The sequence below is a fragment of the Cydia amplana genome, chromosome 4 (assembly GCF_948474715.1).
Source record: "Cydia amplana chromosome 4, ilCydAmpl1.1, whole genome shotgun sequence".
Classification (NCBI taxonomy): domain Eukaryota; kingdom Metazoa; phylum Arthropoda; class Insecta; order Lepidoptera; family Tortricidae; genus Cydia; species Cydia amplana.
In genome coordinates, this window is record NC_086072.1 from 9,147,111 (window position 1) to 9,291,289 (window position 144,179).

General features: G+C 35.3%; 1 protein-coding gene across 1 annotated transcript; it reads left to right on the top strand.

The window, feature by feature from the left end:
• Positions 1 to 16,972: 16,972 nt before the first annotated feature.
• LOC134647451 (NADH dehydrogenase [ubiquinone] flavoprotein 2, mitochondrial-like) lies at positions 16,973 to 99,376 on the top strand. The gene is made up of 6 exons (XM_063501799.1): positions 16,973 to 17,099; positions 95,131 to 95,294; positions 96,717 to 96,904; positions 97,207 to 97,414; positions 98,159 to 98,235; positions 99,277 to 99,376. Exons 1-6 carry the CDS (start codon positions 16,973 to 16,975, stop codon positions 99,374 to 99,376), a joined length of 864 nt encoding a protein of 287 aa, XP_063357869.1.
• The last annotated feature ends 44,803 nt before the right edge of the window (positions 99,377 to 144,179 follow it).

Below are 144,179 nucleotides of genomic sequence, written 5' to 3' on the forward strand. Positions count from 1 at the left end.
TCTCGTGTTTTTAAGTCATATCTTCTCGAGGATTCCTTTTTAATCAAAACACTGTTAACATTTAACATGCTCATGCTCAAGTAAATGAAGTACCGATATCGTTGTGTCCATGGAAACCGCAACGGATATTATACGCAGGTGTCGGATGCCAAGTGAAAACGAACTTTCATTGGTTTCATGAAATGCCTTTGGTTAATTGTTCAACCAGAAGGAAACATCCACATCCATTATTATAAACATTGCTTAAACTACTTATGTTGTGAGTTCATAAAATATCACTTTCATACGTTTCTTTCATGAATATATTGAATCACAAATATACACTGACATACTGTATTGACATATATATGACACCGTTAGATTGTGAACCCGTTAGTTTATAATCTAACGTAGGTTAGGTTAGGTTAGTTTATAATCTCCCCCCGCAGGTTGCTCACCTTGTCGTGGTGGAGGGGCTTAGTAACCGTGGCTTGGTCACCCACGGTGAAGCGAAGAAGCAACCAGGGCCGGCCTGTTTGAGGTGCGGGTTGGCCCGAGGAGAACGCTCCAAGTGGGCTTGTTAAGCCCGCTTGTGACGCGTTGGATGTGGACCGTCGAGGAAGAGGAGTGTCGGTATTGCGGTGAGCCGTTCTCCCTATCTTCGGCGGCCGAGGAGAGGCCATAATTTTATAGTTTTATATACCGTACACTGGCTGAAGTTTATTACAAATAATATTAATTCGATCCCACGAGGGATCCACTTCGACGTTGGCGAAATCATCGACAGTATCGATGGAGCCATATTACCCAAAGATTGATTGATTGAGGTGGGATCGCAGGGGAAGAGGCGTGATGGTATTACGATACGCCACTCTCCCTGTCCCCTGCGAACTTGGCGGGGCCGTTCCGCTGTAGCGGCGTTGGTGGGGCTGCAGAGGAAGAGGAGTGTCGGTGTTACGATGTGCCGTTCTCCCTATCCTCTGCAGCCGAGTTGTGGTTTTGCGGCAGAACCATAGACCTGATCTGTCGCCGGGCGCCGGGGAATTTTCTGGCGTCCGTGGCTTCCTTGTGGCGGGCTCGGGGGGGTCCGCTACAGTGCAGAACGGAGGCCGAGGAGGAAGGCGCGTCGAACCATCTGGCGCGCCTAACGTGAAGGGCCTTCGGGCATTCGCGAAGGAGCCGCTCGTAGGCGGCTGCCGCCGGTGGGGTCGCGGATGCGTACGCAAGCGTTCCCGTAACCCTACCAATAGGGCGGCGAGGTGGCATATGGGGGGTTTTTAGTGGGTATACCGTGGGCCTCATTAGCCTAGACGGGAGTCCCACATAACCACTCGGGTTACCCCTCGCACCCGTGTGGTATGCGGAATGCATTTTCCCCCCTAAAAAAAATAAAAGGTTAGTTTATAATCTCCCTACCGTCAGTTTATAATTTAACTAGCGAGATTATAATCTGACGAGTGTTTACAATTTTACGGTAACATATATATATAGACATTATATTTCTTGCTCGAAATAATGTTTACTTGTTTACCCTTGTACCAACTTCACAGTGAAGCCAGGTTGCTTAAATAACCTTTTTACTTTTTTAAGGCCCATTGAACAAAGTAATAAACCATTAGGGCGTCTGTTTAACTGGGGAACTCTAAAAGTCGTTTAAGTAAAAACAACACATCAAAGCAGATAATGGTGTGAGAGTTTAGCCCGCTTTCACAATCCGGAACTAATCAGGAGTGAATGAATGGATGAACCTTGAGCAAAGTTCAGTGCTCCCGTGGAGATAATACAGGTGTATGTATGTACGAGTGTTTGTTAACATCATGTGTGGTGTATGAAGAGGCAATGGCTTGATATCAAGTCAATGACCATGCTTAAGTTTACAAAAAGCTCTGTTAAGTTTGTATGAAAAATAGCCTGTCGTCGCGTACCTGGGCGTTTTTTTTTTGTTGTCCCCTACACTTTTTTTTCAAATTTGGGATTTTTTATGTTATTTCTACTCAGAATCACGAGCTCTTTCTATCCATTCACCATTTTTCATAGACTAAATTTGTATGGCGGTCGCGCAATGGAAAGATCGAAAAATGTATGGAAATTTTGGGACACTTTTTTTCTCCTATTAGGATAGAAAGAGCTCGTGATTCTGAGTAGAAATAACATAAAAAATCCCAAATTTGAAATAAAAGTGTAGGGGACAACAAAAAAAAAAAACGCCCACCTACCTAGAATGTAACACGTACTCGTATCTAAAGGCGGCATGTCGAACACATCAGTTGGGCAGACCGGAGCTTATTTGGCGTGCTTTATCCTTGAATAAGGTGCCTTTAAAAAAGGCAAGCCGGTAGGAATCGAGTTCTGTTGACTGAGTCCGTCATTGAGGACGTAGAAATATTAGTCAGCGTAAGAGTGCAAGAATGCTTTTACCTAAAATAAATGAGAAAACTATAAAAACAAAGAGTTTAACTTCTGTGTTTTCTTGGTGGTTATGTAATTTTATTTGTAAAAGCAAAATAGGAATAGCTTACCTATTTTGAATTTCGTCTATCAAGTTTAGTACATAGTAATAAAAACCGGAACAAGTGGGTTGGTTAATTGTACTTACCCTAGGTAAATATTTTTCCAGCAAACGGAAATTCCTAATTGTAACGCAGGTAATGTACCAGTATATTCATATATAAATTTTCAAACAATACCCAGTATAATCAATACTGCCACTTAATAAGCAATTAGCGGGATATTAGTAAGTATAAAAATAAATTAATGTGTTTGCCAACATGCCGTGCGTCATCACTATAGGTAGGTATTCAAGATTGGTGGGCAAAGTCATCAGATATTATGTAAGTAGGTAAATAGGTAACATTGTTATTTGCTCCAATTTATTATTATTCAACACCTGTTCAAATATTTGATTACACAAAGGTACCAAATTTTCATTTTTATTATAAAATTTGTTTTTGTTCAGAAATGGCAAAATAAAAGTTCGTGGAAAAGGCGAAGTACAAAGTATTATAATATATGCTGATTGTAACTTGGTACTGCCATAAAATCAGGTAACTATATCAGATGAAATATTGAAGGCTATTTACCTACGAGCGAGTCATACATAATTAACCCTTACGAGATTTAGTTACCCACACAACAACATTAATAATTAATATGAAACCCAAAGGTTGGCTCTTAGTCTAAACGGTAAAGGTAACAACTATATATATATATACATTATAGTATATACAATGTATAATATAAACGTAAAAGGTACTTAGTTAAGTATACATTTTAAACATTCGGAAATGACAGATGCGAACAAAAAGTCAGATAATCATTTGTATAGAATACATTTCTTACCTTTGCACAGTCAGCAGGGCTATCAAAATCACTGCCAACTTGGCTTGGTCTAACTCTAACAGTGTCGCGTACGCACTTAGGGCCAATATTATTAGCGTTTCCAGAGACGAGTTAAAATAAGTTATTTACATAAACTGAGTGAGTACCTAATGCATGATTTTTGGCAAGGGCTTAAACTAGGTACATGGTAGCTTAAGGTAGGTACATGTAATTTATGAGGCTTTAAGCGTCGCTTATTTATCGGAACATCATCTATGTAAATAGTAAGTATTTCAGCCCTTTGGGAAAGCAAAAATAATTTTATATGTATAAGTAAGCAGAATTAGGTGAGTCGTTGCGAGTAAATATGACTTTGTAACTAAGAACTTGCTATGTAGCGCCACTATTAGTGCAGTGACGAGGAATGCACCTTTTTTTGAATACCTACTAAGTATTCTAAGTAAGTAAGTAAGTCTTTACTGTTTGCATGTCTCTAGCATCTTTTAACAAAAAGCACGACGTGAACACGTTTAGTAAAATACGTGGTTTGACTTGTCCTCGCTTTAGATAATGTCATTTGTTTTTTCCGACAGAGTTGTTCGTAACAAATGACTACAAATCATGTAAAATGCTGTTGCAACACAGTTTCATTTTTACTAGTCACTTGTATTAGATTTATTACCTTCAATTCACATTCAAAACATGAATCATCTAAAGGAATGCGTTGATGCACGAACTGAACGTTACTATCTAATTCACTATGGTTTTCGAATCATGGTAATCAGAATATTAGTCATCAAGTAGATGATGATGATGATGATGATGACGGGGTGATGTCTATACTTACCACATATTTTTTGCACCGCCTACAACTTATCTGCTTTGCCTAAAGGTTGACTGGTAGAGAATGCCTTATGGCATTAAGTTCGCCTTTTGTACAGTGTGTTTTTATAAATGCAATAAAGATTAAATAAATAAATAATACATCAAATTTGTAAAGTTCTCAAAAATTTTTTTTTTAAATAGTTTTGAGTAATTCGGTGTTTTGATTAGCAATAAATGTCAGGCATAAAACTATTTGACTAAGCAAACATAAAATTCAAAATGTAAATTCCTATGTAAAATTTGTCCTAATCTGAGACTTAAGAACTCTACAGTTTTGTTGGGTTTTTGTGTTTTGTTAATATTTTCTTTCGTAGGTGTATTTATTTATGTAAATTACCTGCTACTGTAAGACAAACAACGCCTTAATACATAATTTTGTCACATCCATTGAAAACGTGGAAGATGCAACAATGCATAATAAACATAATATCTATTTAAGTACCTTACAAGTTCCGAATTTGAGCGCAACAGCTTAGCATCATCCAATTTTGTCTTCAATTTATAAAACACACTTTTTACTCCCGTGATAAAAAATAATATAAGTTTTCACTGATGGGTTATCGATTTATTTTATTGAATATTGTAAGTAAACGGACGTCGCGGCGTTCACTTGGATGAGGACCCGGCACGGAACTGAAGTTATTTTGTCGACGCCGTTCCCGATACCACTTGCGCTCACGTCTTCACGACGAACCGGATTATCAAACGATACATTGCTAGCTTACATGTATCTGAGTCCTTTATTTGGAAGAAAATCCGCAATGGAACCGAACTTATGCGTTGCTAGATTTAAGAATTTCAACATTCCAGGCAAAATAAACATCAATCTTGAAGATCGTGGTTTGGTGGGACATCAAGCATGAGAACTCGATTCACGAATAGGATTAGATTTAGTAAAAAGGTGCAGGTTGTATTACAAATTCATATTTTTCTGTACTATAAATAATAGACAGTATAGGTACAACTTGAAGCGTTGTCTTTCTTTTTTTTTTTTTTTTTTTTAATTTATAATTTTAATTTTAATTTGTAATTTTAGATATTAATATTACGTTTAGATAGTTTAAATAAATTTATCGTCAATAATACGTATAGGTACATATAGTTTAAGTTTTATTAGATAATTGTTGTCATTTTCATTGTCATAATTGTACTCGTAACTTACATACCTACCTATTATTATTTTTGCGGTGTTAATTCTCAGCGATTCATTTACAGTTAGGTAAACTACAGTATCCTACAGTAGATATCCTACAGTTTTCCTGGAATTGTATCGACATCCGGTTCTTTATAGATAAAACAATATAATATTTCTACGGTGGAAAATCCAGCACGACTGGTATACTATGCAGTTCTTTCATCATCAAGGTCGTTTAAACTCGTTGTTGTCTCGAGTCATCGTACAATACAGCGGCTACAGCAGCATTATTAAGTTTCCTCGATTTTTTAGGATCCATAGTTGGATCTGATCTGATATTCATAAGACCAACCTGTAAAGCTACTGCAACTGTCCTCACGAACGGCAGAGAGGGTAAAACGCCGGAGTGGGTTTAGAGGGTAGGGCCAAATTCTCCCCCTCTCTTGCCAGGAGAGGGGAAGGAGCGGCGAGTCCCACACACCGTGCATGACGCATTCCCACTCCGTCAAAAAAAAAAAAACTGTATACCTATTCAATTATTTTAATAATTATGCGTAGGTAACGAGCCTTTGCCGTCTAGCGGTCATCAAGGAAAAACTTTTCATCTTTCTTGATTCATATCGAACGAGTCAAATCAGTTAGTCTTTTTAGGGTTCCGTACCCAAAGGGTAAAAACGGGACCCTATTACTAAGACTCCGCTGTCCGTCCGTCCGTCTGTCACCAGGCTGTATCTCACGAACCGTGATAGCTAGACAGTTGAAATTTTCACAGATGATGTATTTCTGTTGCCGCTATAACAGCAAATACTAAAAACAGAATAAAATAAAGATTTAAGTGGGGCTCCCATACAACAAACGTGATTTTTGACCGAAGTTAAGCAACGTCGGGCGGGGTCAGTACATACTTGGATGGGTGACCGTTTTTTTGCTTGTTTTGCTTTATTTTTTGTTGATGGTGCGGAACCCTCCGTGCGCGAGTCCGACTCGCACTTGGCCGGGTTTTTTGAAACGTCAAAACGCTTTCGTGGCACATGCTGTCAATGTTACCCTTTCAAATAAAGTCTACTTACTTGCTAATTGCAAAAAGGACATTTACCTACCTTATATTAAACTACGTATCAAAAATTTTGTCTCATGTGATTTCTGTAAAGATACGATTGGTGTAAAGTACAATTCACGTCAGTTTGTATAAGACCAATCAGACAAAAACTATTTCATGCGGGAATTTGAATTTAACGGTTTCACAATATTACAAGTTCTCTTTTGATGATATTAAATCAATATTACTACAATATATAATGATTAACAAGCATTCTACGTAACTCCATTTGAAGCAAGTAGGTTGTCATTCGAGACGGCACTCCATTATGCTAGTTCATCGGAATATGGACTTGATTAGCACCTGGCATTGTCTTCACGGGGCTTTATTCTCAAGTCCATATTACGTCTCAAAAAATGATACTAAAAACATATTGCTCACATGTGTTTACCCGTTTTAAAGCCCAGCGACAAACGCACGGGCGCAATATACTCATATTTTTTTAAATACTGAATGAATATTACATTGTTAATGAGATTTCGTGTCTGAATGTGGCGACTGGTCGGCGTGAGAATAATGCTCGGAGGCAACAAAGTGTTCCAAATCAGAAGAGCCCTTAAGGTATTCTTCTCTTAAAGGATTTTATATCCTATTTTTGTACATTATAAGGATAATTTTGACGTTGCGACGTTTTGAATTACACTCTTGCTCTTTTTAGTGACGTACTTTTAGTGCAGTGTTGCAAGCTCACACAAACTTTGCTATTTTAAACAATTTGAATATACCATTTTGGGGAATATACCTTGGAGACCTCCGAAGCTTGCAATTAGTTGTAATTAATGAAACTATGTTAATGTTGTTTTATTTTCATAAACATTCAGTAAGCTATGTCACTTTACGTTTTTAAAGTGTGTCAAATCCCCTTCCATTTGAAAAATACTTTGATACGGTATATTTTATTTTGTGTTACGGTAGCGTGATGCACTGTTGTAATCAGTAAGGTAAACTATGTAATTCCAATAGTTGAAAGCCCGTCTCTCACCTCTGTCTTATGAAGTTGGCAACTATCGGGGCAGTGTCCAGTACTGGGACATTTAGGTACGTTAGACGTGAAATTACTATTTATCATGAATTAAATTTATATTCACTGTCATAAATAAATACAGCCCCATATTTTGATGCAAACAAGATATTCCCGCCTCAGCGTAATATCCGACGAACAAAGAGGAAATAAAGGCTCATTCGTTCAGTCTTCCATTAAGTGGGGGTCACTTCCCCGAGCGGACAGAAATCCGATTACCTATCGTGCTTACTCTTCCGTTGGGCTTAACTCTGTTACAATAGTTGGAAAACAGGAACACCTAGTTAGTTATCTACGGTCAAGGGAAGTATGTTGCGTGAGCAGCATTTAAGGAAGCTTTCAGAAAATTTGTCTATATTTTGATAAAATTATTATAGCTAAACTATTATAGCTTTTGTAGCTACACAAATGCTTTCTATCTGTTCATGATATGGACTGATGCCACGTTAGACAGGAATATAAAGGAACTGACTTCGATTGAAATTAGAGAGTACCTATGTATCCAATTCAAAATTCTGTTTGGCCTGAGGGTTGACTAATACAGAATTCTTGCTAGCAATCAGATCGGCTCTTAAAGTTATAGAGAAAGAAAACAAATAATTAAAAGGGAACCTCTTTTATCCAACCAGTGTACTTTTTCATACATTAATATTAATTTATAAATATTAATGAGAGTAAGTAATGTTAATTAATTTTAAGTGTGCGCGGTGAGTCCCTCTTCTTGCGGGCTTTAAGGGAAAAAGATGAGACTTTTAGCTGGTTTTATTTTATTTGTATTGTTCGGCATTAGCAGGCCCAATTTTACTATTTTGTGTAACGGTTGTTTGTTTTTCACTAAAACCCCGTAATTTATTTCGTTTTTCCCTTGTTCCGTGTGTACAATTAATACTAGTCAAAACGCCCCAAATTATAGTTATAAAAATAAACCGAGCCATACATGTGCACAGACATCTGCTCACCAACACCTGTGTCACGCAGTAGTGCACTGCACGCTACTTTACTGAAACTAGACTAAATTTAAATTATTATCTTGTGCCAGCTTAACAAACGGAGTGAATCCGAAAAAGGGAAATTTAACAACACAAAAATAAAATAAAAATAAACGGTTGATATTTAAATGAATTATGGTCAACATTGATCATGTCAAATACTGAATAGATATATATTATGATATTATATACTTGGTCGAGCCACAGAATAAATAATAGTACTAAGTACAGAAGACTCACTCTCTAACAAAACGCGTCTGTTACGATCCACAGATATGGCCGTTAGGTGGCGACAGCGCCACGCGCGGCTTATGGCTTTCGCCAAAATTGGGGCCGAACGGATGTACTTTTAGCTACCTGTAGCAAAGCGACGAAATCGCGGAGTGAGACACGCCTGGTCAAGCAGATCTTGTCAGTAGAAAAAGGCGGCAAATTTGAAAAATGTAGACGCGAAGGGATATCGTCCCATAGAAAATTTTAATTTTACACCTTTTTTTAAGATTTGCTTGACCAGCTATAAATATATTATTAAAATGTTGAAAATAGTTAAAAAAAACTATTATATAGGTACCAATTTGAAAACAGAAACATAAACTTCATTTTATCGACGAAGTCATTGCTAAACATTACATTTACAAATCAGTAGAGTGTATATGTAACGTTACAACATTACTAGGTACCTAAGCACATATGTATTTGTCTTTATATTTCTGCTTTCAGTTATAAATGTTATCAGAAACATTTATTATGAAAATGAAGCAGCTTTTATTCAAGATGGGCTCATAAAGTGGAAGATTTATTGTAAGACCACGACAGCTCATTTGAACTGCTACAATTCCCTCTCGTCGTAATAAGAATTTATTCAAGTATAAGAATGCTCTGAGGGATAATATGTTTATCTTGATAACTATGCAAACAATAACAACTATGTGTACTTATTCTACTACTCTATACACTTCCTTATAAGGACTATGTAAAATATTCAACCCGTGACTGTCAGTGTTTATTTCTAATGTAATTGGTAGCTCCTTTTAAATATATTCCAATTTACTATAAGAGTAATATATAAATGCTATATTTAATACTTTATTACAAATAATAGTAAAAAACTGACGACTAAATATTAAAAAGGAATATATTTTGAAAGAATTAAAATAAAAAATACTTAGTAAATCATGTTTTATTTCGATATTTTTAGCACCTGCCGAAAATGTTTCAGCGGATAAAATAATATCAGTATAAGTAATACAGTATAAGTAGGTACAGAGTAATTTAGATAAAAACTTGTTTTATTTTTTACCGCAGTTTTTACGGCATTTTTGCTTTCAGTATTTGCTTGTATTCGTATTTTTGTTATTTGCTTGCTAAAACGCATTAGGAAGAGTTCGAGCAGACTTTTTGCCGGTCGACGGCCCTGCCCAGAAGGGTATTTTACCCCCACTTCACTACCCAACGGAAACAACCGAAACCCCACGCAATAAGTAGTATTTTACAAGCTCACCCGTCCACAGCACATGCAAAGTATGGGTTTCCGTTTGAGACTTGTATTCTATTTAATTATGTAAGTGTTCCGTTAACAAAGTTTTTTAATACTAAAAATATGATCAAAAATGTACGTAAGTAGGTATGTGTAAATACCTAATTTTAAGTACATTTTTACTCGTAAGGACTTCAATAACATCAGCTATTTAATTTTAAAATTCTTTTGTATAACAAATATAAACATACGGTATCTCTGTACAATTTAAATATTAAGTTATTTAACATTATTATGCGTAATTGATCTTAAAAAGCGTTCCAATAAAAATGTCCATCAAAAACATTACCTACTTGTAAAAAGGTGCAAGTCTCGCAATGCTTTGAGTTATAATGATAACTACAAAAAAGTTTTGAGTTATAATGTGAAACCAAGTCGGTTATTTTAGTCAGTGCCAAGGGGTGTTAAAACCGTAACAATATTAGATACTTTTATTTTTTAATACATATAATGACTTGGCAATCAGATAAAAAAAAAGCGGCCAAGTGCGAGTCGGACTCGCCCATGAAGGGTTCCGTATTTAGGCGATTGATGGCGTATAAAAAAAAAACTACTTACTAGATCTCGTTCAAACCAATTTTCGGTGGAAGTTTACATGGTAATGTACATCATATATTTTTTTTAGTTTTATCATTCTCTTATTTTAGAAGTTACAGGGGTGGGGGGGGACACACATTTTATTTATTTATTTATTTTTTATTTTAATCTTTATTGCACAATACATGAAGGTACAAATGGCGGACTTAATGCCTTAAGGCATTCTCTACCAGTCAACCAATGGGTCAAACCAGAAAGATTAAGTAGGTGCAGTGTCTTTTAGAATATATTAATTTGAAAACAGGACTATATCATTATGAATATAAACTATATTGATATACTTACACATATACTTAATATAGAAATAAACCTACATATATACCATACATATATAAACACCTAGTGTGAATCATTAAGTTGACGAAGAGGAAAGTTTGTCAAGGAAATACTTGCGCAGCATGCGCTTGAATGTGAATTTGGTCTGCGCTTGTCTGATAGGGAGTGGGAGAATTTTACCACTTTGGAAGTGTCTCTCGCGCAAACTATTCAGTTTAGAAAAAAATTATATTAGAAACCTCAACATCATTTTTGAAGACCTATCCATAGATACCCCACACGTATGGGTTTGATGAAAAAAAATTTTTTGAGTTTCAGTTCGAAGTATGGGGAACCCCAAAAAATTATTGTTTTTTTCTATTTTTGTATGAAAATCTTAATGCGGTTCACAGAATACATCTACTTACCAAGTTTCAACAGTATAGTTCTTATAGTTTCGGAGGAAAGTGGCTGTGGCATACGGACGGACAGACAGACGGACAGACAGACAGACAGACAGACAGACAGACATGACGAATCTATAAGGGTTCCGTTTTTTGCCATTTGGCTACGGAACCCTAAAAATATTGTTACTCGTAGAAATCTTCGTATAAATAAATCCAGTTTCATTGTAGGTAAGCAAAATAATATTTAACAATAATACAACTTTCATTCCATTTTGTACGTGACCTGTAAGCTTGAAATCTTAGCGACAGTTCGCGCATCTCCGAGGACAAGACTGATAAATTTTACGTCAAGGCCATAAAGAAATCACGAAACTTGGCGTTCATATAACATGAAGTAGGTAGGTACCGTAAAATGGGGTGAGTAGGGTTCTCGGGGAGAGTTGGGTTATGAATGGGGAGAGAAGGGATGAAAGGGGGGTGAGATGGAATTTTAAGGCTACTGCTACAAAAATAATGTATTCCAATTTAAAATGGAGCTATAGTAATAGGTACTCATAATAAAAACATCGTTCCAACAATCTTCCAAAATCACCTTTGTATGAAATTCCATCTCACCCCAATTATGAGGGACTACGGGGTGAGGTGGGATTTCCTGTTTATCGTCAAAGTTATGAAATGGAACTACCCAAAATAAAATAAAAACTAAAATACAAACGTCCGGAACACTTATTTTATACCATTCAGTGTGCATATGTAAAAATAAAATGTTATCCAGGTTTGAATGTCAGTTTTGCCCTTACTCACCCCATTTTACGGTACAGGTGCCGCAACACAGGTCCTTGACCGTTCAAGGTTGCCTTTTATGTATGTATGTTACTACATGCGTGGCGTGATTATATTCAGTTTTATATTTGGATTAGGTATGTTATTGTTTAGCCATAATTAGGACGATACCCACGCGGTGCGATGCAGCGTCGGCGGATGAAATAATTGCAAGGAGACTTATTAATGTTATATTTAAATAACACATAGTTACTTGATAGCTAAGTAGATATAAAACTAATATAATTATATTTACAATAATTGTAATATTTATTTAGTAATAAAGGAGTAAATAGGTGTTCTGTAAAACATTAGCTTCATAATCTAGCTAGAAAATATGCATAATATTTATCCTGCTTGCCAGCTTGGTTACTTACTTTCTTATACATAATATGTATGTAAGATATATATACCATGCGTTAATTTAATAAATAAAATAAAATTGCCACTCTGGTGGAAAGCTAAATAGGGCTCTGAATAAATAATAAACTCACTACCTACATAAAGATTTATCGTAACGAGGTAGGTGTTTATTTTGTACACATGAGTGGTTTCTCTTAGATTATTGAAGTGGAAATAATCTAAAATGTCGGTTATTATTATTTATTGGACGCGTAGAAAACCGATACATAGGTAAGTAAGTCAAAATATATGATTTTGCAACCCGACTAACATACAGGTAATGTTACAATTTTAATAAAAACTGAAAACCTATGATAATTTTATGTCTAATTATGATGAAGTGAGCACAGTTCTGAGTAAACATAACATCAACCTTTAGGATCTAAATAAGAAGCAACTTTTTAATGAACTGCCTGTCTGAATTGTCTCTCCACGCAATAAATGACAATTAGAAACCTAAGCAAAACGCTAACCAAAATTACGCAATTAGCGTCACTCTCTTTGTAAACCGCAACCTGGATACCTGATGTAGCTACAAAGATTACCCTACAATACTTGTACCTAGCATACGTATTAGTATTGTGCTCGCATCATTATCCTTAACACTAATTAGCGTGCCTCCAGCTCGCGGTTACTCAACATCTCTTAAGGCGGCGTTGCCGCTCTGGATCATTGCAATTGCTTCTCAAGCACACACGAGTGCAAGACTCAGTGAACCAGTTTAAGAGCGATCGCCGTTCACGCATAGTTGCTACGGATTGAGAGATCTAATAAGCCTGTTTTTTAATGAAATCGTTTTGCCGGCGCTCGCGCAATCAACGAGAACTCACGGCCTGGTATAATGGTCCTCGCACCGGCTCTAACGATGCCTATTTATTGTGAAACGTTCCACAATTATACCCGAAGTGCACTTTTTTTCACAAAAACCGAGGCATTTTGTTTTGAGTCACCAGAATGTTTTATTTTGTTGCCGTCACGTATTTTTATGCTCGTTTGACATAAATTGTTTTAACAGAGTACGTGGGCGTTTTAAAAAGTCTGTCTATACCTACTTTTTAGGGTTTCGTAGCCAAATGGCAAAAAACGGAACCCTTATGGATTCGTCATGTCTGTCTGTCTGTCCGTCTGTCTGTCCGTCCGTATGTCACAGCCACTTTTTTCCGAAACTATAAGAACTATACTGTTGAAACTTGGTAAGTAGATGTATTCTGTGAACCGCATTAAGATTTTCACACAAAAATAGAAAAAAACAATAAATTTTGGGGGTTCCCCATACTTAGAACTGAAAGTCAAAAAAATTTTTTTCATCAAATTTCGTGTGGGGTATAGATGGATAGGTCTTCAAAAATGATATTGAGGTTTCTAATATAATTTTTTTCTAAACTGAATAGTTTGCGCGAGAGACACTTCCAAATTTGTAAAATGTGGGTCCCCCCCCCCCCCTGTAACTTCTAAAATAAGAGCATGATAAAACTAAAAAAAATATATGATGTACATGATGTACCATGCAAACTTCCACCGAAAATTGGTTTGAACGAGATCTAGTAAGTAGTTTTTTTTAATACGTCATAAATCCCCTAAATACAGAACCCTTCATGGGCGAGTCCGACTCGCACTTGGCCGCTTTTTTATTTTATTATGTAACAAAAAACTTTCAATAATCACATTTTTTTTTGAAAATTGTCACGTCAAATCTGTACTCGCGACACTTTATTTTGTATCCTCTATCCTCTCCCTATCCCTTAAAAAGTGCTAGAAATTTAAAAACGTTCATATACTTACCTGAGAATTATTTTTATTTAGACGATGATAAGTAATATGATTCAATCCTGACTTCCTGACATTCTTAAGTTGCAGTTGATTTCTAGGGTTCTTTAGTTAGGTACACTTTACTTTACCTGTCACCCCCACAACTATTAGGTATACATATATTTGGGTAAGTGCCTGTGATTGTGACACCACTAGAGTTGACTGATACTACTTACCATGCCCAACTACATAATAAAAGTTGGTGCTGGTTTCCTGATCTGACCTCTTTGACCATTTCCCATAAAGGTAGCAAGTATAATAGCTTTTGTTAAATATATTTTGTGTTACGCAAATTAAAAGATTATTTTTTTAAGCTATCCCAAAATTATGGCTCGAACCTCATTTCACATTGAATTACAAATCAGTTAACGCCGCTCCAAATGACGACGTTTAGTTGGTTTTTTGTCCTTTCATTCGAGCCATTTCCAAGCGCATGCCTCCGTAACAACAGTTCCCACCAAATGTCGGTGCCCAGAAATAAAAGCCTATTCACTTAATAAGATTATTACAATCTATAATAAGATTTCGTCATCATAGCTAAGTGAAAAAAATGCAATATTAATTAAAATTGAACATGATGTGGACCTACTTTATTTAAGTGCAATCATCATTACAAATATGTATCAATTAATTATTACAAGTAACAAGTATTAATATGTTCTGTACGAACAGAAGAGGGAAGATCTTGTCATCAGTATTTATTACATTTTCTTGATTTATGTAGGTATCGTTTTAGTGTTATGATCAGGGATCGGAACCGGTTTTTTGCAAAAACTTAGAAATAACCATATTTTTCGAATTATTTTATACTCGAAATGTAAGACTCAGTTGTGTTTTTAGGTTACGACTTCGTATTATTAGATTGCCCAATTAGAAATGAAGTAATTAGCAGTGATCGGAATTGGTAGTGCCATTTCACGGGACTTCGGTGCGTAAGCTTAGTATGGATATACCTTTTCACCCCGGGTTTTCATATTACCTACTTCAATAGGGATAATGACACATGTTGAATTTTATAACAAAATCTAGTAAAATAGATAGCAAATGATCAATTTATCATAATAATGTGGATATTAAAATAAAATGCGGAAATGTTACAGGACCTGAAAGTTTCAAAATTTAAGTTTTTGTTTAACTTCCAAAAACGATAAAAATGTGTACCTTTCGATTCCTTACATTTTATCCAAAAAATATTGTATAGCAACTATATACATAAACGCAATATTTCATGGACAAAAACGCAATTTTCTTGTTTTGTCCTTACTTCAAGATGGGATCTCAATGACCTTGACGTCACGTTCACTTATCCTTTTGTGAGGGGCGTTTTGCGAGTGAAGTGCGACTGTCGGACTTTGACTATAATTTCTGACTTTTGTGTTGCTTTAATGCAATGGCTCCCATATAGACATTTGATCCTAAAAACAAACTCGATAGATTGATACCATAAATGAAAATTAGTCATGTAGCCTATTAAAGACATGCCAAGAAATATTTTCGTGAAAAAATAAGAGTCTTTGAATCGCGAGTCTTATCCATGTTAAGTACAATGTTTGAGGTCATTGACCCCAAATGGCACTACCTATTCCGATCATTGGTAATTAGCAAAGAACGAAAAAATACCGTTTCCGTTCCCATACAAAAAATACCGGTATCCGATCCCTGGTTATGATTATGACAATTTAATTATAGAATTATTGATCACTGCTTAGCAATGCTACCAGCAGCCGTCTTGTATCTATTTACTTTATTGTTGTTAATCGAACTATTTCTGCAAAAAAGTTTATAATTTACAAGGACAATACATAATTCATAATACTGATATTTACGCATTAGTATAAAAGGTGTACAGCCGGAGAAAACAGTTCTACGTTCCTCTTTTTTAAACCTACCTACATACATATACATTTGACAAATAAACCAAACTATGTAGACTCCTACCTACCTTGAGTGAATAGGCTGTACGACATGGGCAGAACGGCCATGGATGCACCTGCCATTCCCGGCCTATTATTATTAACCACAAACTGCATCCAACCTGCTCCTATCCACCATTATTACCGAGTCCAGGTACTGGATTCGATTTATTTTATTGATGTATCTAGCTTGCGATGTGATAGGCAATTTCTTTGAAATTAAGGATACCGCGAACCTACGTAGTCGACTTTTTACAGTACGGTGCTGCGAGCACTTACGGCGGGTGGTCTTACTTTTATCATTTTTACAGTTCTCTTTTAAGTAAAAAAGACATTAAAAGACCACTAATTGGTTTATCCATTCAACCAGATATCGTCCAAGCGGTCGCCAAATGTTTTTATTTAACTGAATAATTACAATAATTACTTAAACCATCACGTGATCGGAAATATCATTTGATCACTATCACATCAACCTACACCACATATGTAATGCTTAGGTACCTAGGGTATGTCCCAAAGTTTGAAGAACTCTCTTAATATACTTGTGAAGAACAAAGACAAATACACGAAAGAAACCTTAAAATTTTACCTCATAAGTCACATTGCAATAGAATAAGTAGACAGTATGTTTTTCAAATGCATCAAAGAGGTAGGTAATCGTTTAACTATATTGAATGCAAAGTGACGTAAAACTATTACCTAACACGGTTTATTAAAGCGTAGAAGAAATCATAGACTATTAATTATATATAACAGTGGAACAAATTTGATAATTACCTACGCTCTCAAGAAGAGACCATAATGGCTGCCGTGACAGGAACACTTAAAATAGCCGTTCGGAGTAAAAACTCTACTGACTTTCCAGAAATAACGTCCGGGGAACGAACTAATGCTTTCTCTCACGGAGATACTGAAGAAATATCTCACGGTAAACCGTTTCCCACTTCAAAACTTAATATCAAGTGCAGTAGGAATCAATTCCGAATTCGATTTTATCTCGATTTGATTAAGTTTGAAATTGTAGAAGAGTAAGGTCGGATGGCGGTCTTTTGCTTCGTAAAAGTCAGTGGCGTTGAATTAACAGCTCCATATCGGCATATCGGTTCAATTTGTGCTTCAAATAAAGTTTACTTTGCATTTAATCAAGCTGTGTTTAATTTTATTGATACAATCGAATCGGTTTTAAATTTCGTGTTTGCTGTAAATTATAAAATTTATTGGTTATAGAACCAATAAATTTGATACCTAATACTTAATTGAGTAATTTATCTTGTGACTGTTTTAGGGGTTTTAGGATAGTGTCTGACGATTAACAAATAGAAAATTACATCTAAGTATATAATCGCCGTTCTTGCTAATAATGGTTAAGATTTTAGTCATAAGTCATAAGAAATTTTCTAACCTGTAAATCAATGGATGAATTAGGGAGTTTGAATTCGGTGGGTCCGTCTGTTAAATATATTTTTCTTCCTTTTGATAACCATACAAAACTGAAATTTAGAACAGGAAGAAGTTATTCCACAGCATAAACTAAGTACATAAAAAGTACGTAAATACAAATTATAGACACTACAGGTGCAATCTTAATTTAGAAGAGCTAACTGTTTTATTTTATTAAGATGTGTTGACATAATTATTATTCTGAAAACCACAACCAGGCGAGAAGATAGGTAAATACCTACTTGAATTTCATAGGAAAAAATCCAAGCCATAATAAATTTGCACAAAAACCTTAGGCTCTTTGTAAAATGTGTGTGAAACCCTTTTTTTACCGGGACGCAATAAGAGCATTGCCGGCAGGTAAGTCAATAATTGCCGTCTCATGATAGAATACCAATTACGAAGCAATCTTACGGGTTATTACTTTGATGACTTGCTACAAACCTTTAATAATGTATGTTTTAAACTGAGATACGTTTTATACGTATAAAAGTACCTAGTTTTAATATAGGTAGGTACTTATGTAAACATTGTACCGAACGCTCCGGCTACTATGTATACCTATACCTATTTATGACAAACTATCATGAAAAAAGATGTGTTCATATTTTTATTGTTTTTACCTATAGCAGAAGAAGCAATTTCCCAGGCGAATGTACAAAAACACTACATATTTAAGAATCCATAACGTCATAAAGGGTTCCATGTAATTTAGAAAATCAAAAGCACCCCAATCGCGTTTTTGGGTCCCCAAATAGTCATCTGTCAAGGTAACGACTAACGACAGGAACCCACCCGCTAGGTCACATCGTTAGCAACATTGAGGATAATAATAGGCTTACGTGTGACGATAATCATATGCATGTGTCCATGCAGTAACTAAACGCTAAGAGTTAATGGCTGTGTGAGTGAACCTCAGGTGTGGGGAAAAGCCTTAGCAAAGTTCAGTGCTCCTCCGCACATGTTTTACCAACGACATTGTAAATTGAACCTTAATTCTTGGAAAATAAGTTTATTTTTATGTTTTTCATTTACGACCGAATCCCGACTAATGTGTTTTATAGATATAAGACAATAGGCCCACCGTCGGCGATATACGTATTGGCAATAAAAGTGGATACTAAATACTGTTGTTATTACTGCCAATAGTGCCAATTAACCATAAAAAAATACATATGCTCACCTGTTAAGTATATTAAAGCCTTAAACTGCTTAATGGTAATCTCATAATGCCTCAATTACAAAAGTAATTTGAGCATTAGAAAAATGGGGGCGACATTTGGGCATGCTTACGTATTCAATTTTGTCAAGTGATTTCACGGCTGCGTGTCGCAACTGCATAACCTGCATGACCGAAACTGAATACAAATAAATTTTAGGATCAGTACCACAACTTATTTGGCGAGGGGTCTAGGTAGGAGGTAAGTATGAGTGGTTGTAGGTATCTCTGTTTGGCCCTATGGACCCTATGGTTGACTGGTAGAGAATTCCATTTGGCATTCAGTTGTTGTTATATTTTGTGCAATCAAGTTTAAATAAATATAAATGACACCGTGTACGTAAATTGTATAGGTATTTTTATTGTTTCTTACGTTTTTTTTAAGTTGAATGTCATCTCTAATGACACTAAGAACACTATTTAAAAATGTCAATGTATTCACCAAACGTGCGTGATAATCAGCTTTATTAATTTGACTTTCAAATTAGATAAGATGTTGTGTGTTTTAATAACCAACCTAACCTAACACTCCTTACACGTAGTAGCAATTACCTCCGAGGGAGTGCCGCGCATATTCATGTGTTGATTGTGACACTTAAATGAAGTCAAAGTACTGATTGTGCTAGTATTGTGACAGAATTCCTGTCGGTCGAATGTCATACGGCACGCCGAGCAATATGCCGTCGTCATTCGATGTTGCCACCTGTTCTACCGGTCCGTTATGACTAGGCTGACTTAACGCAATTTGGGAAATGACATTTGCTCAATGGACATTAATTCTAAAACCCAATATTCTGTGCGTGCGCAACTCGTTTATGACAGAATTTGCATGCACTCGATTTATAAGACGAAATTATGATTAGAATGTAGTATCTTCTAAATAGTATCATGTGAACTTAAATAAATGTCATATGCTAAGAAAAATATATATAGTAGTCTGTCTACTTGAATTAAAAACAAATTTAAATATTTTCTGTAAATTAATTTAATTTGTTCTAATACTTCAAATTTCTGATAGGTATTACTTACGTAGGTGCTAAAGACCTCACTGTATTTTTCGCAGCATCTCCTCTCTATCTCAACTCAATCAAATTTAGATGGCTTGCAAAAGCAAACCTGATGTCAGCAATGTTTTATAAAGCTTCTTCTTAATGACACCTCATTATGGTTAAAGCTCACTTACACTGCATTCGATCCTTCATAACATACATTAAGTTATGAGTGAGTGTCATGTCATGAGGTTATGGCCATCATTGCAAGTTTTATTTCTAATCTTTTGGAGGCTCGTTTCTACCCCTTTTATTAATCCGCAACATCCGCATCATATTTAAAGTACCTGGTCTATTTTATGCTACTTTTCTCCATATTAGTCAGAACAGTTTACTTTTTGGTATATTTATCCACTAAAATATTTAGTTACCTACCTTTTACGTTACCGACTACTCTACTAGTATCATAAATTTACATAAAAGGCTAACACAACAGAAATGGCGACCCAGATAAAACGGAAAAGCTTAGAAATCCCGGAATCAGCCAAGGCGGAAAAACGCAAATGCGGCAAACCGCTAATAGTTAAGGTTTTAAGTAACAAAAAAAGGTCGAACCTTTTTTTGCTTGATTAAAGCATGAAACTTGGCACAGTTGTTCCTTATATCAAAATAAGCCGATTAAGATCGGTAGCCCGAGGGACCCCCCGCTTAAGCCCGAGAGGGGGGGGGGGGTCAAGTAGCGCCCCGCCCGGCTTCATTCTAAAAATTCTAACAGGCCCCGTTTAGCTAATAGGTCATATTTGGTATCAATTTCGGATAAATAAATAACGTAGAATTCATTTCTGGTATAAAAAATTGCAATTTGTTGAAAAAAAAATTAAAAAAACACAAAAAATCTAATTTTTCAAGTGTAATTTTTGTTTTTTATTTATTGTCAAAATTAAACTGCTTGGTTTTTCTACATACAAAAAATATGACAATAAAGCCTATTTAATGCAGATTTTAAAAACATAACTTTTACTAACCTTTATGAAAAAGAAATTGCATTAAAAAAACATATATCGTCCCGCGCCGGTGAATATCTTGTTACCGACATAGGCATCGATATAGACAACATCCGAAGTACACACTCTGGAGACCGACGAAATGTGTTGTTTATTATTGTAGATCATATATTAAAGATAGAAAGGCGTACATAATATTTGATTAGAAAAAAAATGTGTCGTTCAGTGAAAAAAGGGACCTTGGAAAAATTTATCATAGAGCCTCTCTTTTGTATAGAAGCATAGTTAATTCCAACTACTCCATGGACTCCATGGTCCCTGTTCTCAATGAATAAGAAGTAAACTGTAAGTATTATTTAATCTACTTACTTATTACATTATAGAATAATTTGCCAGTAACTGGCCGCTTTAATAACTAGCCGCTCTAAACTAAAAATGAATTCTATTCACCTATAAACAGAATTCATTTTAGTATAAGGTTCCAAAAACTGGCCACCTTTCAATAACTGGCCACTGGCTAGCCTAAAATGATTTTTTGGTTTTGGGTGGCCAGTTACTAAAAGTGGCCAGTCACTGGCGAATTACCCTACCACACTTTAATTTTGCGTCTTGTGTCGTAATACAGTTCCTTCCCCAGACACATAAATGCGTACATTTCATCATTCATGTAGTTGCATCGCGTTTTTTATTCCGGTTTGCATTTACTTCTGGTCAGTTCCAACCATATTCTGACCAAAGCAGGTGTCAGACCAGTGTCGAACCCGTCGTCTGCTTCTTGCTTCCATTCCCAAGAAGTCTGACGGACTGAGCAAGTTTGACGACGAACTAACGTCTGAACTGAACCTAAACATCAACCCCTCGGTACACTGCGCGTAATAGGGCATTTATATGGCTCCCTTTTGTTAGAAGTAGGTATACATTATGGAATTTAATAATAAAATAACTTAGCAGTGACTTAATCTCATAGAACAGGTATACAACTCTTCATTTCAATATCCCGGTGTAACTTGCCTTCTTCAATATTGCACTTATTACCGATCATATAATAACATTTTAGTATTTTAGGGGAATGCTTTTAGCCACTGCTATTGCTCCATCTTGTAAGGGCTTGAATCCTTGTAGTGGTTTGGTTGAACTCTGAACAGATTCCATGCTTCGAATTCACTTTTTCTCCCCTTTCCACTGAATGCTCGAAACAGGGCTAAGACTTCCGCTCTTTTAGGGTAAATAAAAGATAGTTTACTTAGCTTATAGAATAGATAATTTTATTAGCTTAAAATATAATTCCCTGACCTGGATGCAATGGTGTGTCATGTGATATAATTGTGTTTTCCACTGTGTCAACGTGAGCCCACAATTCCTGTAGTTGGGGAAATATTCGTACGCATGAATCTAGTCTAGCTGCTATGACTACGTTCGTGTCTATACTGTGCGTATCAATACCTTGCAATGACTGTTTTACAGCATCTGCAACTAGGGCCATCATATTAAATGAATCGGACTTTTCATGGTTCTTGGACTATTCGGAATCTCACGAGGAACATTACTTGTGACATGTTTCTCTACACAATTTCGCGATGGCATAAATAAGGACTTTTAACTCTTCGAAGTTTTGTCAACACAGTGTCTCAAAATGATTTACCTAGTGGTAAAGAAATGAGTTTCACTAAAAGATCAGTGGTTATAAGTGAAGCTTACCGTCATGGTAAATTAAACTCTAATTTATTTCTATCGGGCCCTGAAAAACCAGGAGTCGTACTCGTATTCCAAGCATTCTCTCGATCGACCTTGTAATACTGTAAGCTCAATAAGACTTGTGATGTGGGTACTACGTGATATATATCATATATATTTGATACATACACTCAAAACATCCATAGGTAATTCAGGAACAAGTATTCACGATAAACAGACAAATAAATGCCTTCTAGAATTTGAACCCGGGTTCCCCATTTAATATAAGGTGTATAAAAGTGAGATCTAAGCATGGACCCTTTTTAGCCTGGCCGATACAAGGATTCAAGCTCCTACAGGATGGAGCAATAGCAGTAAATAAATAGCATTCGCCAAAACTTTATTATACCTTTATATGATGATAGGTGAAATAACCTTGTAAAGCAAAGTAAAGTGATACTTACAGATAAAGCCGTTGCTAAATAATTAAAAAATGCCCGAAATAATTCTTTACATGAATCGACTACTGAAATAGAAGCAGCCTTATCAGGATAGGATTATATGTTTGGGGTCAGACTTTAGTTCCTCTTTAAACTTGCTCCTAGTCCGTCTCCTTGGGAATGAAAGCAAGGAGCAGACGACTGTTTCCAAACTGTTCTGACTACCCTGCTGTGGCCAGAATATGGTTGAAACTGACATATATACGTGAATGACGAAATGTACCCATTCATGTGTCGGGGGAAGGAACTGTATTAATACACAAGACGCAAAATTTAAGTGTGGTATAATGTAATAAGCAAGTATATTAAAGAATACTTACAGTTTACTTCTTATTAATTGAGAACAGGGACCATGGAGTCCATGGAGTGGTTGGCATTAACTAACTACGAGTATGCTTCTATACAAACACGAGGCTGGCTGTGATAATTTTTTTAAGGTCCCTTTTTCACTGAACGACACATTAAAAAAAATTGTACGCTTTTCTATCTTTATAATAGAATCTACAACAATAAACAATACATTTAATCGGTCTCCAGAGTGTGCACTTCGGATGTTGTTTATATCAATGCCGATGTCGGTAAAAAGATATTCACCGGCGCGAGACGATATAAGTTTTTTTTATGCAATTTCCTTTTAATAAAGGTTAGTAAAAGTTATGTTTTTAAAATCTGCATTAAATAGGCTTTATTGTCATATTTTTTGTATGTAGAAAAACTAAGCAGTTTAATTTTGACAATAAATAAAAAACAAAAATTACACTTAAAAAATTAGATATTTTGTGTTTTTTTAATTTTTTTTTCAACAAATTGCAATTTTTTATACCAGAAATGAATTCTACGTTATTTATTTATCCGAAATTGATACCAAATATGACCTATTAGCTAAACGGGGCCTGTTAGAATTTTTAGAATGAAGCCGGGCGGGGCGCTACTTGACCCCCCCCCCTCTCGGGCTTAAGCGGGGGGTCCCTCGGGCTACCGATCTTAATCGGCTTATTTTGATATAAGGAACAACTGTGCCAAGTTTCATGCTTTAATCAAGCAAAAAAAGGTCATTTCACTTAACACCCTCACTATAATAGTCCGCGTATAGACAGAGAAACACGAATCGTCTGCGTATGGGCAATCTTGGCAGCTAAATTTAATGCTTCGTAAGAAACGCTTAATGTAACATTCTGCGTTGGTATAATTTGGTAAAATTTATGACGGTAAGGCCGTATAAATAAATTAAAAAATTGTAAGTTTTATAAGTAAATAAAAAAATTGGTTATGTCCATACAAAAGTTCCATACTGTGTTATGAAATTTTATAAAGAGGTAAATTGAAACGATAGCAGCAGATGCAGCAGTAGCACAATGACAGTAGTTCCTGATAAAGTGATAGTGATCACTGATCAGATGGCATAACTATGAGAGAGGTCTCTGACCTATATACATATAGACAGACATGTCTGGGAATGTATTAGAATAATACTAGGCCCATGGTGTATGGATGAAGTATAACATCTTTCTTTTTTCAGCACACGTTCTGGTGGGTAGGATTTATACTCGGAAATATGTGTTATCTTCTTGTCTTGAAGTGTCTGACAAAAAGATAGTAATAACCCCTTTTCATGAAAAGCAAATTCATTAACATAATCACACATTTTTAATCAGCTGTGAAAATTAATGGACAAACAAGATTCTCACATGACGTGTAATTATTTCAGTCACATCCGTTTGGCCGGTTCTCTGCGGCACACATTGCAACCCGGTCAGCTAATGGTTCTCAATGGAATTAGATCGTTAATTATATATTTAGGGCGCTGACTTCAGGTGCGTAAACTATACACCGTACGCTAACTATATAAGTATCTACCTAATAAATAAAGAGATGAAGATAAGAGATTTATTACATGTTTTATAGCTATGTAGCCTATTACTTATTAGGGTAATATTATTTACGAAAAATATAATTTAATAAATATTATAATTTCGAAAAATATCCAATAAATGTAGAATAATTTATTTTAAAGTTATTTCAGACTATGTTTTTTTTTTACTGACTGAGTCTATTTTAGCCTTCTATTTTATGATCTAGCTTTTTTAACTGAACATTGGTAGTATGGATATTTTAACTTTACTACGTTTTTAGATTTGACATTGAGCCACCTAAAAACAGTCACGCTGGCAATTTCCGTACGACAACGCACTGCATCCCGGCCAACGAATGGTCGGTCCCAATACAATTAGACCATTATTTATATCTCCCTGGGCTCCCGCGTTCTGCGGAAGAGACGGAAGATTGCTGTTGTTACATTTACACCCAAATATTGCACTTTATGCAAACAAAGTACGCATTGACATTTTTTCTAGCATAGTGGATCCTACACTGACTCATAATTTATGAGGAACAATCTTTTATTTCCACATACGCGCTTATTTAAGTTTGTCATTGTGGTGCGGAATGGAATGGCAAAATTAAACTTAAGTAGGTTACTGATTAGGTGTATAACAACATTGATCACAACTTATAATTACATGTACCTATACATTTAATGAATGAACCTACCCAATATTGAGTCACCATTTATTATTCATACAAGAATGTCCTTGCAAGGCAGGCGGGACTTATATCAGTTCCAACTTTCAAGTTCTCTGGCATGCCAGTTCTTACTTTCCCATCCTCGTATCTGAAGCTCGATGGTGTAATTCAAAAAGTAACCTTACAATGTAAGGCTTACTGTTCAAATTAACTTGAAACAAATGTATGAGAAGATAGTAGGCAGTCAATGTGGTAATCAGAGAGTTTCACTCTCGCGGTGGCGAATTATCAGCATTATAACCCGTATGCTGAACTATTTATATAAGTAAAGTAGGAATGTAGAATATTTTAGCTACGACTATGGGTATAAATTGATGTTACGATAGAATAAGACAGACCCAAAGGATAAATAATATAGATACCTGTATTTGAAAGCATCTGCATTAATCCAATCTGCTAGATGAGCTCTCGCGATGGTGAGTGCATCTTTTATATGCGTGATACCATAAGATGTAATAAGTAATATTGAATAATAGAGGTAGTCCATTGATGAAGTCACCAACCATGTTAAAAATTGATAGTTTTAATGGCTTCAAAAGAACTCATAGTATTATCTACCAACAAATCCGTCACCGTTAAATTCCTGGTTTAACCCTGATTCGCCGATACTGAGATACCAATTCTATTTTAATCTAGTTAATTATTAAAATTAATATTTTTTTTGCTATCCACCACTATTCGAACTTTTAGATCTTATATGTTAGCGTAAATGTTTAATGCATTTCGTGATTGCAAAAATCTTAATAAGATGCTTATATAAGAATAGTGTTCATTCGACTGTAATGTTCACTGTTCAGTTCTAAGCAATATTGCGCACCTGAGCACTCTAGAAGCTTACCTTAATGACAGCAATTAGTCCAGGTTCTTGCACCCATTTTACCACACGATGTTAGGTAATTAACAACAAATTGCAGTTTTGCTCCTACGATTAGATCCATTATGTACTGTTCAGTTGTTTGTGCCCTAGGGCATTTACCCTGTGGTATCTGTGGAGACATTATTCATTATTTCCTTGATAGGTCTGTCGGAATATCAGGAGCATACAAACATGTCAGTTATAAATTAAACTGTCATTGGAATATAGATAGTCGATAATGTAAATATTTGCCCGGTTCGTAGATATTTATGTAAGTATGTCTGGTAGCTTAGGAGGCAGGCATACTAGTAGACTAGTAGCTAATGTTATTTACTGTTTAAGTTGAAGATAATTTCCTTGCTTGATTGCTTATCTATGTGGCCCCGTGTACTTGTAAATGTCGTGGTGGTTGTAGTGTAGATGTTTATTACTGATCAATAAACTACATATGTATAATGTAAAATAGTATGTCTAACCTAACTGTCCACATGCGGGATAATATCTAGAAATTCTAAATAGTTACTAAGGGCTGGATTCCATAATGGTTAACTTTCTCCAAACTGGTGGGGAGCATGCATTCACCTAGACACTAGGTGATATTCGGCAGCTAACTGACTCTGATATTTCCTTTATGATAAAATGAGTGATAGAACAAACGTCACTCATTTTATCAGGGAAATTGACAGCGACAGTGCCCGCCCGTCGTCGAGTGCCATCGTCAGTAATGCCGCAACAGTAATACTACTGCAGTAGTCACTAGGATTCTCCCCTAGGATAGTGAACTAAATAAATACCAAGGTGTTACTAGAAACAGTATTCACCAAAATATAAAACACTATCCTGTTTTCTTCGATAGTTGTATGATGAAAGTAAACTTAAAACTATCCAAACCTTTATTTCTACCTATTTCTACTAACCCAAACCTGATAAGCTGAAGCTTATTAAAAATGCCAGCCATTTTTAAAATACCTGAATGTTATAATTAATGCAAAAGCTTGTTTCAGATACCTTCTTATAACTACCAATATTATTTAAGTAATTCTGATAAGATAGTACACTAATATGTATTTGTATGTATCGAACCATAGGAAATATCCCGTTCATTTCTATTAACATCGACTCGAGATGACGGCAGAACCGGATTTGTTATCTCAAGTAAAGGCAATCGGACCGAAGACAGAATTTTAATGACCGGCGAGAGCCGATCGCCCTGAGACTGAGACGGTAATTAATTCATCCTACAGGCTCGGGAGCATTGGAAAAACCTGTGAAAATTGAATTATCTTATAGCTCCCTCTTTTTTTACCGAATCTCGGTTGCACCTTAGATACAAAAGATCAGATGCTGGGCTCCTGACTCCGCACACATTACATTACAAAACAACATAACACATTACATTACAAATTGATTTCCATTTGTATTCAAATGAGAACCAAATGGCTCTCTTGGCAAGTGACGATAGGATAATGTCAAAACGAGATCAATTCTTAATGTTCGATTGTGGCTTAGAAGCGGTTGCACCTAATTTAGTCAGGTCAGCACAGTTCATAATGTATGAGAGCTCTACATGAATTCTCACACTAGAGATTTTTTGAGATGTGATAACCTATGTTGCAAATACTATATTTAAAAAAAAATCTCCACAAAATATGTCACATGGTTTTAATAAATCCAAACTATTATTAAAATAGAAAAAATATATCAAAACATGAATCCGACACTCGAGATTTTTTAATATGCAGTTCTCAAACATATACTCATTATGTATTTATATTTTCTCCCAGCCTGACACCAAAACCAGCTCCCAATAATTTTCTTTATTAAAAATATTTTTTTATATAAAAATAACAACTATGTGTACATAACAATTACATGTTAATTAAGCTCTGTATATTTACTATATCCTACAAAAAAATCTCTCACGTAAATTAATCCATTTAATTACTATTAACCATTTTTGTTTTGAAAATGTTTTCGTTGCTTCGAGAAAATGGACAGTGGGTTTGTTTTTCACTTTCTCAAATCTCTTTCTCATGTTAGTGTAACAACAAAAAATCTCCCACGTATATGTAATATTGTATGGAATAAAACCATTATTAAATCCAAGCAATCATCCAAGCTATTTAAATTACCCTAAATGGCGGGTACTGATTCACTGTAGAGAACGTTTTATCGACTTCCATATCTCCGTCTCACTTCAATGTTCGCGGCAGACGATTGTTCCGCTTCAACAGCCGAGAGTTCGCGATCCGGTCGACCGTTAATTCTCCCATGACTATCTTACCCAGTTTCATCGGTATGCGTTGCGCGCTTACTTAACACACCTCAGGCCAAGCTCCTATAAAACGCGCAATGCATGCATGCATTGCGGTATCTCCTATACGTCACATATGTCAGCTATGAGCCTATGACATGGCTATGACAGACTGTGGCAGTTAGTTCCAAACAAGTATACAGACTTGTCTACCCACCATAAAGTTTAGCGTAAAGAGAATATATCACTCCTTAGTGAAAAACCATACGGTTTGTGCGAAGTTGAGCGTTATGTCAATGCTAATAAAGATGATGGTTTGACTTACGGAAATGAATAATATAATAACATTTTATTTTATATTTCCAATTCCCGTTTCATTTACACCCAATATTAAATCTTTTTCCGTAATAAAATGCGTATATAATTACTGTCATCATCTGTATTTATTTTATTTCTTTAACCCCCGTTATTCATAAACGCGCTACAAACCTCAATTAGCTAATAATAGTAATAATCGTTTGTCCTTATCTGTCACTTTAACTTATGTATTTGTAAGTAAGGGATAAACATAACTAAATCAGGCCCGTAAAGTTTATGAATAAAGTGGTTAATCTTTATTGCACAAAAGAAACACCTTATAGTACAAGAGGCGGACTTAATGCCATAAGGCATTCTCTACCAGTTAACGATGGCTTGTCCTCCGGCCCATTTGATCGATGACCTCCTTTGATTATTTATTTTTAATGGACGCCAAAATCCAGACAGGAACTTCGATTTTGACATTTACCACAGTAATGCAGTCGGTAGCAATGTCGCGCTTCAAAATTGCTGCAGTCGACTGCATTGCTGTAGAAAACGTGAAAAAGGTCATTCAAAGGGTAATAGGGTTATATACACCGCGGGATTTAATAACCCGAAAGATTTAAACCAACGATTTTAGAACCTAATTAGAGTATATAAAGTTATATAACACATAGTCCAAAAACCCTTAATTTAAGAGATATTAATTATTTAAAACAAATCACAAGTAAAAAAATCTCAATTCTAACACACCCTTATGCGTGACGTAGCCACCAACTAATTTTACACGCAGACGCACTAACTACATGGTTATTAGCCAGTTTCACTTAATTAAGTTTGATATCCTACAAAAAGGTTTCACTACCGAAATTTTGTTCTGTTCTCAATCATGAGAGTACAAACTATTTACCTTTACGATAACTGGCTGATAGTTTGACGAAAATGACGAAATTGATGTCAATAAAATGACATATTTCATGTCACACAAGATATGCGCAAGATAACATCTTTAAATTTGATTGACTGTAATAAATAAAATTCATTTAGCGGATATTCACTTTGTGTACGGATTTGGAAACCCGAAGAACTATGTGCTTCCGGCACGACGGACCCACTTCAGCCTAGAAGTTCGTAAATTGGCTAGACGAACAATACCCTGAGAGGTGGATTGGCCGTGGAAGCAACGTCCTAACCTGGCCCGCCCGGTCACCCGACTTAACGCCATTGGTTTTTTTCTATGGGGAACTCTGAAAGATAAGGAAGGAATACTCAACACCAGTGAACTCTGGAGAAGAATTATTAATAAAAATTCGAACGGCTTCCGAAGAAATAAAGAACACTTTTGTAAACTTAATAATGAAATCCGTTTAAAATTAAATCTTTGTGCTGAAAACGGTGGTACACACTTCGAAAACCTAATTCATTAAATTAATAAAAAAGCGTAATTGTTTAACATAGTTGTTTATTTTACTTTACTCGGTATAAATCAACACATCGAGAATTTAAAATACGTACTGATAAGCATGATCGATATTTTAACAAAAAGTCATTCAAGTAATCATCCCTTTCCAGCTGTAGTATGAGTTAAAACAATAAGAGGCATGATTTCTTTCGGATATAATCATGGTTAATGGCTTTGGTTACCTCACTCAAAGGAAAAGATTTTATCGCAAAGTTTCAACAATAATAACTGCACTGTACCTACTGTTGTAGTAATTAATAAAGTTTTGATACAATTTGTGGTATTTTGAGGTGCCAATCAATTGAAATAATTTCAACGTAAACATGATCCTAGACATAACTTGACAATTCTTGCCATGGAACACATGTCACTGCATTCTCCGTGCATCGTATGATATCGGAGTGATTCATGAAATGTCATGCTCGCTCTCTGTTTCTCTACTTGAGATTAATTAAACTCGCTCACTCTCTGAATAAAGGTTTGTTCACAAAGAAGCGGTAAATTAATATGATTTAATTTGTACTGAAATAGTAGTTTAATTAAAATATATAATTGGACCCATGTTGATATAACATTATTTACTCGTACTGTCGCCAAAAATACGTGGTTTAAATCTTTCGGGTTATTAAATCCCGCGGTGTATAAAATGAAATGATGCATTAATAAAACTTTAGTTAATTAACAATATTATATTAAATCATTAACAACTTTGACAGCACGATCTCTTCGCAGGTAGGTGCTCTACAAGGAGTTTATATTATAACATTATTTCCAAGAAATAATCTCTCATTGTTACGAAAATGTTGGTAGGGTGGCTTTAGGTTACTTTTCGTTCATATCGTCTTGGATATGGGTGAACATGGTGTTAATACACTCAGTATCAATCAACCTGTAAAGATATTGTAGCCTGGCCTTTTCTCGAAAAGTCTTCTAGAAAAATTTACGCTCATGTCGTCTCGGATATGAGTATATTTGGTATCAGTGCATTCAGTATAATATCCTGAACACAAATATATGAGATGACAAGCGCGAAAGTGGTGAGGGTAGTTGCTATGACGCAAAGTTTTTACCATTTTTCTTTTAAACATACCATGTGGGGTACCAAATGAAAGGGACTTGTGAGTAGATCACAAATATATAACACACTGTAACACTTTTACTACTTAATCCAACAAATTATTAGAAACCGTTCAAAAATTTCACAATGAGTTGAATTCCAACTGCTCTAAATTGACTAAGATAACTTGATCCCAAGTTTCCTTGCAATTATACGTAATCGAGGGCCAGGCTCATACTAGTTCTCATGTCGCGATGCGCTAACGCTAACAAAAACTAAGCGTTACGAATTGCTGACATTTGCTTCTTTTAGTTTCACTCTACTCAAGCATCGGATGACAGGATCGTTGAAAAGGGACAAACATATCCTTTGACGTTACGTTACTCTTCTCGTGAATTGTCAAATTTTAAAATTCGAAATTAGCTTTGGAATTTGTCCGGGTGGCTATTCGAAGTATAACTTGGTGGACGGTACTTACTAACCAAATAAGCTTGAGATCCAGTATCATAGATAGTTGTAAGACTTCAAGGGTCTATTTATATCTGACTGTGCATCCTGTATTCTAAACGTTTTGTGAATAGATATAAAAATTGACACCTATCATTTTTCACATAAACACAGACACTTTATGCATTGAATTATTAAACCTTAACGCAATGCCATAAGTCATAAGGTATATTTTCCTAATATACCTTGATGCTAATTCGAACTTTGTTATAAAAGATGTCATTTTATATCATTCGCGCGTGCATTTCACTCGTACTAGATGAAATATGTATTGGTGCGAGCGAGACGGTTGGGCGAATGATAACAAAATGATATCTTTTTGACATCTTAAACAAAGTTTGACTTGGCCTCTGTGGAAGCCTGGAAATACAGCATACTTCATTGACTTTTTATGCTGGAAATTGATTTAATAATTGCGAGAAAAATAAGTATGTTATTCTTCAATAACTTGTACAGTTACTGTCAAAAAACTAGAAGTGTCCATTAATTGTGTAGAACATTATTTGCTGTTTGTTTCCAATATCATGCTGCTATTCTGCGAATATAGCAGTTCCTCAGGCAGATAAATTAAACATGATCGAAACAAATACTATTAACCACAATAGTAAACTTTTCTCTCAGTGTGGGATATTCTCGGTCATGAAAAACTTACAAAGTTATTGTTTTTTTCATTAAATCTATAATTAATATTATTGTCGGGAGAAATTCTGACCGTGTAGTCGTGTAAGCTTCATAGCCCATTCTTCAAAAAATCTCTAGTGTGAAATTACTGTTTAGGTAGTATAAAATATAAAATAAAAAAAATGTTATTTCTCAAAAACGGGAACAGATATCAAGTTGTTAATTCGCAGCCGGGTAGTCAATATGATATATAATTCACCCGTGTAGAAACATTTGACTGTGCAATTAATGTAACTTTAACTTTATATTGACTCCACTAATTGTAATATATGGCGTAAGGATTAGATTTTAAGAAAGTGTCTTTCTCTTTATTATTTATTATTTACCTACTCATATCAAATTATCCTGAGTATCCGATTATCATAATATATTTATATTATTTATTATTATATTATTATAATATGTATCTTGTTACTCGTATAACTAGAATTACATGTATTAAATAATAACTACCTAGGGCCCTTTTGTTATGAAAAATGTCTACTTCCCTCATCTAGGGTTCCGTAACCAGAGCGTGAGAACTTGAGGGAAAGTATACGCTGCATACTTACTGTTCGTATGTCCATCCGTGCGTCTGTCAGTGGGCATCTTTTGAACAAGAAAAGTCAATAAACCATCAAGTTTTCACAGAATAAAAAAAATGTAATGGCACGGAACCCTCCAAAAGTGTACAAATCGCACTTGACCGGTTTTAAAATTTTCATAACTTATTACAGGTCAATAATTGAAACGTACACTGACATCAGAATGATATCATTTAGTTATCATGCGTCTCTCTCGCGCCAATAACCTACGCCTGTAATAATCTACCTATGCACACATGCGTATTTAATTTAATAAAAGAGTTGTTATTACACTTTTTTTTGTGTGCTGTATAGGTATATAATAATAAAGCAGGGCGTAAGGCAGTAGTTTGAAATGATACCAAGGTATAGCCAAGTATGGCCTACGGTACCTACCCAGGGACTGCCTGGCGCAGATACTCGATCGAGACAAAAAATAATAACTATCTTCTGACCGAGAACTGGTTCTGAGCAGCGGATGAGGCTCGATACCTAGATATAAACACGCAAAACATGCTCTTTTTGTATTTTACTGAGTTGTTAAATAACCTATTTAACACCGGTCACCGACTTATCCCGAAGTACCCGCATGTAAAAGCAAAATAGAATTTGCAAGTAAACATTCGAATGTTTTAAAGTGAATTTAAAGCAATATCATAAATAATTTCAAAGATAATTGCATGTTATTACAAAAAACAGTAAAAACATTATTTGGTAAACTAATTGATAACTCACCAAGCAGCAGTCAGAACGCCGGCACCAAACAAAACAAATTCGCCACGCTGTACAGAAAATCCAAGCCTTTGTTTCCACAGTCACAGTTTTAGTCAAGGTTTTCAGTTTTACACAAGTTTCACTCCACAAATCGTCACAAGAATATGACGAAGAGAATAACTTTTCGTGCGCGCGCGAACGGTACGTAGTGATAGGGCGCTTGTTCGTTTCTGACTGGGGAGCTCTACTGTGTGCACAGTGGTTCGGCCATGTTCGCCGGTATAACCCCGTGACCAAAACCCTAAGGGTGGGCGCGGAGCTTCTGCAATCAATGAGTTAAGTCGCCATAACCTGCCTTTAGCTTGCAAAGGTTGCATGATTGAAGGTAAACAGGAGACCGCGGGATCGTTTGTCATTGATGACAAATTGCTGCTGTCATCGGAACACAAGACATGACGTGGGAATTGAGTTGAAATTGGACTCTTTGGACTGTACCTATTGTGAAAAGGTTGGCTTTTATTTGATTTTAGAATTTAGAATGTCTGTTTGTAAAAGGCTTTCTATTGGAATGATAAAATGATGTAGCGTACAAATAATAGGGGTAATATACCTACTTGTGTTGTAGGTATGTACATCCGTGCGTCTGTCTTGTGATGTGATCAAACTAATTAATTACCTACTTACTCATTGTAACTTTATTTATTAAAACAACTTGATATAGCTACTAAATCACTGGATAAATAATAGCATTGCAAATAAGTACCTACCCAATACGTCTTATACTCGTAGCTGTATTTCGATAATCGTATATTATTTTTGCAGACAGACATCTTTAACGCAAACAGTTCGACAGCCCATCTTTGCGTTGGTTATAGGATTTTTTGTTTAAGTTTGCACATGTGCATCGTTTACCGCGCTGCCGCTGACGCGGATTGCTTTTTGTTCCATTTCTAGCCACTCTAGCAAGAATCACGTGCAATGTGCATTGCATAGCAAGTGTTGTTTAGCGAATATATCAACGTCATCACGTATAGATAACAAAAATATTACAACTTTTGTCACTTTAATAGCTTAATCCTCGTCGCAACATTCTTATTGCTTAATCCAAATAAATAATTACAACAGTAGTATTAGGTAAGTTACCTGCCGTAAAGACTCTCTTTTGTAACATTTATACGTATTATCAAATTTAGCTTTTCTTCTTTTCTTTTAGCTTTTCTGTGTAAAAAAAAATATTACGTTGAAGAGTACAAAACAAAAAAAATATTACGCTGCACCGTGAGTTTAAAACAAATAAAAGGATACTGAAAATTTCTATATGAAATCCAATATGGCGGTCCGAGTATGCCCACGGTCTGTGAAAGCAATGAAAAGGAGGCCCTAATGGATATTGTTCCATTCAGGGTGCCTTAAATGACTGATGGATGGGACTTTAGCATTAATGAAATGAAATGAAATGAAATGAAATGAAATCGTTTATTTCAGGCAACTAGTGTTGTGTTGTTTAATGTATACGGCTTCTTTGTTCCGAAATAGTAAATACGAGGATACAAGAGAAACAAAACAAAATTGATATCTGTATCATATGTGGAACAAGAACACGAATACTTAATAAATATTTATATATATGTACTAGTAACAAATATAGCTAGGTGCTATATATATCTACAAGTACCTACATATTAATTATACATGTCGGCGGCCGATCGTAAGATCAGGCATATCGTGAAATTCCTAGGCATATCGTGAAACGTGAAAATCTTTGACCCGTTCCCTTGCCCTTCGGGCATCTAAACCTAACCCACAGAATAAATAATAGTACTAAGTACGCAGCCAGTACTAGTATTGTGTGTTGTGTCCATAACGAACATGGTAGGTATTCAATTTGGCGCGCCGAATATTTTGATGAACAAAATACCTCCGCTTTATGTTTTGTTTTTCATTAATATATTTGAGTACTCAACCACGACGGTTAAGCTGAATTTTTAAGTCTATCGTAGTTTAGGACGACATTTTTAATAAATGGAACCTTTGTAACTATTGCAAGCCTTTGTAAAATGTCTTCATAGTTACTTGTTACCAGTGGTTACTTTGTAGTAATTGTAGGTTACAAAGTTCGATAATTCATTCGTCAAAAAGTGTATAGATTTATGTGTTATACACTGTTTAAAACAAAATGTTAAGTAACTAGGTACCTAACTACCCTAAAGGTAAGACTATAAACTCTAGAACACTCTAGAAGCACGTCTCTGGGACAAAAACGCGGATGCAATATAAACGGTCCACAGGGGATAATAATTAGATTTAAACGCTATTTTTATCTACGCCTTTGACGCATCCGTGAGTTTGTTGCATCAAGCAAAGCAAAGCAAATCATACCAATTATACAGACTTAAAATAGACGTTTTTTGCTTATCCTGCGTAATTGTACCCTTTTTAATTTGCAAGGTCGGCTTACTAAGTTAAATTGAACTTTTTGTAGATTCTTTACTCTATTAGCTGTCTGTTTGAGTAACCTTAAACGAATTGAAATTGCTTACCATTCGAAAGTAGTCTTAGCATATATTATATGTACTACTCTTTAGTCTTAAGGGGCCCACTGATTAACAGTCCGCCGGACGATATCTGCCGTCGTTAGAACAAAAAGTTGTCAGTTCCGAACAACTGACAGGCCGATATCGTCCGGCGGACTGGTAATCAGTGGGCCCCTTTGGTTAGGTACGCAAATGACCCTTTGTTTGTAGTTAATTGATAATATTCGCTTTTGTGTTAACTTGTTATCTATTAACTTTGTTTAATGGCAACTTAGCAAAAAGAAACGGTGTCCAAGCAAATGGATTTTTAATTGACATTTTAATTACAGTAGAGATTTCTCAATCTAGCGATACATGAGTGCACCCATGCACGTGATATGGAATCAGTCCGAGCACTCGAGCGAGGAGAATCGAGAGCCATTCATGTGTTGGTATGAAAGAACTGTGTGACGCTGACGTCAACACCTGTGATGTGATGTCCTGATGTCCTAGTTCAAAATTGCAAACATTCCGATCAAATGCAATAAATAAAAGCAAGGAAACTAGAATATTTTGTAGTAATAGGTTTGTATCGATGGCAAAAACAAACAAATCATTACATGTAGGACAGGCCATCCAATAAAGTGGATTTAAAAAAAAATTAGGACCCTTTGATGTTGTCAATAAATTAAATTGATTCCTTTATGTAGGTAATAAAAGTATGTATTTTGGGAATTTATTAAAGGGACGAATGATATAACTGAATTTATTTATCGTATGGCATTCAAGTTACTGGATTTAAGTTAAATATTATTCTAGAGATTGATGTTTGCACTCTTCAGATAGCTGAATAAAAACTATGTACCTATCTATTAAAAAAAATCACCCACGATTTTACAAAAAAAATAATTTTCTTAAACAAGGTTCCTTCTTTTCTTTGTTTAAAGAAGCGTTATTTCTAATTTTTCAAAGTGGCGTAAGTGGTTTAAAACTACCTATCTAATCCTCCCAGAATACTATAGCCAGAAGATTTTTTTAGTTCTTCGTACTTACTGTTATCAGTATCGATTCAATATTTACGCCTTATTTATCTATAGGTACATAATACAAGACGTAATGGTTTTCACGTGTAAAAATTGGCAGTCAACATCAAAATCAAATATCGAAACCAATTAGCATGTAGACATGATACTTGAGCAAATAGTAAAGGTTGTGATCGTTTATTTAAACCTTAATAATGGTTTAAAGTTTTTATGCTAACTGGCTTGTGTTAAGCCTTGTTTGTATAAGTCGAAAATTTAAACTAGAGGTACCGTAAAATGGGGTGAGTAGGGTTCGCGGGGAGAGTTGGGTTATGAATGGGGAAAGAAGGGATGAAAGGGGGATGAGATGGGTTTTTAAGGCTACTGCTACAAAAATAATGTATTCCAATTTAAAATGGAGCTATAGTAATACTCATAATAAAAAAAATCGATCCAACAATCTTCCAAAATCACCTTTGTATGAAAACCCAACTCACCCCAAATACGAGGGACTACGGGGTGAGGTGGGATTTCCTGTTTATCGTCAAAATTATGAAATTGAACCATCCAAAATAAAATACAAACGTCCGGAACACTTATTATATACACCATTCAGTTTGTTAAAATAAAATGTTATCGAGGTTTGAATGTCAGTTTTGCACCTACTCACCCCATTTTACGGTAGGGTTTAGTCTGTGGCAGACATATTTGTTATTTTTCATCATTTTTGCCAACTGTGCCAGATGTTTAGATGAACTTTTTGTTGCTAAGCTACAACCAGAAAAAGTAAGTAATGGGCAGCACGTTTCATACGAGAAGTAGGTACGGTTACAGGGAACAGTAATATCGGAGGGTTGCGGTTTACGACGGCACGTAAAACGCTCATTAATTCTGCATTGTGCTCCGCTACTCCTCGGACTATGACCTGCATCGGAAATAGAACGCCTGTAACAAGTAGCAACCATACATTTTGCTGTGGACAGCACAAATCATAGTTGGAGCACTTTCAGACGATACCAGTGGAGAGATACTCCTGACTTCGGGCAAACTCGGCTCGGTTCGGCTCAGCATTCTCCGAGCAATTATGATGGCGACCACAGATAAGATAATGACTCGAACTTTGACAACCCTAAATAGCCGAAAGGAGAGTGACATAAGTTAGAAAGGGATATCATGATTCGACCCTGAATCGCTGTCAAACTTAGGTTTTGTAGGAAGTGTCCGTTCTGTACGGCAGAACTAATACTTATTCTGTAACTGGAAGATAAAGCTAACTTTGCAAAACGTGGATCCCACTGTGCGGCATAAGCATATCACTACATAGTATAAAACAAAGTCTCTTCCCGCTGCATGTCTGTCCTTATGTATGCTTAGATCTTTAAAACTACGCAACGGAACGCGCTTTTTCAGTATAAAAATACTGTGCCGCACAGTATTTTTGTGCCGCACATGGACTTAAATAGTGCTGGTGGATTCCGCCTAGTATCATCATATCATCATAAACGTCAGTTTTTAATAAGACCAAAGAAACAAATAAAAGATAACATTCCTCGATAGTGGTCACGTCATAATATTTTATACTTACTTTAATTTTGAGTTCAATGCTTCCAATGTTGAGGTGCGCATCAATCAGTTGCGTTACGCCATTTGCAACGACCATAATTTATACCTTATGACTGTTGCAGGAAGGTTTATTTATGAGCATGACCTTTTTCAGAGGATTGCTCAGTTATCTGCTATCAGAATACGTAAGCCACAGATCACTTACCTACTCACTAGATGGAGCATACCTACTATAAGACAATTGGTGCGCAATGCTTATTGGCGCTCCCATACAAATAAGGGATGAGCACGCGAGAGCTTATGCAACATAACATAAATACTTACTTTTTACTGCACTCCTAAAAAATACGCTGTACCAGTTACACATCCTAAGGGTAGAGGTTAAACAGTGAGTGGGCGGTTTTATCGCTAAAAAGCTCACTTTATTTGCGTCCGCATTCATGACATGCGTGAATTAAAATTCAACTGCAGACATTGCCCTGTAAAAACGACGTGCGATTATTTTAATTTGCACATGCAAAAAAAGACAGTAGGTACCGTAGAGTTTCCTATCTTCACCTGGGTTTTGACACTTTTCCTAAAAAATCTCTCAAATTTGAAAGCATTTTAATCCGTTAAGGCGAAAAAACGTTTTTTAGTGTTCCTAACTATCAGTATTCACAATTGAAACTTTGAATTTCATTGGTTAAGTTGGTAAAAAATGGCCTCAAAGGCAATAGGCGATGTTTGGGTATTTTTCCCAATCTTCGCCTACGGCATGCTTTACCGCTAATAATACACTTTTCTGTGACTAACACATGTTAAGTCGTATCTATTTGGAATGTGCTACTATACTATGAACCTTAATTACACCAGACTAGCCATATTTAAAAAAAACGGTGTAGTAGGCGAAGTTTGGTAACAGTCTGAAGTTGGTTTCATACATTTTCTATAACGAAGCTAGGGCTGCCAAAAATTAACCAACATGCCAAATAAAGGGGAGTAATGGTTTATAAGTAAAAAAATTATAATTTTTAACAAAAATATTTAATATTTAAACCTGGCTCGCTGAGCAACTTCTGTTGCTGACTGTACAAAAATATTTAAATTTGGAAACAAGTAATGCCATCCACCACCAATAGGGTATTTGACCAATAGGGTATTTGACTACTAGTCAAATCAGTTTCTTTTTTCGAACTGTCAAAACGATTTTGCTACTATGGGGTTTATTATGTAACATTAGCATGTGACGTCACAATCAAGTTACCTATTGTTTATAGTTTTATACCGGTTTTAAAATATAAATTGTGTCTAAAAAATAACTGCTGTCTACGTTTCTCTATTAACCTTATGCTGCTTTATTTCATGCATGGTGTAAAATAATTTATTTGAAATACTTACAGTCAAATACCCTATTAATGTGGTAAAACAAATTTGACAACCCTAGGGGTAGGCGAAATTTGGCAACAAGATGGACGCAAAGTACCTTCACCAATGTTTTATCCAATTGTGACTTCTAAACGTAAGCTAGCCATTAAATAATAGTTTCATATGAAAAAGAAATAGTTATAGTATATAATCATGTAAAGAGTTTAACATTACCTGGTCTGTATCACTGTTAAAAACCGAAGTTCAAACACTGGCTTAAAAAAACGTGTGGTCGGCGTCGCGAAAAAACCTCACTGAACGTAAACTGTGTGAAGTTAGCCGCAGATTGTTCGAAGAATGTTGACACCCGTAAAAAATACTTTGTATTTAGTAGTTTTATGTAAGGCTTACATTAGAAACATTTTGTTAATGGCAACTTTTGTCAAAGTAGGCGAAAATAGGGAGCCCAGGCAAAGATACGAAACTCTACGGTACCTAATAAAAAGGGTTATGTATGGTGAGTAAAACCCATCGTGTAATCTTCATAATATGGAGTCTACTGGAGTTCATCTATGACATAAGCCTAGCCATGACTGCCATGAGTCAAAACGCTGACCCAATTCGATATCTATGAAGAGAAAGTGGTGGATCGTTGCGCTCGCATGACATAAGTATGATAATAGAATGCGCGCCTGTTTTGTGTCTTAAGTGAACTGATTCGATTACATGATGTTATTACGCATCTTTGCTAATAATAGTAATTTGAGTTGAGAGCAATGAGCCCGTTTACTAGAGGAAACAAGTTTTACACGTATTCATAAGACAATTATTAAAACTTTTTTTTACTTAGTTATATGTGTCTACCTAAGTGTTTATGGCCGTGACTAAGTAATTGGGAATACTATAAGTGGATCAAACTAAAAAAAAACCGGCCAAGTGCGAGTCGGACTCGCGCACGGAGGGTTCCGCACCATCAACAAAAAATGGAGCACAACAAGCAAAAAAACGGTCACCCATCCAAGTACACCCCGCCCGACGTTGCTTAACTTCGGTCAAAAATCACGTTTGTTGTATGGGAGCCCCACTTAAATCTTTATTTTATTCTGTTTTTTGTATTTGTTGTTATAGCGGCAACAGAAATACATCATCTGTGAAAATTTCAACTGTCTAGCTATCACGGTTCGTGAGATACAGCCTGGTAACAGACGGACGGACGGACGGACGGACAGCGGAGTCTTAGTAATAGGGTCCCGTTTTTACCCTTTGGGTACGGATCCCTAAAAAACTATTAAGTAATAAGGTAAACTTACTAGTGCTCGACATGCTAATGCCACCCTGCTGTCACCTCTATTGACAATGACTTAAGTTTCAAGATGACATGTACTGGGACCACGTCGAGCACAGTTATTGCTTGCACAGCATAGTCCTTGCTGATAAGACTAAATTATTTGAAGAAAACTAGATAGGTAGTACGCTGTTAAACATCGCAACTGCCATTGATTTCTGATTAAAATTCTAAAGAACAAATCACTCCAATTAGTTCAAAGCATATCGGCTCCAGGGTTCCGTGTTCCAGCTAAGTCAACTGAAGGGCTCTGGTATTCGACATCAAAGGTTTAAGCCCTCAAAGTCAGACGGAAACAAACAGTGGCAGGCGGAATATACAGAAGCCCGCACTTGTGTCAATATTTCGTTCGAGTCGTTAGTGTTTCTGTACGGCTTCGGAAAGTAACTTAAAACTTTTGTTACAATGTTCTAGCCAGACTTTAAACTGCTAGCCAGACTTAACGCTATACGAATTTATAAACGAGCGATCAAAGTCACAATCCTCTTTTTGTTTCGCCGTAACTGAGTAAAAATAATGTTTAAATAATTTAAAGAGGATATTACTGATATCCTCTTATATGCGATTCTGAGAGATCATAGACAGTTGGTTCCTCAGAAAATAATAAGTAAGTAGGTAGTTTATGTACCTACAATTAGATTCTTAATGCGAGCTATGATATGAGTGAAAAAGGCTCATTAAATATACGGAAAATATATTAAGCGTAATGATATTAAGTGGGAAAGCACATAGCGCGTAAATTACGTGAGTTTAAATCTTTAAATACCACACCTTTCAACTTAACTATGAGATCCAAAGAATCCTCCTTAATGCAGCCAAGTCAAGGAATTAGCTACATATACAAGATCAGAGCAAAATTTAAATGCATCACACATTCATTAGATTTACCAAACTGCTCCCAGTTTACATCACAAGAGACCTCCACCGTTCATATTATTACTTGAGCGGCCCAAGCATGTAATTTTGGGAGGCGTGCCTCGGACTTTTCCTCGGGCCACTGCAATCCGATCAATTTCGAGGCTCAAGATAACATAATCGGGCGCAGCGTATCGAGGGCATCTTTAAATCACCACAAAGCGGCCGCGATCCCTGGTACAAATAGTCTACAAAAACGCACCAAGGCTGATAAAAGAGGTTATCTTTGGGGTCATTTTTGAACGAGAGAATTTTACAGAATCCTAATTTTAAACGGAAGACTGTTTTTTTTTCTTATATATACGAATACACACTGCACACAGAATGCGTAACATGCATACCTAATTTAAAAAGTTTTACGATTCCTCTTAGACCTGAAGGCTATGTTTTGTAATAAGTATCCAAGTTATCTCGGAGAACTTTATACAGGGATTTCCAAAAATCGGCGTTGGAACTGCATAATTTTTACAAAGCTACAATTCCCAACACAGAAGATAAAAAAATTGTGTTTGTTGGCAATGTTGGCATTAACACTTCAGGGTTCTCGAGATCTTTTCTGTAATATCCCTTTGTATAGCAGTGTTCTTCTGAGCCCAGCGTATCCATCGTAGGGCTTGTTGACCCGAGTAACAGGAATTCGGCTGCCCGTTATGAATGGCCACGAGGTAATGGTGGCTAATAATATGTCTGCTCGGCGCCGGCATGTTTGCTGGTTCATACCATTACGCGCATCGCCAGTTGCGTAACTTAATCTCCTGGGGCACTATTCCACATTGTTTCTTGCTACCATATCACGAAATTTGGTATACATTCAATTTAGCTTGAATTGTAGGCGTCATATCGATTACCTACTTTCGTATACATCCCCAACAAGTTTAACTAGGTAAGTAGGTATACAGGCAATTTAAACTTTGAGACAAAATCTGTATTTCACCATATACTCGTAGTTTAATTAGGAGAGGATTCTATCAAAAACATTTTTGTCCGAGAAAGAGTAAACAAAAACAGATCATTCTTGATCTTGAAAAATATGTGACTGTTGGAATCAAAGTCATTAAAATCGATGAGAAAAACTATTCTAGAGCCTGCAGAGTACTACACCTACCGCCTGCGGATACCTACTTACTAATTTTGTATTAATTGAACTAAATAGTATCCATCGTCTCGATCTGTTGGCATCAAGTTGCAAATAACATTAAACCACATTCTTGTGGCTTGACTGATACGAAAGTCTTTGATCCTTGTGGGTCAAATGTTTTGCTAACTATTTAAGATTTCGATATTAGTTTAACTCGCACAAGTTTCGAAGTTAGAACGAGGCAATTAATTGTTGAAACAAATTAATTAATTAATATTAAATCTAGGTTCATAACTTCTTTCTATAATGTTTGCGGCGCGCCGTAAAAGTGTCTGAAACTTAACAGAAGTTGTGGTTTTCAGGTAAGTAAGTACTATTAGTGTAACTCTAGAGCTTGTAAGGGTTTGATTGAGCTTATATATTTACCTTAAAAAAAATAAAACTGCAAATCACTCGCCTGCCATAGGCCAGCAAAAAATAAGATACAAATAAAGTAAATACGCATAAATTTATGAGAAGTCAAACCTAGAAATACTCCGATTTCTCTAGGTTAGTTATATTGACGTATAGGCTATGTTCCCGTGTTAAATTACCGTATGCTTTAGACAGTGTCAAATAACAGAGTAGGATTATCTTGCTCCATAATTGTGTCCGTTTGGTGCCTTGGTGACACGCCTCGCCGCACGCAATACGGCATTTGGGAGCCGTTACTTGTGCCAGCTTGCACACGTGAAGCACTACATATTCTTGGGTCTTGTATATCTACATAATTATTCTAGAGTAGAAGTATAGTCACCACTACTCGTAAGTTCATTTAACAGCACTGGTAACCTAATGCTAAAGCGTGCGCTTCTTTGAAACAGCAATCCGGGATACTAACCCACAACGTATCCTTAAAATCATTGAAGTTTCTCGGTGCGAAATATCTTATTGATATTTTCTTTACCAGTTGCTCTATGTGGGAACGTTTTTGCTTCTACAATGGCGGCTACATAAGCGGACTGGTCAAGATTGCAGGTAACAGTTGGCGTTTGTAAAATATTTGAGGCTTTGTCTCGCAGTCGTAGGCTAACTTATTTTAACTGAATTATCAAATATCTAAATTGCATCAATACTTCGCAGACTTGCTCTACTTTATTTTAGTCTGCTGAGATGACCCTTTGGGTAGAATGCACAAATTTCATACGAGTTCCTTCTCTTTCCGATCCTACAGCTAGAGGGAGAAGGTTGTAGTGATTCAGAATGCGTACGCGCGTGGTATGTAGAGAGAGCATAAAAGCCTACCTACTGCATTGACGACTATTCGACTGCCTACATAAAAGATGTAGCTACTTAAATCCAGTGGAATTTGGCCTCTCGTTATGCAATAACTATGCGCAATTGGCGGTCATGCTATTACTGGACCTTAAAGAGAAGAGTACAACATTCCTTGTGTGAGTTATCTTATCAATATAACGATTGCATACCGAGAATAGGAGTCTATTCTTCAGGTGAACCAATAGAACTGTGACACAAAATAAATGTACTTAAATGTATGTACCAAAAGCGCTCTTACGAGTATACTGGATTACAAGAGTGTTCGATTTGCCTGCTTACGGTAAACGATAAGAATGATATCAGCCCACACATCACTTAACCACCTCAGCTTTAGAAGAACCAGTTTAAGAGTAACTTTTAATAATAACTCATAATAGTAGATCTCGGATATCAGAGTAAGTAACGGCAAACCGCCTAGCGTGCTATGGGCATGTGATGCGGAGGGATGAAAGGCATGTGACGGGAAAGACATTACGAATGAATGTGGAGGGAAGTACAAGGAGAGGAAAACCGAGAAAAAGGTGGATGGACTGTGTGAGAGATGATATGAAACGAACGCAAGTGAATGATGAGATGACGGGTGACAGAGAGGTATGGAAGAGGAAGACATGCTGCGCCGACCCCAAGCTAATGGGACAAGGGCAAGAGAATGATGAGTAGATCTCGGATATACTGGAGCTGAGTTTATAGTCTACAGGCTGGGTCTATACAAATTCTACAGGCTGGCCAAGGCAGGCCGCGGAGACAGCTGACGGAGCAATGAACGTCTCAAATGAGAGGTTTCTGTTACTTAGATTTGCGGTTAGAAGTAAAGTGCTTGAAGGCCTGCATGTTTTTTTACATGACATTTAATCTTGAGGAGCACGCAGATAATATGATATGAAATAATTCACCGAAAGTTTTTAATGACATCATTCAGTATGCTCGCGTGTCGTCCCGTGACTACGACATGATGTGTGAAATTATAAATAACTCGATTATACAATTTGAATAGTCTTAAAAATAAACGAATATCATTATTGTTAGCGGAATAGTAGGTAGTTATAGTAGCGTTGTAAGATACGTTTATTAATTATAACTTAAAGTATTTAAGATATGAAATACCTAAAATGCCTACTTAGAGTCGTTAGACTCTAGGACCTGATCGGTATTATTTAAAAATCAAACAGATACGATAACTTTAAAAATATCACAATATTGTATCAATTGGCAATATTTATACCTATAATATTGGTTATATTGTCGTATTGTATACTTATTTTAAAAATAAACCGTTTAGGCTAGAGGTTAAGGCCCGTTTAATTTAATTCTCCGGTCACAGGGTCCATCCGATGCATATTTTGTGAAAACATATCCCACTTCTTTTCCGAAAGTTTTATTATTTTTATACCATCTTCTCGTATAGGTGGTTCACCTAAAAAAACAATAAGCAATCTATAATGAAGTTCTACTTTTATACAAAGGTAGACGAAATAATAATCTGACCTAAAATACCTCCGATGAGCTCGATGTCATAGATAAAGCACGCCGCTATCTGATGGAGGCGTCATTGCCCCAGGGGTATTCGATTAAAAGTACCCGTAACTTCTTAAACCGTTGACAGATTCAATTCAGCCTCGCGTTAAAAGGAGATTACGAACTTATTTGAAACCCTTAGAGATAAACTAAGTTTTCATTATTCATTAGCTGAATTTCAATGAGTTTAGAAGATAGCCTCGATATAACCGAGCTTTTTTTCAAATTATAATTACAATTTGGTTTTACAAGTAGGAACAAGTCGAAAGTTTTAATTTATGACCCATTTTGTACCTTGTCATAGTGCCAATAGTATGAGGTCCCTAGCTACTTTCATATTGATTGTCACTGTGACAAAGTACGAAATGGGTCATAAATTAATACTTTCGACCGTATATACATTTATTTCTGCAATTATTCTAGCATGAGAAAACATTTAATAATTTAACATATCACTCAAACCTTTTGCCTTAGAACTGGAATTGTAAATCTTCCATTAACATTGTAGGTACTTATTATAGGTAGGTATGAGTTTTTATTTTACATAGGTAAGGATGTTGGCAAAAATATTGTCGCTGTCCACTAAAGGCTTTAAAGTCGTCTAGTCATTGTCGATGCTTTTAAAACGTTAGTTTTGTAATATAATACTTCGGGCCCGATTCGAATTTTGTAATAGACATCTATAAGATATCTTTTAGACATCGCCAAGATACGATAACGATATGTTTAAGATCTAACCCGTCAAATTTGACATTTCCGCGATTCTGGAGATACTCTTGAACGATTTCCACAAGATATTACTTAGAGATCTAATTCACATCTAATAGATATCTAACACGATCAATACAATGGATTTAGTACGTGTCGTCTCTTGTGAATATCTTGAAGTTCGAATACGGCAGTTGTCTTTCAGAGTGTTCGTAAGTGAAGTTGGCCGGCGTGTAATCCGACGCAGCGGCTAATGAGGACGTGACTGCGTCCATCCTTCCCATTGTGCTGGGGAACTATGAAGAGACACTAGAGACTAAACTTGACGTACTAAATTTATAATATATGTACATAGGTATAGATTTAGATTTAGATATTTATTCTCATAATATGAAATTACATTATAAATTATGCTAAACTAATCTACATGAATTTATATTATGATCGTCATTAACATTAACATGATATTATTTATTATATACAAATTAAAAATGTCTTAAAGTAATCAATCTTCTGTCAACAATTTTACCAATTCATGTCAAAACAAAATACGGGAATAACTAAGTACGAGTATCTCTTGATGATCGTCATGTTCTAAATACAATAAATACTAGGTAGGTATACATATTACGTTGAATATCAATAAATGAGAACATGTCAAATTTACACGATTCAATTTACAATTTCAAATGTCAAAGTCATAATTATACTCATTTACTGAATAAAGTGGACTAGGTACCTCGACTAAAAAAAATTTTTTTTTGGTAATTATTTAGTACCTTTACCTAAATATCCATTTTGGGATCGTGCTTCTACTGTGCTACAAATATTGAATCTGCTTAAAATTAGAAAACTTTCAAACGTTACCTACCTACTAACCATGTAAATTATAGGTTGGTAAAAAGTTTTGTGGTAATTTTCTACGAGATAGCTGCGTTATGGGACTAAAACTATTTAATAATAATTTAGTTACTTATTACAAATCATACTAAATTCATTTAATACTAATTTCTTACCAAACGTATCAGTTAAATGGCAAACCTATAGTAAAAAGTGAAAAATGAACTTGCCACTTTATATAAGTAAGTTATTAAGCAAAACAGGTAGATGGGTTTTTGCTCGATTTAAACAAGAACTCATTGTCTTTGTGAGAGGATTCCCAAACATCATGCAAATACTATCTAGGTAATACTAAAATGTAATAGCTATATCTATAATGCAAACCACACAGTAGAAACTTTACGACGTCAACGTCAACATAAAGCTAATGGCTTCACGGGAACTTTTGTCTAAAAATGAGTGGCCAAACTTCAGCGCCAGTAAAGGGGTAACGGCAATTATCATAAAAGCGCTGTCACACGATGGACACTGCCCTCTAATGAATTTATAATGTCTGCCTATAGGATGTTGAAGGTAGGCGGGCGAGGCGAGTGCGTGAGCCACAATGGCATATTTTAGGTTGGCCCGTGACATTGTAGGCGACATTGGCTTTGAAACTAATGAGACAAAGGTTATATGGGAACTATAGTCCGTCAACCAAATCTTGTCAGTAGTAATGTAAAGCAAACTAAAGTAGGGCAACACTCAAAGAGCAGTATTGCGCTAAGAAAAGCAGCAATGTACATCGAACCATAAGATTTTTTTTCCGCTGAGCGCGCCCTGCGTACGTCAATTCAAATTGTCACTCGCGGTTTATTGAAAAAAATTGAAACATGGACGGACAATTTAAAAGCGATGTTAAAACAATGTTAATCAAAATGATGAACAAATTTGAAGATATCAAAAACAACTCCCTATACTAAAATAAAATCATATCAAAATGCAGATAATTAGATAGTGCATATATTTGTTATTTACAATATAATATGCCACTTGTTAATGTAAATTAGTGTACTGTTCTGAATGAATATGACATACCTGTGTAATTTTTTTGATTGGTATATATTGTACAATATACATATTAAAAATAAAACAACTGATATTTGGGTGTTTATTTAATTTAAAGGTAAATAAGATAAGGGGCACTTTTCGACTTGGTTGCGTTGTACACGTATATAAACCGCCATAGGTAAGTATTGTCTGAAGAGATACTTTCTACTACGAACGCCTTATATTGGGCAAGATTTAATCCTGCAACAAACATGTATGGATTAGGTAGATATTGCGAAAGAACGGCGATATAATCAAGGCTCTTAATACTGTTTAAAAGGTTTACCTTTGTAAATAGTCACAACTGATTGCTGAAAATATTAGACATGTGGGCCTATGGACGGTTTCCAGGACACAATTTATGGTCTTGTTGGATAGATTTAGGCATACGTTTTCATTTTATTTATGCCTTTTAACCCTAAAACAAAAAAACTGAACATAATCTTAAAAGTTCGAAAGAGTTCTTCCAGTACTTGTCATAACCTCCATTTTTAGTAATGTTTACCATCAACGAGCATGATTGTACATTGTAGGCCCCTTAGCTTTGCTTATTCTTATTTAATGTATTGGTATTTAATGGTGATAGCAGAAATATCTCTTGAAACAGAAACGATTCAGAATGAAAACCAAATGAAAACAAATAAGGTGACGGCTGTCATTGACGATCCACATTCCACAGATAAAACACTGATAACACGCGTTTTGGAATTATTTGAACACAGTGTTGCTAACCCGCGATTTTTCAAATTTGCCGCCTTTTACTACTGACAAGATTTGGTTGACGGACTTTATTTATGTCGCGGGAATTAAAAGATATTTATGTCTCTTATGCTTATAGAAGTCAAAGACTTAATTTTTACATGGCCAGTTCTGGAAAACGGCAATTTTAATAATGGTAAGCATTTTGTGTTTGATAGTGAAAATATATTTTTGGCTGGAAATAGTTATTTACGATACAAGTGCGGAAAAGAGGAAATTCGAAACGAGTGGCGATAAATTAAAACACGACCGAAGGGAGTGTTTTAACTCGACACGATTTGCGAATTACCTATTCGCACGTGTATCGTACAACGTTTTACAGTACATATGGCACTTTAAACTTTCGACATACGCACGGAAAGTGTTCTTTCCCGCACTAGTTCGGGAAAGTAGCACCATATGTACTATAAAATTGATTTTTAAGCGTCTATTGTCAGCTATTTCGTTCAGCTACGAGTATAATCTATATAATATATATGTCTATATATATAAATGCAAGTGTCCTGACTGACTGACTGACTGACTGACTGACTGACTGATTCATCAACGCAGAGCCGAAACTACAAAAGCTAGAAAGTTGAAATTTGCACAATAGGTTGCATTTGTAAAGTGTACAAGAGATAAGAAGCGATTTTGAAAAATTCAACCCCTAAGGGGGTTAAAAAGGGGATGAAAGGTTGTATGGGGTTCAAGTTTTAGTTTAAGCTAGGAATTTGAAACTTTGTGAAAATGTATTATATTAAAAAACAAGAAAACTAATTTCAGCGTTTTCGAAAATTCATCCCCCAAGGTGGTGAAAAAGGGGTTGAAAGTTTGTATGGAGATCAAATATTTTTGTGAGTGTGGGACTTGAAACTTTGTATGTGGGTATATTATTATAAGACAGGAAAAGTAATTTCAGCGTTTTTGAAAATTCATCCCCTAACAGGGTTAAAAAGGGGTTGAAAGTTAGAATCCATTACAAATGCGTTGAAACTTCTTAGAAAGGCATAATAGCCGATTACAAAACAAAGTAATTGCGACGTTTTAGGAAATTCAACCCCTAAGGGGGTAAAAAAGGGGATGAAACTTTGTCTTGGGGTGCAAATTTTATTTTAAGCTAGGACCTTGAAACTTTGCAAAAAGGTATTAAATTAAAAAACAAGAAAACTAATTTCAGCGTTTTTAAAAATTCATCCCCCGAGGTGGTGAAAAAGGGGTTGAAAGTTTGTACGGAGATCAAATATTATTGAGGGTGCGGGACTTGACTCTTTGTATAAAGCCATATTATTAGAACTCAAGAAAAGTAATTTCAGCGTTTTTAAAAATTCATCCCTTAAAAGGGTTAAAAAGGGGATGAAAGGTTGTATGGGGTTCAAGATTTATTTTAAGCTAGGAATTTGTACCTTTGTGAAAATATATTATATAAAAAAATAAGAAAACTAATTTCAGCGTTTTCGAAAATTCATCCTCCAAGGTGGTGAAAAAGGGGTTGAATGTTTGTATAGAGATCAAATATTTTTGTGGGTGTGGGACTTGAAACTTTGCATATGGGTATATTATTATAAGACAGGAAAAGTAATTTCAGAGTTTTTGAAACTTCATCCCCTAACAGGGTTAAAAAGGGGTTGAAAGTTTGAATCCATTACAAATGCTTTGAAACTTCTTAGAAAGACATAATAGCCGATTACAAAATAAAGTAATTGCGACATTTTAGGAAATTCCACCCCTAAGGGGGTAAAAAAAGGGATGAAACTTTGTCTTGGGGTGCAAATTTTATTTTAAGCTAGGACCTTGAAACTTTGCAAAAAAGTATTAAATTAAAAAACAAGAAAACTAATTTCAGCGTTATTAAAAATTCATCCCCCGAGGTGGTGAAAAAGGGGTTGAAAGTTTGTACGGAGATCAAATAATATTGAGGGTGCGGGACTTGAGTCTTTGTATAAAGCCATATTATTAGAACTCAAGAAAAGTAATTTCAGCGTTTTTAAAAATTCATCCCTTAAAAGGGTTAAAAAGGGGATGAAAGGTTGTATGGTGTTCAAGATTTATTTTAAGCTAGGAATTTGAAACTTTGTGAAAATATATTATATAAAAAAATAAGAAAACTAATTTCAGCGTTTTCGAAAATTCATCCCCCAAGGTGGTGAAAAAGGGGTTGAATGTTTGTATAGAGATCAAATATTTTTGTGAGTGTGGGACTTGAAACTTTGCATATGGGTATATTATTATAAGACAGGAAAAGTAATTTCAGCGTTTTTGAAACTTCATCCCCTAACAGGGTTAAAAATGGGTTGAAAGTTTGAATCCATTACAAATGCTTTGAAACTTCTTAGAAAGGCATAATAGCCGATTACAAAATAAAGTAATTGCGACGTTTTAGGAAATTCAACCCCTAAGGGGGTAAAAAAGGGGATGAAACTTTGTCTTGGGGTGCAAATTTTATTTTAAGCTAGGACCTTGAAAATTTGCAAAAAAGTATTAAATTAAAAAACAAGAAAACTTATTTCAGCGTTTTTAAAAATTCATCCCCCGAGGTGGTGAAAAAGGGGTTGAAAGTTTGTACGGAGATCAAATATGATTGAGAGTGCGGGACTTGAGTCTTTGTAAAAAGCCATATTATTAGAACTCAAGAAAAGTAATTTCAGCGTTTTTAAAAATTCATCCCTTAAAAGGGTTAAAAAGGGGATGAAAGGTTGTATGGGGTTCAAGATTTATTTTAAGCTAGGAATTTGAAACTTTGTAAAAATGTATTATATAAAAAAATAAGAAAACTAATTTCAGCGTTTTCGAAAATTCATCCCCCAAGGTGGTGAAAAAGGGGTTGAAAGTTTGTATGGAGATCAAATATTTTTTAGAGTGCGGGACTTGAATCTTTGTATAAAGCCATATTATTAGATCTCAAGAAAAGTAATTTCAGCGTTTTCAAAGATTCATCCCTTAAAATGGTTAAAAAGGGGTTAAAAGATTGTATAGGGTTTAAACTTTATTTTAAGCTACGAATTTGTAACTACGTAAAAAGTTATTTCATTAAAAGAGAAGAAAACTATTGTCAGCGTTTTTCAAAATTCAACATTTAAGGTAGTGAAAAAGGGGTTGAAAATTTGTATGGAGGTCAACATTTTTTGTAAGTACGGGACTTGAATCTTTGTATAATGACATATTATTAGAATACGAGAAAAGTAATTTCAGCGTTTTTAAAAATTCATCCCCTATAAGGGTCCAAAAGGGGTTGAAAGTTTGTATAGGGTTCAAATTTTATTTAAATCTAGGAACTTGAAACTTCGTAAAAAGGTATTTTATTAAAAAAACAAAAAAACCTATTCAGCGTTTTTAAAAATTCATCCCCCGAGGAGGTGAAAAAGGGGTTGAAAGTTTGTATGGAGATCAAATATTTTTGAGAGTGCGGGACTTAAATCTTTGTATAAAGCCATATTATTAGAACATAAGAAAACTAATTTCAGCGTTTTTAAAAATTCATCCCATAACAGGGTTAAAAAGGGGTTGAAAGATTGTATAGGTTATAATTTTATTTAAAGCTAGGAACTTGAAGTTTCGTAAAAAATATTTTATTAAGAGAAAAGAAAACTAATTTCAGAGTCTTTGATAATTCAACCCCCAAGGTGGTGAAGGGGGTCGAAAATTTGTATGGAACCCAAATATTTACTTGAGTGTGGGACTTGGATCGTTGTATAAAGGCATATTATTACAATACAAGAAAAGTAATTTCAGCGTTTTTAAAAATTCATCCCCTAAAAGTTTAAACAGGGGTTGAGAGTTGGTAGAGGGTTCAAATTTTATTTAAAGCTAGGAACTTCAAACTTCGTAAATAGGTAGTTAGGTAGTAGAGGTTTTATTAAATAGTGGACTATATTGAGAACAATTTTATTCAGTTAGGCGCTTGAAACTTCGTAGCCAGGTTGTGAAAAACAAATCTCATGCGTTGTATAATAATTAACAAATGATTAACCGTCCCTACTGCTATCTTTTAATCCCCGTAATCTTATAAAACCCGTGAGCAGCAGTCGGGTAGAAGCACGCGCGGTGGAAGTCTCATTCTGGTACCGGCCCATACTACCGCTAAAGCTAAGAAATCCCTTGGCGTTTTAGGCGTCAGACTGTTCAACACGTTACCTGCTGAAATCAGAGATGTCCTTAGTGATGTCACATTTACTAGAAAGATTAAAAAAATGTTATTGGAGATGGCCTGCTACACGATCGACGAATTCTTCGACAGGGTGTCATTGATCCATACACACAATGTGAAAGTCTAAATCACTGTTTCGATGGGACCATGATGGGACATTACTTTCACTGTAAAATGTAATTTTTAATTTAGATATTTTAATATGGATTATTAGAAAGCCTTAATGTAACTATTTAAAATTATTTAACGAAACATGGAATTATTTTAGTTTTAAGTTTATAATTATGATCGACACGACATACCGTAAACCGGGGTGACTTTCAAATGCAGGGGCGACTTCGATATTTCAGTTTTTCAGCCGGTACATATTTTTATTCGGATTTTTTAGTAGTAGGTAAACAAGTATGTATAATAATCTAACTTGTTACACGAACAGTTCGAGAAAATAATGAATAATGATAATTTAGTGGCAGTTTTAAAACTATCAAAGTATCCCCAAAATTTCCTAAAGTCACCTCGTTTTACGGTATGTATTTCTGTTCTGCTTTTATTTGTTGTTAAGTATGTTTACATTTAGTGAAATGTAATTTTATTTTATGTACTTACTCCTAACATGTAATTAACGTTATCAATAAAATATGAATATGATTATGAATATGAATATACAAATCCACGCGTACGAAGTCGCGGGCAACAGCTAGTATTATATAAATGCAAGTGTCCTGACTGACTGTCTGATTCATCAACGCAGAGCCGAAACTACGAAAGCTAGAAAGTTGAAATTTGCACACTAGGTTGAATTTATAAAGTGTACAAGAGATAAGAAGCGATTTTGAAAAATTCAACCCCTAAGGGGGTTAAAAAGGGGATGAAAAGTTGTATGGGGTGCAAGTTTTATTTTAAGCTAGGAATTTGAAACTTTGTAAAAATGTACTATATTAAAAAACAAGAAAACTAATTTCTGCGTTTTCGAAAATTCGTCCCCCAAGGTGGTGAAAAAAGGGTTGAAAGTTTGTATGGAGATCAAATATTTTTGTGAGTGTTGGACTTGAAACTTTGTATATGGGGATATTATTATAAGATGGGAAAAGTAATTTCAGCGTTTTTGAAAATTCATCCCCTAACAGGGTTAAAAAGGGGTTGAAAGTTTGAATCCATTACAAATGCTTTGAAACTTCTTAGAAAGGCATAATAGCCGATTACAAAAAAAGTAATTGCAACGTTTTTGGAAATTCAACCCCTAAGGGGGTTAAAAAGGGGATGAAAGTTCGTCTTGGGATGCAAATTTTATTTTAAGCTAGGAACTTGAAACTTTGCAAAAAGGTATTAAATTAAAATACAAGAAAAGTAATTTTTGCGTTTTTGAAAATTCATCCCCTAAGGTGGTGAAAAAGGGGTTTAAAATTTGTATGGATATCAAACATTTTTTCGAGCGCGGGACTTGATTCTTTGTATTTGGGGATATTATTAGAAGACGGGAAAAGTAATTTCAGCGTTTTGTAAAATTCATCCCCTAACAGGGTTAAAAAGGGGTTGAGGTTTCGTATAGGGTTCAAATTTTATTTTAAGCTAGGAACTTGAAACTTGGTAAAAAAATATATTATTAAAATACAAGAAAACTAATTTCAGCGTTTTTGAAAATTCATCCCCTAAGGTGGTGAAAAAGAGGTTGAAAGTTTGTATGGATATCAAACATTTTTTCGAGCACGGGACTTGAATCTTTGTATTTGGGGATATTATTAGAAGACAGGATAAATAATTTCAGCGTTTTGTAAAATTCATCCCCTAACAGGGTTAAAAAGGGGTGGAAAAAACGTATAGGGTTAAAATTTTATTTTAAGCTAGGAACTTGAAACTTTGCAAAAATATATTAAATTAAAATACAAGAAAACTAATTTCAGCGTTTTTGAAAATTCATCTCCTAAGGTGGTGAAAAGGGGTTGAAAGTTTGTATGGATATCAAACATTTTTTCGAGCGCGGGACTTGAATCTTTGTATTTGGGGATATTATTAGAAGAACGGAAAAGTAATTTCAGCGTTTTGTAAAATTCATCCCCTAACAGGGTTAAAAAGGGGTTCAAAGTTAGTATGGGGTTCAAATTTTATTTTAAGCTAGAAACTTGAAACTTTGCAAAAAGATATTAAATTAAAATACAAGAAAACTAATTTCAGCGTTTTTGAAAATTCATATCTCAAGATGGTAAAAAAGGGGTTGAAAATTTGTATGGAGATCAAACATTTTTGTGAGTGCGGGGCTTGAATTTTTGTACAGAGGCATATTATTCGAATACAAGAAAAGTAATTTCAGCGTTTTTAAAAATAAATCCCTTAAAAGGGTTAAAAAGGGGTTGAAAGTTTGTATGGGGTTCTAATTTTATTTTAAGTTAGGAACTCGAGACTTCGTAAAAAGGTATTTTATTAAAAGAGAAGAAAACAAATTTCAGCGTTTTTGAAAATTCATCCCTCAAGGTGGTGAAAAAGGATTAAAAGTTTGTATGGAGATCAAACATTTTTGTGAGTGCGGGGCTTTAATCTTTGTAAAATGGCATATTATTAAAATACGAGAAAAGTAAATTCATCTCTTAAAGGGTCGAAAGGGGGTTCAAAGTTTGTAAAGGGTTCAAATTTTATTTAAAGCTACAAACTTGAAACTTCGTAAAAAGGTATTTTATCAAAAGAGAATAAAACTTTTTTCAGAGTTTTTGATAATTCATCCCCATGGTGGTGAAAAAGGGATTGAAAATTTGTATGGAGGTCAAACATTTATTTGAGTGCGGGACTTGAATCGTTGTATAAAGGCGTATTAGTATTAGAATACAAGAAAAGTAATTTCAGCGTTTTTTAAAATTCATCTCCTAAAATGGTTAAAAAGGGGTTGAAAGTTTGTATAGGGTTCAAATTTTATTTACCTAAAGCTAGGAACTTCAAACTTCGTAAACAGGTAGTTAGGTAGTAGGTTTTATTAAATAGTGGACATGAAAATCTTCTAAGGGGGTTGAGAGGGATTATATCGAGAACAGTTTTATTCAGTTAGGGGCTTGAAACTTCGTAGGTTGTGAAAGAGTCTCATGGGTTGTATAATATTAATAATTAACAAATGATTAACCGTCCTACTGCGAACTTTTGCTGCATAATGTTCTAAGCTAATGTAGAATATCTAACGGCTAACGGCTACAAATATAATGACCACCAAAAAATACTTTGGTACCCTAAATAAAAAAATCATGCTTACCAAAAAAAATTACTGAACACCAAAAAAATAAGGCCTAAAATTACAAAAGTACCACTGTTTTAATTACGACTGCACTTCAAATTGTATTCAAATACCAAATATATTGAACGATTACCTAAAATCATTAATGATCACCAAATCTTGAAGACCAAATTAATGCGATATTTTCACCTAATTAAATCACTATGATTAGGTACCAAAAAATGTATACATATTACCAAATAAAGTAAAATGATACCAAAATTACTAGCCCCTGTCTGTCTGTCTGGCTGCCTTGGTCTTACAGAAAAGAAATGCTACTAGAAAAGTGGGTTAGGTTAGGTTTGAACTGCGACCCTTACAGAAAAGAAATACTACTAGAAAAGTGGGTTAGGTTAGGTTTGAACTGCGACCCTTACAGAAAAGAAATGCTACTAGAAAAGTGGGTTAGGTTAGGTTTGAACTGCGACCCTTAAAGAAAAGAAATGATACTAGAAAAGTGGGTTAGTTTAGGTTTGAACTGCGACCCATACAGAAACGAAATGCTACTAGAAAAGTTGGTTAGGTTAGGTTTGAACTGCGAGCCTAGCAGAAAAGAAATGCTACTAGAAAAGTGGGTTAGGTTAGGTTTGAACTGTGACCCTTACAGAAACGAAATGCTACTAGAAAAGTGGGTTAGGTTAGGTTGTTAGAACTACGACTGTTACCGAAATAAAATGCTACTAGAAAAAGGTGACGAAGTGGATTAATTAATTTAATAGGATAACGATAATATATATTAAATATTTGCACATTAATAATTAAAATGTGGTTACAATTTTGGTGGTCATTTACTATTTTTGGGTTTAAAATGATTATTTCGGAGTCATTTGCTTTAATAGGATACCAAGATTTAAAAATTTGGTTATAATTTAACATTAAAATGGGGTTCTAATTTTGGTGGTCATTTAATATTTTTGGGTTTACAATGATTATTTTGGTGTCATTTTCTTTAATAAGATAGCAAGATGTAAAAATTTGGTTATCATTTCACATTAAAATGGGATTTGAAACTTGGTAATCATTTACTATTTTTTGGTTAATAATGATTAGTTTGGTGTCATTTCCTTTAATAGGATAGTAAAATGTAATAAAATTGGTAATCATTTCACATTAAAATGGAGTTATAATTTTTTATGATCATTTATTATTTTAGGGTGGTAAAATATTTTTTTTTGGTAGGTATTAAATTTTACTAAATCTGGTGATCAGTTAAATAGCAGCCATATATAACCACCAATATACAAATCCACGCGTACGAAGTCGCGGGCAACAGCTAGTAAATACATGAAAATATTCACCGGTTAAAAAACGTGTAAATTTAGTAAGTATAGGCATTTCCACGTAATCAAATAAACGCCATCAAAATTCAAAGTGGAAATGCTGAAGGCCGATTTATAGACGGGAAATTATATTTCCACCGCCGCGACAAGATTTAATCTTCAGATCGATGTTGAAACGAAATTATTACTTGAGGAGATTCGTAAGTCATTTCGGTGTTTGGCTTTTCTTGGTTGGCTCATTTTTCGTCTTTACCTTGGTACTATTGAGCTTTGGCGAGAGAATTTAAGCGGCTTTGCCATGGGGCGTAAGATGTATTAAACGTTTTTTGCCTGTAGTGAGAATTTTTTTGCGTACTTACTTATATATTAAGACATTTTAAATTTGTATCTAATAAATAATATCATGTTAATGTTAATGACGATCATAATATAAATTCATGTAGATTAGTTTAGCATAATTTATAATGTAATTTCATATTATGAGAATAAATATCTAAATCTAAATCTATAAACGTCGTATCATAAGGAGATTGGGTCCTAGGTGCCACATAATACGTAGGTAGATTACCTACTTAATTAACAATAAAGTTGTCAAGATTCCGTGTTAAAAGTGTTTTTTTTTTTGTTAGGAAATAAAATACCTACCACTTACATTTATCTAAGTAGGACTACCTACTTAGATAAATGTAAGTGGTAGGTATTTTATTTCCTACTACTACTCTAAGACGCGGTGGTAGATTCGGTGTAAATACATAGGTACATACCTACATACATACTTAGATATTTTGAAAATTGTATTATTTAAGTACAACTTCTAAATGCTTAAATGTGTTGGCCTAACTTAGACATTACGATGTCATAATAGTAAAATATTAGCATAATATATTTATTGATTCGTTTTGAAATGCTCTATCAATTTGGAATACCTACCTACAACTATGACAAACAGTATAAAATGACCTGACTTTAATTACTCTGTGATAAGGAGACCACAATAACAAAAGCAAAAAAAAAATTCACAAAAAAAAAACATAAATTATAATTAAATAACTGACGATTAACATACGTCACATAGGTACGATAAAATTGACAAAACTTACACTACTTATACTACTTTCCTTATTTATTTATTTCCTTATTTATTGAACCTTGACATTATACATTTAATTATCAGTTTTGGGTGAGTTGGTGAGTTTGCTATGTAAACTTTATGTTGCAGTATGCAAGGTTACGTTTGCAATAACATGAGTAAGAGGTTTGTATCTACATACAATGAGTAGGGGATATCTACTTTTTGTCATTGATTCGGTCAAGGTCAGCCTGGAAACATTAATTTGGGCTGAAACGCGCTGTTAACATGCATGTCTGCTGTTCAAGGTACAGCCTTAAGTTTAGGGGTTATTTTAGTAAGGCACACAGGTGAAACCTACTGTGAAAAAATCTGATTGAAACTAAGGTATCTAGTTTACTGACATAAACATAAATCTTTGATAACAAAACATAAACAATAAAAAAAATTGCATTTAAGTATGTAAGTATTATTAATTTAACATTATATAAGTATTACTTATTACTTATTTTCATTCATAAATAAGTAAATATTTTGGGACAATCTTACACAATAAACTTCATGTTACGTTAAAATAAGTCGTATACCTTTAAACGAGCAATTCTTGTATATATATTTAAATAGGTATATGTATACCTACTATATTTAGGGTCAGTTGTCGAACATTGAAACAATCGTACACAGTGAAACTTTGAGATATCTCGGAAACTAGGTGTTATCAGCTAGTGCCGTCTGTCAAGCAAGGGCAGGCTCAAGGACCCCCAGCACCTCCCCAATACGCGAGCGCGCCTCGGAGAAAGAGCACGTTGCTAGGAGCGTTATTGTGAATTCGTGTGACAAAAGTAATATTTTTCATTTATGTTTCGCAATTTTTTACCAAGATATAGAGTCTAGTTTGGCGTTATTGAATTTTTTGTTGTGTTCTATGTGTATTAAAGTTACCAAAGTAACTTTTTCCAAAGAACTAAATATTTTTAAATTTCTTTCACTCTTTGGTGCAGTTTTTTTTAATTGTTTCAAAAAACACCCCCTAGTCTCACAATGAAACATATTTATGTAGTAAACAATGAAACATGATGTTCACTGAACACCAGTATTAGTACACAATGAAACAAATTCATTATTTTTTTAATTAATTAAAGACTATGTGCGAAATTTGTGAAACTAAAATACCATGAAAATTGATAATAATTTGTCTATCATATGACAAAATATAAGATACTTAACTTTAGAAATGGCTGAGATAGGATAGTTTATATGTTGAATGTTTCATTGATGGCAAGGTTAAGGTCACATGTCTAACATTGAAACAGTCGTTTATAATCACTATGTTGCAAGAAAGTGTATGATATCAAGCATGGAGATGCTTAAAACCCTCCCGCGTCCACCTAGTTGGCAATCATGCTCCGTGGACATAAAAGGCGCCTTTCTCGCAGCATGCCGTAAGTGCCGACCAGATTTTCGATTCACAATGAAACTTAGGTGTGCGTACAATGAAACAAGTCTTTCGCTTTTAGATATTTCAGCAATCTTATAACGATTCCATATTTTGGAAACCTTTTAAATAACAAATTTCAGCCTACCACTATTTTCTCCTTTCCTTTCTCATTAATTGATTGAAAGGATGTATGTATTAATGTAACTTATTTATTACAACGTTTCAATGTTTATTAAGGATGTTTCATGGTAGACTATATATATTACATCTGTTTCACTGTAAAAATTAGAGTGTTTCATTGAAAACATGCACAATGTACACAATGAAACAAAACTCATTTTTCAAAAAAAGCTTTATAATACAGAAACTGTTAAAAATAAGTAGAAACCAAGAACGCCATATGATAGCCAAATAAATTGTTTATCTTCATACGAAATATCACACTCATAACTTTAAAAACACCAGAGATAGGAAGGCTTAAACTTTTAGTGTTTCATTGATCAACAACTAACCCTACATATTTCGGGGATCTCGGAAACTCGGGTTATCGGGGGCGAAAAACGATCTAGCTATTAGCGATATATCATATATCTTTGGGAAAACGCGCATTTTCGAGTTTTTATATTATGTTGGCCGAGCAAAGCTCGGTCTCCCAGATATTAAAGCTTAAACGTTACATTAGGTTACCAAAAAGTTAGTTTACTAGCGCCATCTATTTTTAGTTTAAGTAACTACAACGTCAAAGTCTGTGTATAGCGCCATCTAGTAACAATAATATACAGCAATACAAAATACAGCAGCTGTTGGCGACAGTCAACAGTACCGTAGTCAAAGTTCTTGCAAGTTCTAAAAGAGGGCGCTAGTGTTACAAATTTACGCTGAGGCAACCAAACAAAATACTTAATCTTAAAATTAAATTAAAAATTAATGTCCAATTGTCTTGGTGTGTATAATAGGTGAGTCTTTTCAATTAATAATGGATTTATACCCCACACTGCCAGCACAGTACACAGTACATGACAGCCTCGGGAGCTCTGGGAGCCAACAGTAGTAGCTTTACGACGACTGCCTTATTAGCAGTGTCAAACTGACATAGTCGCTAGCGTGTGCGTAACTTACTTTCTGTGCATCTCGCTTGTACTCGCATATTAGTGCGAGCGAGATGTATCTATAGACAGCAAGTTACGCAGACGTTAGCGAATATTTCAGGGTTGGTGTCGAGATGTCCCCGTTATAGACTGTAACTGTAAATACACAAGTTCCTTGGACTTGACCAACATTCAACAAGTGTGAAATAACTTAGTAGGCACCTAAGCAAAATTCTAAAGAGTTAAGAAAAATAACAACAATTTCTCGCGCCATTGGCATTCGTTCCGGCTGAGTCTAGGCGTCCGTAGACGTTCTCGGCCATTTATCACGTCAGGAAACGCGAAAAAACTCACCGGCTTACTGACCCGGGAGTTTTCCATTTACAGAGTGTTCTCGCTTATCTCGTCTATGTAATTCCCCTTAACCTCATTTAACGTGAGGCCATGCGACACTAGACAGCTGTGCTGTGACTGGGGATGAAATAATATTACTAATTACTATGGCAGAGACATCGGGGACTGCCCCACGATGAGTTACACAATTTTCGTATGAGTTGTTTGAGAGAAATATGCAATAGGTAAGTATGTTGTTTTCTATCGTAGAGTTCACTGCAAAATATCAATCACGTGTGTAGTTGCAGTAGCTCAGTACAATTTTTTTTGTAAAATCATAAAATTATATATTATCGGTCCTAAATGGTTTTTTTTTGTATATTTTTGGTATAATTTCCATTTTGATATATTTTGACTATTCTTTTATGACATAAAAATGCTTAATTGAAAGTATCCTCAAGATAATATACTAGTCGTATTAAAGTTTTATGCTTAGTCTTGTATTGTATTGCCCTGTATTGAATTAGATTGTTTAACTCGGATGAAAGTAGTGAAACACACCCATTCTGACTTGAACTATTGGTGTGAAAATAATCTCGTCAGAAATGTGTGCCATTCATCCCTTGGTTAACAATCTGCTATTTTTATGTAGGTATGTTTTTTAGTTATTGGCAATTATTTTTTTGGAATATACTTGTACACAATCAAAACAAAGCGATCACTCCAATCAACATCAAATCGATATTATATATGTTGGAATCTAAATGTGGTCTAGTTCTCGATCCCCATTTACTATTGATGTTTTCTCGAAGCGTACCCTGTCTCAGTAGGTATGCAGAGAAAACGCGTTCCGATCCCAGGCGGCTGTTCTTTGTAAGGTGACGTCGGACACTTAAATTCCGCTTCTAAAAGGAGTACATTATAAACTGCATTTCCGATCCGGAACGAAATGCTCTTTGTCCTGGCTTCAGCAACGTTAAAAGCATATCTGATAGGGCGGGGTTTATTAAAATGGAAATACCTACCTACTATTATTTTAACAGTCATTATAACCAAATACCTATCAGCCATATTCGAACTTTAAGATACTTACGTCAAATACTTACTAGAGATTGAAACGATATGGATTGGATATGTCAGTGTCAAACAAGTGTCAAAAGTGATGCGTTTGTTTGAAGAAACGTCACTTTTGACACTTGTTTGACACTGACATATCCATTCCATATCGTTTCAATCTCTAGTATTTGACGTATCTTAAAGTTCGAATATGGCCGTAAAGTGTAGTTTTTTAACAAGATGTCCCTCTTTGTCACATGCCATAAGGAAGAAAGATACAAGCAAATTTCGTCCTTATGGTAAGCGACTAAGTGTGACCTTTGACTAGACCGACATATACTTATTGTAGCGTCGGTGATGTTTTTAACACATTCGAGTCATGTACAATGTGTACAATAATCTTATTGTTGTTATTAAAATATGTCAACAGACTTATGTATTGAAAGTTATAGGTACCTACGTAGCCAGATTGTTTTACCTAAGGATTTGACGTAGGTATCTTTTAGTTATTGTTGATGTTATGTCATCAAATTTCATATATTATATGCACATAGAAACGAAATCCAATTACCGAGTGAACGCTAGTCCGCTGAAGCCGCTAATGGAAATACCACACGTAGGTATCGGAAAGGATGCCAAATAAATATGTATTAAATATTACGTTCATCGTATGTCACGGTCATATTTTATGGAGTCACGTAGTCTGTGGTACGCGTCCGCCCAAGCTAAGATGGGGCGCAGGGAATAAATGTAGCTAAGGTTTGTCATAGTGGAATGTCCAGGATACTAACATTCGTATTTGTTTTACCTTACGAGAGACACTTGACACGTTCTTTTCAAATACTCTTGTTACGGAATTCTGGGTTCGGAATACGACAAAAATATAAAAATAACACATAGACTGAACGACCCCTATGGGATTAAGATTTGATCATCTTACACCAACTGTGCACTTTTTCCTCAAACTTTCTATAAAAAATAAAACTGATTAACAGTCCGCCGGACGATATCGGCCTGTCAGTTGTTCGGAACTGTCAACTTTTTGTTCTAACTGACAGGCCGATATCGTCCGGCGGACTGTTAATCAGTGGGCCCCTTAACTTTAGAGTTGTTTAAAAAGCGGCCAAGTGCGAGTCGGACTCGCCCATGAAGGGTTCCGTACACAGATATAGGAAGGAAGGAGATCGGGCATGCCCGGCGATTTGTATTGAATACGCCTGTCGCAAGTTCTCGAACACACACAAAGCACCAGTAATTATAAAGACATCGCACGCACACACCTAAAGTACGCACACTTGTAGATGGACGCTCCTATTGCACAATACACGCGCATCATTTCAATGTCTGTGTACATGCGAACGACCAGCGAGTCGTGTCATCACGCACGCACACAACGATAATTACGGGAACTGAGCCGGGACACCGTGATATCGATATTTGATCGACTGTCGGAAAAGACTGTGTGTCGATAACTTCATGAACACTATTCAAATATAAATATTCGGAATCATTGTTCTTTGCCTATTTATGGAATAAATTTACTTGTTAAAACAAGACATTTGATTTAAGTAGATATTAGTAGTTTATCAAAAAATAAGGAATGTGCAGTTACATAAACTTTACGTAACTGTAAATTATTATGCTTAAATTGCTTAATAATGTACAGTTGCATATATTACTTTATCTACACACATATTAAAAAATGTCATATGATGTGTTCAGAAAAAAGCCATTCGAAATTTGATTGCAATAATAACATCGAATTTATTTTATTTATTTAAGTATTTCTATTTATGTTTATATATATTATTTGTAGCAATGTGTATTCAAAACTTGAATTTCATTAATTTTAGTGATTGTAGGTACACTATTGTTTTTGTTTGTCATTCATCGTTACTTTTGTTTATTCGTTTCCTCAAAGGTTAACTGGAAGAGATCCCATATAGGGATAAGTTCGCCTTTGTTGTATTTAATTTACTCTGTAACTATGTTTCTCGTTTTTATTTCCATGTGCAATAAAGTATATACATACATACATACCATTAGGTAACCAATTACACAAAATTTATACTAAATAATATTATAATAATATATTATATTAAAGACAGTAACCATCTTTAAATTTTTAAATTATTTTTAGCGTCAACTAACCCTGGGCTGGTTTTATCGATACGTGTTATAGGTGCCGCACAGCACTATCCAAGCGGAGCACATCGCTGCTGCACTATGAGAAAATTTCTCATTGAGTGAATCGTTTTGTACCCAGTTCATTGCGGCGTAAACACCGTACTTTGCAATCATGTTACTTGTACAGCAGCAATGTATAATGAAACATATTAAATGACAAGCAAGTGTAAGCTTACATGGATACAAGTCGGAATATTACGTTGAATTCGTGGTTTTATTTGAAATAAGTAGTGAAACCTGTGAAAAGTGATCCCATTGGTCTGGAAATTAATCAAATCACTGCGATGTTTACAAGTAATTATTGCACAACTCGGCATTTTGGTAAAAAACAGAAGTTTTTCGGTGAACAGCGCGCGTGCATACTCGGTAACAACGGACGGCGAACTGGCGGCGTTGTATGCTCAATGAGCTAACAACTGCGACACGGCCGCCGGCGGCTTGTCCGCTCTCTAGTATTATATGCTCTGAGGTTCCGTATTTAGGCGATTTATGACGTATAAAAAAAAAACTACTTACTAGATCTCGTTCAAACCAATTTTCGGTGGAAGTTTACATGGTAATGTACATCATATATTTTTTTTAGTTTCATCATTCTCTTATTTTAGAAGTTACAGGGGGGGGGGGGGGGGACACACATTTTACCACTTTGGAAGTGTCTCTCGCGCAAACTATTCAATTTAGAAAAAGATAATATTAGAAACCTCAATATCATTTTTGAAGACCTATCCATAGATACCCCACACGTATGGGTTTGATGAAAAAATATTTTTTGAGTTTCAGTTCGAAGTATGGGGAACCCCAAAAATTTATTGTTTTTTTTCTATTTTTGTGTGAAAATCTTAATGCGGTTTACAGAATACATCTACTTACCAAGTTTCAACAGTATAGTTCTTATAGTTTCGGAGAAAAGTGGCTGTGACATACGGACGGACAGACAGACGGACAGACGGACAGACGGACAGACAGACAGACAGACATGACGAATCTATAAGGGTTCCGTTTTTTGCCATTTGGCTACGGAACCCTAATAAAAAGGTAGCAGTGGTATATGTAGGTACCTTGTGACATTAAATTGTTTATTTACTAAATTGTTGATTTCAGGTTGGTACTTACTATGTAAATAAAAATAAATTGTAAGTACCTATATTTTCTTAGATAATTTATCGTGTAAGTATATAAAAGTTTCCACGCCAATTATTCCTAAACCTCAAACAATTTACATTTTAGGCACGCAGTATTTCGCAAGAAAATTATGTACGGTGTCACTTTGCGTAACAACTCTGAGGATGAAAATTCAGATAAGCACCTTAAGGAAAGGAATCCTTCCGTGCGTGTAGTCGCGCTCGCCGAGGATCGTCAGACGAGCGTGAAGGAAATATTATATTTGTCCGCGATAGTAAAGCTTACTTTGATCCTTTTTATGAGTGAGCTCTCCTGTTACGTCATACGTCACCTTGTCACTAAAGTCCAGTGGCGATACACACGTATTGATGGCGTGGGAGTTATCATGATAGGTAGACACCTCCAGAAACCACTGCAGGATTAATGTAGTGGCTGTCAGGAATGGAGTAGACCCATTCCTTTAGCCTGGCATAAAAAGCTACTGAATGGGATTATGGAGGATTCGATGTTTATTCTGTGTACTACTTACTCGTACTAACAAACTTAAGTGTAAGGTCTGAGTGGACGCTCGAGTTGGGCGTGCAGCGGAGCGGGGCGTGCGGCGTGCATGTTAAACAAATGCAAACGTATAGGAGCGGCCTTAGTGCACGCTGCTCAAATCACTTGTGAGCCCGACGCCACGCTGCACGCCCCGCCGAACGCTCCGCTTCGAGCGTCCTCTCAGGCCTTACACTAAGTAGGCGGTGAACACTGTTGAAGTAGGTTGAAGCGTAGCGGCATACGGAAAAGGAATTTCAGTATTTTCGTCTGTAGCGGAGGTAATTGCGTAGTATAAGAAAATACCACACATCTGAATACTATGTATTCATTTTAATACAAATGTAGAATCTTAGGTTTGAAGGTTATTGTCAAGGATAAAAAAGAGAAGATACCTACATATATGTATTGTTAAGGATATACTCCACTAGAATATTTACATTATTATCGAATACGTAGGTAAGTTTAAGTTTATATAAGGTACTTTAAAAAATTGCGATACTTAGACTTGTTTTGCTCTTTTTCAGCGACTAACTTTGTATTTGCAATTGCTAAATTGCTATAACTAGAAAAAATTAAAATATATCTCAAATACATATTTCACAAAAATGTCCCCCAAAAATGCTTTTTACAAATCATAATATATATCTCTTTTACCGAGAGCGGATGTAATTTTCCGCACGAAGACTTTCTAAACCAATGCAGAGGAGGATATAAACCTCTTTGCTTGGGATAAACTTGCCTAAACTGATGCCTCAGTTCTGTCTCACTAAAGTTTAGCCACTTTAGGCTTTATAGAAAGGAGTAAAAAAATATGTTTTTCTACTCCCGTACTTTTGTAATTTAAAGGGTCGTGCACACACCTTTAAAACCCTACCTTATAGTTGTCAAGACAAGTTTAGTCTTTAGTCTATTCCCCAAAAAAACATTTGTGCATACACGCAGTATCTTTTTGGCGATTTTTCGATACTTCGCCTCAAATTGTTACTCACGCCACTCGCCTTTTTTGACCTCTTTTAAACAACGGTTGCATAAAATACTATTAACGTCTAACGAAGGTTAAATACAAAGAGTAAGTGTGCTGTAAACTATAAGTACCTACACCGTTATGAAAGTGCCTGAAAATCTCTCGCCTAGAATATATATAATATTTTAGTTTTAGATGAAATTGTTACATGAAGCGTGTTAGGTATTAAATCCTACGTTTCTTATGAACCATAGTTCAGTCAGGAGTTCCATAATTGCCTAGAGTTTCATACCAGTCATACTCGTAATGAACCAAGTTTCTTCTGTTAATTTGTGAACACTCTAAGCATTACCCGCAAGTATCTCCTTTATTGTCTAATCCGATCAAGTGTACCTAAATGCTAAATAAGTGGGTCCAGTTCTTATTGGAGATGACGACCGTCAGATGTTTATTATGTGATAAGAAAAGGGAATAATATGAGCACTGCTGGCCATTATTTTTATCGTTGCCTGCACGATCTGCCGATAATCTCTTCTAAGATATTTGAGTTTTTAGAGTTCCGTGGTCTGAATCAAAATGGAACCTTATCACTAACGCCTCCGCGGTCGTTCTATTAGCTTCAATTGATTTAAATAAATAATGAAAATCCACAGTTACAAAACGTTTCATTGTGGGTATAAATTCAGTTGCAAATCCTATAAAATTAAAAAATTTCGTAGTTTTAAAGGATTACCAGATCAACGAGGATCTAAAATAAAATTGTATTCAACTAGTTACATTAGCAAAAATCCATCTTTTAAGCCGAAACAAAAAGCTTCACTAAAAGAATAGTGAATTTTAGTGGAATGCCTTCTTTTATTTATTCGTCATATAACTATCATTTCTAGTAGTAGTAGTAGTAGTAGAGTAGATATCTAATTTAAAAAATTCTCGGTAAAAGCAAGGCTGTTAACACACAAAGCGTTAAATAAGTCCTATTAGGAAAACACCATTCGTTTTAATGTTTCCCAAAAGCGTAGAACACGTCGAGGACGATAAAGCAATAATAAAACGCAGCAAAAGGACATGTTAAACTTGTTACCCCCCGTCACGGGCACGTGTCGGTGGAGTCACCGGACCGGTGACCGACCGCATGCTTTCAGACGTCAGCTTTTTACAATTCTGCTGGTGCATTGACTTTTACACTTTCAGCTTTAATGTTACAGTGCTGAATATTTAAAATATTGGAGTTTCGTCTCGTCGCTGAACTTTATGGAAAACTCCAAGAACTATATAAAGTACTTTATGATGATTACACGATATAAACTATAAATAAAATGTTAAATATTCCCGCTGTTAAGTTTTATAGTAATATTAACAACACTGATTTAAACTTTCACGATTTTTACACATTATTAAATTATACAACGGGACTTAATCGCGTATCTAAGTTTTAAGATTTACCTCCGACGTTTCGAGGACGGCGTTGTCCCCGTGGCCTCGGAGAAGACTGGCTTAAGTTGACATCAGCATCGTCTAACCGCGCGAGTTTTTCGAACTACCCGCACTTGGTCTTGTTTATCCGCTTGAACGTTTTGCGCACTAGGGATGTCACTCTGTCGACACACAACTGCAGTCTGTTGTGTGTCGACAGAGTGACATCCCTAGTGCGCAAAACGTTCAAGCGGATAAACAAGACCAAGTGCGGGTAGTTCGAAAAACTCGCGCGGTTAGACGATGCTGATGTCAACTTAAGCCAGTCTTCTCCGAGACCACGGGGACAACGCCGTCCTCGAAACGTCGGAGGTAAATCTTAAAACTTAGATACGCGATTAAGTCCCGTTGTATAATTTAATAATATTAACAACGTCACAAAAGTTCTGTGTGAAATTACTTAATCGGAGCTTCACGTTATATTTAGAATATATTGATGGAAAACCCATTTCTAAATATATGATGCGATGATTTAAGGCTTTGGTTACAAATTTCTAACCTCGCCCACTCGAAGGCGTATAAACATGGGATCACTTTGTTGTGGCGAATGAGTCTTCGCTGAGGGATGGGTAAATATGACCGTCGTTTGCCGAATACTGTATTAAACGACCATGATTTGTTGTTGACCTTTTCTAATGTTAACAATTTATTTCGTAACCGGTAACGTTCTTAAAAATGGACTTGCTGATGAGAACACGACACGACATATTCATGCCTAATAAACATCTAATAAATGACTTCTGACACCTTGTTGTCAACTCTATTGACAATGACTTAAGTTTAAAGATAGATACTCGGACAGTACTCGTAATGAGCGCTCCGAATTGTACTCTAGAAAATACTGTACCCAAAGAAAATATAACACTTGCTAGTACCTTTATTATAACATACAATATCAGCAAGGTAACCCTTTTCGTTTAAAAACATTCCTACGATTTTTCCCAATACACGTAGACGGATTGAATTGAGCTGTTTCTAAGCAGAACATGAATTAGAAATGATCCCCGTACACTCGCTAGAAAGCTTATACCGATAAAAACGCTGTGAAAGCCCGGGAAAGAGTCACTTCGCATCATTCAGAATACACGGCAAAAGTCTACCCGGAGCTTACAGTCGTGTACAAAATATATCTCGTAACCGTGAACGTGAAATACCTACTAAACGACGCATGGTTCCGTACTGATATCGAGAAGAACCAATATATTCTGTTCATTCCGTAGTCTAGTCTAACAGGCATATTCGACCGTACACTGATATCAGAATGACATCTACTGATGTGTTTCAGTCATTTGATTATAATGTCAGTGTACGTTCGAATTAGCCTGTTAGAGTCTGTGCGGAAAGAGAAGAGTCGTAGAATGTATTGGGTCCCATACATTTCACGACTGTTCTCTTTCCGCACAGACTCTAAACAGTTTCAAAATTGTCACAATGTTTATCAAATATTGCAAATCGTCTGTAATAAATAGTTTACTCACCTGCCCTATTATAATGCCTGTCAATATTGATAGTTTCATGGGACTGCGGCTTCCATCTGTTCGCAGCTCTGTTATTGGTTAGTGCTGTTTAGAAATTAGTTTCAAATATTGGGATAAACTTTTATCCCTAAGCTAGTGAAATGAAATAACTTTCCAAACTCCAGTAATAATATTACTAGGTACCTTTAAAGCTCGGGGGAGGGATGAAATTAAACTTCTACTTAACAATTTTTACAAAATATTTCCGAAAGTATTTCAATAAGCCAATAAAAAGATGGACTGATTTTTTGCTGGAAAATATTAGGAATACAAACTCGTCTAAATTGGGAGGATTATTGTAATTGAAGTTTAGATACCTACGTCATCATATACTCATGGACAAATTTGTAGGAACGCAAAAAAAAAAAGGTTTAAAAATGACAGAATTACGGCACCTAAAGTAATTTCAAAATTAGTAATTAACTTTTTTTTTGCGTTCATATAAATTTGTAGACGAGTGTATAAAATATAAATAAAAAAGTCTCGTAGAGGGAGTGCTGTGAAATAAAGATTCTTGGTTTTATACTTGGTGTTTGGTTATACTATACCTACCTACTTAGTATTTAAAAACTTACCTTTAAGTGGTAAAGCTAAAACATTTTTCGGACCTTTGCATCAATATTTCCTTAAGCCTCATTCCATTTTGTTAGGGGTACTGCACAGTACAATGAACTGAACAATCATAATTAATCAAATGCTTAATTAAGAAAAACACCATAATTAGCGCGGTAAATCACTCTTAATCGCCCTCCTCCACCTACTTGCGAACCTTGCGTAGTTAAAACACTAAAACTTTTTTAGTATGTCCCGAAGAAAATCTCAAGTTGTTAGTTAAATTCAAATTGGAAAACTTTGAAAATTTATGTGCACAGTTTTAAGGCAGCCATTATGTCCCCGCTGCTTGTTACACGTGTTCAGAGGAACTTCCTTCACCGCACGACAGTAATGCGAATTAAACCTGTACAACAGAAGTCGCATTGTTTTTAGAATGCACCTATAGTGGTAACATTGTTGGCTTGTCGCATAGATAGACAAGCAATATTCTCAACAAACGCATTTACGAAATAAAACTATTAAAACGGATTATTCGCGTGTATTGTAGCTTTATCGCGTATTTTTATCTTTACGTGAAAATAGTTGTAATGTAGAACCAGCTTTATGAACCAATTTTGCATGTATAACTGGCCTTAAAAGTTATAGTTTATGATGGTTCATAATTTTTTTAGTGGGTAGATTTGCACAGTGTAATATTCCCTCAGTCACACGTTGACAAGGGTTCGAAACGTCGGGATGTAGTATAAATTCAATATAAGCGATATAATCCGTTTAATAGTTTTATTTCATAAGTAACTATCGCGGTAACCGAAGACAATATTAAACGCATTTACTTTTTCCAGAAAAGTATTATTTAATAACTAGATTTTGCGTGCAATAACATCTGCCTGCAATGATGATGATTATTGATACAAACTATCCTATGTTCTTTCCCGGGCTTAAAATTATCTCCATGCTAAATAAAATATTTTCAGGGGTTTAAGCGTGAAGAGGTAACGACAGAGGAATTTTCGCATTTATAATATTAGTAAGGAATGTAAGTAGTACAAGAAATAAATTCTCGTTAGAACCCTTTGGTTACCACTAGGTAAAAAGAGTGTTTCAAAATACTTAGTTACAATTCAGACATAATAAAACAACAATGTTTTAATATTTCGTAATATTGTTGTTGATGAGGGTACCCGAGTAACTAATTAATAAGTACCTACATCTTAATATAGCCTGAGGTTAAGGTGGCAGGTAGGGTCGACTACAAAGAGATGTATCCACTTTTTCACCTTATTACAAGGCAGTAAGGTGCAAAAGTGGATACATCTCTTTGTAGTCGACTGTACATCTACAAAAAGGATTTTTAGTTTTACCCTTTTCTCTAGTACCGTAAAACGGGGTGAGTAGGTTTCGCGGGGAGAGGTGGGTTATGAATGGGGAGAGAAGGTATGAGAGGGGGTGAGAAGGGATTTTAAGGCTACTGCTACAAAAATAATGTATTCCAATTTAAAATGGAGCTATAGTAATACGCATAATAAAAAAAAATTTAAAATAAACAAAAATAAAACCAAAATAAAATAACTTAATATAATATCTTTTTAAAAAAAAGGGAACCGCCTTCAAAAAACCAACCCACTGAAAAGTACAAAATAATTTTTATATGGCACCCCTTTACGTGTCCAGTCCCTATCCCACGGCGTAAAGCAATTTTTTGCCAAAAAGTAATTAATACTTAATAATAAGAAAATTAATAATCATCCGGGTAATTACTTAGTTTTTGAAGTCGGTGCCAAACCAAAATGTTTGAGAACCGATATTTTAGACAACGAAGAACGCTGTACTTACTTGCATTATAAAGACATACTTAGTTTACTCATTAATTTAGTTCTTGTAGGTACTACGTACTCGTATTGTTTTTCGGATTGATAGTAAAGACTGTTTTTGTTGGTTTGGCACCGCCTTCAAAAACTAAGTAATTACCCGGATGATTATTAATTTTCTTATTATTAGGTATTAATTACTTTTTGGCAAAAAATTGCTTTACGCCGTGGGATAGGGACTGGACACGTAAAGGGGTGCCATATAAAAATTATTTTGTACTTTTCAGTGGGTTGGTTTTTTGAAGGCGGTTCCCTTTTTTTTAAAAAGATATTATATTAAGTTATTTTATTTTGGTTTTATTTTTGTTTATTTTTAATTTTTTAATTATTTTTTGTTTATTTTATTTTATTTTTTACTTTTTAGTGATAGGTAGATATATACTTCATTTATTTTAGGTTTTGGGCTAAAATACTAGTTAGTTAGGCTCTCCATTTAGTCTACTAATGTTGGTGATGGCCTAATTCGATGATAATCGCGACACAACATAATATGACGTTTTGGAGCTAAACGATTTGTATGTATATTCCTCCCACTCCCACTCCCATTCCTAGTCCCAGTCCGAGTCCGACTCCCACTCCCACTATTTTATCTAAATCGGTTTTAGCAACATATATTTGTTTGTAGGTATACCGATATTACCGATAGCATGGCCACCTACCGGGTCCAATTGGTTTTTCAAACCATCCATGTACTGTACACTAGAACCTTCTCCAGAATGTAACAAACACTTTTCTGAAAACCGCATCAAAATCGGTTCAGCCAAACGCGAGATAATCACGAACAAACATACACACATACATACGTACATACATACGGGTCAAACTGAGAACGTCCTTTTTTTAAAGGCAGTTAGAAAAAAGTTCATCGACCCACCTAGTGGAACTCCGCAACATAGGCACACGACGACAAGTCGGTTAACCAAAACAAAGTGTGCCTATGTTGCACCAAACCTAAGTTCCACTAGGTACAGCAAGGGTTCAGCATCAGCTCTATCTTGGGTACTGCTCTCCCAAGTGCTCATCAAGATGTGACAGATTACCAAAATAGCGTGGGCCTATGTTGCACCAAACCTGAGTTCCACTCGGTACAGCAAGGGTTCAGCATCAGCCCTATTTTGGGTACTGCTCTCCCAAATGCTCATCAAGATGTGACGGATGACCAAAATAGCGTGGGCCTATGTTGCACCAAACCTGAGTTCCACTAGGTACAGCCAGGGTTCAGCATCAGCTCCATCTTGGGTACTGCTCTCCCAAGTGCTCATCAAGATGTGACGGATGGCCAAAATAGCGTTGGCCTATGTTGCACCAAACCTGAGTTCCACTAGGTACAGCCAGGGTTCAGCATCAGCTCTATCTTGGGTACTGCTCTCCCAAGTGCTCATCAAGGCGTGTCGGATGGCCAAAACAGCGTGGGCCTATGTTGCACCAAACCTGAGTTCCACTAAGTACAGCCAGGGTTCAGCATCAGCTCTGTCTTGGATACTGCTCTCCCAAGTGCTCCTCAAGATGTGACGGATGACCAAAATAGCGTGGGCCTATGTTGCACCAAACTTGAGTTCCACTAGGCACAGCCAGGGTGAACCCTGCCAGCCAGGGTGGTTTGGTGCATCAGCTCTATCTTGGATACTGCTCTCCCAAGTGCGACAACAACAGCGAAACAGATGGCGAAAATAGCGTTGGCCTATGTTGCACCAAACCTGAGTTCCACTAGGTACAGCCAGGGTTCAGCATCAGCTCTATCTTGGGTACTGCTCTCCCAAGTGCTCATCAAGATGAGATGGATGACCAAAACAGCGTGGGCCTATGTTGCACCAAACCTGAGTTCCACTAGGTACATCCCGAGTTCCACTAGGTACAGCCAGGGTTCAGCATCAGCTCTATCTTGGGTACTTGCTCTCCCAAGTGCTCATCAAGGCGTGTCGGATGACCAAAACAGCGTGAGCCTATGTTGCACCAAACCTGAGTTCCACTAGGTACAGCCAGGGTTCAGCATCAGCTCAGATCTATGTATACTAAAACCTTCTCCAGAATTTAAGAAACACTTTTCTGAAAACCGCATCAAAATCGGTTCAGCCAAACGCGAGATAATCGCGAACAAATATACATACATACATACATACATACATAGATACATACATACATACATACGGGTCAAACTGAGAACCTCCTTTTTTTTTTGAAGGCGGTTAAAAAAATCGATCCAACAATCTTCCAAAATCACCTTTGTATGAAAACCCCTCTCACCCCAAATACGAGGCACTACGGGGTGAGGTGGGTTTTCCTCTTTATCGTCAAAGTTATGAAATGGAACTACCCAAAATAAAATAAAACCTAAAATACAAACGTCTGGAACACTTATTATTAGTTATTATATACACCATTCAGTTTTCATATGTAAAAATAAAATGTTATCGAGGTTTGAATTTCAGTTTTGACCCTACTCACCCCATTTTACGGTAACACAAAACCTAATTTTTCATTATAATGAAAAATATATCTTGTAAGCTAATTTGATTATCTAAATGTAAGCAGTACTTTTACTTTTAGCTATTACCTTTGAATACATATTTGCTTGATACTTTCATAAAACTTGAAACTGAACTGAATAAATGAAAACACTCTTAAACGCCTGCAACCATGTACCTAATGAAATACTGAGAACGTTAACGCAACTGAAATATTTTAGACTGCGTATAAAAATGAGATATAAGATATACTTAACGTACGTTTTATCATTATATTCATTATCACAAATAATCAGCAAAAAGTATTTTTTTATCATTATGATAATAATACATTACCAATTTCAATACGTATTTATTGTTTCGGGAAATAAAATTAATCATTATAAATTAGTAAGAAAAAAACAGGTACTAATAACACCTACTAATAAATAAAAAAATTAGCAACTTTCAATATAATTCTGATATTATATTAGAAGTCGCCAGCAACATGCTGAGATAGGGCCATTTCGTGTCACTAGCTCTTTCTATGTTTTTGTTGTTACTTATATTATAATAAAAGACAATTGACATATTATGTCAATTGTCTCGTTTGTGTCTTATATTCTATTCTACATATAAAATAATGCTTTTCGAAACGATTTACCAATTTGCAAAACTAACTTGAGTCTAATGTACCTACAGTACCTACCTAAAGTCTATTTTTTTATTCGGTAGACTAAAATGACATTTCATAGTATGCAATGACACATGATGTTCATACTATGAAATGTCATTTTAGTCTACCGAATAAAAAAATAGACTTTACTTATTTCAGGCAAGGCAATACAGTAAATACATAATATGTGGCGTTCCATGCCTAAAGGGTCCTTAAGATCCATGTGCATAAGGACCCTTCTCTTATAGAAAGTCACAAGTTAAATGTCTCTCTATTGACAGTTATTGACAGTTGCACATTAACAGTAATAAGACTAATAAGTAATAGTTTCAAACTATATTCAATATCAACTGAATTAATTTCATCTATTAGCCTTATGACAATCAACTCTATTTGGCGTCCGTGTCAAATGTTACCATGTGCCTAATGTATGATCGAGTTAGTCATTAATAGGAGTATATTTGGCCTTTGATTAGCCCTCCACCGACTTCGCACCTTACCAATAGAAAGCGGCCAACTTTTTATTTTTGTCAAAGTAACTTACACTCTAGCTCGGTGGCTTTGGTCGCTTTCTGCATTGATAAAAAAACTGGAGGTTAATATAAATAGGTACACAATAGGTGCTTAGTGTAAACAAATATGACAGATTTTGTTTGCATTTGAAAAAAAATTATAACCGGACTCCATTTTACGCATGCACGGTAAGCAAAACCGTTTCAGCGTCCGCAAAAAGCTCGCACTATTGTTCTCTACTTTAAAATGTGTCATGTCAGCGCGGCGCTTCAGGTATAGATATATTATTTTTACCGTAGAGTGCTCGCCGGAGATAATGCGTTGGTTAATGGACCGCCAACGGCTGTATTGTCTTTTAAAATGGCGTAAGTGTATGAAGGTATTGAAATAACATATTTTCTTTTTTAGAGACATAGGCATGATACCGTATGGTTTCAAAGCGTCGCTGTTTTAACTTAAGAGTAGCCTGTGGGTACAAATTGTTAGGTATAAAAATATTCCGTGATTTTATAGCTGTAGAAATGATTTATCAATAGGTATGTACTTTTTTATGGGGTCATGGTATAATAATATACTCCGCCTGGTACTCTCTTCCGAGATTCGCGAATGACCTAACTGTCACTTGCCTACGTCATCATGCTGTTTACAGGTTCTCAAACTTTAAAATGTGGGAGAATTTTAACCAACGGTGAAAATTATTTTAACGGCATTAATTTTAAGTTATTCATGTAGAAACATAGTAAAATAAAACAAATCTATACTGCACTTTTCACTCCTACTCTTACAGTTCCGAATAGAGCAGCCAACCATTTTCGTAACAAAACATTAATTACCAAGCTTACGACGTGAAAAGTTTGGAAAACACTGCGACTGCTGACACTGAGCGAGAAGGAAATAACAATTAACACGCGTTCGACAAGGACGGTCGGTCAGGGACAAAATGGCGGATTGTCAAATGTGACAGCGCTATCCTGTGTTGCCAGTAGTGTAAACAGAATTACCCGAACGTCTGAAATTTCTTTCGTGAATCGGAAGATATTGCTAACGAATAATTAAAAATGACGTGTTATTGTAAAATTTAAGATAAAATACATATAAATGAAAATTATTAAATTATAAAGAAATAAATTAACTTATTAACCATAGATATAATGTACCCGTGTAACATGTTATGTTGAAATAAAGTGGCAATGTTATTGTGACGTAGGCAAGTGACACTCTGGGAAGAGAAGATCATGTTTTATTAGACCATGTATGGGGTAAAACATTGTACTTACTTCTATGCTAGTACTCAGTTGACTCTGTTGCCTATATACTCAACCTTTCTACCCCCGAAGTAAAAGACAATGTAAATAATTGTGTCAACATTTTATTTATAGTATTATACTTCCAAAAAGATATTTTATTATACCACGAAAGCTCTTAAGTAAAAATAACTTTTTTTCAAAACAAAAAAAAAATGAAACATCGTCGTAAGTAATCCCTGTTTCCTCGCAGATTTACGCTGACACCGTAGGCAATCCATTAGAGCGTTTTAGTGCGTTTTTCTAATGTAGCGTACGCTAAAATTGTCTTTTTAAGGGCCATAAGGAGTCGTTCGCTACGAGGACGTGGGCCCGAGGCACATGAGAGCCGCAGTAATTTACGATTGTAGGGGAGGGCCGGGAACACGGAATCACTTACTGCCAGAATACGGAAGTATTTGCATACTGCTAAACGTTCCGCTTTATTGAGACATTTTTTGTTTCCAATACCTCGTATGACGTACCCTGCCCATACATCCACATGATGCGGTCGGTTTCGATATCAATGATTTGATTACACCGTACACAAAACAGTGACTTGTTTTTATATTATTTAAAATTATATTTCTAAGCTATGACAAATACATTTAAAGAACGATTAGAAAATTGAACTTAACAAATTCCTTGGAGTAAATTAGATATTTGTATAATTTCTATAAATAGTTACTTATAGATGTAATGATTTTTTACACAACAACAGATTCCCTTTGAAGCCCCAATGAATTACCTTTTTCGGTTTGTACATAGCGGCTACACAACAAAATGTGAACTTGAGCACATAATCCTATTACAGATGTGTGAAACCCCCAGTCTCCATGTTTCAAAGGCATGTTCATATTTAAGGTCTCTGTAGATTCCAACTAAGCTCCTTTGAACCGACTACGTCACACGATATCGGCCTCCCTGAGGTTTGGGTTCAAAGCAAATGTTATAGATTAAATATGAGATCCATTTCTATCTACTCATTCCATGATTTAATGATAATAATTATACTTTATGTGTTTATTGAAATAATGCATTTTAATTAACACAAGCGCTTATTCGAATTAGATTAACAAAATTAGGACAACCTACCTATTAAAACCTTAATAACACCGCGAGTCCCACGTGCCTCATCATTATACTTAGGCACAAAAATACAATGTTTTGAATGGGCTTAGGTACATGCAAGTCAATTTTCATAATAACTAAAATATAAAATTGGGTTAATCAACTTTTTCTTGTCACACGTTGCTATGGTTACGGTCTCCTGAGTAACTCTTAAAATTCTAGGTGTTTCGTATTTAAATGAACCAAACTTGCATTTTATGATAGTTATAAAACCTTTCCTCCATTCCACTACCTCTCTGTCCCACTTATTTTTACCTTCTCTTGCCATATGTCCAGCCCATTTCCATTTTAACATTTTTACAGTCGCTGATATATCCTTAATTTTAGTTTTCTTTCTAATATCTGTGAGTCTTACTTTGTCTTTCCTTTTTACAGATAAGATTGATCTTTCCATGTTGTGTTGGCAAACTTTTAACTTTTGGAGATCTTTCTTAGTTACTGCCCAGGTTTGACATCCGTACGTCATACATGGTAGAACACACATATCAAATACCTTTGATTTGCAAGACAATGGTAAATCTTGGTTTTTTAGAATGTCTCTCAATGACCAGTAGGCTTTCCATCCGTTGACAGTTCTTTTTTCAATTTCTTTACTCGTCATGTTTGAACCTGTTATAATTTGTCCTAGATATGTGTATTCTTTGACATATTCAATCTCTTTTCCATGGACGAGTATAAGATTTTTGGTGTGGTTTGACATAACCTTGGTCTTCTCTGTGTTCATTGTTAGTCCTACTTCAGCGCTTTGCTCAGCGAGTTGCTCTAGCATTTCTTGTAATGATTGGGCACTTTCCGCAAATAGCACTAGATCGTCCGCAAATCTCAGGTGGCTAATTTTTTTACCATTTATGTTTATGCCTTGATAATCCCAGTTAAGGTTCCGAAATAGGTGCTCTAGCACGGCTGAGAATAATTTTGGTGAGAGTGGGTCGCCCTGTCGCACCCCTTTACTGATAGAAAATTCTGTTCTGGTTTATATTCTGTTAAGATAGTGGAATGGTATCCTAGAGATGGAAAGAGGAGAAGAGGGAAACCAATAAGGAGGTGGTCGGATGACATAAAGAAGCATGCGGGAGTAAACTGGATTGGGACAGCACAGAATAGAGAGCTATGGAGAGAGCTGGAGGAGGCCTATGCCAAGAAGGCAGACTAAATAAGTAATAAAAATAAAAAAACAATAACATTAAAAAATATATTTATTAAAATTACTTAACAAAAATGTTAAATGAAATGTGAATCAATTTAAATGTAATGTAATGAAATTTATTTTTTTGGTCAATAAAGGCTATTCTTATCTTCTTATCTTATAAAACCTTTCCATAATGGGACATCTACTGAGCATGTTAGTAAAACATGGTACAGCAGTTCTTCTAACAATCTGATGCTACTATTGTCTCCTCGCTGATGGGACAGAATAACAACAAAAAATAGTTGATTGACCCAATTAACACCTCAACATCCACCATCTAATCAAGTATTACAAATAATTTAAATATTGTATATACCAACCTAATATAAAAATGATAATTGATCCTATGGTACCTACCTAATGTAAACCAATAAATTCGAACTAAGTATAGAAATATCAACTTGATTTGATTATGACGTTACTTGCCGTTTTAGATGATAATTGCTATCGAGATATCTACATAGTTGAGGCCCACAGAAGGAAAAAGAATAGTTTTTATCAGTTATCATCATCATCATCGCATCATATAAAAGTGAGATGCGAGTAATTTCGAATAAATTACTTAGGTAGGTACATAAGTAGGTATGTATGTATGTGTTCCCGTAAAAAATAAACCTAAATGCGAAATAAAAAATATGTCAGCGTTGTTTTCCCTCGTTCACTTTTTGCCGGCAACTGAATGCGAAAATGAATGTTTGTTTAAGCTTTAAAATCTGACGCGCGAGCCTCTGCCTATTAAACTGGAGAGGCAAGCAAATATACTCGTTAGCGATTCTTTGTTTATGTGGAAATGAATAGGCTGTTATGTAAATCAGAAGATAACTCGCACAATTTTATGATCGCACATCTTTCTGATCAGACACATAAGTTAAGTAAGTACCTATCTACCTACCTATAAGCGCTTTTGGTATATGTGCTGTGGTGAAATCTTGTGATAGACATTTTTATACAAAATTTGTAATATGTATAAATATATAGTTCTAACTAAATACGATGTAATTTTTGAAGTGAAAACTTCTTTAGCGGCGCTGGGCACTTTTTGAGGTGGGCAAAAAATGATAAACTCGAGACAGCGTAAGGCGATCACGTGACCGTAAGGGGCGTAAGGCGATCACGTGACCGTAAGCCCCGTAAGATGGCCACTCATAATTTAAATGGCATTTAAATCAATAAAGAAAAACTCAATGTTATTTGACATTTATGTTGCGGACTCCTTTTCAAGACTCTTTACCTATGTTCAAATAATTTGACGTTGTCATGGCAGTATGTAAATAAACATGTCAATGAAAAAGTGTGACCTTATTTGAGAATGATAATAATATATAATAAATAAATAGAATACCTCCGCTAAACGTATGTATCGTGTTACCGGGCGTCGGTAACATAGTGAGGTGAGTTTTCACTTCTATCGGCACTCCCGGAGTGCAACCGTTGTTGCTTGTTTTTACGTTTAATTGCACACACATGCAAGAGGGTCTTTAAGTTTTTTTTTACCTAAGTATAAGAAGCAGCGGTATCGTGTTTGAACGAAAAGATAATGTTGCGAGCAGTTTATGGATGAAACGAGGAAAATAAAGTGTCTCGGTGACTATCAAAGCACAAAGAAGATTTAGCGTGACACGTTTTCTGAGTAGATCGAAGGTGATATTAGGTTGGCCGTTTGATGTATGCGCTTGTGGCTTTGCAGTTGGGAGATCATATTGCGAAGGCTGCTGGCTCAAGCCGTGCTGCCTGCTGGGACAGATAACGCTGTAAACGTCAATCTCTGTAGGTCTACTCAATTTTGAAGGGATCAAAGTTCCGGACAGGGATTATAAGGGTCTAAGATAAGCTTATTTTAAAGCCTAAATTTGTAGTTACTTCCCTGAAACTGAGATGGGTCACTTTAGGAATTGAAATTGGTTGCATTTACCTGATGACATTTTGTAAAGTGACGGATGGACGGATCCAATTTAAATTAATAAAACTGGCTTAGTTTTGTGTCTGTTACCGTAAAAGTCCCAGGTAAAACTAGTTTTCACCAAGGCTTTTTGGAAAACAAGTTTTGACTAGTGAAAACGCGTGTCCGCTGAGGCGAAACGGAAAACTAGTTTTAACCGGGGAGAAAGCGTTTTCACTAAAAATGGGTTTTTACGGTAACATATATCCAATTATACAGTGTGGAAAGATAAGTCGGGCCCTGGAGGGAAAGTACCTTAAATCCTTAAGCTGGCTCATTTTACTTAAAGGAGACATTCCTTTATTTTTAAAAAGAGATAAAACTGCATTCAAAGATTTTCTAAAACCCGCTTGCCTCGCCCGGGACTCGAACCAACTAAAATAAAAAAAAAAAAAAACACTCCATATTTTATTATACTAATCGATAGTATTATTATTCAGGATAAAATTTCTCTAACTAACATTTGGTCTTAAAAATAAAAATGATCGTTAAATCTAACATTAACGTTATTTTACTATCAATTTGTTACACTTAAATTTTTAACTGATAAATTGTTCGAAATGAGCCTCCTCGTTCCGGATACACAAAATTAGTCGCCGTTGAAATTCATTTCTTGTAGCCTTCAGCAAAGTGTTGTGGTGTATGCCCCTAATAACATTTTCTACCGCAACCCTTAGCTCTTGAACGGTTTCATAGCAAGTTTCATAAATAACATTTTTTACATGACAAAAAGAAGTCCATGGGCGTCAGGTCTGGACTTCTTGCAGGCCATCTAATTATCCCGTTTGTACCTATCCAGACATTGAAATGTTCATTGAGGTAAGCCCTGGCAATTCTGCTGTTGTGGGCAGGTGCACCATCTTGTAACAAATTGATAGTAAAATAAAGTTAATGTTAGATTTAACGATCATTTTATCCTGAATAATAATACTATCGATTAGTATAATAAAATAGGGAGTTTTTTTTTTAATTTTAGTTGGTTCTAGTCCCGGGCGAGGCAAGCGAGTTTTAGAAAATCTATGAATGCAGTTTTGTTTCTTTTTAAAAATAAAGGAATGTTTCCTTTAAGTAAAATGAGCCAGCTTAAGGATTTAAGGTAGTTTCCCTCCAGGGTCCGACTTATCTTTCCACACTGTATATAGCCATACAATTAGGTACCTACCTATTTTTATTTTCAGTTAAGTTAAGTTTAAGTAAAAATAAGATTACACTAAATAAATGTAGGTAGTAGGGTGGATCGGTCTAGTATAAAAAAAAATTTTTTTTTGTGTATTGAAATGGGCATATAATCAAAAGTTGCGCACATGCATAAAACTTCAGAATTTGAAATATTTTTAAAATTGGACCATGGCAAGTACTGCCCCAAGTTAATTAAAGTTTTGAAAAATCCAAACTAAAATTGCAAATCAGGAATAAATTAATTCCTAATAAATAATGTTAAAATTATTCAAAATAAATAAATAAACAAGCGACTTAATAATGTATTTTGGCCTGGTATCATTGTTATTCCCTTAATGGTCAACGTTATGAGGGTACTTTTAACTTTACTGTAGTATTAGCTTAGACGAGTACCCTACATTGTCAAAGAAATAAGTTATATGAGAATTTGAGACTTTGTCATCAGCAAGTAAACATTTATTTAAGACGTTAATTGTTAAAAATGTCGTTGTCTACTCTGCGAAGTGATTTCCTGTGCCCTGTATTTGGCCTCGGAAGAGATTTAAAAGTTTTGCCTACTTACGAAGACATCATTTTGTGTTACTTATGGATAAGTCGTAGTAACAAGAAGCAGTACCAAAACTTGACTACAGATACCTGCCAGAAGATATCAGACGAAGTACTACAAATTTGGCAAATGGCATCAAACTGTCTAATAATATATCTGTCTAGTAATATCAAACTGTCATAAAGAAGCCCTGGTAAAATGGTTCACTCTAGGTGGCTTACTACAGCAAACAGAATCCTTAGACTCTATGTTTCAACGATTTCTCCATCAGTAAATTTGTTACATTTAGTAAATTTCATTTTGCAAGTATATGCTCCCATGTGCGATCAAATTGAAACCGAATTGCACTGATGGTGCGTGAGTGCGTGACACTTGTAACTATCAAACTTTCGAGATGTATGCCACAACAGTTAAAATCAGTGGTTGACCCAGTAATACAACGAAATGGTTTCTTTGGTCATGTAGAAAATATATTAATTGCTATGTTGGATGATGACAGAAAAGAAATAAAAAGTTTGGCACTGCAGAACATTCTCAAGTCAAGGGATTTTCCACAGACAAGTGAGAGGGTCTTTAAATTACCAAAATTCGACTTTGCTTCTACGGATTATATTGGCATGATGTCTTGGGAAATCACAACAATTACTGAGCCACCATTACTGAAAAACTTAAGCACAAATGTTATACATGAATGCATAGAAGATCTGGAGAAAATTGATAATATGATTTTACCACTACTGAAACTGTACCCTTGTCACACTCAGAGTACTGAAAGATGCGTTAAAATAGTTACAGAGGCCTCTGCTGCTGTATGTGGCCCTATCAAAAGAGATGGTTTTATAAGAGCAAGACTTAAATCTCGCAAAATAATTCCTATATTCAATTCCAAAAAGGATTATAAAATTGATTAATTTTCAAACTTTAAGCCTTGATTCGACACCAAAGACAACAATTAATAGTCATGATTTCTTCAGCTTTATTGATATTATTACAAGTTGTTATCCTGTAGCATGCAATTAAATATAGTATTGATAAAAATAATGTGTTTTTATAGTTTTAAATATTTTTAAGTTAATACCCAGAACAGTGTTCCTTGCACTTTTCAGTAGGCTTGGGGCAGTACTTCCTGAAATATTTCAGTAACTTTAATTATACACATTTTAATGTTTTTGTAACTAGTAACTTTCTGATACCTGCCAAAGTCAAAATTAGAAAAAAATTAAAAACGATCCACCCTAGTAGGTAGGTATATATTTTACTTTATCGAATAATAAGTATTTTACTTGAAAAGTACTATAAAGTTACCTAAAAACTGACCCTTATATCTCGATAATCTCGCGCCTATCCGAATTGACACTGTTACAATGACTATGATAAGTGGCTCCTCGTTTTGTTTAGGGTTTAAGTTAGGTACCTAAAAATTGCGCTTTCAGTTCCCACCGCTGGTAAAACAATAATAAATTAATCGCTTCACAACACAATTACTTGTGACGAGGGTGCGAAAAAAGACACAAAAGCGTTATGCTTTTACGAAAAACCTTTTAATTATACGCATTAATGTTAAGCCGAGATGTTATCGTTTATGACACGACCATTTTTTTGAATGTCTATGTAGATCTTCATGTATTTTTTTTTTATCATACCTAATGACTTTTTGAAAGTTAAAACTCTAGGTCCATGGGGTCCCAGCGCGCATAAGTTGTTCGCAGAAATCGCGAAGCGTCTGGTTGACGTAACTGGTGACCGAAGAGCTCAGCATTGCGATACAGCGAGGAAATGTCGCCAGCATCCTTGGTGCAATGCCTGAACAGGGGCCTATTTTAGATTTAAGCTAGTTTTTAATTTATTTTAGTAATACCACTGTATATATCTTGTTTGTAAATAAATGCTGTTCTTTTTCTTGGAAAAAATAAGAAATTATTTTTGTTAAAAAAATGACTTTTTTTTTTTTTGTCAGCAGTTATTTGCCATCACTCTACTTATATTTGGGCCTTTATTCCTACCTAATTTTAAGGTAGAATTTCTAACATAAAGTGAGAACATGTGTAGAATTTTTCAGTGTCAATCATTAGATGTTTTTAAATTTAGTTTAGTAGGTAGTTCCACTGTAGGTAGGTATAATTATGTTTTATTGAAATAAATAAAAAATATTACTATACTTATGTCAGACCAGCGGCGGTAGCACGGTCGCTTACGCACTTACATACTTCTTGTTAGAACGTGACAGGCATGGTGACAATCGATAACAGTTGTGTAATAAAAATGGAACCATGCTGCGCCCGCTGAGGTATTAAGGTGTCCAATATATAATTATATTGTTGGTTGAACACCTAACACAAAACGTATTTGAAAATAATTATGAATGAATATTATCAAGATCATTCGAGTTTGATATTTCATATGTTAGATTAAACTTTATCTCAGATACTGCTCCAATTTTTACCCGCAGAAAGGTTAAAATAAAATCCGTTAATATTTATCTCAGTATAGAAAATTCATACAACAGATCTGCTGCATAGGTACCTACATTGCTTCGAGACAAAGCAAAATAAAACAGTAACTAATTAGGGGTGGTTAATTCTATGAAAAAGATCCCATCTCTAAGTTTAAATGGAAAAGTTTCAGTTTCAGACAAGACTGCTCGGCCTGGGCTCACTGTGAATTGATAAAACTAAGTATTTTTGCATCTGTTAATCTTGGTGTTTACTGAAAGTTTTTTAATTAGATTACGGAATATTTTCTCGCTGGGCAGTATTTTTTTGTAAATCTAAGTCTATAAATAGGTTATTCAACATAAATATGGACGGTCGAGTAGGTACTACATAATACATACGGATTTACGGATTCTACCAATTGTTTTCCGTTTTAAATACTCATTGAGGTAAGATATAATACATTTGTAGTAAAATGGGATGCATTGGTATGTTTAATACGGCTGTAGGTCACAAATGAAAATTTTGGTAGTAGGTATGTTTGTTAATATTTTAATCGTATTCATGCAAAACGAAATGTGTAGGTACTAATTGCAATATAACTGCTTTAGCTGAAACATTAACTAAAACATTGACTTATATTATTATTAAAGAATTACATGGCCAATTAAATATTTCAAAAGCGGCCTGGTTAAACAATCCCCATTTCCGATACTCAGCCGGGTACAAAGTCTGAAAACGCGCCAAACAAATCCCTTTCTAAACTTTCTGAGTTAACATTCAAATTAACGAGAACAACAATCAATCCCTAATACTTGTTACTTGGAGAACATTAACATTCAAGAGTTTTCGATTTTCTATTTAAACGCTTCTTTTATAACGGTGAACAAAAATGTACTCTTTGTACCGCCTCGACATCCCTTCGCGTCTTAATTGTCTCATAAAACAAAGGGAATGAACTGTGCTGCGTCCGTTCAAGAGATTCTGATGTTGAGGCCCTTTTAGATTCCCTTCCATTGCACCAACTTAATCCCTGACGTAAATTATTTCACGCCAGATTTGTGCTGGATGGCTTTGTAGAAGAAATATGATATTGCTTGAAATGGTTAGCAAAACTTACCAATAACAATATTATTATGGTAAATAACGAGTAGGTATAGCCATTACCTACTTTAAAAAAAATAAACTAAGTACCTAATGTAAGTACAGTGTACAAATTGTATTCGCCATATGATAAATAAATAAACAGATGAGTCAATGTATAAACCAATAAGTAAGAACGTGTCGCATTTACAATGAATAAATAAACTTCTGCAGCTTCTATACCGAATACTATTGATTGAATTTAATAATATTTTTAAAATAAGTATTATTTTAGAAAATAATAACATTGTTGATTCCAATAACTTACTGTAACTCTCTGGCAAATATATGTAGAAGGTAGTTTGTGTCATTTAAAATGTTCGCGTTTAGAACACATAGATAAATATCAAACTTATTTCGTTTGTCTTTATTTTGCGCGTTTCGATGCAGGTTACACTAGGCTTGATCGCGGATGACTGATGTCCCAGCAAAACGTCAAAATAGTGGGTAGCTGCGGGTAAATTCGGGTAACTACCTGCAATATATAAAAAAGGTGGGGATAGCACAACACAAATTCAAACAAGCTACCACTCGTAACGATAGCAAAAATAACCGAAGAAAGGTAGTAAGTACTTAGTCTTAGAAAGTTGTTCAGTTTGGGATTGTCTAGGTTTTTTATACAGGGTGCTTCCTGTAACAGGAGCAATAAATTAAACTAAAGGCTGTACTCCTCAAACTGACCAACATTTTTTCAGCAACTTTTAAAAATTATGAATTCTTTACACTTCCTCTTTTTCATACAAAATAAATATTGCCTTCAATGTACGCTGACATCAGTGTGTTTGACGTTGCTTGTCACGCTTTAAACATAACAAAATTTGCAATAAGTACATTGCGTCTTAGAATAAACTTTAAGGGCCTACTGCAGCCGCGTCTGGCGCTTCGTAAACCACGCCCGCTAGTTCTTCCCTTCCTTCTAAAAATCAAAACATGAGTTATTATCAAAAGTTGCTGAACAAATGTTGGTCAGTTTAAGGAGTACAGCCTACAGTTTAATTTATTGCTCCTGTTACAGGAAGCACCTTGTATAATCAATTGCATGTAGTCAAACAATAAGCTGTAAGTACCTTTCACTGAGGTGTGCCAATAAAGACTTGTAATACTAACAATTAAATGGAGTCTGAAAATAAATATATTGAAATTGAAATATTATTTTAGCCACATCATAGTCAACTGTAGAAGGTAATATTCTAATATTACCTCACGATTGAGTTTAGCGGTGAACCTCTAGGTAAAATCTTGTTTGGAGGTAAAATGAGAATAATAGTGTCAGAAACTACTTAACAAATTAATTAAATAGGTTTCTATCTAATATTTACTCGGTTCGGTTGAAATATCTCGTAAGCTCAGGTCCACCGTGTTGGCGTGAGCATCATCGCACGAAACACGGCCGACGGCCTGAGGGCCTACCGCGAATCACGTTCGACATGTTGCCTCCCTGTCACACTTACGCACGAATTTACAAGTGCGATAGAGAGGCAACACGTCGAACGTGGTTCGCGGTAGGCCCTCTGAGTCCCGCCCGACGTCCGACTGTCCGATGTTATCCACCAGGCTCTGTACAAACGTCGTGTCCAGAACGTTCGAATTATCATTTGGAACGTTGCACAGCTTTTTGTGTCACGCCACTCTTGTCACTGTTCCTGACTACCTACTGATAAAAGTGACAAGGTACCTAAAGCAATTTCATTACGTTAACCAGCAAATGGTTTTCAAATTTGCAGATTGATGTGTTGTATTAAAATTCATATCCTTTTCATAATTAAACTTTCCGCGTGCGTGCATGCGTGCTCAATTAACAGACTTAATGAAATTACTGTGATTTCATAGTGAACGGATATAGCTTCTGGGCTTTATTTGTGAGGTTGATTGAAAATTCGTTTCAATCTAACGAGCGCTCGGCGCCGCAGTCAACAAGAAATTAAATTTATCCATGAAAATTTAACGACGTTTTTAGGGTTCTATCAAAATGGACGGCTTAGCGTTGATTTGCGTTCTTATTTTTAACTGTTGGACGAGAATAATTAAGATTAAATAATTTTATTTCAGCAAAAGCTGGATTTGGCGATGAAATCGTGTTCTTGTATAATTAATTTCGACTTTCTTTGTTTTAGGAATTCTTTAAGTAGACATTTAATCGAGATTCTGTCCGTTTTTCTGACGGTCAATGTATCACGCGTTGATGATCAAAGAATTCTGCTTTCAAAATTATTATTCCGTGTTTATATAACAACTTATCGTTCAAGCGCGTAGGATTTTTATATGACATGCTTTCTAAATGCGGAAGTTATCGAATATTTGACAAATATTCGAATATAGGCAAAAAGGTCAGCGGGTTACACGTTACAGTGATAGACATCATTTATGATGTTGAAATTGCCTTAGATATCTGCTTCCTCAGGAAAATTCTATGAGGTCAATAACGTACCCAAGATGCTCGCCTCGAGCGGTTTTATGGCAATGAACCCCGATATTGCATCCAAGGAATATTAGTGCCTACTTGATCCGGCAACTGCCATCTTTTACCATCTTTTTCCAATATCCGTTAATATTGGCCGCGCCCGGTAACAACTTTTTCATCCTTCAAAACACCTGCCTTATTATTTTTAAGTGGGTTTTTATAGTGTCAGTGCGAATAGTTCCAAATTGTGTACGCGTAAATTGTTATGTACATCGAACAGCATTGTAGCCAATTTCTTCAATAGCAGAGTTTTTGATAAAACTTTACCTACTCTTATCGGTTATGATCCTCATAACTGACTAAATTGACTATAAAACGGTTAGGTACGTGCATAAGCAAAAGTTCCTGCACGGGGTTTTTAGGTCTTATTTATTTGAACCTTCTAAATTTATAGGTACTAATTTTTCATTTGCCGAAAATATTGTATATACATATATATATATATATACTAAGTACTGACTGATAAAATTTAGTTACCTAAAATACAAAATTGCAAGACTAACCGTATTTTTATTTTACAAATGAACAACATTAAATTGTAACATGTGTCTCATATATATTTGATATTGGAGTTCACGTATACATATAGGTACCTAGTGTACAAAATCTCAGTAACAGACTTCGTGTCGTGTAGTGATACGGGATCGAGGCGGGTTCGCCGCAGCCTTTTCCGCAACGGATGCTGCTATATTTGACCGGATAATTTACTTTGCATTTTATTTCAGATTCTTCCTTGTAGTTTTATGTAGATTTTATTACTTAGTATCTGACAAAATATTTTACTTTTTATCTTACATTTAAAATACTGGACGATTTTTCAAAACCATTTCTTCGAGGCGCGATAATGTGACATTGAATAACACCACATTCATTCTGCAACTTTCTTCAGGATAGTTCTTTGAAAAGGAAAGGGGATGAAGTTACGAGTACCTACGTGACTGCTTCTCCATACAAAAGTACCTAGTCTTAATTTTCTTGTGCGGTTAAAAAAGTGTATGGAATTCGGTTTTCGCCCCTAAGTCTTATAATAAAAAAAGAAATCGAATATATTTTAATTTTTTTGTTGAGGTTAGGTGGATCGAGGTCTATGCAGAAGTTAAATTTTTGCATCGATTTATTCCACCGAGAAATCTTTATGCATATATATATGATGTGTTTATGTATACCTACACACCTACCTAAAGCGGCAATTACACTGCGTCGTTCACCTAATGCGGTCGCCGAATTCATTTTAAACTACTTAGGCCAACAAACGTCGTCTTTACACTAGTCTGTCCGCCTAATGCGGTGGCCGAATGTTATTTGTGACAACTTCAAATATAAGTGGCCAATGCCAACGATATAATGAGTACATTTGCATAGAGGTTTTACTTTATCAAATGATCTGCGGTCGCCGCTGTCGGTGACCTAATAAGGCGGACAGATGTCGTATTTCCACTGCTTCGGTCACCTTATAAGCGTTGGCAGCTGTCGATCGCCGAATGCGACCTACTAACGTGTTCTTTACAATTTTTGCGGTCGCCGCATGCAGCATGCGGCGAACGACGAAGTGTAATTGCCGCTTAATAGAGAGATTACCTTAAACCAACAGAAATAAAATATAATTATAATAAATAATTTGACTTTTTACTAGTTCAATAGAAAATTGTGTTCTTATATAATAATATGTTTGAGAAGTTTCATTTAAAATTTTGGTACAATTAATTTTACACATGCCTTGAACCTACTTCTAATCTAATATTTATTTATGGTTCGATGGTTGACTGGTAGAAAGTTAAGTCTGCCACTGTACTTTTATTGTGCAATAAAGTAAAAAAACCTACATTGTCAATATCTATTTATACCTTATAAATAAAATAAAAACACACATACCTACCTATCCATACACACAAACACTCATACACATATACATACGTATACATTCACATACACAGTACATACTCAACTGTTAATATTATTTTTATTAAGTAAATAAATATCCAATTATGATTAAGGAATGCATCTGTATTGTTTGCGTACTCTACTTGTTTACGTTTAAGTTAACGCATAGCAACATGCCGGTGCCGGCATGCTAGAAAGAAATGGAAGTTACCGTCAGCTGATATTGTTTGTTCGTCTCATAAATGTATACGATTCTAATCTTATTTTCTCAGACTTTGGTAATGACTGTTAACATAAATTCTATGCAATATTATTATATTTGCGGGTGACGAATCTTACTTCACCGTGATACAGTTTTAACTAGTACGGGGAGTAAAGGACTCATTCATCTCATAATATAATGTATAACCTTGCAACTAAATTAGTCTTTACGTAGGTACCTAAATCAGATTGATGTATGTACCTCCCTACCTTAAATGTAACTTTTACTTGTTGTTATTTTAGTTGTGTTATTGAAATAAAGAAATTTTATTATTTATTATTATTATTTATTTATTTCAGACATAACATGACATAACATCTTATACAGATGAGTCCAGAATCCCGGAAAATATAAATATATGTAGGTATTTACGTCGCTTGTTTCAGTTGACCCAAGACAGCCTCTAAAGGGTTCTGAATATACAACGTGCCCTATGTAGAATATTAATTAAATTACCCTATCTCTCTCGGACACGCTGCTCGACGATTCTTTTATGCGAATTCTTGTGGACCCAATTTACTCAAAATAATTGAAAGAGATTAGTTAGGTCGGCTTTCAAAATAATTTGGTAGCGGCCTTACAAATAAAGGGTCATTTGTTTAGTTTCAATTTGTCGGTGTTTATTGGCGTGTAACTTAGTTTGCTTAAAATAATATTACGTGTAATGGGAAACATTATTAAGGATTTAGGAGTTCGAGAATTTTAGTACTAGGACCATATACTTATACTTAGTCAAGCCAATCTCGTCAGTAGAAAAAGGCGGTTTATTTGAAAAATCGCGGGTTAGCAACACTATGTTTCATCGTTGTTCGATGTACATTGCTGCTTTTTGTTCGTTTCCTGAGGTAGGGATACCATATATTACCATACTTTAGTTTGCTTTACATGGCTACTTACATACCCAGCTTGACAGACTATACTTTACTTTTTGCTAAGACAGTCGTTGTTTGGCATATATTTTTCCAAGTTGTTGCTTAAATAATTAAATATACTGGATCAACCAAATCTTGTCAGTAGTAAAAGGCGGCAAATTTGAAAAATCGCGGGTTAGCAACACTGTGTTCGAATAATTCCAAAATCGCGTGTCATCTGTGTGTTATCTGTGGAATGTGGATCGTGAATGACAGCCATCATCTTATTGTTTACATTCTGAATCGTTTCTATTTCAAGAGAAATTTCTGCTGTCACCATTAAATACCAAGATTATGCATGACATTAAGCAAAGCTAAGGCGCCTACAATGTACAATCATGCTCGTTGACGGTAAACATGACTAAAATTTGAGGTTATGATAATTCACTCGAACTGACGTATGAAGGGCGGAAAAATAAACACCTTTTGGTTCGATGTACATTGCTGCTTTTCTTAGCGCAATTCTGCTCTTTGAGTGTTACATGGTGTTACCCTACTTTAATTTGCAGTACATTGCTACTGACAAGATTTGCTTGACGCACTATAAGGCCCGATATTATAACTGAAACTTAATTCCTTCTTGTACACTGGCTAGAAACAGAAGATATTTATATCAATCAAAAGATTCTAAGACCTACATGTCATATTTGACATCAAAGTACTATTGAAAATTTGATCTTAACTATAAATATTTAATTTTCTCAAAATAACAATTTTATCGTAATGTTTAGTTTGAAGAAATACGCTTTACGAAATGTAAGGAAACTTAACACTGTTTGTGGATATTTGTGTCCGTCTATTTTTGGCTCCTCTACACGATGGGCCAACGCCGGCCACTCCAAGGGACGCATTTATGCGTTAGAGGGAGCAAGTGATATTGCTATCTCATTCTACCGCATGGCTGCGTCCCTTGGAGTGGCCGGCGTTGGCCCATCGTGTAGAGGAGCCATTAGTTTGCCCAAGCTAAAAAATAAATATAATTGTGATGTGTTTACACATGCATAGAATAATCTTACATAAGTATATTATATCATATGCATGAATACAGGTGAAATAAATCAGTTCACATAATAATACTACATACTACTGACAGGTCAAGAGAGATCATTTACCACTTGTAGAATCCTAATTATAAAAAACTAATACAACAGAATCCATAAAAGCAGCGTACATTTAAATATCTTTTTGCATCAATTCACAGTTCACTTTAATCATTTAATGAGTAAATCTACATTTTCAATTGTAATTTCCATACATTGGAACCAAATTTGTGCAATAATTTAAGGTAGGTACGATATACGATTGAGTTCTCTGATTTTTTTGCAGCTGGTGCATTTTCGTAAAATTTCACGAACGGCGAGACTGAGTAGCGACGAACTGGTCGTTCACAGGGACTCCGAGGATAACAACGAGACGACACCGTTCGAGTTCACCGACGCTAACATGACTGTGAGCCAATGTATTTATCTAACCGTACGGCCATGTACGGCGTAGGTACATTGTATTTCTTAGACTTATCATTTACTTTTGCTAGTGCACTGGTGCGGGTTCCACTGTTTTCGGTTCGGATTTTTGAAAATATAAAATGTTAGATAACTTATCAATTTACTTAACATATGTATTCTTTAAATGCCAAATGTATTTATAAATTTGTACTTATCTATTATGCTTTGAATACTTGTTTTTATAGATATGCTAAAGAAATCGTCTAATGCAGCAGCTGTAAGATATTTATAATTGTTATTTGTAAAAACAATTCGGATTCCAAACAGTTTACACAGTTATTTATTATTTATTTTATGCATTGAAAACTATCATCTGAGTAATGAGCCGTCATCGTATTGATAATTTATTGCATTTGAATTTATCGAATTGAATAAACAGGTAATGCATTAATAAAATTTATTAAAGTGATTTGTAATATATTTTTGATGTCCTAATAGTATATTTCGTTTTTCCGATTATTAGAGTTTTGTAAGTTTTTTGTTCAGTTTTAAATATAAAGTATGCAAATTACTATCGAGGGCAAATTACTATTCAGTAATATCGAATCGGTGGTTTCAGTAACTTATGGCGTTATTCATAAACGCTTCAGGTTGTTAAGTCTAACAAGCCCTTAAGACGAAACAGGAGCTAAGAGATAAATATTTTAGGTAAATATACCCGTCTCGCTAACGAAAGCGGCTCCTAAAACTAGTGCGATAAGGACAAGGCGAAAAATCCTGCGTAAAAATCTCAAAAATCGAGGTTTCGTATTCGACTGTTTCCTCCTCCAAAACTTAACCAATCGTAACCAAATTTGGAAATCTAAATGATTATGAAATTATCTGTGTCGGACCGTTTTGCTTTTTTGGCTAATTGATATCAGTTTTGAATTCCACGCCTCTCATTGCGGCATAGTCAATTTAGGCCATTTTGGCCATATTTGAAGGGCTCTAGCGCTTTAAAAAATAAAAATATTAAAGAAAGCAAAACAGTTCGACACAGATATTTATAATATTAATCTGTGTTGAAAAAATCATTGCTCTAGCTTCAAAATCCACGGAGGAAACAGTCGAGTACGTTTGTATGGAGAAATGACCACTCCTGTTGGCTCTTAATAATTGTCTGTCCGTATCTGTTACTTTGACAATTGTGTTTGTTAGAAAGGGGCATAATTCAACTTAGGTTTGCTAAGTTTTATGAATAAGGGGGTTAAAGTATTGTAACCCAAATGGTAAGTGGAACTCTTCCGTAGCTACTACAAAAGTCTTCGAGTTTGGTTCACATTTTTGTTTTGCTTTGACAACTGTAGGTACCAATTTGAATTAAAAAGTAACCGGAATAAGTTGTACAAAAAGTCTGATCAACATCAGTGTTATCTTATTCTAGAGACTAAGGGCGATAATCAAAAACTACCCAGAAGGCTCGAAAAGGTCCGCGATGGGCGCCGCATTGGACCTCGTGCAGCGTCAGATGGGCTGGGTCCCGATATCCGCCATGCACAAGGTTGCTGAAATACTTGGTGTACCTCGAATGAGGGTCTACGAATATTCTACTTTTTACACCATGGTCAAAAGGTACGTTGAAAATTAATTTAAGTGTGGTGTGTCTTTTAATTTTTCTCTTTTATAATGTGATACACTTCGTGCTGTAAAAGATCATGGCCCCGATGGAAGACCAGCGCTAGCCTAGCCAGACTAGCACCATGCTGAGTCGGGACCATTTCGTGGCTATTAAGTATGTTGTTGTGTTAATAATTAAGTACTTGTAGTTTTCTTTAATTTCTTGTTACGAATAAACGCTCTCTAATCTATTCTATTCTAAAGTGTAATCACAAACTGTGGGTAACATCTAAAAGTTATTCCTTTAATCATTGCAGGTCTTTCAAAGGCAAGTACCACGTGAAGGTGTGCACGACTACGCCGTGTATGATCATGGGGTCGGACTTGATCCTGCAGGCCGCGGAGCAAGCGTGCGGGTGCAAGGCGGGCCACGTGTCTCCTGACGGGCTCTTCGGCGTGGATATGGTGCAGTGCGCAGGCGCGTGTGCGAATGCGCCGGTGCTCATCGTAGAAGATGATTATTATGTGAGTGTGGTAGGCCGAGGCGAATCGGGTCAAAGGGCGAATCGGATGATACTTATTCGGTAATATTGTCTATGACCTGGCATTATAGGGTGTTGTTATTTTAGTTCGTTCATATCAATCAAATACCAACTGATTTTTGAAGTGAAAACTTCTTTAGCGGCGGCGCTGGGCACTTTTTGAGGTGGGGAAAAAATTATAAACTCGAGACAGCGTAAGGCGATCACGTGACCGTAAGGGGCATAAGGCGATCACGTGACCGTAAGCCCCGTGGCCACTCATAATTTAAATGGCATTTAAATCAATAAAGAAAAACTCAATGTTATTTAACATTTATGTTGCGGACTCTTTTTCAAGACTCTTTACCTATGTTTAAATAATTTGACGTTGCCATGGCAGTATGTAAATAAACATGTCAATGAAAAACTGTGATCTTATTTGAGAATGATTATAATATATAATAAATAAATAGAATACCTCCGCTAAACGTATGTATCGTGTTACCGGGCGTCGGTAACATAGTGAGGTGAGTTTTCACTTCTATCGGCACTCCCGGAGTGCAACCGTTGTTGCTTGTTTGTCTTGATCCGATTTACCTCAGTCCACCTTATTATAATTTTAACTACTTATGCATATTCTCATCGTTCATGTAAATAGTTGATATGATATCCATTGATAATTAGTTGCAAGAATACGGTAGGACAAACATAAATTCGTGTAATAATGAAATTATTGTTAAATTTGCAGGAAGACGTTACGGTGTGTGACGTTGAGGACATTATTTGTACCATAAAGAACGGCGGAATACCTCAAGCAGGACCTCGGTATTATTTAAATTACATAATAAAACCCAACGCAATGTAACGGATGAACCGATTTTGATAAAACATTATTAAATTGTACAACGGGACTTAATCGCGTATCTAAGTTTAAGATTTACCTCCGACGTTTCGAGGACGGCGTTGTCCCCGTGGTCTCGGAGGGTGGGGAGGGAGAGGGAGAGAGAGAGAGGGAGGGAGGGAGGGAGGGGGGAGAGGGGGGAGGTGAATCTTCTCCGAGACCACGGGTACAAGGCCGTCCTCGAAACGTCGGAGGTAAATCATAAAACTTAAATACGCGATTAAGTCCCGTTGTACAATTTAATAATGTGTAAAAATCGTAAAAGTTTAAATCAGTGTTGATAAAACATGTCAGCAAAAATCATCGCTATTCGCTATAACATCTGCTTTTTAGAATAAAAAACGGCATCCAAATCGGTTCATCTGTTTAAGAGCTACAGTGCCACAGACACACACACACATAGCTGTCAAACTTATACACCCTTATTTTTGTGTCAGGTGTTAAAAAATGTACATTCACTTACTTGTATACAAGTTAAAAGCTTTCATGACCTGGGAACCAGTTCTATATTATATTTACAATAGGTACGAGAAATAGGGTTTGAACTCTGCGTGACCTTTTAAGTACTGTGTGTTTTTGATATTTGATTAAATAACAGCAAGCAATGTAGGAATTCGAAAACGGTAACTCGCAGAGCTTTACAAGGGTCCGAGGGATCCTTATATGCTAAATATCTGTACTGTAGTATAATCACCTGAAATAATATGTAAACAACGAAAATGCTGCCATCGTATTTTCTCGATAGGTAGGTAGGTATTTGTCATGCTACTTTAGTCAACCTCAGTACTTTTTGTACTGGTTGTGAACTCAGTACATGTTGTGCTGGCTGAAATAGCATAACACGTTCATGCGTTTCCGTGAAAATACGATGGAAAAGGATTATTTCCTGCATCTGTATATTATACGCAAGGAGAATATTCAATTATCTTAGAAATTATATAAACCAATTGCCATTTGTTATACAGAAGTGGCAGGTTTGCCGCCGAACCCAGCTGCGGGTTAACGAGCCTGTGCAGTGAGCCGCCCAAACCTGGACACGGCGTGCAGCCTGCATTGAAAAAATAAACAACTTGCACATCAAGTAGGTAAATATTACTTACGTACACTGTTTCTGTTTTCAATATCCTCTTAAATAGTTATTTACGATACAAGTGCGGAAAAGAGGAAATTCGGAACGAGTGGCGTTAGATTAAAACACGACCGAAGGGAGTGTTTAAAATCGACACGAGCTGCGAATTACCCATTCGTGTATCGTACAACGTTTTACAGTACATATTATGGCTCTTTAAACTTTCGGCATACGTACGGAAACTGCTCTTTCCCGCACTAGTTCGGGAAAGTAGCATCATATGAACTGTAAAAATATAAACGTTTTTAGTGCATTCTCATTGGGATTACAATTAGTTCTTACTAAAGATTTATGGTTTGTAGAAGAATTACAAAGTCCGAGAATAATTATTCATTCTTCGCATTTGACAGCTGATGTATTAGATGGCAAGTATTAGATTCTTCGATTTGACAGTTCGATCATCATCAACTTCTAGGTATACATGACAACAACCACTTTTAAGTACACCTATAGGTAGACTATGCTAAAATATTAGTTAGCATAAATCATTGATATAGTATAAAGAACTGGATACCCAATCAGCCGCCAAAAATGGCCCCACAAAAGTGATGTCAAAACAGATCATGCATTACTTTTTCGTTTAGTCTTGTTTGAAACGCTCAAATGTGAAGTTGTCAACAATTACGAAATGTGCCGTTAAAATATGTAAAAATAACAATGATAAAGCAAAGAAAAAGGATGGAATGTATTTCTTTCGGTTAGTTCTTTGGATAGCATTACATAATTTATGTAATCTGGTGGTAATTTTATGGTTTTGAATAAATTAATTTGTTAGTACCAAAGAAGGGATGTCAAGGAACAAAATTCTAATGAGTCGATGTGAGGTCAATATTTATTTTTATTTTTATATGGAATTCATAAGAAATAATATTATATGTTTAAATTGAAGATTTCCAAGAAAACCTATGCGACGTGCAAAGTGGACTGCTATTTAATTATAGCAAGAGATAGGGGTGATGCAGTTTTAAACAAGGCAAAACGGCACTTGTGTGTTCGGCCCATTTCCCTGTTTCCGACATATACACCACCAATAAGGGCTTATATCGACTAACTGTAAATGCTAAACCTGTCGGAACACAGTGACAACCACAGGATTTTTTTTATAAAGTATAGGTAGACTTTATAAAAAAAATCCAATCAGTATCTAAATTTCCCCGTGCACCCGTGCTATGAGTAAATGTAGATCTTAAATACACAGTTATTTAATAAGTAGAATTTATTTCAAGGAAATTAGTATTTAAAGACGTATACTTACGAATTAAAAATTTAATTTGTTTGAATTTGAACCACGAATTAATTTTATTTGAGCTCCCGATTAAATTAAATTTGTTTTATTTATTACTTCAATTGGTTTTCCTATACAGTAATACATATTAAAGTGTACCAAAGTGACTCCATTCGTTCATTATTCTCGTTTGACGTTGTTTGACGTAAATACGTTACGTTTAGTGCCATCGGACTAAATTTTTTAACAGTGTTGGTACTTATGTTTGCAAATTTGACACTTAATGCTTACGACATTAAGCTCTTTTCTGTACGAAACATTTATCTTGACTCAAAATTTACGTAAGCGTTTTTATCATCAATGCAAATGGTGCGAAACGTCATTGGGATCCACATTTCTTGACGTTTTTGTTCTGCTTTGTGTGTCTATTTCTTTTATATTAAGTCAGTGGCATAAATGGGTTAATAGACAGACAAAGTTACTTTTGCTTTCACACTTATTTCATCGCTTCGGATAAAAGGTAGGTAACCTAGCTATAGTAGCTCTTCTCTCGGCTCCGCCTGCGTGTCTGTGTCATTTCCTCTCCCTTTCTCAAGACATGAGGGTGGTAGTCTGCAAAAAAAATTACAATTATGTTCATTTTCCATAATAAAGCCATATTTTATCACACACACAATTCATAATCTTTTCGAACATATATCATTAAAAACAACAGGTATAGAAACCAATTCCAAAATTTATCCTTATATGTATTAGACAACGTAAACATTTATTTCAATATAATACGTTTGTATTATTTTGTATCATGCCTTGTACCTATATCATCAAAGGGTAGCAAGTTATTTTGTAGTAATTGCGTGTATATAATATCCATAGAAAAATTTGCGGCTTATTGTATGGCTATATTTGTTTATGTATATTACGAGTATGTCTTACACGCGCAAGTGTAACAAATACGTATTTTAAGAAAACAAACGTATAAAAAAAAATCTTTGCCCAAAGTCAACTGTTCATGCTCTCACGTTTTAGGACTTCTTTGTTAACTTACCACTTATTGTTCTTGCGTCTTTTAACCGAGCCCAGTGGAGCTTAAAATTAGAATAACGACATGTAAACACCTCATTCTCCTTAAATGTTTAGCAGCAGTAAGAATCCAGAGGAAAAACGATAACAGACCATTTTATAATCTTAAGAAGTTATGACTTTTTATCAACGTTAAACTTGTGACATATTTAATACTATGCAATGCAATGCAAATACATAATGATTCAATTTAGAATATACCTAAATTTAAAATATTTATAACATTAAATCATATTCAGTAAAATCAATTAATTATCTTCAATTATATGGGGACCTGCTACCGAAACATAATTAATACCTTTACCTCTTGTATGCTAAGCCTTGGGCTTATTTAAACCTCAATTACTATTTACCTAGCAGAAAATTGCTAAACGTATTATTCAATTATATCTACCCACTTGTAACTAATCCAATTAAACTCTTACACAATCCCTGTTTGAAGTATCTCTGATATTACCAGTAAAGATCAAGGAGGGGTCAAGAGCAGTATATCCTTAAAGCCACTTGCGTCCCCACTCCCAGGATCTTATCCTGATAATTAAGTACCTAGTTGCTGCAATCGCGACCGTGTTTACTATCAAAAACTCAAATGATAATATTTCAATTATTTCGAACGTAAACTTTATGCTGTATTATTAAAATAGATTTTGCAATGAATTAAACAGGTAATGTATGAGGTTGTGATCGTAATCAGTTGATGTTATCTGCTACAAACTTTAATTACACGTACAATATATCGTTTTCCGGGAACAATAGCTCTCTAACCTATAAGGACATATAAGCTTATGACGTAAAGAGACTTAGGATTAATTCAAATTATTTTGCTTCAGCAAACTGTGTTTTAATGTGGGAGTTTCGTGCCAAACTTGGGTGAAAACAATGTGTTTAGAAATTTGTTAGACATAATATTGCTTTATCAATTTTAGAAAGCAATTTACTAAACTTAAATGGAATTGCGCTGACATGCTCGTAGAATTTATCCGGAAAGTACTTATAGTAGGAGATACGTAAATTATAAGGAATATCAACCCTCATCTGTTATTTAGTTGTGATAAGAAATAAATGATAGATAATATTGACATTGAAACATTTCAAATAGGTTGCCTAGTTAATTTTAATGCTTAAAAATAAGTTTTCCCTGCTTTTTTGTGTTCGTAAATGAGTCTGCTGTCGCTACACGATGATTCAGTAATGCCTCGGGAATGAAGCGGAGTTTTCAACGAGCCTTAGTATTTACGCAGTATTTTTTTAGGGTTCCGTACCCAAATGGTAAAAACGGGACCCTATTACTAAGACTCCGCTGTCCGTCCGTCCGTCCGTCCGTCCGTCCGTCCGTCCGTCGGTCACCAGGCTGTATCTCACGAACCGTGATAGCTAGACAGTTGAAATTTTCACAGATGATGTATTTCTGTTGCCGCTATAACAACAAATACTAAAAACAGAATAAAATAAAGGTTTAAGTACTTCGGTCAAAAATCACGTTTGTTGTATGGGAGCCTACAACAAACGTGATTTTTGACCGAAGTTAAGCAACGTCGCGCGGGGTCAGTACTTGGATGGGTGACCTTTTTTTTGCTTGTTATGCTCTATTTTTTGTTGATGGTGCGGAACCCTCCGTGCGCGAGTCCGACTCGCACTTGGCCAGTTTTTTAATATTCCACAGAGAATTTCCGTGTTCAGAATCGGGGTCTCGTTATTCCCCATAATTGGATTTCTTTATATGTTAAATGATTTTTGTCAGTCTTGCTACGTTTACGTTTTGCGAAATATATACGCTCGTTAGATAGGCAGAGCCGAGCTATGCAAAGAAGGGCCAACGTTAAACACACAAATGAACAATATTGATTGAAGAGGCGGTACCGACATATAATATTACCCTTCGATTGTATTTTGGCAAGGAATTATATTATTAGCAGTAGACAAGCAAATGATATACATAATAGTAGGAGAAAAAATCTGCAAACATTTAATATTTTTAGCAAACTATTCATGTCAGAATTCCTTTATGAGTAAAATTAAATTCTGACTAAATTGTACACTAAACTCTTATTATTTGAAGTTTGAATATTTCAAGAAGCGTATTACATACATATACGCTATTTCAGTTTCAGTGAAAGTTTTTAATCATTAAAGCCACAATAGCAACAATCTTCGCGGCTTTTACCAAATAGTTATTAAGAAAGTAAAGGTTAACCCCTCGTATGCGGCCTGTCAAATTTGATCATTGAAAAAGTGACCTTGACATTTAAAACAATAGATTTAAATTCTCACGCACGGATCCGTGTTTAAGCGTACGAAGGGTTGAGAATAAAACGTTATCTCTTGTTTTGTGGTAATTAAATTGTATTGTCAAACATCAACTTTACAATTATATTTACCACATGACGTACCCGAAGTTGGTATCTAGTGTAGTTTTCTCTGCATAGTAGAACTCGTACGGTGATCCGTGTACCAATAATATTGCACGGTCGGCTATAGCTAAGAGTATTATAGTTAGTGATCGTTATCAACGTGCAGTTTTCGTAGCAAAGGGTATGGTTGGCAGAAAAAACAAATACATTTGAATATTCACTTTTGTTCTTAACTATAGAATAAATACTTATCTTAGGATTACACCTCTAGATATAACTCTTTACGGTACAAAACCTTTTCCGCCCTAATATATTTTTAAAACAATGTATGTCAAATGACATTAATAGTCATAAAAATACAACTATAGTTGCGTGCAATATTTTAGAGACTTAAATTAACCTTCCTGTGACTTCCGTTAACGTAGAAAGGTCATTTAGAAAGGTTATTTAAAATGGATTTTTTCCAATCGACATGAACAACTGACAGCTAAATATGTTGAGCAAATTTTAGTCGTTTATTCAGTATAATTTGGATAAGTGATTATAAATATGTATATAAATCTCATAATTTGTGAAATATATAATGTTTAAAATACTTGCGTATTTGTTTTTTTCTCAACCATACTTTGCTACCAATACAGCACGTTGATAACGATCACTAATTATAGTATACGGCCTGCGTAAATATAGTGCCATTAAGACCCAACCACTTCAGTTTGCTTAGGCAAGCTTTCCCTTCAGACCTCCAGACTTGTTTTCTTTGACATTGAATATCCTTCATCGATATAACGTTTTCATATTCAGAAAACGTGTCTATGAAGGTATTCTCGCTTTGCTCAGGCCAATCGCTCAAAAGGCCCGCACGCAAATTTGTTGTGATATACCTTTCACGAAAGAAAAATAATCATATTAAATATTAAACCATGTAGAGACAATTTCCCGACCCCCATAGTTTAAGGAATTACATGCGCATCGTTTACATAAATTGCTTACGGATACATTTATGTAAATATTATGCGGGTACTTCCAACCTGAAGCCTACCTTGTGCTAAGTGAAGGGTGTGTTAAAAATCGTTTAGCTTTGCAACATTTTTATGCAACGTGTTTTTATTAGATTCCGATATTTATAAGAAATCATTTTCATTGGTTGAATTATGTTACTTTATGTACGTATTGGATTGGTGTTCTAATTCACGCTACTGGAAATACATTAAACAATATTTTAATTAGACAATTAAATGGTATGTAATTATCAGGAGAGAAGGCTTGTAATATCAAATATTGATAAACATACAATACAACAATTGTGCTTATTTAATAGCAGATTTAGTGCAAAAAAGTGATCTTAAACTAATTGTATAAAATTAATCGATTATTAATATAACTTTTCGGAAAGGCACGCTGACGAAGCTTACACGTAGAGCCAACACTCTCGACAATTTATTGCATTTTCTTCATAACGCCATATTGCTTATAGCATTACGTACCTGTTGAGTTCCCAATTTAATAAATAATGGTTACCGCGCAATCTTTTTTTAAGATCTCACGGAATGTTCAAAAGAGGAGCAGCTAATCTACAAAAGATTCTATTTACTCGTACTCGTATTTACGTAACTCTGCCAATTGATCAAAAGGAAATTTTATATCGTAAAGTTTCTGGCAATATCCGTTTGGGGCGACGGGATTTTTCGAGGGCGGTTGTTCATCGTTAATCTTGGGGACAAAAACGGCAAGTTTTGCTCCGGCCATAATTTAGGACGGCAAGTGCGCGCGACACGCGGCCGCAGTACAATGTTCTAAAGATAAAATTACCTTCGCGTTAGAGTATCAGTCCTGCATTCTTAAAGTATTTTATTGACAATAAGAGTTTTTTTTAATACTGAAAAATTATAAACTGAAATAGATGTCATATACTAAAGAAAAAGTGACGAAACCCTCGAGTGCTGAAGGCCGTATCCAGGCTAACGCCGTGAACGCCTAGGCCACCTCACAACGGCGGAAGGGGTCCCAATAGACTACATGCCACCTTAGTATAAGTCTCGGCGTCTTTGACCAACTATAAGGGCGAGCAGTGCGTGTTTGCATCTCCTATACGAGTCCCTTACATAGATGTTTTCCGAAAGTGGTTTGATGACACTATTTATTACTTATTAACTCACATTTATAGACGGGTCTAACGAGAATTTTATAAATGTGAGTTAATGTGTTCAAAACGCGAAAGTTTTAAATACTTTATTACTTCATTGACGTGGCGGTGAAAAGGATATTTTTTTGTACGCAAATATATAGGTACATAATTCAAAACAAAACATGTAGGTTTGGCTCCACGGGCTTCGTCTGTGTCGGTCATAATTTAGAACAGCAAGTGTGCGCGACATGCGGTTGCGGAACAACGTTCAAAGATAAAAGTTACCTTTGCTTTAAAACATCCTGCTTGTCTGAAGGGCAATCGAGGTGTAAATAAAGTGATATCATAATAGCTGTGACAGTCAAAGAATTATACAACTCATAGGTTATTTAATCACCTTTATATCTAGGCTAGATCTTCCTATCGACCAAACAATGGGTCCATACAATTAATCTTATAGTACAATAAATAATTTATAACATATAAAAAATAAACACGTAATTTATTAGGTATCAAAGATTTACATACTTTAAGGAAAAAATAATACATGCCATTTTAACAGTTCAAAAACATCCACTGGTTGGTCTAAGGCCTCTGCGAAGATCTCCACAACGTCTGCTTCTTCGTTAATTGCACCCGAAAGTATTCTGTGTGTCCAGGCAATTTTGATAATATCTGTATTTTTATGAGATAAATATGTATATGTATGTAGCTTGCTATCTTGCCAGTATATTACTTTAGGTTACGTGAAGTTGGAACCAGGTACTGCCAACTACGAAAATATATCTTAACTTCAAACTCTAGCGAACGTTAGCTGTTCACCGCATAATATCCCACGTTTGTGCAGTTTATAAATTAAATTTGTTGTGTTTCGAATGATTTCGTCCTCATGGCATTGAAAGTACATAGTTATTTGGTTTTAACTTTTATTATAATTTGGCAAGAGTCAGCTGAACTTTATAATTATACAGCAATATAATTACTGCTCAGCTATCTGAAAACAAAAACACCCTTTCCCTGTTTTATAACATAAATTATATCCGCAGCGCTCAGGAGATTAGGCTGTATATATTAATGTACATGTTTAGACAGATCCATCCAGTATCTTGGAATATACTTCCCTTGAGATCGTTACACGTAAATTGTTCATATTTAATGAAAGGGTTGGGCCGTTTCCTGAAATGAGAACTTAAGTTTGCACATTGTAGCCGTTACTGGAAGCCTAGCAAAAACTCGTTAAACTCTGTTCATGATGAACCTTACCCGACTTTGTTTCATAAGTACCTACGTTTTGTTTGTGGACCAAAATCTGTTCGCATTATGTTATCAAATGTTTTGGTTATTGTCTCGCTTGTTTACAATCTTGTCTATAGCTGGGCTATCGTGTCATTGCTGTGCAACGTTGCCACCGACTACATTTCCATTTAATTTGCAATGTTAAAATCAATATATATCAATGTCCAATTGTCATTTTATGCAGCAATTGAAGCCTAAATTTGATAAAACTGGTAGATGCTCGAACCGAGGGGACTTGCAAAAGGTAAAGATTTTTTGATATGGTTTTTATGTAAGGTATATGAGTAATTGAGTACATTTATATAAAGCCAAGTGCACTTATTTTGTGTAACTATGTCATTGTACTAATACTTATTGGGTGCACTACAAGTATGTTATGCGGTATGCTACTCATTATCATTATACGTTGCTGACTGAGCTGCTGGCAACAGGATACAATTATCACGAATTATACTGCATTTACTTACCATCAAGTGTGACTAGAGCCAATCGCCGATCAGTTTATTGTAAAAAAAACTATCCAACCGATCCAAATTACATAGGTACCTGTACATTTAACTACTTGTATCTTTTATCGTGTATCATGATTTATTTTCAACTTATGAATCAATTCCGTGCCGATATTTACCTCGTAAAATTTACTTGCGCCCATTAAAGTGCAAATGCCGCTATCGGGCGAGAATTGATGGGCCCTACTACGAGCTATCAATCAAGATTTGCAACCAAACTCCCTTAAAACTGGAATAATCCAAGTAAATTGAATAAAAACAGCCGTTCCACAGAAACGCTCGTAGGCACAAAATCTCGAGGGGAGATGATTGAAATAAAATGTTAATAGAAAATGATAACCCTTTTCGATCAAAAAGCAGTTCAATGAAAATGCTAATTAATATATTTAAAGCTGTTATAATATTTTTTGTTCCAATAATAATTACCCATTCGAAGCATATTAATGGGAGACCGTCTAGTCAAATGGAAGCGCCACTACAAAACGTTAACCCTTTACCTACGGGCCCTTGAATCACTCCGTCATCGCCCAATACGGGCATGTTTTGGCGAGAGTCAGCGGTTAGGCACAATTTCACTTACTTGTAACTTTTGAAGTATACAGCTACACACTTAAAACTTCACACATATAATAAGTATAATGTGTTTAATCAATAAATAATCACGTGGAGTAATAATATTCACTATTTTTTCTGCTATCAAGAAATATATCAGTCACTAAGAAATTGAAGATTTTTAAGTTACTACTCGCGGATTTCACAAGTTTAAGTTTAAGAACATTAGTTTATACTATACTTTCTTAAACTTTATAGTATACTTAACACAAATAAACACTTAAATAACGATAATTATGAAAATAATTCATAAATATCAATCACTTAAACCATTGCATAAAAACAGTTTGCCACTTATGGAAAAAAGTGATGTGCGTCTATCGAAACATTTGTCGATATATCGATAACCTAGTTAATGTAAAACTTATGATTTTGGTGAAATTATTATTAGATTGGTACAATAGTACCTAATAATGATATCATAACATGTTAAATTCCAATATTTGAAACAAAAACGGTAAAAATACACTAAAAATAACACTCCAAACACTGCCACGCCGTACTCTCATATCGAAAATAAGTCGATGAAATTTAAAACAACACTATTGTCCGCCATATTGAGTTCAATTTTTAGCAACTCTGCAGTACGGGTGTCAACCCCAGTTGCCAGCAAAAAAGCGGTAATTTTCAAATTATGTTTATGTCAGAGCCATCTACCGAAATATTATGATATTTTTTTCTTTGTATCTAAACTAATCCCAGTGCATAATGTGACCGCTATTACCAAGCCACAAGGTCTCGTTTTGATTTAAAAAAATGTTTAATACGACCATTACTCCGATCAACTATAGTTGACACCCGTACTGCAGCGGTGTTGCCTTACTGGCAACTCTGGTTGACACCCGTAGGTAAAGGGTTAAATTCCATGAAATCATAACACTTATGGTGGACACTGACACATTTTGTGGTCGCCAAGTTGGTGCAGAGTTAATTAGACGAATTCCCAGTATACGTATGAATGATGTATGGGTATTGTTGCAACAAAATTGCCGCACATCCTATAACGTGTACTTATATATTATAAAGAATTCCACTAATTAAAACCATGCTGCTTCAGCAATGAAGCCAGGCAACTTCTCAGCATCACTGCTCAGCAGAAATTTCAGTCAATTTCCTAAAGTGATAGCTAAAGGCGTTGGAAGGATTTCGGTCGTGATTGATCGTGGTAAATGATTTGTGACGCTCATCGCGGCGTCGCGTCGGGACGCGTCGGACGCTATATATACGATCACCGTCGCTCGTTTGTTAAGAACTGTCCAGGAGAAGAGCGACTAAATAATGCTGTTTTTTTTGGAAGATAACAGAAACTAACAGAAGGTAACAGAAAGTTGAAAATACTAAACAAGGCCACAAGTGAACGGCTTGACATGTTTTAACCACTACATTATGTTCACGGAAAAAGGATATATCTATTTTTAATATTAAAACGTGGATTTTCATATTTCATAACAAAGTCTTTAGCTTACGATGCTTTCATATTATACCTGACACCATACAGTTTTAAAAATGTTACACGAAGTATTTTACACGAAAACGCTATAAAACACCTACTTATGATCGTTAAAGCCATAAAATGGTTTCAGCATGGAGTAAGTCCGATATATGGGTCTATAAAAAGCACGGAAACATAAAATTTTCCAATAATGTATTAGCAATTTCCGATAGGGTAGATTACGGCACTTAATGTTTTCGACGGGAATACTAAAGAATACTCGGAGTTCAAAATATCAACGCGTCCATGATAATGGCTTTTTAATTCCGAAAAAGCTTTGTAAAATGGTATATAAAGAGTACGGTATAAAATAATACATTATTGTAGTGTATAGGTGAACCAGGATCTATTGAGGGTGCGCCATGTTGCGGAATTTCACTCGAACTAATTTTTTCATACTACACTGAATTGTCACCCTATACATGAGAATAACAGCGCCCTCTTGACAATTATCATATATTACTGGTCAGGCTATAAAATGAATAACTTTGACGTAATGTAGTACCTATCATTCAGAATCAGGAACCGACCGCTGTTTGAAGGATTTTTTTGACAGGCAGGCGTGGCTCAGTCCGCGATTTCGTCGCTTTGCAACAGGTAGCTACAAGTACATCCGTTCTACACCAATTTTGGTGGCTAGCCATAAGCCGCGCGTGGCGCTGTCGCCACCTAGCGGCCATATCTGTCCTGGGGGCCGATTTTGGAATCTCGACCATTCGATTTCGTCACTCGAAAACCAGTGTAAAACGATGAAATACTATTTTTGAAATTCTACTGATAGAATTTGAGAATCGAGTGGTAGTGGTATTTAATAATGTATACTAACACATATGGGTCTTGCCTGAAATATTTTTTTATTTAATTTCATTTCATTTAATTGACCACGCGTATTCAATTCTATCAGTAGAAAGTAGGAATCCACAATTTTAGTCACATTTGTATTATATGCCGCCAATAAAAATATATATCTTAAAGGAATTAATTTATTAGATTTTTTGTGTTTATTAGATTTATTGTGTTTAGTCCTTATTATCGATAGTCAATAACTACACGGTCGAATGAACTTTCAAAAATAAGTATTATTAGGAGCATGCGAAAAAAATTGTGTCAAATTTTCGTGTACACGATTATTTTCGACCACTCGCTTTTAAATTCGAACGCTCGAAATTCAAAAATCGGTCCCCTGTAGGGCTATGATGGCCGGCTCTTTATTATTTGTCACCACGCTGGCTGTCACGTTCTTACAAATATGTAAGTGCGAAAGTGACGCATAGCATGACAGGTGATAAAAATACGAGCATGATAGCTGGTCTGATCGTAACAGACGCGTTTTGTTAGAGAGTGAGTCTTCTGTACCTAGTACTAATATTTATTCTGTGATACAGGTGCATGTATGTAAAAAATATGATTCAGGTCTTATAGAGCCACGTACTACTTATATAGGGTGCCCAGTAATTAATGGATAACCATCTAACCACCAACAGGGCACTTTAGGCTGGTCCAGAAAATGCACTTATAGGTCTAGTAAAAGTTTCGTGGTTTTCGAGATAATCGAACTTTTCTGTATTTTTTAATAGCTAGCACCATACTTCAAATTTAGAAAAGTGCGATTATCTCGAAAACCACGAAACTTTTACTAGACCTATAAGTGCATTTTCTGGACCAGCCTAAGGTGCCCTGTCGATGGTTAGAAGGTTATCCATTAATTACTGGGCACCCTGTATACCTACTTAATAACCGCGGTAATTTTATGAAACACACACCCACAACTGTCAGTTTACTCTTTCATTTCATATTCTTGACACGCAACACAAGTGCAAGTTTTGCAGACTACTTACATTGCTTCTAAAATATTCTTACTAAACATCATTTCTCATCATCATTATTCATCATATATTATTTACGTCTACAGGACGCAGTGTACTTAATAGCATAATAAAATCACATATTTCCAAAGACTACCAAATGTACGCATGAAATATTTGAAATAAGTAAACATTTTAATAAAAGAAAAAGTGTTCAGAAAGACAACAAAAATGCAAATTTGGGTCGAATACTACCTCAAATGGGGAGACTGGACGAGCCCTGAAAATTTCAGTAACCATAGCCAGAAGTAAAATTCTTTTACAGATTCAACTACAAACATTAATAATATTTAGGTTACTTTTAATCGAAGTTTAGAGCTACTTATATACCTGACTTTATTTGGCAAGCATCTCCAAACATGTCTTTTATATTATAATATAATATCTGGGAGACCGAGCTTTGCTCGGAAAACATATAAAAACTCAAAAATGCGCGTTTTCCCAAAGATAAAACCTAGCTAGATCGATTTTTCGCCCCCGAAAACCCCAATATAGCAAATTTCATCGAAATCGTTAGAGCCGTTCCCGAGATCCCCGAAATTTATATAGATATAAATAAATAAATATACAAGAATTGCTCGTTTAAAGGTGTTAGATAGATAGATATGTCACTGAAAATTGGTCATAAGCAATAAAATATTTTTACATCATAGGTAATTTTTGTCATTACTTCTCATTAGTTTACTTACTTTAAATGTAGTTATTTAACATTTCTGGATTGATTTTTTTTATTTATAAATTACAGTCCCTTTCATTTGTCTTTCCTCAGGACTCAAGTCTGGTTTTATAAAAAAACAAAACATACAAATGTTGTAAATGACTGACTCAATGCTAAATGGTAATCCCATCCAGCAGAGACACGTGTATACGTGTATGTATATACAGGGTGCCATTTGAGTCGTGATCAGTAATGTTTTTCTAACTCCATAAACAACGAGCAATTTAATGCCCCTACTCTTACTAAAATCAGACAAGTTTTTTTTTTGTTTTTTTTTTGTCGTTTATTTTACTTTTACAAGTGGCAATGTGGTATTTAAACAGCTTTGTAAGATATTTCAAATGAAAAATTAAGTAAATTTTATTTCTAACTGGGACAAATGACAAAATTGATGTCAATGACAGTTCCGATTCAAAGAAGCGATTCAAGTTACTAATTTAAATATCTTAATAAGCCGTTGTAATATCCTAAATCCACTTATAAAAGTAAAATAAATGACAAAAAATAAACAAAAAATAAAAATAAATCTTGTCTGATTTTAGTAAGAGTAGGGGCATTAAATTGCTCGTTGTTTATGGAGTTAGAAAAACATATTACTGATCACGACTCAAATGGCACCCTGTATAATGTATATTTCTTGCAACGAAAAATGTATTACATTGCGTGGTGAGTAGCACGCTGGATATTTCAAGAATATTTTGATGATTCCAATATTAAGTGTTGCGAATAAAATAATAAACTTTATGGTACAGTTTTAAGGAGCCGAGCCGCATCCAGATATTTGTCGCATAAACTGCATACAAATATGTATATGGTAAAACTTGAATCATTACTTACCGGCGTAAATTAAGATTTATTTGGATCCGTTGTCCCTGCTGTTAGTAACAATAAGGACCTGTAACATAGGCAACTTTTTGTTTGCAAGATTAACGGCGAAGTATGGGTCACAAAAAAGAGCCGTAAAGTAAGGAAATTGCCAAAACTTCGTGTTAAAGCTTGAAATTTTCTTGTTCTTAATGTCGACGTAAATGAAAGATGGCTCTTTTGAAATCGGAAAAGAAATTAGGAACAGACGTTTTTAGGATTACGAGTTTTGTAAGCGCGTACCTACACAGTTAAACTTTACATTTCCGGTGATGTGATAATGCAGACAATGGCCAGAAAAAAATATTATTTTGTGGAAATTCGAATGGCGTAATTTTTTTGTAAAGTCTATTTATTCTTTCCGTAGACTAAAATGACATTTCATGTGTTGCTAGTTTTTTACGTCTTATAAATAGTGATGTGCTACAACCGGTACTAACCGAAAATAAACTATTGGGAGGTACTTATATTTGTTGATGAAGTGTCTGTAACACAATGAATGGATGACCCGTGACGTGCTAAAAGGGGACACTAGGAGAGGTATTAAAAATATGAAATAGCGTAGGTAAAAATGCCATCATTTTGAGGCATTTAGAAATTTTGTATCCAGGTCTATACACAATATTTCTAATATTTTAAAGCGATTTTATTGTAAGATTAACAGTCACATCGAAGCTACATATCATATAGCTCATAATTCACCAAGTTACTCATCCTATTTCTCTACGTATACTAAGTTTTATTTAAATGAGAACCTTACTTTGTACTTTTCGTGACCTGTTTTATAAAGGAACCATTTAGAGTTCTTTTTTGTTTATTTTGAATCTAAATTTAATTTATTATTTATCGGTTATTCAAAAACCGAAATCAAAGATCATCACTGTTTGTTTTAAACTGGCCACATTATTTGTACGTTTGACATTTGTGGTTGTCATTTTAGTCTACGGAAAGAATAAATAGACTAGTAAACAACAGTAGTATATTAATTAATGCAACCAAAATGCCATCATTACTTTTTTTTAATGAAATTGGGGGTGCTATTCCCCCAATTTCATTAAAAAAAAGTAATGATGGCATTTTGGTTGCATTAATTGAAGCATGACATTGACGTGGAAAATCTTACCTCAACTCCTAATCAGAGCCAAATATGAAAAGAAACGAAAAGGTTATTCCGTTGAATTCCTAACGCTTTTCGATTCTTCATTAGGCAACTTTGACGCATGGTACAATGTGTAGAAGCACGCTGTCTCATCATTTCATAAGGCGTTAGTAAAGGAAAGCACCATGGCTTCATTAGGTCGGTTTCCTTGAACGTTTTTGAATAGGAAGTCTTCTGAGAATGCGGCGTTTGTCGACTAATGACGACTCCCAGCCCACAATAATATATCTCTCGTAGTTAGGCGCAGAAATCACGGCGACCGTGCGCTTGATTGAGTTTTCTTTTCCATTGTGCCTCCATTAACAAAATAGCTTTCTTCCCTCCCTCGCACCCTCCTGTCGGACGCCATGTGTTCACGGAAATCATATCTGCTTATTTCTTTTTTGCAAACGGGTTAGGTTATGGCGTTTTTATGAAACACCCATGGTAATGTGTTGCGAAAGTGAATTGAATGTTTTCAAAGAATTTGCTATGAAAGCCCTTTGGGAGCCATTTATGCCATTTACTATGAATGATGTGTTACTTCCTATAAATATTCGAACAATCTTTTAATATTAGATACACAATCTTGATTATAAGTATTTAAGTTAGTATAGAACTAAAATTTGGTTTTACAAAAGTCTTGAAATTTTACTACATACTATTAACGTTCATAGATATTATTAGTATTATTATTTACCTAAGTCTTCAGAATGTAGTATGTAAAGCGAGCTGCAAAAGTGCATGGTCACCTTTTGAATGAATTACATTTATAAAGTAGCCATGCACTTTTGCACCTGAGGGTTCCTACCTAACATAGGTACGCAATATGGTATTCTTTGCCCGGTATCCTATGCCTCTTCATCCTATAGAAAATGCATCCGTTTCCGTGTCGGACGAAACAAATCTCACTGCAAATTTAATACGTTTGCATACATGTTTATTTTAAAACCATGTCAGTTAGCGCAATTTACTAGATAAATCACTACATAGTCAATCTATTAGATTCAGTTGTAAGTTTACAAATACGTAGTACATAATTAAAAAAAAAGTAGAGGTTAATTAGTACCTAGACGTATAAAATGAAATGTGTTATATATAAGGCTGCATGCTAGTAGCGACATGTTTAAAGATATTTATAATTTAGCCAGCGACGACGGCACAGGCAGCTTAAGCGGCTCGCAAGAACCTCCGAGCGCACTTATGTTCTAGCTACCTTCCAATTAACGACGTATCTAATTATACTATCATGCGCTGAGCGCGGGAGAATTTCCTAAATTACTTATTACCAAATGCAATTACACCTGAAGCAGTTTAGGTTAAATTGATATTAATAATAATAACATACATGTTTTTTAGCGTTAAAATATATTGTAGTGATAACACGGCCTTCTCATATTTTAGGTACCAATTCGGTAGCAAACAAGCATAGGTACGACCCGCCAATGGCCCACAAATGCGATAAACAATCAGATCTTGTAGCAATTCTTAACATTTTAAGTACCTAATTATTTCTATGTGGTTCCCATCCAGTGTCCCGCGGACCTTTGGTAGGCGTGCGCGGAGCCGAAACCAACACGTAGAGCCCTTTTGACACTTTAATGAAATTATTTGTATCTCCTTTTTTGGGATCACGGGCCTATAAATCCCGGTCTTTTGATAGGCTTGCGTGGGGATATAGATCCAACACGTAGAGGCCCCCTTGGAGAGCTTTAATGTCATGTAGAACGCCTGCTGGAACCCGTTCACAGGTGCAACAATAGACACTCATGAACCGGTCGCAGCAGGCATTGGGACTATTGTAGAAAAAGTAAACAGTATATCGGTCTATGGATTGAAGTTTGGGTGGACAATGATACTGGGCTATTGTAAAGAAGTGCGAACACCAGCCATAACAATGCTAATACACGTTATCGAGGCAGGTGGTGACTCGCCGCTGACTAGATGGGCCCCTGAAACTGTCGTCGTAAAGACGACCAGGGGCAACATCGGTGTGAGCGGCTCAGGGATGTCGAGAGGTGTATACCGCTTTCTACCCAGTGGCTGTAAACAGCCACTGTGCCAACTCGCGCTTACGCAAGTTTCACTTCCACCCCTGGAGCATATAGCTCTAATGACTCCTCTCTGGACGGCCCATGAAGGCAAGCCAGAGCCGAAAGTCCTGCGGGTCCCCTTGGGGTCCACTCCGACCGACGAAGACACGCCGGAGACGGAGACCCTGACCGACTCTCTGGAGCACTCGGGTCCGTGGGGTCATTACTCCCCAACAGCTCGCCACAAGCTGCCCTGCCAAATTATTTTATTATTACATTTTTATTCAACAGGAACAATAAATAGAAACAAATCACTTTAATGTATGGAAACATCCGTTAATTATGCTATGTTTTATACATTACTCTCGTGTCGGAAAACCACAAGTACTAATAATAATTTTCTTTTAAAACTTGAACAAAAGCATCAGAGACACGAATGTCGTTGTAGGGCTTAATTTTGGTTCCCAAACGACGGCCATTACGGGGAACACGGAAACCTCTTTCCTGCTATTTCCCTTTTCTAATTGTTACATAAAGCTAACAAAATGAGCAATTCGAGGTCGCTCCGGTGAAGCACCAGACATCATCCAGAGAGTTTCGTGTGGTTTCTGGGCCCGATTCGGATTTTGAAATAGACATCTGTTAGATATCTTTTAGACATCGCCATGATACGATAACGATATGTTTAAGATCTAACCTGTCAAATTTGACATTTGCGCGATTCAGGAGATACTCTTAACCGATTTCCACAAGATATGGCTTAGAGATCCAATTCACATCTAAAAGATATCTAACTCTATCTAACGTAAAAGTGACATTGGTTGCCCGAATTGCGCTGCAAAAGAGAACTAGTTGAAATCTAAACTATAACGTCTCTAGAATGGATCTAGTAATATTTTGAATATTTCTGAAGTCGTCTCTTGTGAATATTTTGAAGTTCGAATACGGCAGTCTGTCTCAGCTGTTTTTTTTCGGGGTACATTTATGGATTTGGGCGAGCGAGAAGTATAACAGGATAATGTTTGGCAATGCGTACAGATTACGCATTTACTTACCGTTAGGTTTTCACAGTTCTTTTCGTGAAAATGTAAGCTAAATAATATAACCGAAGCTAAATAATAGATAAATATTTAAAAGAATAGAACCTTACAATATAAATATAATAAATTGTACATAAGTAACGTAAAGATGGGAAGTTGATTCGCATGTGAAGTGAAACCCTCAATTTAATAGGGTATACGTTATTTGCTTTGTGTAAATAATTGGAATATTTAATTTAAAATGTCATAATTTCAAAACAACATAGTCTGTTATAGCGGAAATAAAATTGTGCTTCACTTTACATAAGAATGTTATATACTTTCTTAGAAATAAATTCCAGAATTACTACACAATTTGGCCACCATTTAGGTCTTAAATATTTTATGGGTGAAATTGAAACCTACGCCATAATTATCATATAATAATAAACTTAGGCTCCTATTTGCACATGTATGTTTTCAGTGTAACTTTATTTTACTGCCCATAGACATGGCAATTAATGTGGAAAGTAGAAAACTTTCGCAAAAACAACTAATACAAGAGAATTATTTTCGAGGCATGCTTTTGTAAACTAAAAAATGTACTGAAAGAATTTATAATAAAGGAAAGAGCAGAGAGAGTATTTGCCATTTTGTAGCTGTTTTATCGTGGAAAAATACAGTTTTAGTAAAATATTGTGGTTCTAGTCCGTTATTTTTAATTGTTTGGTTCAAATGTAATAATAATAATGTTTAAAGATCAATAATAATAAAAGTATCAACAGGGCCTCTACGTGTTGGCTTTTCGGCTCCGTGCACTATATTTCGGAACACTTATTTCGTAATGGGTAAAATAAAATACAATATTTAAGAGTAACTAACCGTAATTAAAGTTTTATAATAATAAGGGAACATTGTTATATATAATTTTGATCAATTAACTATACCTACTCATGGATAAATTTAGAGGAACGCAAATAAAAGGTTTAATTACCTATTGGATTACAGCACCTAAAGTAAGATTAAAATTTGTAATTTAACTTTCTTTTTGCATTAAAATTTCCTCTAAATTTCTCCATGAGTGTACCTATATGAATATGACTGAGAGATAGGTACCGTAAAACACTAAAACATTGCCCGCTTTTTTCGATATTTTACTTTTATTTCGAGTTTATCGTTCCATATTGTATTACTTATCTGTGCCAATGACACATTAACATGCTTTTCTTTGTGTTTATTTGGGAATGGAAAGACAATCTGATACTGTTTATGACCCAAATACCAACACATTATACATTTACTATGATTTTCACTAAAATAATATTAATAAAACGTGTCAGAAATACAAATAGTAATATATAACTGATGCCTAATAGCAAATTGCAAGCGATTTTAGCCATATCGCTGAATGAAAATAAGGGGTTATGCTGAGGTCTACCGAATAACATTTCGTTGGAGGAAACTCATAGTATTCTTAGGGAAGGGTAAGAGAATTAGATACTGATCGCATTCAGGAGTGGGTTTTCATTGCGAAAAGCCAATACTCGACACATTTCCCCTCGCGTGGCACACTTTTACATTTGGACTGCGTTGCTCATTGGCAATTCAACCCTTGCGCGGTCGAACAAACTGGATTAGCTCGGGACATGTTCGCCCGCTAGGGAAATAAATTGATTTTTTTTATTTGTTGTGTTTTCAACTCGCGTCCACAATAACAAGGAACAATGAAAAATTATATTTTCACGAAACATTGAAAACCAACCTTTGATTATGTTGTAAATTAACTGTGATGGGAATAGGGTTTGCAATCCGGATCCGAAATGTATGAAATTATCCGGATCTGGATCCGGATCCGCGGATCTTCCCATACATTTCGGATCCGTCGTACAAACTCTAGATGGGAACCAACACAAAAAGGCTGCAGAACCTTAGATAATATTTCAGTTGGTCAATAAGGTTCCGACAGGAATTCAGATATTAAGTATTAAATAAACACGTTACGATATTTAAATTAAACTCATCGATCCACAGTAAGCCGTCAATACTCTGACGAGAGCCTATTGTGACGCGTAGTTCGTTGCTGGCTATGGATGGGTATAATGTAAACGTGCCCTAATTGAAATATAACAGCAAATTATTCAGTTTGTTGGTTCTTTTAACCGACATACCTACATACTTAAAGGACTCCCAGAGCCCGCGGGTTAGATTTTTTTGTTATGAAACTGTTATGGATATGATCTGTCAGTTATTAAAACTGAACTTACTAAAGAAATTGAAACGTAAATACGTATGACTACTGTGCGATGAGCATTATAAGCAGAACGTTCTGATGGTGGGTCGACTCAATTGTTTTTATGTAACTTACAGCTTCATGACACACGCTGTGCGAAGTAATTTGGGGAGTTTCCTTTTTTTATCTCACAATTTTCCGTTTCGTGTCCCGTCGACAAAAGTCGAGCGTAGGAGTATCTAATGCTGACGTTTCTGTATTTATTAAAAGAAGCAAGGCTTTGACGGACAGCTTCATTAAATAGGTATTAACTGTACCTATGTTCTAAATTTTCGAGCTTCAGCAAGATAAGTTTATCAAAACCTATATTATTAAAAAAATCTTCTAACGACTATGACATCGGCCATAAAATTCAAAATTGGGCATCCATCGTATAAAAAAGGAACCTCGACACGAAAAGAAGAAGAATACAACATTTTTGGTTCAAATTTATAGCTTACTAAAATGAAATAGTATTAAATTAATATGACGAAATTTAACTAATTGATCGGTAATTCATAATAAAATATTCTCACATATTGAGAACTTCCTCCTTGTTTGAAGTGGTTTAGAAGCAACAGATTTCTATATAGGATACGTACATGAAAAGGTCCGCCTAACGCGAAGGCGATTGTCTAAACTTCTGTTATTGGATGACCGCAGCTTTATTTTTTACCAGCGTTATGAAAAATCCATCAAAAGTTTTTCATGTCGTTAGCTGTTCCCCTAGTGGGAAAAAATAAAGTTGCCCAGAACACATGTGCTCAGATTGATTGAACTTTCTTACTTCGAACTTACTTATTTATGTTCTGCAGAAAATTTCATTACGCGTCATATTTATTTATTGCGTCTTTTCAAAAAGTAATAAGATATCAAAACTCCCAGTAATTTTTATGTAAGTATCTCATGATATACACGGTGGGAAGGAGTATACCGACAAATTGTAACCAAGGATTCCTGGTGGTATTACGAGTAAATTATGTTATATCAATATGGGTCTTAAACTGCGTAATTAACTTACTTTATTTTTAGAACAAAAGAAAATAATTATCCATAGTACTTCCTTGTGAACAAAACCTTAGTTCAAAGAGTGAAATAGAAAACGTCAAACTTCACGAAAGACTCCGACAAAATACGATAAACGACGAGTGAAGTCAACGTCAGTATGATACTTTGAGGCAACAAACGTCAGATAAGATTAGGAAGAATAAGAAAGTTATCTGAATTACTAATTACAATGTTATGTTTCTAATACTATCAAAAGTACGCTGGGAATCGCAATTTGATCGCATTAGTCGTATGGTCACAAGACGATATTGTCGTATGATTTTACGAGGACAATTTACGTGTACTAGGAAGAAAAAAAACCATCATAATAATTAATGATTTTTTTTTAATTATTGCAACAAGTTCTCAAATTGCGAGCCATTGTTTTCAACACAAAGATTTAATCGTGTTCGGTAATGACGTTGTAAAGCGAAATTACTATTTCTGATGTCATCTGAAGCTGTCATGATCCGATCCAATAATTCTTCTCTCGAATTTATCGGTCTTGCGTACACCTTGTCCTTTAATGCTCCCCAGAAAAAGAAGTTTAAAGGTGTTAGGTCGGGTGATCTGGCGGGCCAGGCTATTGCGTCACTCCCACGTCCTATCCAGCGGCCAGGATATGCCCCGTTCAACCAGTCACGCACCACACGTCCAAAGTGGGGTGGGGCACCGTCATGCTGAAACCACATAGTGGTTCTGGTATGCAAATCAATGTCTTCGAGTAAAGGATTCAAGTCATTCCTCAAGAAATTTAAATACCTTTCGGAATCCAACCGCTGTGGAAACACGATCGGGCCTATCAAAACGTCACCAATGATCCCAGCCCACAAATTAATAGAAAATTTGTGTTGGTGGGAATGTACCCACTTTGCATGTGGATTTTCTTCACTCCAGATATGCATATTATGCGAATTAAAAATTCCTTCCCTGGTAAACAGGGCTTCGTCCGTAAATAATATTTTCTTGATAAAATCCGGATCTTCCACAAGCTTCTGGTTTATTCTCTGACAGTAAGCCACCCTGGCTAACCCATCATTAGGTATAAGTCCTTGTACTTTCCTATAGTGATATGGACGAAGCCCATACTTTTTCCAAATATCTGCTAATTCAATAGAAGAAAAATGGTGCGGCATGATAATTTAATTATTTCACGAGTAAACAATATTAACTTGACACAGGTGACAATTGGTGATTCTTTTGTAGTCACTGTAATGACGATTTTAATTTGGTTTACGGCCAGTACATTTTTCAACAGAAAAAGTTTGCATACTTGCCGACTTGCTGGTAGAAACTCAAAAGCAGGAAGTAAACTAAAGACAAAACTAATAATAAAATACGTTAATACCTTTTGAGTACTCTGTTTTTGATTAAAGATATCATATGCCAAGATATTATAAGTGTCTAGTTGTATCTTAGTTGGTAGTTGTGTACACAGCGAATGATAACTGCATTAGACATAACTTTCATTTATTCCAATACCTACCTAATAAAAACTCTTTTTTGCTCTTTAAACTCAAATTTTAATAAAAAACTTATCCGTAGCCAAAATTATGGCAGGTAACGAGTGTACATGTGTGAAGGTGTGTGTGATTACGTCATATTATTAGGGCGTGTAACACTTGAGATTTTTTTAACTTGTGAATTATTTAAAAAATTAATATCTCGAAAATTAGGCTTTACTGGCCCATGTTTATATTACTTTTTTTTGTCTAAATAGGCATTAGAATCTTTGGTTACAATTTGTCGGTATACTCCTTCCCACCGTGTATATGATTTCATGAAACCAATCTTTTGATGTACGATGTACAACATTTAGTACGAGTATTTTATAAGGATTTTGCTTGACAAGTTATTTTTAGAGTACGATTAATAAAAATAATATATTGATTATTAGAAAACTAGTGATAGATAGGCATATGAAAAATAGTTACCACACTAAATACTTGAGGAATAATATTTAAACCATCATCTTCGAGTACTTTTGTCAACTAACCTATAATAAACTTACGAGTACGCGTATTAACTCTCCAGGGATACAAAATCCTTCCTTGAGGAAATTGCCTTTGATCGGATGGGATAACGGGTCCAAGCGTACCCTGCGACATATTGTGTCAGTTGTTTAGAGTTAAACACGTTGTAATAATATATGCAGTGTCTTAAAATAAAAATAAAAACAGTAGGTAAGGTCAATTTGGCTAATTCCCTCAGGGACAATAATATTGTCACTTGCTAATAATGTGATATTTTATTATACTTAATATTTTGTAAGTATCTAATTACTTTCTGTCTCCAAGAAACTTTTTATCCCGGCCAAGTCATCATCATTGGCCACATCATGTTGTAGATGTTTTTGCGGTGCTTGTCCCCCGTTAATGGCAATAAAGTCCTATATAGCAGCGCGGCATTTCTTGCCACAATGATCGCACATCCAAGTGCATGTTCATGCCGGTTTTAAATGACCCGGCGGACTTTCAAACTAAACAAAGTAAAAAAACTTCAAATAAACAAGAGCATGTTGTCACTATTAACATATAAAAAATCCAGCTGACCCTTATTTAATGTAAGGCACCCTTTATTTCGAATGCTTTAAATACGGCTATATGCCGAATCCAGAAAACTTTACACCTACGACAGTTTAGTCTCCAAATAATATGCTCCTGTGAATACACCCCGCCTTGTAAATTTTAATATAACACCCTAACGTCATGTACCTAGATTAAATTGAGATATTCATTAAGTAACAATAATATAACCATGTTGACTAAAGTTTTTAGTTTCGTACGTTTTTTGTTTTGGTAAGGGACTACTTTTAATATTAGAATGAACATTTTAGCACGTCCAGTTTTTTGTTACTTTCATACCTTTCTACTAACTTTTAATCAATTCAAATTTAATTATATCTTATTTGAATTCGAAAGGAGAAAATTGGCTGCCAACTTTGCACTAATCCAAGCTGCAAGCTAAAACTAGTTAATGACTCACGGATGCTCATTACCTATTCAAGTAGGAGGCGAGTTATACTTTCACTCTATCCAAACTAAAAACGCGAGAACACGTATTGATTATATCGAAATATTGAATCCTGTTTATACAGAAGACGTACGTAAGAACGTGTCTCCATTATTAGACAATACATTACTATCGCGTGTGGAATATTATATTGTTCGAGCGGGATCGTGTCCTAAGTAAACGAAATAAAACATAGCGCCGAAAATAGACGAGAAACGGATTGCTGACCACTTAGTTTGTTCAAACAAAAATATGATGTACAGTGGACTGAGTGCTTTTTATTGTACCTAAGTGGAAAAATAACCCTCCTTCAATAAAATTTATAAATTTTATTGGATCAAGATCGTGTTATTACTTTTGGCTACCTATTAATATTTGTGAAGCCTTTACAGTCTAGTGGATAACCGAAATAATGTATGTACTAGGGTAATTCGCCAGTAACTGGCCACCTGTTAGTAACTGGCCACCCTAAACTAAAAATGGCCAGGTCAGGCCAGGTTTCAATATCTGGTCAGCCTTCAATAACTAGCCACCTTATACTAAAATGAATTCTCTTTATAGGTGAATAGGTAGTATTCATTTTTAGTTTAGCGTGGCCAGTTATTGGCCGGTGGCCAGTTACTGGCGAATTACCCTTATGATGAATTTTAAGTATATGTGTAGCTAATATGTTTAAAATAAAAACAAGTCTTTAGCAAATAATGATACGTTTCGAAGAAAATTATAAAATCTATCAAACTTTATGTTAGGAATATTACTGAACGGTTTAACCCAATTTTCTGAAGCTATTTACTAGCGACCCGCCCCGGCTTCACACGGGTTACACAAAACTTTAACAAATCATACACCTAAACCTTCCTCAAGAATCACTCTAGGTATTGATAGGTGAAAACCACATGTAAATTCGTTCAGTAGTTTTTGAGTTTATCGCGAATATACAAACAGACGCGTCGGGGGACTTTGTTTTATAAGGTGATGTGAATACAAATTAAATTATGAATAGGTACGTAATCTATACTTATGAATGTGTCATGAAATACTTCCCAGTGGAGCGTCTACTCAATATTTTTTTTTCTGAAATAAGCGCGGTAATATTATCAATACTATCATGATTTTAATAATGATAGATTGTGAAGTAGCCGCATGTCATCTACTTAGCTCCAGTCGAAGTCCTGTCTCTCAATTCAGCCCTGCAGCATCACTACAATAATGTTACAGTATACTACTGATTTCTAGGTTTGGATTTGGCGCACTTTTTTAAGAAGTTTTTATAAAGTACCGCAGCGAGAAAAGGTATTGCCGGCATCGTGTTTCTATTCATTATACTCGCTATCTCTAATTTCCCGGTCTCTATAGTAATATATAGGTACTAGGTACTTATTGAACTATTTTTCACTACTTAGATGAACTTTTGTACATTAAGTCTCTACGTGACTACTCAAACTGAGAATATATATTAGCGAATCAAAAGTTCTTCACTTCGACAGAGACGGAGTTCAAAGTTTAAATTATTTACGTGCCAGAGGGGCTACCGCGAACCACGTTCAACGTGTTGCCTCTCTGTCACACTTGTAAATTCGGACGTAAGTGTGACAGAAAGACAACACATTGAACGTGGTTCGCGGTTGGCCCTCAGGCTCTGCTTGGCGAACGAAGGTGACTGTTAAATGGTACAAGAACTAACCAATATTGTAACGGACTAATGTTATCATATCATAATATTATAAACAATGCGTTTACCTTTTGTTTCTGCGTGACAATGGTTTTAAATTAAATTTGATTTAGAAATGTAAAAAAGGTGACTATTTTTGCATTTTCAAATGCATTGTTTCACTAGGATGGTTCAACCTATAAACCTGATTTTATGAAGTGTCTATAGCATATATATAAAACAATCACTTAAGCGTGAGTTGGATTCAATAAAAAACCTTCTTGCACTATTGCTACTTTTGTATAAGTAAGGTAAAGGGCCCCTGTTTCGGCAGGTTAAGGCTCTTGAGAGTTTGTATATTACCAAGCATTTTTTTTAAATATTACTAAGCATATCAACACCTTGAAAGCTTTTGAGTAAGTTATATTAGTTCTTTGTTTATAACTTAATGTATAAACTATAGGGTTTTAGTTGAAACTTTTTTTTATATGAATTTTTTCGTGAACCTCTTATTTGGCTCCCATTTCGTGATACAAATTTAGCTCAGCTCCTAAGTTCGTGAATTCGTGTCCCCTGTTTCGTAATAAAGTTTTCTTAGAGTAATTGGTGATAATTTGCTGATAATCATTTTTAAATTACCTACTTACGAGTAATTGTAAGGTCAAATTAAAAATAATATTGAAAAAAAAATTAAATTGAGAGCTAAGTAGCAGCTTTTTGTACTCGTCGACTTTAATGGTTGAATTAAGACTTCATAAACCATATGGTCACTCTAGGTATTGATAGGTGAAAACCACATGTAAATTCGTTCAGTAGTTTTTGAGTTTATCGCGAATATACAAACAGACGCGTCGGGGGACTTTGTTTTATAAGGTGATGTGAATACAAATTAAATTATGAATAGGTACGTAATCTATACTTATGAATGTGTCATGAAATACTTCCCAGTGGAGCGTCTACTCAATATTTTTTTTTCTGAAATAAGCGCGGTAATATTATCAATACTATCATGATTTTAATAATGATAGATTGTGAAGTAGCCGCATGTCATCTACTTAGCTCCAGTCGAAGTCCTGTCTCTCAATTCAGCCCTGCAGCATCACTACAATAATGTTACAGTATACTACTGATTTCTAGGTTTGGATTTGGCGCACTTTTTTAAGAAGTTTTTATAAAGTACCGCAGCGAGAAAAGGTATTGCCGGCATCGTGTTTCTATTCATTATACTCGCTATCTCTAATTTCCCGGTCTCTATAGTAATATATAGGTACTAGGTACTTATTGAACTATTTTTCACTACTTAGATGAACTTTTGTACATTAAGTCTCTACGTGACTACTCAAACTGAGAATATATATTAGCGAATCAAAAGTTCTTCACTTCGACAGAGACGGAGTTCAAAGTTTAAATTATTTACGTGCCAGAGGGGCTACCGCGAACCACGTTCAACGTGTTGCCTCTCTGTCACACTTGTAAATTCGGACGTAAGTGTGACAGAAAGACAACACATTGAACGTGGTTCGCGGTTGGCCCTCAGGCTCTGCTTGGCGAACGAAGGTGACTGTTAAATGGTACAAGAACTAACCAATATTGTAACGGACTAATGTTATCATATCATAATATTATAAACAATGCGTTTACCTTTTGTTTCTGCGTGACAATGGTTTTAAATTAAATTTGATTTAGAAATGTAAAAAAGGTGACTATTTTTGCATTTTCAAATGCATTGTTTCACTAGGATGGTTCAACCTATAAACCTGATTTTATGAAGTGTCTATAGCATATATATAAAACAATCACTTAAGCGTGAGTTGGATTCAATAAAAAACCTTCTTGCACTATTGCTACTTTTGTATAAGTAAGGTAAAGGGCCCCTGTTTCGGCAGGTTAAGGCTCTTGAGAGTTTGTATATTACCAAGCATTTTTTTTAAATATTACTAAGCATATCAACACCTTGAAAGCTTTTGAGTAAGTTATATTAGTTCTTTGTTTATAACTTAATGTATAAACTATAGGGTTTTAGTTGAAACTTTTTTTTATATGAATTTTTTCGTGAACCTCTTATTTGGCTCCCATTTCGTGATACAAATTTAGCTCAGCTCCTAAGTTCGTGAATTCGTGTCCCCTGTTTCGTAATAAAGTTTTCTTAGAGTAATTGGTGATAATTTGCTGATAATCATTTTTAAATTACCTACTTACGAGTAATTGTAAGGTCAAATTAAAAATAATATTGAAAAAAAAATTAAATTGAGAGCTAAGTAGCAGCTTTTTGTACTCGTCGACTTTAATGGTTGAATTAAGACTTCATAAACCATATGGGTACTTTAATACTTGATTAAAAGCCGAAACTATATAAAATAATTTTTTGTTTTTTAGCAAAAATTTTTTTTTTCAAAAATTTTTCTTTACCAAAAATTTTTTTTTATAAAAAAAATATTAACAATCTTATACGTTAAATATAAACATACACAAAAATAAATCAAATAAATTGAATTATAAATAAAATTGTGCTAATAGTTAATATGAGAAATTGAGAATATACGTGGAATATACCTTAAAAATTTAAACTCGGGTCACATTCAAACTCGTTTTATGAGAATTCTAGTGAAAAAAACATATACCGAATTTCGCTCATACGAAACTTCATGAAATACATTAATTGTTTTCTAATTTATTTTTTTAATTATCTTCGTTGTTATATTTAAAAACAAGCACTCAAATTGTATCTAGAAAATCCTTGATTCGTTAGTGGCACGAAACAGGAGACACACGAAAAATATAATGACCGCTATTTCGTGAGTCGATTTATTGCAATTTTAAGGTATTTCTATGCATATATTCAATCTTTTTTCTTATCAAATCAATTACTAAGGAACCCACAGAAACACTCCCAAAAACTTTTTTTCGAATGGGTTTAGCTTTTCCTTCCTATAAGCTTAACAAGTGAGAGCGCGCACCTTACGCCTAAAAAAAGTGCACGCATACAACACAGCTGTTCGCGGCCGTCTGACAGTTTCGACCGTCGTATTACTCTCAGTTTAATCACTACAATATTGGTTATTATTTTATTGGAGAGATTAAATAATACAGATTTTTTTCATATGTATAATTTGAATAAAAAATATTTGTATTCCTTATTATTTGCGCCAGAAACAAAACTAACGAAATAACGTACTAACACGAACTTGGGGCCCTTTACCTTATTTCACTTTTGTGTATATTTAAAGCCAGTAGTCGTCAATTCCATTTACGCGACACCATTTCTTATTAAATTCACAGAAAACACGGAAGTTCACGTTATGATAGTTGTACCGATGCAAGCAGTTAGCAAGAGGTAGTGAAGTTTCAGGCTAACTCAAATGTCTATATTTAGAAAAATGGTTGCATGCGACGTCCGTCTGTATGTTACCTTTGCGTGACTAAACTAGTAAACTGATTTTGATCAAATCTAGCATGCAGAAAACTTAATCCAAGCAACACATATAGGGATATGGCACAGTCAACATAGGCGGAGACGCAAACATGTCGTATATCTTTGAAAGTTGTTAAAGCCAATAATAGTACATATTTTATATTTTATTTAAGAGCTGGATTGTACGCTTCATGGCCATCATGGTAAGAATAAAAAGAACGTCAATATTGTAAGTGTATTCGGATATTAAAATTCATATTTATTCCTGGCGGAAATAACTCCGTATGCTTAAACAAAGAGAAGATAATCCGTCAATATCAGAAACACGTGACGCCACGAAGACGTATCGTGTTCTTATTTCTCTCCGCGACCAAGCCCGCGCAATGTTGACCAAACTGGTTTACGTCATGTCGAACAAAGGGTAAGTACGCAGTAAACTTCCCGAATTGATGTTTGTAGATCATTGTCACAAAGCCACGTAGACCCTGGGATGTTTTATGGTAAGAAACGTAAAGACAAAGTTGTTCCAACTGTGCATGGATATGTTTTCCGTAAACATGAGTTTAAAATTTTTAATTAAGTTGAATGAGCAAAAAACAGTAATTTTTGTGACAAGTGTGCAATGAAGTAAGTATAAGTTTTCACAAAATTACCTCGGTAGAGTCTTGAGAATTTCAAGGCACGAGAGTTAAACAAATTTCGCTCTCTAGTGAAATATCTAACTATTCACGACACTAACTCGAGGTAAATACTAACTGCTGTAGGTAAAACATATCAAATGAAATTAAAATGAACATTATTAAATATTTATAATTCAAAATCATCACTTATAAGTATTCAACATGAGGAATCAACTCAAAATTTGCATCAGATTAACTTTGCCACTTTTGTGGATAAAATGCGACTTACTCATCAGTTTTTGAGCTATAAAGGGAGCCTTCATACGCTGGCGTTGTGAAAAATATTTTCTACGGTATTTATTGCAAAAACTCTGAGATATTAAGTAGGAAATACACTTTTAAGTAAAAACTAGTTTTTCCTAGTTAAGATTAAGTAGTTTTTAGAAACGCCTTGGTGATAACGCGTTTTCACTAAAACGGGATTTACGGTACCTAACATATACATATAAAAATTATATAAAAAATTTACATTCAGTAAACATCAGAAAAGCAGAGATGGCCTTATTTTTGCGAGAGTATTGTTCATAAGGTAAAAATAAAATAAGCCCCTCAATTACGCATTCAAACAAAGAGGTATAAACCCGGTTGGGTTTTAATAAACCGGGCAGCGCTCGCGGTGTCAGTTATGAATGTTATGTTATTATGCATACAGTAACAAGGCACACCAACAATACTCAGGGCGTACCTACGTCGGCAAAAGTATAATGTGCTCGTGGTTTCAGGAGTAGAAAGCCCATTTACCTCCTGTAGTGGCTTTGTACAGCCAGACTGTCGGGTTAAGCATAGCGACTACGGGACAATAGCTCGGACCTTTTTTAAAATGCCTCTCTCATTTCTTGCTGGGAGTTACCGAAACAAAATGGGTTCGGCTTGATCAACTCCCTGAATGAAACGTTTAAACGTAAAGCGAATCTTTTATTGTGTTTCCAGACAACTTAAGAGAATTTGTTTCTGGATAATATTGCTGAGACTGTTTTCGTTGGTGCTTCTGTCTTGTCCTTTACGGTTATTGCTGTAATATCCATTGCTTCTACTTTCTTCGGTTAAATCTTAATGATGTAAAGAAATAGGTTTTTCTAGTAGCATTTGGAAATATGTTACTAAAAACATCTAAATTTCAAGTTAGAGTTAGAGGGTGTCCAAACTTGCATCCTTAAATGCATTTTATATCGAAACTACTGCACCAAAAATTTACCTAAAACCAGTCCATCGACTCAATTTTTGCAAGCTTTCTAATGGTACCTACCATTGGTACCTACTCCACAGGATTTTGCCAAATGAAAAATAAATTCAGCTTACTCAGCTTATTATTAGTAAGGTGACGAAATGGTAAGTGACAATGGTGATGAACCATGCCCACGGATCACGTCACCGTTGTCTCTTTTCGAATTAATTACCCCTGTTACCCTTATATCAAAACAGCAAAGTTAACATTTACCAATAAATCAAGTATTATAACTTTACCTCTTTATGTAAGTGGTGGGTATAAATAGCTATGTAGGTCTAGCTTAAGTTAGACGTCCTTACTAGTTTGTTCTAGTATGTATTAGTTAGCTGTGGCATGGCTTGAACATTAGTTATGTTCGGTCTTGCAAACTATTATAAGTACAAACTTATTATAAACAGAATCAATAAACCGGCAGATCTCCAGGATAAAATAATAATATTCAAATTAACGGAGAAATATGTAAAAATCCTAGATAGTACCTAACCTTTGCGAATTTCTGCATAAAATAAAGTTGCTGAGCTATTGTAAATACTTAAAAAAGTAGGTATTAATTATGTCATGTGTTGCTATTAATAACTTTTAATACACAAATACTTAAATACAAGTAATACCTGTATATTATATAAACGTGACGATCTGATATCTATCATGTCTAACGAACTGTGGGAAGCCGCCATATGTAACACTCTATAACATTTATCAGTAAAGAATTTCCTAGATCATGTCAAATGGCCCGGAATCTGGTGATAGCCTGGCACTCCTAAAATGTGCCTTGATAATTTCTCCATCAATATTAAACATGTATAATAGTCCACACCTACATATGATATAATGGATGTATATTAAAGCAACTTTTGATTTTAGACATTCGTCTCGATTTTTATTTCTGTTGAACGCGAAGCATACCTAATTAGATATTTTGTTTTGTATACAAAACAATTGGGCCATTATTCTGAGACAACTCAATGTACCTACTTTCTTAACTAATCTGTTTGCACGTGCATCCCGCTTTACTGGTGGCGCAGTAAGTAAGTACCTACATTGTACAAGTACAAAACTCTTAACTAATACAGTACCTAGTAGCAGTGTTTTAGCCGAGGTTTTAGTTAAAGTTTAGACTTTCACTTTGAATTACTTCTAAACGAGCTTTGCTGAAGGTGAAAACTAGTTTTTAGCAAATTCTACCGATAATCCTAACTGTACTCCATCGTTGGAATTTTCAACAAAAATCGCCCGCCACAATGTTATTTTAATAAACGGCGTTGTCGGGTAAACAATAATAGAATCCTTTTAGTACGTAGTCGGTACTTTATTCTCAGTTTCTTCTCAGAGAACAATATTTTCCAATTTAAGTGACAAAGTGCACTTAGGCAGGCTTGTCTGAAACCAAAACTTTGCCATTTGAACTACAAAACAAGTTGCAACGAAAGAAAGCCGTTTTTTAAGTTATTTATCGCTTTGTGCGACTTTTCAAAGCAATTATGCAATCCAGATATTCCAAGAGATTTGTAAAATATCATTGGCTGAGTGACATATGATTTAATATATTTAATCAAACGGTATATGATTTGCAAGGTACTAAAAATAAAACATTCTACCTTAATACCAGAGTCTAGTCTAGTAAATACCGGACCACCTACCCGAGGCTAACTTTAGGTATTCTATCTTAGATTTCCTTAAAAACCCCTAATTGAAATTCAGTTTTAGTTAAGTTAGTTTAAGTTTTGTATCTGCACCTGTTCTAAGTTAACATTTAATTTCTTTTCATTAACCTATTAGTTATATAAGGCATGACTGTTCTTTTTTGTGCCAACCATTGCATAATTTGTAGTAATTCGTGGATACTGTGCATTAAGTTAATCTTAATTTGTAACACTAAATGTAACATTATATTGTATAGTTGTTTGTTATCCCTAAAATGAATAAAATAAAAATAAAAATAAAAATAAAAATAAAAATAAAATAAAATAAATAAATAAAGAAGACGGGCAGCTCCTATACAATCCTCAATGTTGTAGATGACTCAATGTGGTTTTTTACATTTTAGTTATTTGCGTATCGTCGGTGCAAATAAAAAAATCGCTATGTGTTTTTTAGGGTACAGTTTTTTTGTCTCCTGTAAAGTAGCTAAAAATACATGGCGATTTATTCGCACCGACGGTATGAAAACCGCCACCCGGCTATTTATACTTATCCTTAAGTTATCTTGAAACGGGTTTAACATAAGTCAGATATCATTAAACTAGACACAATATATCAGACAAACGTTTGCCTATTTTACTCGTGTAAGTATTTGCCTTATAAATAGATAGGTAGGTAGATAATGTCAAATATTTTTAGTCTCAATTTTGTAAGTTATTACTTGATTACTTCACAATCGATTATGTTAAATTCCCAATGCCTCATACGTAATACTAGCTAAAACTAATTTCAATCTCGCGCGCGAGCATACGCTGAATGAAATTACTAATTCCGTTTGCGAAGGAGATAATTTTGCAGAATGGTTGCGTTGTTTGACTTTAATTAATTCGAGGCATGTCAACGGTGGCTGAAATTTCTACTGCGTGGTCTGAGGCGTGTATCTCGTTCCGTAATCGGCGGCGTGCGTTTAGGCAGTGCTGATAACAAATTGAGCGCGACACCCATAGTCTAGGAATCCTCTAGACGGTGTTTAGAGCAATTATTTCATGAAACCGATGCTGCCAAAAATACTGGTGTGCGGGGGACGAGGTGAGCGAGTCCCGTGCCGTGATTGGTCCGTTCAAAGACACGGACGTCACACAAAGACACTTTGCCTCAAAAATGGAGTAAACTACCGTATATTTGTGGCAGAGGGGGTAGCGCTACTATGCTCAGTCTGGAGGATGTCTTGTCTGTGGCGACACCTTTCCGCGTCAGATTGATATGAGTAACGCTTAATATTAGGGGAAATAAGTACAGGGAGATCCGAAAGTTTCAACTCCATTGCACAAAAATTACATTACCTAGTGAAATTGTTTCTTATTAAATTATATTTTCAGAAAGGTTTGCAAATAATACCACAATGCTAAGCTATACTTCTTAAACGCCTACCGCAGTTCCAAGTCATATTGGAAATTCACCAGTAGGCATTGTTTCTTGTTTATCTTTGTTACTTCTTTTATTTAATGATATAGGAAGCAAACGAGTATGAAACGCCCGATGGTAAGCGATTACCGTCGCGCATGGATCTTCATACTATTTGGCAACTGCCAACTGTCAAAAAGCAATAATATGTCCCACTAGGGCGGCGCGACAGTCATGCACGGACGGAGTAGCATACCCATCCATCCATCTAACCTTCGTAAATCTGGAGGGAAATCTATTTATGTATATATGCACATTTATTAAAATTCATAATATGCTCAATAGTATTAATCGTATATAATTATGACGGTAATTTGTTAAAGATGAATAACATCTTAAAGTGGTGTGCACTATATCGATATTACTATTTATTTATCTTTGCTTTTCTTTCATTCTTAAAGCTTCTTGTACCCAAACATCGACAGAAAACATTAAAAGCACGATGAAATGAAATATCCGTCCTCTTAGCTACGTATAAAATGCTATTGCAATGCGCACAGAAAACAAAGCATCGGGTAAGTTCGATGCTTTTCAAGTCGCGAAAACCGATAGGTAGACTCCCCGGTGCATGTTGAGCCGAACGAAATCCGTACCATATTTCATGTTCTCTACGTTATGCGCTTTGTGAAAGAAAATACATTTTTCACTATCTTTAGGGCTTTCTCAGTATATTTCTTGTTTGTTGCGTGCTATGTACCGACACTGCACGGTGTTTGAATTCAAATAGACTTTTGGAATGCAGAACTGTTTGTTGTACTATAATGTTTGGTAGAATAGTTTGTAAAATAAGTGTTTAATGTTGGAATTGTTTAATGGTGTCTAGTAATAATACCACACCACATTCGTCGGTAGACAGTATAATTATTTAGGAATTAAATTGCACTAAGGTTACTTCAAATATTTAATACTATTTAACCGATATCAAAGCAATTTCCATTTGATTACAAAGTCAAAATAGTAAGTTGTAGTGTTTACCAACTTGTGCAAAACATACAAATGTCATATTTAAAACCTTCGCGTTTTGAACACATATTAACTCACAAACGAAACTCGAACTCGTTTCTGTGTCGAAACGTCGGTAAATAAAGGTAATTGAATAAATTTCGCGTTAGACCCGTCTATAGGTAAATGTGAGTGAATACAAATGTCAGTTTCCAATTTAAAAGCGAAAGATTAGGCAGATAAAACAAACTCGCGTATAAAAAGTGACTGCATCGAATCCGAAGCCGAACGAGCGTCCACAGAATGATTTCTCGTTTGCCGACACTTTGGTAACGATTCATTTGAGAAACTCATTTGCACGGAGCCTCCCGAGAACGATCCTCATTTGCGTTTGAAGCCGGAGCGAGTGCGAAATCTATGTACCCCTTAGATAAGTACCTATGCCGTGTAAAGAAGACACACTAATTACACTAGTTTATTCAGACTCTAATGTTACTTTTCGTGTTAAGGGCTAAGGCAATTAGGTACATATAAAAACCAGTCTTATATTAATCAATGTGATTTGCACAATTTAGGTCAATTTTATTGGTTTGTCACAAGGAATTGATAAAATGGAAATTTTTAGATAGTAAAATAAAATAAAACATAACATAGTTAACTGAAATTAGAATTAATTCCCATACTATACCTATGTAAAAGTTTTCAATAGAAATTGTATACTTAAACTTATTAAAAACCCTACTGTTTATTGAATTAAGAATCATAACGCGACGATTAACATGCCCTTATTAACAACTTTTAAAGTCAGGATTTAAAATGAAAATTAAAAATGCAACACAATGTTTACAAAAACAAGCAAAAAACCCGAAGCGTAGGTAACCAAGGAAGATAACAGATTTTCCCAACACAAAGCTCAGACAAAACAAGTGAATTATCATTTTATTTCTCTGTAGAAAGTATCTTACAAAGTTTTCTCGTTGCGTAACTACAAAAGACTTGAAATCTGCACTCTGCTTGCATCAGGAGTCGGGAAGAATGCTCGACTGTTTGAGTATGCAGGGGAGAAAGAACAGTGGCATCTTCCCCACTTAGCGTTCTTGAGGAGAGATGACTACTCGTCATTTAAAACAAAAGGTGAAATTGCCCGCGGCGGCATGCATTCTCCGGTGCTACACTGTACATTGACCGCAGATGTCGCATTCGCGGTTTTATTTATTTCTAGTGTGATACCATTAATGGTTAGAGATTTCTATCGAAACATATTTATGTAATTTAATCCAAATTCATAAGATATTTTATTGTACTATGTATGTATTGTTTTAAATCGTAATTTTTGGCTTAGTTTCCGAGTAATCACGCACGTCATTAAGCATAGTAAAACTGAAGTAAATTTTGTTTTATATTTAAAACTAATACTTCTATCTTATATTCAGGGATAAATTGATGACATTTTTAACACTTAAAGAGATAGTAGCTAACAATATAAACCTTTGAAATAATTTTAAAAGTTTTTAAAGAAAAAGGTTTTATATTGCGTATTCTAAATTAAATTCTTATGATTGTTAAGTATTACCAAAGAGAATAGAGTGTATAAATAGAGGGTTATTGTCATAATAAATTTTGTAGTCACAGTACATTTACTGCCATCATTCGACACAGGATTGAAACTAAACATTAAAATGAATAAAAAGATTATATTTTTAGAACGCCATAATGATTTTGACCCATGATTATTCACTGTAATGAGTTAAATTTGTTAAATATCAAACGGTGTCACCATCTAGGTATATAGTATAGGTCAAAGGTATGGCGCCATCTATTCGAGCATAATTTTTCTTTTATTTTGTGAAGTGCGTTTTATCTTAGACTTTACTTATCTTATACGGAGTTATATATTGTATATCTTTGGTATTACATTCGAAATAATCGGACGTTTGTCCCTTCGCTGACATTTCATTAAAAAGGCGTCAGATGACTTTGTATTTTTTTAAACGTTAAGTAATATTAACGTCAACAAAAAGGCCTGAAGTGACCCAGCATTAAAGTCAGCTTATGACTGAGAGGGTGATAGATTGCCGGCCTGCCGGCGCTCGTTTATTTTTTATTAAATGCCGGGGCATCTGGCTTCAATTGCGGTAACAGCTTTTTGTAACTTTGCGTTCAATGTTTATGTAAGAATATCTTTATTACTGTCACTGTGCGATCTTTGATAGCGATGATATTAAAAACCGGCCAAGTGCGAGTCGGACTCGCGCACGGAGGGTTCCGCACCATCAACAAAAAATAGAGCAAAACAAGCAAAAAAAACGGTCACCCATCCAAGTACTGACCCCGCCCGACGTTGCTTAACTTCGGTCAAAAATCAGGTTTGTTGTATGGGAGCCCCACTTAAATTTTTATTTTATTCTGTTTTTAGTATTTGTTGTTATAGCGGCATCAGAAATACATCATCTGTGAAAATTTCAACTGTCTAGCTATCACGGTTCGTGAGATACAGCCTGGTGACAGACGGACGGACGGACAGCGGAGTCTTAGTAATAGGGTCCCGTTTTTCACCCTTTGGGTACGGAACCCTAAAAATTAATACTTTTTTTGATATACTCTTCTTACTAGGTAAGTTTAGGTCAAATATTCAAAGGAAGATATCAAATAGTTTTTATTGTCAGATTGACCACTCGTTGCGAACTTCCTTGTATAGTAAATCTATCTAATACCTTTAAACGAGCAATTCTTGTTTATTTATTTATTTATATATACATTTCGGGGATCTCGGAAACGGGTCTAACGATTTCGATGATATTTGCTACATGGGGGTTTTGGGAGGCGAAAAATCGATCTAGCTAGGTCTTATCTCTGGAAAAACGCACATTTTAAAGTTTTTAAATATTTTCCGAGCAAAGCTCGGTCTCCCAGATATTAACTATTATTGAACCTAAGTAGGGGCAATTTTGGCAGTTTGTGTTAAGTTGATAAAATTCTGATAGTGGCCACTTTAAGTAAATGCCATTTTTAAACCAATACTTAATACCTTTTAAAGTTTTAAATTATCTGTAGGTACACACGTTCACTGGATCTTTAGCTTTTACATCAAGGACCGTCATTTATGTTATAAATGTTAGGAAACCAGCTTTATACTATGGTTACACAGGCGGAAAATTACTCCGAATTTCGAGTAACTATTTTACACGCAAAGCGTTGTCCCTGTGAATGCGCACATTAATATTCTAAATTACCAATGAAAATGAAAACATGGCGTATGCCAAAAGAGTTGTCGCTGCACATAAGTCAGTTTTCAGGCTATGTGGCATAAATGAAACCGTACATTCTAGTCCAACAGTGTCCATTGTTCGGGAGGTGCCGCAAATTCTTCCACTTAAGTTTGGGCGCAGAACAAATGCGCGCGAGGTCCTGCCGCCCAACTACTACGTTACACTAGGGCTGACACTTGCATATTAAATAAGTTATTTAACCGTTTAACCAAATTGACAAGGAGACCCGACCCCACATAGGTGGGATAAGGGAAGGAAGAAGAAGAAGAACCTTTTAACCGCCAGCAATTTTTGATCGAGCGTGCTCGTGTCGCCACCGATAGTAATTGTACCACGCAGAGTAAGGTTGGCATAGTTACGGGAGTTATAAATGTGCTGTAAAAACCAAATCAGATCTTTGTCTTATTTATCAGACTGTGGCGAAATGAACTGGATATGTAATGTCTTATACTTATATCAGACTCTGGCGGTTAAAGGGTTAATATAGTACGTACCCAAGAAATTACAATCATGATGAAGAAATGGTATAATAGGACACAACTGAAAAAAGGAATATTCCGATCCTACAAATCAAAATATGTAAAAAAAAATACATATTTATATGTGATCATTAGTTCGTTGATTGATTTACAGTACTTTAAGAATTTTCCTTTCACATTAATCATATTTTGTTCGTATATTGAATATAATTTTCACGCTTCAATGTTTGCCTAGGAATTTTATCTGGCTGGCCGGTGACGGTGGTGGTAATTTTGGTTTATACGTAGTAAATGCTTTCGTAAAAATTCTTAACCGCTGTCGTACGAATAGGGTTCTCACCATAGTCGTTATGACCTGTCGTTAGCGTTCATAGTTGTTTACCATAGAAACACGTCAATAGTTAACCGCTCGCTTACAAAGTTATTCTTATGCAATGTTAGAAAAATAAATCATATTAGCTGAAATATTTTGGCAACCCTACTTCCAACTTAGGCGACCGTAAAACGACATTGATAAGTGTTCGATGCGACGCGTCTCTATTTGGTCCAGATGCGAGATAAGAGCTAACATAACTCTGCCGAATTGCGCGAAATGTAGTTTAATTCTGGCTTTACCACATATATCTACCTATTTGAAATATGCTACCTCTACGTATTCCTTTCAATTGAAAACAATCAACAACGGTTGCACTCCGGGAGTGCCGATAGAAGTGAAAACTCACCTCACTATGTTACCGACGCCCGGTAACACGATACATACGTTTAGCGGAGGTATTCTATTTATTTATTATATATTATTATCATTCTCAAATAAGATCACACTTTTTCATTGATATGTTTATTTACATACTGCCATGACAACGTCAAATTTTTTGAACATAGGTAAAGAGTGTGTAAAAAGGTAAGTATAGGTTTTGAAAAGGAGTCCGCAACATAAATGTCAAATAACATTGAGATTTTCTTTATTGATTTAAATGCCATCTAAATTATGAGTGGCCACCGTACTGGGCTTACGGTCACGTGATTGCCTTACGCCCCTTACGGTCACGTGATCGCCTTACGCTGTCTCGAGTTTATAATTTTTCTCAAACATGCAATGAAATGTCGTCGCTCCGGGCGTTATATCAGGCTTCGAAGTATCACGTTTAGGGCGGAGCAACTCCAGAGAACTGTAAAGGAATTTCATACGAAATTGAAGGCCTAGGCCGGGAAGTAATTTTTTTTAAATTCTAATGTAAACATGGTGTCTATGTCTATGAACAGGCTAAACAGCCGAATTATATTTTTTTTTAATATTTTTAGTGAATGAATGGTTATCGGACCAAAATATCCGTGTTAACGCCTGTTATACACGAACGTACTGATATTAAGAATACGAATCTGTATGATTCAATGTGTTGATGAATAAATTTAAAATCTTGTCTATGATATGTAAGTCACCAGAGACTATAGACAATATTTAAAATCCTCTGCATTTACTTTATTTATTGAAATTGAGATTCTTATTATCAGGTTGTGTATAATGGCCCTAATAGGGTCTATTCGAACACTACACACGCGAAATAAGGACGACTTCCGTAAAAAAAAAAGTCATTATGGCAGGATTGGAAGGAAAATTAAAAACTTTTGTCGTGTGGCTATTGGTGGTTGATATTTCTTCTTCTTCCTCGCGTTATCCCGGCATTTGCCACGGCTCATGGGAGCCTGGAGTCCGCTTGACAACTAATCCCAACAATTGACGTAGGCTCTAGTTTTTACGAAAGCGACTGCCATCTGACCTTCCAACCCAGAGGGGAAACTAGACCTTATTGGGATTAGTCCGGTTTCCTCACGATGTTTTCCTTCACCGAAAAGCAACTGGTAAATATCGAATGATATTTCGTACATAAGTTCCGAAAAACTCATTGGTACGAGCCGGGTTTGAACCCGCGACCTCCGTATTGAAAGTCGCACGCTCTTACCGCTAGGCCACCAGCGTGGTGGTTGATATTTATAATTTGTTTTTTTGAGTGGTGAATTTTTTTATTTCATTGCATATGTTTGAGAAAAGCACTATACATGCCTAGCCGTGAAAAGGTCTTGCCGACTTCGTATCACTATCCGGCCTCCCTACGGTCGGCCGTCTATACCTACTCACCCGGCAAGCCCTTCTTTCCCGGCGTCTGCAGTAATGTACTATTTTCCCCACCTCAAAAAGTGCCCAGCGCCGCTAAAGTTTTCACTTCAAAAATACATATGTATAATATTAATTGGTGATAGTTTTATTTAAATATTGGTTTAATAAAATATTTAAATATGAGGTTAATTTTCAATGATGTAAGGTACAAATTTGTCGAAAATTAAACACATAATTAGCATGGATGTATGTAATCTGTACGGCAATGCATTTTTTTTACTAGGGCATATTGTCAAAAGGCGGACTTTATTTTTTATTAACATTAAAATTTACATTAGAGGGTGTTTATTGCCACATAAATAATGAATAATATTTACACTTTTTGATACATTTCTATAAATCGAAGATTAGTTTATACAAATACACCTGCGAGTCCCAGATCTTTACGTACTCATTTGTTATTTCTGTAAAAACAAAGGCATTTGTTTCTACGAGTAATTTAATACAACAAACTCTTGTACTGATACGAGTAAATTAACAAAAACGTTTCAGTATATTAATATTTATAAGCAACGCTGCGCTGTCACGATATTTGTATGCGTAAGTTGCTTATTACATAATCACTTTGAACGGGCCATTAAACAAATCAAGCACCCACTGGCCAAGCGGCTCCTGTTACCGCTAAAGCGTATGCCTTCCATCTAATTGAGTAGATATTTCTGGCCCAATGGTTCGAACACGTCGCGTAGAGCTGCTACGGGCTTCGTAGACTCGTAGCAGTAGCGGCGTAGCCGCAGCGACAGCCTTGTACAAACATTAGTGTAGCACCCTCATGTGCAATTCACTTCGCCTTAAATTTGCTGGAACATTTCTCCTACGCTATCTTATGTATAGTATAGAAAAACCCCTCTATCCAGTAGGATCCATTATCTCGATCCACCAGTGGATTGAATAGCACGCTGAAGTTCACTGTGATCCACTATTTGGCTCGGTGGATCCTGTGATACTTGCATCTCTTAATATGCTCCACCAGTGGATCGAACAGATTTCAGGGAGTTTGGTAAGATCCACCACTGATTTTAGCGGAACCTGTCATATAATTTATATAATTATGTAGTGTAGGCTCCACTGGAATCTAGGTTAGTTATGATAACTAATGGCGGTATTCATAAACATCTTCTAAGCCTAATATGCTATTGATAATCGTTTGTCTTTTTTCGCCTCTTTGGTAGCGTATAAGGGTTTATTACTTCGTAATCCCTTAGTTTGGCAAAAATTACGGAAGGTCGTGAGTTCAAACCTCCTCGGCGCTCAATAGTATTAATGATTCTGGTTAAGAAAAAAATACAAAAAGAGGGTCAAAGATTTTGTCCAGTATTTTATTCTGACTTTTGTTTTTTTTCTGATGATGATGATGATGATGGTATATGGTGTATGTCCCCTGCTTCACTTAATCCAAAGTGACTCATTGAGGTTGCTCTTGAGTAAATTTTTATCTATTTTAGAAATAAAGAATATATTTAATTTTGCTTTTACTACAAAATAGTTTGGTACTTTTGTTGTACAGAAAATTACTATGAACTCTGGAATACTAAGAGAATGCCAACATAAACAGTATTTTAACTGTTTACCCGACGTCTAACAGCAACTAAGGTTGAATGTTGGTTATTTGCTAAGAACAACATTCAAATATACCTACATTTAAGTTTTAGTTTGATCCTATATTCGGCAAAGTGAAGTGGGCGCGTAATGCCCACTTACCATCACTAACGAGAATTAAGATAATCGTATGTGCGAGGGAAATCTGATTGCATTTACGTCCTTTCTGATTTACGCAGTATGTCCGTGTTGCGGGCTACGACCGTGTCTCTGAAAGCTTTGAGCGGATTAATATTTTTATAATTAAAGTTTAGACTTAGCTGCGAGCTAACACTAACATAATCTTTGTTTTGCTTAATTAAAAGCGTAGGTATTAGTTAAATCCTAGTGTCGTTAGGTACTGGACTCTCAATTGCGTTATTTTACTAAAGTAAGTAAAAGTGTTTTAATTTAATGAGAATAGATAGAATACTTTTTATTGGTACATCTCAGAAGAAAAGCATAATACGATTTTAATAATTAAAAAAATCTAAATATGAAATTGTGTTACCCAAGCACAACTTAATAAGATTGTAGTTGAAAATATAGAAAACGCGTTAAATATACAAATGCCTACTGGGCATCCATCGTATGAAAACGGAACCTTGACACGAAAAGAATAATATATATTTACAAATGAGATTTGATTTATCACGGACTTTCAAGAGACGCCCTGTTTCAACTATTTAATAAATAAAGGGTTATTTTGTATGGTAGATATTTATTTGTATTTTAATTCATTATAACAAACTTACAAGAACCACATTCCCTTTGTTGTAGTTTCCGTTACAATGTTTATCATTTTAGTTTTATTTGCTTGTGACAGACTCGGTTGTGATTTCATATGACCTGCTGTTACGGTTCATCGCATACGAAAACAGACACTAGGCATTCTGACACCTAAGGCTATTCTTGTCATTTCATTTTATAATCACTATCGGACTTTTAGACGCACGGCCGGTTTCCATCTTTATTTGGTAGATATTCCACCAATTCGCACGAAGCGCTTTGCTTCCTCTTTTCTTATGCGCACTGCCAAGGAATGGAATTCCTTGCCGGCGTCTATATTTCCGAGCTCATATAACCCGGCAACCTTTTAAATCAAGGGTGAACAGGCACCTTCTGGGCAGGCTCGCTTCATCGTAGGCCACGCGTCTTCGCCTCGGCTAGTCTGTGGCCATGAGTAAGCCCATTTATAATTAATAAAAAAAAATATGTTGGAAACTTCAGTACTTAATTATCTATCTGCCAGACTTATTTTCAACGGGTTAAATTATTAAAATTCTCGTTAAACCGTCGTCTGTCGCCGCCGCCGCACGTTACGTTTGCGATAAACTTTTTTGATATTACTCAGCACCCGTTGCACGTAAATCTGCCCTCACAGTGGCCCCGGCAACTTTTTCAATTTAACAGGTAAGGATAAATCGTTCATTCTTTTTATTTGAACATAGAACTGATATAAACTCCCTTAAACTTTCTTTTGGTGGGGTAGCCGATATTGTTTGTTTTCCGTTATCTTGGAAAATCTTTTTTCCCGGAGTAGATTCAATTGAATCAC

Bases quoted from the DNA above. Each gene is read 5' to 3' on its own strand.
- LOC134647451 (XM_063501799.1), top strand. From the start codon at position 16,973: ATGGCTGCCGTGACAGGAACACTTAAAATAGCCGTTCGGAGTAAAAAC. The intron at 17,100-95,130 runs GTAAACCGTTTC...CAATAATTTAAG, and splicing joins TACTGAAGAAATATCTCACG to GTAGGTACGATATACGATTG. The intron at 98,236-99,276 runs GTATTATTTAAA...TTTGTTATACAG, and splicing joins ATACCTCAAGCAGGACCTCG to AAGTGGCAGGTTTGCCGCCG.